Raw genomic sequence first — 144,179 nt, 5'->3', positions numbered from 1 at the left:
TAAAGTGTAAAGTTAAAATACTGAGTATTTAAAATAGTTTGAAGTAGTTTTACCATGTGATTCTGACAACTTGATACACAATTAGATTCATTTGTTTCCATTGGTTTCCAATTTTAAAGATTGATTTTTCATTTTTGTCTTTATGTGAAATTACAAACACACATGTCTACAAATTCAAAGTAAAAGGACAAAAAAAACCTTAAAGAGTGCATACACAATGGTCTTAATTCTATCCTTTGTCCTCTGACCACCTTTCCCTCCTACAAAAAAAAAAAAAAACAATTCTATTGCATTTTAATTTATTCTTTGTTTTATTTTGAAATTATAAGTAAATACATGTGTATATTAACATTCCTCTCCTTCCTTACTCATATATTTTAAACTCTGTCTTCACTTTTTATTTTTTCATCTAAAGTTCCTTTTCAAGTACCTGGAGATATCCGTTGGGTCCTTTTATAGCTGTACATATTTGCTGTAGATTTACCTCAATGTGTTCAACCAGTACCCTGTGTATGGACATTGGTTGTTTCCAATCTTTTGCCATAAGGTCACAATATATAGCCTTAAGTATATTCTTCTAAAACATACACCCATAACCACAAGGAGAATCAATTCACCTTGCACATTTTTAAATTCAAATATGTACACTGCTAGTTTAATAAAGTGCTATTGTTTCATGCCCATAGCTTATATTTGGAAATAAAATCATCTGGCAGAATACTTTCTAACCAGCCATGAACCTTAGGCACTGAAGACAAAAACAAAAGACACTGGAATCAAATCAAATCAAGGAAAAATTTCAAATGGAGAGAATGGAAATTAAGCAAGTCCATACTGTATGCTTTTTCAAGAAAGAATGGTCAACTACAAAGAGTCACGTGGGAGTTTTATTGTTTGTTTTGCTTTGCTTTTTCATTGGAAGGAAATAGGAAAGAGTCTGAAAAGAGTTATTTGGATAATTTGATTGGGAAGCAATTATAGATAAATGTAATATCCATCTTGAACCAAGAGCCTAGTTGAAACCCAAACCATAACTATATGCTTCCATAAGTCATCCTAATTCCCCCCATGTTCTCAACATTCTGAAGCACCATAAAGTAGATGAGGTGGAATATCTAGGACTTCAGAAGAACAAGACAAATGTGCTATACTGACAAAGACATCAGGGAATCATGGAGGCTTGAAACGCATGATTGAGAGGTTTACTGTGGAACAAATTGAGTAGGAACGAATTGGACCATAAAAGGACCAGTGGGTAATATGAATCAAGAGATAAATACCTCAGTGAAGGAAAGGAGCAAAAGAATAGTCCATGATTAAACATAACTTTGGAATTGGAAGGACATTTTTCTCATCAAACTAAAACAACTGTAAATAATTGATTTTACTTCTAAAGAAAGTAGTGAAAGACTGTCCAGATTGGAATGTATTTTTTTTAATGGAAGCAGGTTTATCATTGTTGTGGAAGGATGTATTTATAAGTGTTTTATCATTCTAAGAAACTTATCATATCAGAATGTCTGACATAGTTTCAAATTATGCACAGCAATTTTCAGAGTTAATCATTGTACAATATAATATTATGCTTCCCATTGCTCCATATAAAACACTCCTGAGTTCAAGAGTCATATTTGGAAGCAAGCCCACTTCCCTACTTCAGCTCTCTATTTTTAACATTTAATAACCGTCATGACACATTTCCTTATTTTCCCTTTTCCAGCCACCACAAGAGTGTTTGGTGATAATACTTCTTTTGATTAGTCAAAGCCTCGCATTATTGCATATCCCAAGGATTCAAACTATTCTTTTATTTTAAATAAAAATTTGTAAGACAAACATTCAAAAAAGTTGTTTTTCTTTCTCTTCCATAAATTAGGTTTCTTTTCCTGCTTGTCAAAATATAAGAATTTGTGCAGTAATATTAACTCCATAAAGACAGAAACTCTTATTTCATGCTTCCTAAATTTTTATTCTCACTTGAGTACCTAATCCAGAGGTAGATCCCTATATGTACTAATTATGTACTAATGTGTATGGAAACAATGAAATAATACATAATACAGCTTACAAAAAGCAAAGAGTTTACACATAGATATAATTTTATTTATTTATCCTACTATTATTTAATACTTACTTGACAAATTTTCTAGGCCATTGCTTTATTTGGTTGCAAGTAGAGAGGATGCTTTATAGAATAAATTATGGTAAGGCCTTCAGTGTTTCTAAACTACAATCCCAAAGAAATGTAAATGTATTTAACTGAAGTTGAATGATGTAAAACAAAATGAAACAGAATGGAAAAAAAAAAGAAAAGAAATGTGCTCTTTTATTTTAGAACTCAGTTTGATAAACACAGATTTTTAAAATCAAGATTGTTTCTAACCAAAACCACCAAACCTTTGAAAGGCAAAAAAATATACAACTTGGCTATTTTATTATCAATGTCAATTGCAATGTTAACTTTAGGTATTAGATCTGACAGAAGAGACAGAAGGCAGATCATAATTTAACTCATCATTTCTGTTCAAGTATGATTCAACTGTCTATTCTTGAAACAACCTTAATTGGAACATGTATTTACATGTACAAAATTGTTCATAATATTTCAACCTCAAATAGAAAGAACTGCCATATTCAATATATATATTGAATATCTGTTTGGAAATGTGATTATATTAAAAAGCAAGTCTTAATCTTTGCTGGAAGGACATGAAGCAGCAATAAATTAGAGCATGGAAAAGAAAATTAAAGGGTTTTTGCTTTTTCTTTTGATAAGATAGAAGTTTATCCTCCCACTGTCCAGAAGTTAGCAGTCCAGAATTAGTAACACAACTCCTTAACAACTAGGGACCAGACTTACTCTATATTGTTCTGCCATCTTCAATTTATAGCTTAGACCTTATGGTCTAAGATGGCTGCTTGAGCTCCAGGTAGCATGTCCACATTTTTAGCCAATAGGAAAGAAAAAAAGAAGAGAGAAAGAAGACATGTCCTCATTTTAAAGGTGACTTAAATCCCATTGGTCAAAATTTAGACATACCTACTAGTCAAGACTGGAAACAAGCCTTTTCTAGCTGGCTATGCACCCAGCCTAAAATCTGAAGTTTAAGGCCAATAAAACAGAGGAGAATAAATATCAGGGAACAAATAACTGTTTTTGCCACCATTTTTTCACAGAGGCTTCAACTATTATGAGATAATCCAGACTGTAAAACTTTTCTTTCTGTTCATGGATTAAGATGATTACCATCAAGAATACAGCTTTGGGAAAGAAAAATAGCTGGGTTCAAATCCCCTCTTTACCATAGAGAGAATTTACCAAATAGTTTTTTTTTTCTAAGCAAGTTGTCTGTAGAGAGAAAGACTAGTACTAAATGTTAAGTTATGTTGTTTATATCAAATGGAACAACTACACATCACCTTTTAGAAATAGAAAAGTGATGTTTAAAAATTAGTATTATTAATACTATTATTAGCTAACAATAGACTATTTAGGTGAGGAACATAACATGGTAAGAATAAATTAAAATGTCAACATTATAATTTTCTAAATACTTACATAGTAGGTAGCTAACATAGATAACACATTTCTGACATTCTTTTCTCTGAGGACCCAGAATTTAATCTTTTATATTTTTTTAACCTTTTATCTTTAAACACCAATGCACAAACTTTCCCAAAAGTGTTGGTCAGTGGGCTACCTTCAGAATTTACTTTTTCAGTTGATCAGAGTGTGTATTTGTCATGACTGATTTGGACACTGATATGCTAATAATTTTAATTCCTTATAGGACAATTTCAAGATTCCAAACTTCTTGATTATGTGTCATGCCAGTGAATTGAGTCAAAAACAACAGGCCATTCAAGTATTTAACCTCATTTTTTTTAAATAAGAAGCCAGAGTTGGAAGAGGTTTGTTGGTTTTTTTCAAATTTACACAGATATTAAAATCATAGTTCAATACTGTTTAAACCACACTGAATCCAAATGTTTGGAATACTACTTATGTAAAACCTAGTGAAAAACTAATATAAAGAATATGTATGTGTCTGTCTACTGATGTTTTTCAAATGTCCTGATAAGTTATGGATTTGTGGATTCTGGAAAGATGTACATAAAATGAGGAAAAAGACATCATGTTTTGTCTATGATAATGTATATTCTATGTGATTAAAAACAAATGTAGTTAAAAACTATGTTACACAAATAGAAGGAAAAATATAAAAGTATTTTTATATATAAAAATATAAAATGGGAAGTAAATATATTGGGAAACAAGAAAAAACAGCTCATCAGATGACTAATAGTTTATGTAACCTTTTGTTATAGATAATTAGTTCAGTTTAGTAATAAAAAAAATTTTGAGTTAAAAATTAGTTGCATACAGATAAGCAACTACAAAAATGTTTAGCAAAAATCCCTCCTTTAAACAATTTTTTATTTCTCATTATATAAAATCCATATGCAAAAAATATAATCATAAACATAATCACTATCACATTAGCCCAAAGGTTTAAAAAAAAAAGGTTATGAGGCCAAGAATAAATAAGGCAAATAAATAAATGCAGTATCTGCCTGGATCCTAATTTTTCTTTCCATTACTTTCAGCCCATTACTTGGTTAGCTGTTTTTAAGGAAATCTAGATTTAATTTATATAATAGGCAATATTTGCAATCCTAATGTAGTTTGGTTACCAAACTCTCCTCTACTCCACTCCCCACACAATTACCAAGAAGAGCTTTCTAAAAGGAAACTAGAATCGTATCATGTTCAGATTTTAATACTGTTCAATATGAACTCATAATTTTCATAACACAATCCAAACAAGATGCCATGGTGTTTATTACCACTTGCAATCTGGCCCTTGCTTAGGAGTCTAGGCTTATCTCTTACACTATTTCTTCTACCCTGTATACAATTATATTCATTTTTCTTCCTTCATTTGTTCAAAAAAGTGTGTATCAAGTACCTAGTATATGCCAGACAATGTTTTAGGTGTTGGAGATAATAAGGGAACACAAATACCTGGCCTCTTGGAGTTTATATTCTCTTCCCTAACCCTGATTGAGTCGCTGAAAGGCAGAGATCATTGAAAATGGAGATCATGGCAGTCCCCCATTTGCATGCCACCTTATTTGCCAAGTGCTCTCTCATACACTGTACATTTGATCATCACATGAACCTCTGCTATAGCCACACCTTTCATACTTTGGACTTTTGAATGTGCTATTTCCTATGTCTGAAATGGGTTTACCTTCCCCATTCCTCACCCCAGTTCTCATAGCTAATTCTTCTGGTCCTTTAAGACTTAGACCAATCATAACCGCATTTAGTAAGGACTGCTTGACTGATTCTAACCTCCTGTCCTCAAGACTGGCTTGGGTATTTTTCCCATGTGCTACTATGACATAAATCAAATGCTACATATTTTATAGCACCAGTTTATCTATTTAACTGATATTTTATTTGAAGTAGATTACTATGATTTGGTTTTGGTAACCTGAAAACATAATTGTTCAATTCTGTAAAAATACTCAGTAAATATCTTTCTGCTTTTCAAATTCAAGGACATAATTTTATAAGAAAATATAACTTCTTTCAATATGAGCCAAACAAAGTTATGGTCTTCTGTTAATGTGCTTGTGTGTTGTTATGAAAATTGCCAAAACAGATTTTAATTACTTAAAATTCTTCAAAGGTACATCTGAGGTTATGCACTGTTTAATGACTCAAATAAATCTTTTTTTAATGTTTATTTTTGAAAGAGAGAGAGAGACATAGTGCGAGCAGGGGAGGAGCACAGAGAGAGAGACACAGAATCTGAAGCAGGCTCCAGGCTCTGAGCTGTCAGCACAGAGCTGGACGTGGGGCTCGAACTCACTGACCGTGAGATTAAGCCCGGAGCCGAAGTTGGACACAACCGACTAAGCCACCCAGGCACCCCTCAAATAATACTTTTTAAAAAATGTTCATTTATTTTTGAGGGAGAGAGTGGGGGGCGGGGCAGGGACTGAGGACCCAAGGCATACTCAAACTCATGAACCAAACCATGAGATCATGACCTGAGCCCAGGTTGGATGCTCAACCAACTGAGCAGCCCTGGCACCCCTCAAATAATACTTTAAAAGTAGGCAAGTGTGTATGGATATGTTTTAGGTACAAGTGTAGGCAGTGATTTTTTTTGAATAACAAGTTCATACATAAAATAAACAATCATCAGACCTGATTTCAGAATGGAAAATAAGAGTTTCATATATGTTTGGCACATGATTATATGTAGAGAGCAAGCACATTTAATAAATATTGAATCATAATCTGAGACATGGATTGAATGAGTCATCACAGCATTTGAGGGTAAATCTCTGAGAGCCTGAGCACAAGTAAATGAATTTAAACCTCAACACCAGGGGCGCCTGGGTGGCGCAGTCGGTTAAGCGTCCGACTTCAGCCAGGTCACGATCTCGCGGTCCGGGAGTTCGAGCCCCGCGTCAGGCTCAGGGCTGATGGCTCGGAGCCTGGAGCCTGTTTCCGATTCTGTGTCTCCCTCTCTCTCTGCCCCTCCCCCGTTCATGCTCTGTCTCTCTCTGTCCCAAAAATAAATAAACGTTGAAAAAAAAAATTAAAAAAAAAAAAAACCTCAACACCATAAATTGATATAAAGTAAAAATCACTTAATGGTGCAGACATCCAAAACAGAAGCAGATTTTCTAGAAATTCCAGAGTAATTGTGTTATATTGATGCTATAGACTGAAGGTTTGTGTCCTCCAGAATTCAAATGTTGAAACTTTACCAACAATATGATCGTATTTGGAGTTGGGGCCTTTGGGAAGTGGTTAGGTCATCAGGGTGGAGTCCTCATGAATGGGCTTAGTGCCTTTATAAAAGAGGCATCCAGAGAGCTCCCTCAACCCCTTCTCCCACATGAGGACACAGCAAACAGATGGCAGCCTATGAACATGGGAGTGGGTTCTCACCAGACACCAAACTGGCCTGTTCCTTGGCCTCAGACTTTCCAGCCCTCATAACTGTAAGAACTAAATCTCTCTTGTGTATAAGCCAATTGGTCTGTGGTATTTTGTTACAGAAGCCTACACTAAGACAATCGAGAATAAGAGAAATAAAAAATGTGGTCCTGTAATATTATAATCCACAAAAGTATTTTACAAATTTAAAGATTATGGTATGTTAACTGGAATTTAAATAAAAAACTTGAAGAAAGAAACACATGTAGAAGCATAAAAAAAATTAAAGATTTGGGGTTATTTAATGTAACTGCATACTCATTAATGTTCCCTATCCTTGACTCCCTTTAAAGTTTTCAAACAGTGATTCATAATCTTTCAAAAAGCTGTCTCCTCCTCTTCTCCCATATCTGTGACTTGCTTACTTGGCTTCACTGTAAGTATGATTCCAAAGAAAGAACAGGTTTTAATCAGATCATGATCTCTAATGTGAGTGACAACTGCTAGTCAAATACTAGAAAGGTCTTCATGCAAGTCAAGACCACCTTTGAAAAATAGAGCCGTGTGAACAATATCAACATAAGCAGCAAAATTCTTCCAGGAGGAAATTTCAAGCCTCTATTTCATGACTTGCTTTTATGGGTTTAAGCACAAGCGTGACATTATGTGAATGCAGTTTGCTGTGTTTAATTACTATCATTATTATTATTATAGATACAGTAGTAATTATCTCTTCCTACCGTCTCATTATGTTTTGATCAATTCACATAATAAAAGTTTACTGTAAATATAAGGTTAGGTAACATTCAAGAAAACATGTAATTATGGAATATATAATCATATACAATCTAAACAGTTGAACATTTCCCAACATTTCCAACAATTAAATGTTTAGAAAGTAAAGAATTAGCTGCTTTTAATAACATAGGTGCAATTCTACAGGCAATGGCTCTAGAAGGCTTTATTTGTTGACCTAAAATTACTTTACTTCTGTTATATTAATAACATCTAGGTTTCTCAAAAACCCGCTGGCAAAAAAAAAAAAAAATCTTTCCAGCTTTATTAATGATTCATATGGCAGTTTCTGAAGAGACAAGTCCCACAGAGAAGGAGCACTTGATTAATGACCTGGAAACACTTTTCCTTTTCAGCTGATTAAATAAAATTGACTGGATTTTTACATTTTTATAATAAAATGACCCGCAGGGCTGAGATGACACAGTGAAAGCAGCATGTTCACTCTTCAGCAGATTTTTATTTTGTCACTTGTAAAAATGAAAGGGCTAACCACCCAAGCAGAAAAATGCACTTTATCATTGTCCATGGCTGCCATGCTGACAAATGCTGCATACAAATATAAAAACATGGAGGAAAATAGATAGTGTTTATATTCAGCATGATTTTGTCTAATGATGACTAAAGTCTTATTATTCCTGGGCCTAGAAACTGTATACTAAATTATTACTTAAAAATAAAAAAACTTAGAAAAAAAGAACTCTAATCTGTACCTGCAACCTTATAGGCATTCAAGGTAACCATAATCAAGATTATTGGATGTCATTCCTGTAATCTTTCTTGCTTCTGGGGTGAGGATGATTCTCTTTGGAGACCAAAGTTCTTTCTTACTTTCACACTAACGGGCTCATGGACAGCTGTAGGCAAAACTGTGAAGTAGGAAAAATGGAGGGTTTTCTGCATTTCCCACAGCACCATCTTTCTTTCTGTCTCTGGATCCTTTCCAGAGCACTTCTCAACCAGGAGCTGACCTCCCTAACTTAGTATTCCTTTGTTGTTTCCTTGCTCCCTAAATTCTTGCTTAGTTGCCTCTACTTGTCTGATCCTTTAAAGTGGTAACTTTATTTCTCATTTCTTTCCTCTACACTATGGCTACTATATCTGTATTTGTTTTTTGAAGAGTACTAGTCCCAGGTCCACTGTCTCAGGGGATCTCAAAAGGAACCCTTCCCTAGCTGTTAACTTGATAAAGGGAAAGGCCAGAGGATACTCCTTAGGGGTAATTATCTTTTAGAACAAAAGTTACTATATGATAGCCCTATATTTAGACAAAGATGTGTGTATTTGGCCTAACAATTAAATTCAAGATATTTCAACCGAAACCCACAAACTGTGTGTACTTTGGAAAACTCCAAAAGTTTTCGGCACCTGGCTATCCTCATAGGGCAATAGCCATCCGAAGATGACTACGATAGGATGTCTAAGATGAGATGCACGCTTGCCACATCTTTCCTTCTACCTAGCGCTGCTAACACTGTGGCTGAGTGTCATTCTACCTCATGATGCCCATTCTACCCTTTCATTGATATTACCTGCCTTATCTCTGTAGGCCTTTTATTTGAGTCCCCCAAGATATAGGCATTCTTCTTAATCTCCAAAAAGAAATTTTGCAACTTGATCTTTCCCTCCTCCTAGGAAAAGAAATTAAAAATATAATCTCCCTTCCCATTTAACCCAATGAAACAATGGCAATGGGATGATTTCTAGCCAGCAGGAACAGTAGACATGCTGCACCAATGAAAATTAATGTAATAGTGGATATATGGGGACGGAAATCAGTTTTATGTGTCCATGAAATACTCTGATCTCTTACCTGGCCTAATAGTCCTGAAATTTAAATCAGTCAAGAAAGTAAACGGATCATGTGAATTTGAAAGTTAGTAAACTTGGAGAAGAATAGCTAGCATTAGATAATACACTATAATATATAAAACAAGTATCTTTATTTTGTGAAGTTTCAGGATAGCAGTGCAGGTGTTGGTGTATTTTCACAAGAAAGGAAAAAAATACTGAGAAATACTACCAATTGGCCAAGTACTATTCAATAAAAGCCACCACACTGGTACTATGTCACTCTTACTACTTCTCTCAAGTATTCTGATCTATTTCTTCGCTGAATACATACGAAGCTTTGAGGATGCCATACTGGAGCTGTGTAGGAAGGACTATATTCTTATTCTTACATCTTTATGATATAATATGATATAGAAGTAATGTGGGAAGTCTATGAGATAAAATTTACAATATCACTAATTCAGTACACATAATGATATACTTTTATGTGATATATCTCTAGCACTTATTGCTTTGCCATGCATCAACTCCCAAGATTAGCGCAAATAGAAAACAATTTAAGACTTGATGGCAGACATTTTGTTCTGTTTTGTAACCTCTGTAGGACTAGCCCTAGAAGCATACTGGCAAATAGTCAACACTCAATCAATTTTTATTATTTAGTGAAGATAGTGGCTGAATTTAAGGTAAATTCTCAGACTTTCCAATCATGAAGCATTTATATAGTCACTAGTTCATTTTAAGCAACCCAATTATTTTCTCCTTTTCTAAATTAAAGACTTACCTGATTTGGTATGACTGGGCCAAAATCTTAGTTACATTTGGAACGACAATTCATTATTCTGTGCTCAGATGAGTGTTCCAATACTATGTACAATTCAAGAAATCCATCAAAATCATTGTTATTAAGATCTTTCATAAGTACTACAGGGGTACAGAGGTGTATTAACATCTGTTCATGAGTTTACCATCTCATCATATTGGTAGACTTCTTTTACCTTCCTTTTACTTAGAATATCAGTTAATAATTATTAAGCTCCAATATAGAAAGCAATTTATGTCACTAGTCTTCATGCTATACTCTTGACTCCCTACAATAGTTTCTCTGTGTAGTCACTAGTATATATTTAAATCATTTCATATTTATTAAATATATGTGCACAAACACATATACCCACATATGCATGTGTGTGTGTGTGTGTGTGTGTGTGCTCCTTAAGTAAGGTTGTTGCTAAATCTTCCCAGGGAAATTGAAGACTTTCATTTCTATTCATTGCAATATCAGTTTGGCTGTTTTGAGTTACATAATGATTTTAGCTTTGAAGTTAAAGGTCAATCTCAGGGCAAGGAGCACTTTACTGTGAAGTTGGAAACATAAAGAAGTGTGAATAAAACTGTTCATGACCCTGAGTCTCTATGAGCCAGGACTTAAGCAAGAATTTGAAGGATGTCAAATGCACACTCACTTCAACAGGCCATTACAAATGCCATACAACTCTCCATAGAATGCAATAAGGCTGGTGACACTGGACACATGGTGGGGTGCCTGTAGCAAACCATGAGGTAATTGCATTTACATGGAGATCTCTGAGCAGTGCAAAGCCCTTTATGGATTGCATTCTGAATCAATCTGTACAATTCCCAAATGTGTTCTGCCAAATTAGAAAGGGTAGGTTGTATCCTAAGTTTTATAGATAGAAAAAAAAGGGGCGAAAGAAAAGGTAGGTATCTTACTGGAATCCCCAGAAAACACTTAGAACTGCCCATTTTACATGACATTTTCATGCTGCTGCACTTCTGCTCTTTAATCGAGAGCACACCATCACTGGACAGACACTGAGGGAGGCCTCGGAAAACAATTTCACGCAGCTTTCACTCTCAGGTTTATAGGCTCTTGGAAAAAGTTCAGAAGTTCAATTTGATGATATAATAAGAAGTTCAAGGGTTCACAGTCTATCGGTGTAAGTAATACCATGAAATTAAAACATGTAGATTATTTTTCCTCTTCACACACTAAGAAACACTTCTGTTTCTGGACAGAAAATTCAAGAACTCTGCTTAGGAATTTTCCCATTTTTATCTTACATAAAGTTTTCAAAGGGGAAATGAAAACGGAAAAATGAAAAAACAAAGTGTGGAAAATGAGAAACTCCTGGTGGTATAGGGAAGTGAAAATGCTGGGATTCCACTGTCCTCTGAGTGTTAACCTGAAAAGACACAACCCACACAGGGATCTCAGGGACTTCGGGATTCAGCTTTCTGAGTTCCTTTTGCCGGAGAAACTTTCTCCTGTGAGAAAGCTGCTCTTTCTCCCAAACAAGGTCAATGTTGTTTCTGTTTTCACAAGTCAAAATTAAGTTTTGAACACTTCTAGGTATGCCAGTCATGGCTTTTTGGCATCCCTTATGCTAACAATGGCAAAACAGCTAAAGTCAAGGGAATGGTATGGAATGAATTCACTTTCCTACTTTTAAAACACTAAAAACATAAATAAAATGTATTTTGTTAAGCTTTGTGGGCTACTTTTTTAACCAAAATTAAAATATAGAAAGGATTACTAATAACTTAGAATCCAAAAAATGATGATGTTGTTAATTTTAGACTAGAAATGTAATGTGAATAAGTACTGGAATCAATCCCAGGTGTATTTACCACTGCAGTAATACATAAATTTCAATTTTTAGAATAAACTATTCTTATTTTTAACATATTTCCATTTCTAAAGCATCTAGATTCCTGATTTTTAAAACTCAGAACAAGATGAAGTATATTGCACAGCTCCCAGATCTTGATGATAGGCCACCATATGGTCAGTGACACCACTGAACTATCTCCCCGGGTTTGCATCAGGGTAGGGACATAAGCTGTTAGTCATAGATTCCGCATAGTCACGGAGCCCACTTATGCAACTAGAGAAGTTCTCCTCAAATCCTCAAGTAAAATTATAGAATGTGGGATCTAGTCATTCAGGATAGGCTTTTGTGAAATTTGGATGGGTACTACTTCTCCCCTGATAATATGTGTGGGGGGGGGGGGGGGGGGGTGTGTTTCTTTGTGGAAAGAGAATACATAGCTTTCCTCAAGACTTTTAAGAATTTTCATATATAAACAAAAGGAAGGCCAAGTGTGTGTGTTTGCGTGGAGGCAGCAGTGTGGTCTAGTAGAGCTCCATCAAGGGGTTGAGAGATCTATGCTTTAGTCTCAGTCTATCAAGAAGCAATCGTTTGACTTTAGGCAAGTTACCTAATCTCTTCATGTTTCAGTTTTCTCAACCATGAAATGGGGGAAATAATACCCTGCACCTGCCTTTCTTAGCTCATAGGGCTATGGTGAGGATCAAATAAGAATTTGTAAGAAAACCTTTTGCATTAAAGAGTTCTACAGATGCATGGTTTATGGGGATTAATCCCTCCTGCTCTTCCCTATACCCCCCTCCCTCTTATCTTTAGCCCCCCTGCACACAAATTCACAAGAATCAACCCTTGCTTCCAGAAAATTCTCCTTATAATACTAAATAGCATTGCCTTCTTTTGTCAAATTTAGTATTTCATAAAATTTCACATTTTTGAAATATGAAGAATACTATTTAGGCTCTGCCCTCACTGGGTATCCCCATCTATATTTAGTAAACTTCCATCTACCACCCAGGATAGTTCCAACCATTTCCTGGATGCAATCTTTCCTCCAAGGCCACATGAGAACCCTCTCGTTGTACTTTCTCAAAATTCATTCAAGATCTGTATCACAGATCTTATTAAGTTGTAATGTGCTTATTTATCTACTGGGCCATCTGCCTCACTAGACTGCCAGCATTTTCTCTTCATTCCTTTTTAAATAAATCCCCAACCACTGCACAGGGCCACATGCATAGTAGGCACATGGTAAAGTAGCTGCTGAATAAGACAAACTTATAACAACTCACTTCTATGGAAAAGTGTACATAAAATATGCTGCAATTTCCTCAGAATTTTCTGCACTTTTTCCATGTGAGGTATGATGCAGATGCCAGTGGAGAACACAGTTTGTGCCTTATTTTAACAATATTTCAGGGGCGCCTGGGTGGCTCAGTCGGTTGGGCGGCTGACTTCGGCTCAGGTCATGATCTCGCGGTCCGTGAGTTCGAGCCCTGCATCAGGCTCTGTGCTGACAGCTCAGAGCCTGGAGCCTGTTTCGGATTCTGTGTCTCCCTCTCTCTGACCCTCCCCCATTCGTGTTCTGTCTCTCTCTCTATCTCAAAAGATAAATAAATGTTAAAAAATTTTAAAAAAAAACAATATTTCAGTATCTTTTGTATCCAATTGTCTAGTGTTTTTATTTTTCAACACAAAAAGTAATTCTTTAAACTTGTCAAGTTCACCTTATTTCAGAATGGCTCTCTTACAGATTTTACATGTATTTCTGTATATGCATTATTTCTGTTTGATAGTATTATATTTAGCCCTAGTATCAAAGCACCCATTATTTCCATTCTACACATTACATACATTCAAATTTAAGAAATTCAAAATTATATCAAAAATGAAAACAAAAAGCAAAATATCTTGATAATTTTACCTGCCTAAAATTGTCTAATGTAGCCTAATCTTTATATTCTTCTCTCCCAGGAGTCTTAGCACCAACAAGAGAAAGTAAGAGTAAAATTTGCCTCCCTAGCTTGCTAAAAGACTCATTCTTCTTTTCACCCTTAATCATAAGCTGATTAGAGCCTAATTAAGGCTCCTCAACCACTAGTCTCCCAAAGACCAGTCAGGAAAAATGGGCTATCCCTCTAGCAAGGAATAAAGTGGCTAAAAGTCTTCAAATGAGATTTGCACTGTCCACGGTTTAGACATCAGGACTGTAATAAGTTGTATCATCCTTCCCACACCAATCCTATTTAGCCCGATTTACCAATCAGTAAGCTGATCCAGATACACTTGCTTGAGGTCTATTCCTCCAAACGTAAGCTTCCTTTTAACAATGTCCCAAAGTCTTATAGCTAGGATGTAGAGGGGCAGCTCTTTTGAGCATCTCAATTTAAGAGTAAGTGGCAAGAAATCATTTCTATTGGCATATTTCTATAACAGTAGATATAGAGATGTAAACTGTATTCATATAAAAATTTTAGCCTTTCCAATTTGTTCTTTATTTTATTAAGCATGCCTGGTTTTTACAGAGAATCCCATTTTTTAAAAAAATCTTACCATGACCCAAGCCTTTGCTTTGAGGCAAGAGAATACTACTAACCATTCCACTTTGAGGACTGACCCCTTACACTCTTTCTGATTTTGAGGGTAGAGCCACCCCAAGCAGACCAGAAAATGAAGTAGAGAATGGAAATAAATTCTAGGACTTAAATCCAGTATGAGTAATGGAAGATCACTTTGCAAATTTAACTCAAGAGAATATGACTAATCAACTGAGTTATTCTGAAGTTGTGATGATAAGAAAACAAATCCATCACTTGATCTCATAAGTGGCCACATTCCACTTCTTTCCTAGGAAGTCAGCAAGAACATTTAATGTCTACCTCAGTCTAATGTTGTCTCTTACCCCTCTACTCCTGATATTTACCCTCCATTAAGTTTATTCCAACTCTAACTTTCCCAGTACCAAATGAGTTGAACATTCTGAAGTTTCACCCACACAATGTGCTGCTTTTGTCCCCATGTCTGTTGTTTCTGTTCAGACACTCTCCATTGCATGTTCTCTTGTGGAATAACAAGAATCTCCCCTCAGGCTCCAAGACCATTGCTTAGCTTCAAGACAATCTCAACATGACAAATCTAAATAGAGGTAGGAGCTAGAATTAGTAGGTATTTTAATTTGTTGCAGAAATATTTAAGAACTGATATTACCAATCCAAAAATATATCTTAATAGTGACCATTCTATAATATTTTTAAAATTCTATTGAGTTTTATCAGAAAAAAAAAACACCTTAATTTTAATATCATTTAGGGAACTTTCATGTACATAGTATTGTTTTGGTCATCATGCTTGCAAGTTCTGTGATGCTGTTCCTCATTTTCTAAAATTAGTTTGTAAATCTCTGAGGATCACAAGACAAACCCAGAACTATAGGTTTTCCATCCTTGTCTTTTTATATAGTATATTCATGCATCTTCTTTAACCTGGAAGAGCTGTTTTTAAACCTCAGGGGCAAACTAAAACTCTTCTACTCATCTCAAATGTTATTTTATGTCTAACAAGAAGTAATATAAGAAGGGTAAGAGTACTAAATTATGGGTGACCTTAAAATGTTGGCAGATATGATTAGAATTTACCCTGCCTAGGACAAAGACCCCACTTCTCTTCATTCATTCAGAACTATGTACCAAATATATACACAGAAGCAGACACAATTCCCTCCTTCATAAAGCAAAGAATTGAATGAAAAGAAAATACACCTAAAAATACAAAATTATGACTATGGCAAATGAAAAAGAGATACATAGTGATATAAGGGCAAATAATAGAAATTTGAGTTACATAGGAAAGTTGAAGAAAGTATCTTTAAGGAATTAATTTGAAACATCTGAAGAATGGCTAATACTTCTGTAAACAAAGAAGACACCAAGGAAAGTGTATAAGGTCCTGAAAGAAGACCACTAGGGCTAGAGAATACAGACTAAAGAGAGATATAATTCAAGATGAGCTTGGGAAAAAAAAGATTTAGGTCTTGTAGCTAGTGCCTTGTAGGTGAAGTTCAGAAATCTGGTGTTTGCCTCAAGAGCTACAGGACACCACTGAAGGACTTTAAGAAACAGAGAAAGGGGATAAAGCATTATTAGGAGGAAGGGAGAAGATAACCACATGACTAGAAATATAATGTTTAAAAATTTATTTATTTATTTTGAGAGAGAGAGAGCAACCATGAGCAGGGAAGGGGCAGAGAACCCAAGCAAGCTCCATCCTGTTTGTGCAGAGCATGGCGTGGGGCTCAAACTCAGGAACCCTGTGATCATGACCTGAGCCAAAATCAAGAGTCAGATGCTTAACCAACCAACTGAGTCACCCATAAACCCCTAGAATTATACTTTTAAAAAGATTCTTTTAGTTGTATGTAAAGAGTATATTTAAAGATGAAAGGCAAGAATAGGTGAGGTAGACCAGTTACCTGGTTTTTGCAGTATCTAAAACAGGAATTATTGCAGTATATATTAGCATAGTTGCAATAAAATTGGAGAGAAATACAGATTTAAACTACACTTAGAAAACAAAGCTAATGGGACTTGAAAACAGTTGGGTAGTAGATAAGTTTTAAGGAGTTCTTTAAAAAAGATAGGTTTCTGACTTGAGCTGTTACATTTGAGTTCCATTTCCTAAGAGGAGAACACTGAAAAAGAAACCAATTTTCATGAGAAAGACCATGAGTTAGGAGCTATCAACTGTGAGTTTTAAGAGTCATTGAGAGTAGCAGCACAAAAGTAATGGTCTTTTATAAAGATTAATTAAGCACAGGTTTGCAGGGTGAATTGAAGATGGTAATAATGGAAATAAAAGCAGATAGAAGACTATTGTAACAATCTATGTGCCAGATATCAAACTAGAAAGAGCAGACTAAATAAATAAGTGAAACTAATGAAAAAAAATTTCATTATAAATTAAAATGTGAATGCATTTAGTAGATGATTTGCAAAGAGGAAGGGGGAACAGATTATTTAGACAAAGATCAATTGGAAATTAATTCTTCCTTTTCCTTTGGAACAGGATTATCTTATGGGAGAAATGGAATTCTAAAGTGCTTTACTGGAAAATAGCCAATTTAAATTTTAGTAAATTAAAATGTAAAGAATATTTAAGCATAGAGTGTGGTTTGAAGGCCAAAACTGAAAAATTTCAAACCAGTCAGTAAAGTCTGTTTCTGTTGCCTCTGCTTCCTGAGGGCTATCCTTACTAATCCCTCATATTCTCTTCTCTTCTTCCTTAACTAGTCACTTCTGGTGATTACTGATGCCTTCTAACTAAATATAAACTCACAGAAACAGAAGTAAAGAAAATGTGTTTACCCAGTAAACAGTAAATATTTGCTATTTATATTAAATTACTCATATATTTTTATATTAAAAAATAAACTGTGAATTCTAGGAAATTTGTGGAAAAGGTGTTCTCTCTGATTAAAAAAAAAGAACAAGATATGGCAAATTACCTTTTTCTGACTTTTATAGGGCCATATGAAACAGTGATGCCTGTAACTGACAGGGTGTGTGGTCAAAGCCAGAATGCTAAAGACAACTTTAAAGAAAGATTGAAAAAACAGGTGCAGAGTAATGACATTCAAGTCTCAAACCCTAGAATGTCTTACCTCCAAATTTCTTGTTTTGTAAGATAATAAATTTCCTTATTGTTTTAAGTCATTTTAGTTACTGTGTCCATAAGCATCCTGACAACTTGATTTATATGAAAAGATACTTTTTATTCCTTTCCTCAAACTTCTAATAGTAATATTTTTGCCAATGACCAACGAGTAATAATCCAAATACTTACAAATTAAAAAAATATCTTTAATCCATATAGGATATTCGTTTGGTTTACAAAAGAAAAGGATGAACATATATATGGAAGACATATTACAAAATCATAATTTATACAATTAAAAATAACCCAATAAATGTATTTAACACTAGAAACTCAGTTTCTAATCTCTTATGAATTATCATTACGAAAACACACATCTTGGTGAGATATCTGCATATTTGTCTATATTATTCTGCTTTAGCAATAAAGATATGGATGATTTGTTTGACTTACAATGAGTTAATCTCTTAAAGTCTAGTTATTGGTAGACATACACCAGTAACACTACTAAATGAAAATGTGTTTCACTTACATTGTAGGTTTAACAAAACATCCACAAAAGACTAAATTTAAAAATAATGGTATTCACATTTTGTTAACTAATAATTAAAAAATTTAAACAAGATGCCATTGAAGGCGAAGATTCAGAATACAATGAAATACAGAGATCTGAGCAAATAAACAGCAATCACAGATGAAATGATTCAACAAGATGAAACCATAGAAAGTTGAAGCCATATTCAAACAAATTTATAACATGCAAGTTAACTTGCTTATCAATATTGACACATAATTTACACAATTTGCAATTAATTCTCACAGAAAACACTAACTTTGAGCCTGGATTAAGCACCCAAGAAAATTAATTCTATTTATCTCATTAGTATACCTACGTAATAAACATTATGTTAAAGAAAAATATACTTGAGGCGCCTGGGTGACTCAGTCAGCTAAGCATCTGACTCTTGATGTTGCCTCAAGTCATAATCTCAGGGCTCCGGGGATCGAGCCCTGTGACTGGCTCTGTGCTGACAGCATGAAGCCTGTTTGGATTCTCTCTCTTCCACTCTTGCTGTTCCTTCCCTACTTGGGTTCTCTCTTTCTCTCTCTCTCTCTCTCTCTCTCTCTCTCTCTCTCTCTCTCAAAATAAGTAAATAAAATTAAAAAATATAAATAAAATTATATTCAATTTTTAAAATTTCATCCGTACAATATCTGTGGAAATTTGTTTTCTCTTTTTATTTAAGTACTTATATAATAGTCTCCATTTTGCCTGTTGGCCTTCAAAGCCTAAAACATTTACTATGTGGCCCTTTTCATAACATGTTTGCCACCCCTTCATTTAGTACAGTGCCTGGAACTTTATCTGGTATAATTAAACAAATAAACAGAAAACCGAACAGCCTAAACTCCTTAGTATCCTGCACAAAGCCTTTTTGACTTCACTGCTTCCTACCTTTCCTATGGCAGGTTCTACCACTCTCTGCCTTGGACTTGTGCTCTAGCATACCTATACATGTGCACACACAAATAAGATGTCAGAAACCTAATGTTGATAGAGTCACATTATGTAAAAAATAATAACAAAGGAAAACAGTTCAGCTTCACAGGGTGTAATAGTTTCTTTATTGGTGCTGTACAAAATTACCACAGAGTGTCTTAAAACAACCCAAACTGATTGTCTCACAGTTCTGGAGGTCAGAAGAGATGACTCTTATGGAGCTAAAATCAAGGTATCAGCAAGGTCAGTTCCTTCTGAAGTCTCCAGAAGAGAACCCTTTTCTTGCCTTTCTCAGCTTTTATTTTTTTGTTTATTTTTGAGAGAGAAAGAGAAAGAATACGAGTGAGGGGAGGGACAGGGAGAGAGGGAGACACAGAATCCCAAGCAAGTTCCAGGTTCTGAGCCAAACTCAAACGCTTAACTGACTGAGCCACCCCAGCATCCCATCTTTCTCAACTTTTAGAGGCTGTCCTCATTCCTTGGCTTGTGGCTGCATTTTTCCAATCTCTTCCACTGTCGTGTTGCTTTCTATTCATTCTTATCTCCTTTTTCCCTATTATAAAGACCCTTTTGGCCATAATGAGCCAATCCAGATATTCCAGGATAATCTCTCCATTTTAAGATCTTTTCCTTAATGACATCTGCAGTTTCTTTACCTATACATGGCAATATTCTCAGGTTTTAGAGATTAGAACATTAGATTAATTATATTGGGAGGATCTATTATTTACCCTACCACAGAGGACATTTGAGCAATGACTTATTTTGGATAGATGAAATGTCCTAGATAATTAATATTTTATCCTCTTACTGAGAGAGACTTCTTACTAACTAAATTATATTGACTGGCTATATTTTTGAAAATAGTAACTATTTCATGAGGTTTTTTTAATGTTTATTTATTTTGAGAGACAGAGGGGGAGAGCAAGAACAGGAGAGGGGCAGAGAGAGAGGGAGAAAGAGAATCCCAAGCAGGGGTTCAAAATACAATCTCATAAAGCATGAGATAATGACCTGAGTAAAAATCAAGAGTTGGATGCTCAAACAGCTAAGCCACCAGGCACCTCCATTTCATGACTTTCTGTGCATTTTTCTTTCTTGATAAGTTAGAGTTAACTCTAGATATTATTTTACTGTGTAAAATATGATTATGACCACAGAGTCTGCTAATACGAGCAGGAAAGTTTCCCCTAGATTTAATGGTCCCATCCCAGTTTTTTTGTATAGGGCTTTCCTCTATTCATTCATAAAAAATTAAAACTTTTCATAGTTTCTGTATTTTTCCTCCCCGTGTCCATCCCCATGATACTCAACATGGAGTTTCTGGGCCAACAGCATCAGCTGGAAATTTGTTAAAAATATAAATTCTCAGGGACCAATTAAGTCCTGCTGAATCAAAAATTCTGGCATTTGTATCTCAAGTTTCTAATAGTCCTAGAGATGCAGAGAACCACTGGTCTATCAAATATAATCATTTCTTTCAACTCAATCTATTTGCTGCAAACCTTCTGATCTTTGTACTTTGTTGCTTGTAATCTATTGGGAGGTTGGAAACCAGATGACTACTCTAGCTATAACTATCTTCAGTATAAGACCACAGAGGCTCTGAGTGAAAACTGGGAGTTTCCTGTGTGAGTAAAGTCCATAAATTTTATAAATAAGCCAATTACTGTAAATTTTAGTTATTTTGAATATTTTACTTATTTCTCACTCTGCCATTAAGTTACTCATACACAATGTTTTATATATTTCATTAAATTCCATAAATAGGTAAAACTGAAGAGATGAGGTTAAAGAAATTCTACAAATTTTCCTGAAAACTTCCAAGTTTATGAAAGTATTTTTTAAATAAAAATGAATCCTCAAATATATGACCAAAGACAAACATTTCTGTATTTGATATATAAATGTTATTATTTTAAAAACCTCAATTATTTTTTCCTAAGAAAAATAGGTTACACTAAAAATCTCTCATCCTAAAATGTGTCAGATTTCTGGATGTTTCTGGGTAAAAGAATTAAGGAGAATGAATTATGTTGGTTAGACTAAATGTTTTGAGAAGCATGTTATTACATGAATATAATAATTCAGCTTCCTTGTCTCTTGGAGAAATAACTTGTAGGCAGTATGCTGTACAAATCATCAATATCTGCAGTAGAGGTACGATCCAGTTATCCACAATGCCACTGGTATGATCATTCACCCTTTATTGGCTTTTGTCTTTTTCTTGTCTCTCTTTTTCGATTACCTCCTAGCATGTCCTGGGACCATCTTCAAATAAACTATTTTCACTCGTATCCTGGCTTAGTGTCCATTTCTTGGGAAAGCCAACCTAAAACATCACATAATTTGGGCAGAAAAGAAATTGCCATTTTGAAGTTTAAAGTATGGCCTTTAAATGAATCAGTCTTTAAAACAGTGTCACTATAAGAAGAGATAATGCAGAAGTAAGGCTATAGAGTGAAGATTGAGATATGACAACATTGGAGTGAAATTGAGCAAAAAATAAATTTCAGCTGAATTTAAGGGAAAAAAACTATTTCAATGAGCAAGTCCTTTAGACAATAAAAGAAAATATTCTTGGCACAGTGGTAGTAGGCCTATTGTTTGAGGCGTTTAACTCTAGATCCAACAATGTATTGTAAATAACAATGCCAAATGGCAGTAGATGGACATGATAACCTAATAGGTCTTTTCTGGCTCTAATATCTATGATTGTATGATTCAATTCAAATACAGTAGTTTACTGTATCTCAAGTGTGTAATACACTTCAATTGTGAAGTACTACAATTTCAATACTAATATGTTTGAAGTGACAGACATGTCACCTAAGTACCTAGTACAGTTGTTTGAAATGCTACAGAAAACAAACCTTTCCCTATACAGATAAATCTATATGCACCTCTATCGGGCAGGCATTATACCCATTAGCAGTTATTGTTCATTAATAACACCCATATTAAATCTTCGGAAAGCCCATGTGTGTGAAATTATTCCACAAACAGATAGAGACACAGGGTCTTGCTAGCTTCATGTGAAATAATATTAATCTGCACCAAGACACTGATCAAAAGGCATGCAGATCATTGCACTTTCAAGGGAAGTCTGTCTCCATCAACATCAAAAATCACTGAACTGAGAAATCTACAGTGTCTAAATGATGTTGAGAGTTTTGCTGTTATGTCTCTATTTAGTGATACAACACATGTGGCTAGTCTCTGAAACATGCCAGGTATGCCATTCCCAGTTGAAATAAGGAACAAAAAGTTCTCTGGTAATCCTCTTTTTGATTCAGCCACATATTGTTGCTTTTTCTTTTCCTTCCCCTTCCTTCCTTCCTTCCTTCCTTCCTTCCTTCCTTCCTTCCTTCTTCCTTCCTTTTTATTATGGAACAGTGGCTCAATTGTGTGAGCTCCATGTTCATGCACGACACTTCCTTTGAATGAAGTAGGACCTCCCAATCCAGATTATGGGAAATGAGGTCCATTGACAAAGCAACTTCAGAGAAGCCAGGACATTTCTATCACAGGTTCAGAGCAATGTTTCCCTATTAATGCCAACCTGTTTAAATGCTACCCTATTTCACTATTAATGTCCAAGAGTGTTTAAAAAGAATACAACTCAGGGGCACCTGAGTGGTTCAGTGCATTAAGCATCTGACTCTTGACTGGCTCAGGTCATAATCTCAGGGTTGTGAGATCGAGCCCCATGTCAGGCTCCGTGCCAGGAGTGGAGCCTGCTTAATAGTCTGTCTGTCTCTGTCTCTCTCTCTCTCTCTCTCTCTCACTGTCGCTCTGTACCCTTCCCCCCGACTCTCTCTCTCAAAATAAATGAATAAATAAATATTAAAAAAATAAAAGAATACAATTGAAATGTACTATGTTTCTCAGATCAATAGACTTATTTATGAACCTCTCGCTTGAATAAGATCTTTCACTTCACAGAAATAAATGAGTTAATGGTCACCGTTTGGTACAGGACTACTAGTTCAGGTTTCACTGAATATAGTCTCATAGCCAGTTGCATGCATAGGCAGATGTGAAGAGGAAGTTCCAAGTCTCTTCAAAGAAAGGAAGTACAGAAGTTATAAAATATGATTGTGATTTTGTTGACCCTTCTCTCTTAGAGATGTGGGGTCTTTATCTCCTCTCAATGAATCAGAGTGAGCTTATGATCAACTGCCTTATCAAGGAGAATGTGATAGAAGTGATGCTATGTGACTTCTGCAACAAGGTCATAAAACCACATTCATCTTCAGTCATGTTGCTACAACACTCACTCTTGCAGTCCTGAGACAACCTGTAAGAAGTCTGTCTTAAAGTGTCCATGTTGTGAGGAAGCTACACCACACAGAGAGGCCACATGATGGGTTGGCCAATACATACATACCAATCATACCAATACAGATGCCAGACAAGGTAGCTAAGAAATCTCCAGGTCATTCTAGCTTCCAGTCATTTGAATCTTTCTAGCTAAGATTCCAGAAATTGTGGAAATGAGACAAGTCATCATTATTATGCCCTTCCTGAATTCCTGACCTACACAACAGTGAGCATACTAAAATGGTTATTGTTTCATACCACTAAGTCTGAGCAAGTTAGCTATGAGGCAATAAAAAAAAAAAAAAAAAAAGGCAGCGGGGGACACACCTGGTGGCTCAGTCGGTTAAGCATCCAACTTCGGCTCATGTCATGATCTCATGGTTTGTGAGTTTGAGCCCCACATCAAGCTCTGGGCTGACAGCCCAGAGCCTGGAGCCTGCTTGGATTCTGTGTCTCCCTCTCTCTCTGTCCCTCCCCTGCTCACACTCTGTCTCTCTCTGTCTCAAAAACAAATAAACATTAAAAAATAAATTAAAATAAAACAACATGACTGGCAGAGAGATGAGAGTCAGAAAGGAAGGGAGAGGGCCAGAAAGCATAAAAGTGGAAAGAAAGAGGCAAGAAAAAAAGGAAGATGAAAGAAAGAAGAGAGTGAAGAGAGGAGGGAAGAATGGAGAGCAAGAAAAAGGGGAAGAGGGAGGAATGGAGGAAAAGAAGGAGTAACCTGTCCTGAAGTACCGTTAAGACAGCCTTCTTCATGTTGAGCACAAATCGTAGTCATGAAGAATTCGTCATGTTATTTAGTCTTGCCTTCCTCAGAGAGGTCTGTTCAACTTAAATACAGATAAATTGATTAATCAAATAGGGATTCTAAAAAATGGGGCAAAAGGAGAAGAAAGAATTCCCTTTATTCGGGGGAGATCTTTAGATTGAATAATGTATACTAACTATAGAGGGATTAGTAATAAAACTAAAGGTAAGAGAGAAGATAATTGAAAACATAGGAACCAATTATTTCTTCTACAAAAGGAGAGTCATGACTAAAACTTAAATTTTTATACAGGCTCATCCCACCAGAGCCAGTGAAATTCCAAGAAGGACATATTGTAACAGCACTCTGACCCATCTTAAGGGTAAATTACTTCAAGCTTATGCACTCCTTTGGTTTGTGGCAGAACTAATTTACTTTCCTTGAGATTTGGAAATCTCATTTCCCTGGCCTTAAGGAATGAATGTCCAAACTTTCCCCAAAAATAAGGCCTGATCACATTCAAAAACAGTTGCCACAGATGGCGGTAAGTCTTTTCAGGGTCTAGTTGACATAAGACCAACTTCCTGGGCACCTGCTTCTCCTGCACACCAACCCCCCTCCTTTTCCCAGTGCCTTACCCTTTAAAACCCTCCAGCTTCCCTTGGACAGGGAAGACAGTCTTTGAGATGTTAGTCCTCCATCTTCCCAGGTTGCACCTTCCTAAATAAAGAAACCTTTCCTTTCCCACATTTGTCTCTCACGTCTTGATTCTTCCAACAGAACTACCTGAAACTGAGTTTGGAACTGGTTCTTTGCCTGGTAACCATATGATAGAGAATGCTTTTTGTAGAGCACAAATCCATCAAGGTAATGTGATAATCAAGGTAGTTGATTATCAACTACTGTATAACTCATTACTTTAGAGATTAATTGGTGGTAATTATTCACAAACTATACTGTTTTAATTATTCAAAGAAATTTGAAGTATTTTTTTTTTATTTTAAAAAGATTCCTTTAAAAATGTGACAAAGTAAGACACATATTTGGTCTTCATCCCTTTTCCTAGCTAAGAGCTCTTAAAACTCTTAGATTTCCTGAACCTTGGGAGTGTCTTTTGTTAATCATAAGGAACCCCTTTTGAACACACCTGAGTTTATGCTAATGGGTTTATTTAGAGGGGTCTCTAGATAGCCTCAGGATAGGGCTGGTCCCAGTAAGATGAAGTAATTAGAGGATTGGAACTTTCAGCCCCACCTCTGGGAAAGTAGGGGTGGGACTGGAAAATGTGCTCTGTAAAAATTCTTGAATAATGAGATTAGCTGGGTTTCAGGGTTGGTGAACACATCAAAGTGCCTACAGGGTGGTGTGCCCAGAGAGGGCTTGGAAGCTTTATGCCTCTCTGATGCCCCATACCTCATCCTATGCATCTCTTCCATTTGGCTGTTCCTGAGTGGCATCCTTCCAATAAATCACTAAATGTAAATAAAGTGTTTCCCTAAGTTCTGTGAGCCATTCCAGCAAAATCTGCAACCTGAGAAGGGGCTTTTGGAAACCCCAGTTTATAACTGATTGGCCAGAAGTACCAGTGACAACCTAGGACTTGAGACTGGTATCTAAAGTAGAAGCAGTGGGATGATGCCCTTAATCTGTGGGGTCTGCTAACTCTACTAGGGAGTTAGTGTCAGAATTGAATTGATTTGTAGGACATTAAATGGGTATCAGCAGAGAATTTGTTTTTTGTATTGAAGAACACTCCAGAAAAAAACAAGAACAAATCACTGGCCAGCCTTTCAGTTCCATGAAAGTCTATACTTAATTTCATTCAACCTGAAGAAAAATTTCCCAAAAGTTTAAGTTTCTATAACTTGCCTAACTCCGTTAAGGTTTTCCCATCTCGTCCATAAAAATAAACAAATGCATTTGTACCCAGGGCTTCCTCATTTCAATAATTTATTCAGCTTTAGCTCTCTCATAATCTAGAAAATTGCCAAGTGTCTCTAGAAAATTGTATTGGAGATGAAAGAAGAAAGGAGAAAGATTACCAGTAAACTGGGACACAAATCTAGGAAGAGGTAATTTTGACCACTTAAGTAAGTGGTGCCAGGTCTTAAAACAGTTGATTTCTCTTTGTGTATTAGGTAGTTTTATGTAGTTATTAACTTCTTTTGTGGACCTCGTCCTTCCTACGAGAACCCTCATTTTTTATTTTCTCTCTGTTCTAGTCTGTGCTTGAGTGCTTCCTTTTTCTCTGCTTATTTCCCTCCCTATCCCCTAATGCCTTCTCACCTGTCCCAGGCTTAATGTGCATTCCCACCCTTTCCGATATCTTTATGTCCTTCCATTAAGTTGTACCCATTCAGTTACAGGTACTGACAGTAGATATCTCTCGTTCTTAACCATAAAATTGGCGAATACTTCTAATTACTTTTTAAAAATGTTTAAAAAGAAGCATATCTGTTAATTTTCACTCCTCCTGCCGAAACATTTTTATACCTCTGACATATCTTTTTCATCATGGACTATTTCAAGTTATTCAGCTACTGTAGGCCATCATCATATAATTTTTATAGTGGAAAATTCCAAACATTTCAAAGAAAGGAGAATTGAATGAACTCCCTTATACCCATCACCCATTTCTAGTGATTAATATTTGGCTAGGTATCTTAGAATTTTTGAGCTTAAAAGAATCTTAATTTTAGTAAATCCCTCTTACAGAAACTTTTGATGACCAATCACTTAAAACAAAAAAACTGTAATTCTCTAAGTTGAGGGCTTTCAACCATGTTTAACCCATGTTCTCTTTGGAAAATCAAACAAATAAACAACTTATCTGCCTTAATACCTAACTGGAATGGTATTTGCCATTTTGAAATAAATTCAATTTCAATTATAATAAAATTATTATATCAAATACGTTATTCCAAACTATATATAACTCCCCTTTCCAAATGACCTTCACATTATTCTTTATTCTTCCCTGACAGATACTCACCTCTAGTTTTACTTGAAATTCAAAATTTCTAAACATTTATTTCAAATAGCTTTTAAAAAATATTTTCATAAAATAATAAAAAAATACTTAAATTCTGACTTTCTAAGAACTCCCAAGGACTTTAAGAGGAATAAAAGCAGGCACTTTATAGCTATTCATTGCTAATCCAAGTAGACAAGTATGTTAATGGCTACCATTGTCCAATGTCCATTGAGGGTGATTTGAATAGGTTCCAAAGAGTGTAGAGGTCATCCCACAAAACAACACTGATATTTCTAGGCTTTTTAATTGTGGATCTACATTTTAAAATTAAGTGCATATTACAGACACCAGTTATTGTTCTTTCCTCGGTATATCATTTTTTTGCCATGACTTTATTTTAGCATGAAAGAAAAAAATTTAACTTGCATTAGTAGCCATAGATAAAAATAAAATCCTGTAACATATTTCCTGACCAAAATAAATAGAGGTCAAGGGCAATTTATTCCGTAAGAGTCTTCTATAATTATTGGCAGCTTAATTACTTCTTTGGTTCTCTTCAAAATTGCTGGTGTTAGAATGACCTTTCTAGTGCATGTGAAAGGATCTATGACCTTCTTTTCGATTAAGCATGCCTTCTCATTGGAGACTTACTATTAAAAAAGAGTTTGCAAAGTCGGGGCTTACCACATTCCAACAAATATGCCACTCAAAGGATTTGTTGAAAGTTTCTACACTTTTTAAGATGAATAGTGATATACAAGCAAAGAACCTTTTACTTCAGGCTTCTTCCTATCAAATAACATCTGTTTTAGAAGATGGCTGACTATAGAGAACAAAACAGTTGACAAATGTTTAGGGGAGAAAGTGGTACCTTCTGGCTGGCGGAAGACTTGGAGGTCAGGATCACAACAATTAACTTTAAATTCTGCCATCATGTGTTTAATGCTATCTTGAGATTCAGTATAATATCAAGGGCTTTACAAGGTAGCCCTTTATGCAATATGAATTTGGATAATGTGAAACAATTTGTTCATTGTTAAAGCCTTAATTTTTTGCCTTATTCAGTAAAGTACCTACTGCCCTGCAGTTTTCAACAACCTTAGTACCTGACAATCTCCGAGGTATGATTAGAATGAAGGTCAACATGATACTCCTATTCGGACCTACTACTTCACTACCTTTTGTCCAAGAAAAATAGAAAATACAAATGGGCAATCCCTGCTAGAAACAGTAGTGCACACTTGTCTTAGTTTTGCTATTCCAAACTCTTTTTAATTCTGGAGAACATTAAGGTTCTGAACATGGAAAGAAAGGGGGACAGAAATTATTTTCCCTCACTCATGGAAAGCTAGGGTGCCACAAGTGACTTAATTTTGCTAGCTGGATGGTCCTTTCCAGGATTCTGAAATAAAGGGAGGTGAAGTAACTGTTAGAATTATTCATAACCTTGATCCTGAGAAGCAGTCTTCCAGCGATGTCAATTACCTCTATCCGATTCTCTCTAACTCATATGGAAACAGCCCAGTCCATCTCATTTAGAAAGAATCAGTGCATTCCAGTGGGCTAGATTTCATGAATCCTCCACCTAGAGTATATAATTTCATGATATGCATGCAGTCTGTTTCTTTCCTTCAATGTAGTTATATGTGTTACTAAATTGATGTTCTAAGTCAGTAGTCTCAAAGTGTGGTCTTACAACCCCTTGAGGGACATGGAGAACTATTTATTGAAATCTATAATGTCAAAATTATTTTCATAATGATACCAAAATATTATTTTCCTTTTTTGCTCTTATTTTCCCACATAGTTATAATCTTTTTTTCCCAGTAAACTGAAGAATGTACAACTATCCAGTACTCTTCTAAATCAGATATTCAAAAGATTTGCAGATAACTAAAAAATCAATTTTTCTCTCTTTTTTGAAAACATATTTTCTATAATAATTAGGTTATTTATGTTACCGTGCAATGTGTTCATATTGTCATTTAATAAATTAATTAAATAATAATTCATTTCTAATTCTATAAATATTAATCAGTATAACCCAAAGAATCAAAAGCTTCTTGAAACCACAGTATTTGCAAACCATAATTCTAATCAGTTTGATATATGAAATAACTGATTATTGATTATATGCAGAAATTAATCACAGTTAAATTAAAACAAAGCAACAATAACTAAATAATCTTGGTCTCCTTAGTAAACAAATGTGGACAGATAAACATATGGCTTCTAAGGTTCTTTTTCTTTTTTCCCCTAATTTATTACTGAAAGAATAACATAATTAGCTTAAAAGATATTTTTCCTAAAGAGCAGGCTGTATCGGGGTACATGGGTGGCTCAGTCAGTTAAGCATCTGACTGCCTCAGGTTATGATCTCACAGTTCAGGAGTTTGAGCCCCAAGTTGGGCTCTGCACTGATAGCTTGGAGCCTGGGGCATGCTTCAGATTTTGCTTCTTTCTCTGCCAGTTCCCAGCTTGTGTTCTCTTTCTCTCTTTCTCTTTCTCTCTCTCTCTCTCTGTCTCTCTCCAAAATAAATAAATAAACATTAAAAAAAAAAAAGCAGGCTATATCCACATTTGGAAAGATACCTAGTTTATTCACATTTAATTTCAGATAACCTCCCTCATTCGACCTACCTACTTGAAATATTACTTTATCTTTCCAGAGAAATTGTTTCAGAGAAAATAGGTATGCATACAAAGACACATGGAGAAAATAAAAAATGTTTAACATATCTTTTACCAAACAGCTCTGTTGAATTGTTTAATTGGTTATGTTACTATAGAAAGAGGAGGAAAAGGATACCTATGGATATGCTAGAGGGATCAGAGATACAAAGTAATACTAGTAAAAATAAGTGAAGTATATTGTAAAATTCCTCATGAGTTGAGTAAGCAACAATAACAATATAACAAGACTTTGTAATGAAACAATTATTGAATAAGTCGAAAGTTACAGTAACTCTAAAATTTGACATTTTTAAAATTTGTTACATGTAAGAATTAGTTTGCCAAATACTTATGTGTTGATTAGTTGCAATTTAAAACATAAATTATTGCAATTTGCTTTGTTCTCTTTTTAACTATAACTTAAATTCTGAATACTATATTTAAAATAAAATTAACCAGTATAAAGTCATGGTAATTTGTTAAAGCATTGGAGAATGAAAAAATTAAATACTCTCTCACCCTAGCCCTAGCCATATCTAATTCCCTGAGAAATAGTTGGGTCTACATACTTTCAAAACTTTATCTGCATTTATACTGTATTCAAATGTACACATTTAGATTGGCAAGGGTCAAGACTGAAGGGTTTTTTTGTTTGTTTGTTTTACCAAAAAAGTGGATCATACTTGATAAATTACTCTTCAACTTCATCCTTTCAAGTTAACCAGGAAAGCTTTCATCTTTGTTTTAACAGCACTTAATTTCATAGCATGGCTGCACCATGATATAATCTTTTATTCCCCTATTAATGGATGATCAGATTGTTACAGTATTTTTATCACTACATACAAAGTCACAATAAACTCTCTTGCTACAGTTTTGTCAATTGATTTTATTTCTTTAAATTCCCCAAATTGAATTGATAGAGTCTTAAGTTTTTTGTCTTTAATATTGATAGATATTGGTAGATCCATTTCCACTGAGGTCACAGTCATTCATATTGCCACCAATGTATGAGAACCACTACTTTACTTGTATTCTTGCCTGTAGATGGTGTTATCAGTATTTTACATTTTTATCCATCTTTTGATTAAATACCATTTTCTTGTTGTTTTAATTTGCATTTGCAGTGAGGTTGAACATATTTTCATGTTTACTGTTCATTTGGATTTATTTTTTTATTATCTTTTCCTTTGGATTATCTATTATTTTCTCATCAAACTCTGGGAATGAATTTAAATGATTATTAACATTTATCTGCATATACTGGAAATATCTTTATTATTTTCTGTTTATGATTCTTTTCAATCTCATTCATTTAAACTTCTTAAGTTACAATTATGTCTATGTTTTTGTTTTACCCTTTATTCTTTATGTGTTTCTTATATTGCTCATAAATATCTTTTTTCATTCATCAATTTTCTCTAATGCCTTTATTATTTTATTTTAATAATATTTTAACTTTATCTTTCATTTATGGAAATACATGTAATGATGTAGAAAAGGTACATACATAAATAAAAAATAAAATAATAGTAGGACTTAACATTCCACCTAAAGAGATTCAGAGAATGCCTTATTCCCACCCATGGAGATGATATTATACAAATGTTAATTCTTCTGAAGTTAATAATAAACATAATTCAACTCTAGCCAGAATCCCAGAAGAGTTTGTACTTTTATATTGGGGAGGGTATTGTTATTGATTGAAACTGGATAGAGTGATTTAAAAATTCATATCAAGTTTAAGTATCTCAAAGAACCATGTAATTTTCAAAAAAGTAAAAAAGCAAATTGCAATCATATGATTCTGTAGGGATTATCTTCTAAGTTATGTGGCAAGGGATTTTGATTCCTTTTTTTTTTTTTTTTTTTCACAATGATGTATCATCAATGACTAGCCTTTGGTAGGCACTAAAAAGTATTCAGTGTTTGGAGTAAGAATGAATGAATGAATGAATGAATGGGCAGAGAAGAGTCATCAAAATCTTTCCACTCTCATCTTCCTGCCATGTTCCTCCACTCCTTCCTTTTCTCTATCACTTGTTCTTTTCTGTTTTCTGAGAATAAGGACTCTCAATAGTGTATTCTGCACAAATTAGAGGAAAATGGTATACTTGTACTACAGGGTAGAAAAAGCATTTCAAATGAGGGCTTATATATTAAATTTGTTTCTAACTTATCTCTAAATAAGATGTAATTAATAATCAATTCACAACATTTGCTCCTATGTCTATTTCTTTGAGATAAATTCCTAGAATGAGGAATGAGAATGAATGAGTCAACAATGAAACATACTAAAGCTTGTATAGCCAAAATTTTGATGGCTGTTATCAATTTGCATTGTCATCTGCATTTTTCCTCAAAAACTTTTCACTGAGGCTCACTGATATTAAGATTAAAAATTAATTAATTAAAAAATTTTTTTCCATAAGGAATAGCAAACATTCATTATCTCCTGGGACAGAATTAGTGAGTGGAGAATAGGTGATAGGGGGTCATTTTTACCTTTGAATTTTAATTATATGCATGTATTAACTTTTAAAAATTAAATTTAAATTAAATTTAAAATGTTATCATAACTTAATAAGAGGCGTATGTTATATGATGACTCTTTTAACTGTAGATTTTAATTATCAGGTAGATTTTTAACTTTTTCGTGTCTCATCTTCCTGGGTTGTTTTTCTCCTAGGCTCAGTTTGGAATAATATTGTTTTATTTCTGAGTTCTTCACAAACTAAAGTTATTCAAGCTTGTCTTATTAATTGTTTATTATCTACCCTCTGGATTTGGTTTAATATTTATTATATTAATTTTGTATAGTTAAATCAAATTTTCCTTGACTTGTATTAATTTCATGTTTAGAACATAGTTTTATTTATCAATAATAATAACCTTTATTTTCTTCCAATTTTGTTTGTATCCACTTTACATGTACTTATATAATCCACTTAGAATTCATATGCTATGACATGGGAATCTACAAGCCTGTTGTTATGATTTTTTTATACAGTCAGTTATTTCAGCATCATTTATTAAATAACCAATTATTTCCACTCTGATTAGCTACATACTACCTGGTCACATATGCTAGTTCAAAGTTGTTCTGTTCTTCTGATGTATCTGCTAATTCAAGCACAAGCTGTAAACTACTTTAAATATTTTGGGTTTCATAGCTTATTTTTGTATTACAGTAGAAACCCCTTGCTTGACAGATATACCTGAAACAGTTTAACTAATTTAGTCATTCACATAAATTTATAATTATATTATTAATCATTACCCCAGCCTTCTCCCCAGACCATTCCACTCAAAACTAGATTTCTGACATAACCCCTAAATCTGAAGACATCCAAAGTTAAAACATTTACCTCCCTTTCTTTGTAAACTATTTTAGAAGTAACTGACATCATAAAAGAGCCAGCTTCCAAATATACATCTAGTATATATTTCTAGTATATATTGTTGACATTGAGGACATAGTATGCTTTTAAAAACTAGATATTTAAAGCATTTAAATTGAGATATGAATAAGATAATAATTTACTGCCTAAGTCACCATAGTTTACTCAATTTTTGCATATGTTATTTTAATTAATCTTCATAAAATCCTCTGGAGTTTTTGCCCTATGTTAAATGAAGAAATGAGCTCTGAGGAGTTAAGTGGCTTCTGGATATAACTAATAATTTGTAAATTGCAAAACCCAATAATTCAAACTTCAAACTTTATTTTCATAGAATATAGTGTGCTAAAGGGATACAAAGTTACTCAGTCTGTCTCCTTATGTCAAACAAGACTCTCCAATAAACATTAACTTTCTGTAGCATCCATAGAGTTTCCATTTAATAGGACCGGAAGTATATACATGAGATCTGGGTGGAAACACATTCAAGTTTAATGGAAGTAAACATAAAAACTTGAAAACTGCATCAGCTTTTGCAGAAATGTTTGACTTGACGGGTTAGGAATCATAGAAACAACCTTTTTATTACGAGCTGGTATTAAATTTTACGTATTGATTTCAGCTGTTCCCAAACAAATAATTTGATAAAATACTCACTTAATTGCTCTTATTATTAATTTACTTTTAAGGTCCTTCTGCCATGTGGCATTGAAAAGCACAACAGATCTCTCCAATTATAAAAAAAAAGTTTACTGGTGCATGGCAAGTGTAAACTTCTATGGTCCCTGGCAACAGTAAAATGGCAAATTAAACCAAAACCACATGCAAGTCAAAGTGAATCACTGGTCAGTGAGCATTTAGGAAGGGATGCCAAGCAAATAAACAGTCAGTCCATTAGTTAGTTATTGCAGCACTAAATGAATAAAACTCTTGAGAAAAAATCATGGCAGGGTGGTGACAATCTGTGTTAGGTTTGTTGAGTCCTGTGGAAATGGCTGAAAGGTTCACATGGCTGCTGTGAAACAGAGGAATGCAGGTACAGTGGCCAGGCTAAAAGATGCCTCTTATTTGAGACCCGCTGATGAGCTCCAGTCACTTAACGGCATCCTGAAAAACAGCTGGCACCTAACCTTCAAATATTGATTTAGTGTTTACAAATCTGGTTCAGTTTCTAGGCAAACAGCTTATATAAACATAGGGTGCCATCTGGTTTTATAGCTCAAGTGTTTCAACTACATTTTGCCCCAGGTGTGGGGATTCTGATTAATTTGAACAATTTATACTATCCCTTCACTTCTTGTCAGGTAGTTTAGGATTGGCTTATATCAGATACAAATTTGGGGTTCTGGGATCATGAGATTTTTCAGTTAATGGTTATTATCAAGAAAGGAAATCACTGCCAGTTATTTATGTGGCCCCAGTAAGAAGGTGATAAGTCTAAACCCTCTTGAGCATAAATTTGCAGGGCGAGAAGGAAGTGGATTTTACAGGCAGTGTGTACTTTTGTTATGCCACATTTACCGCACATTATCAAAGGCAAACATGGGAAAAGGAGAGGTTTTGAGGAGACAAACAAGTTTTGGACCTTCTGCAAACAGCCACAGGACGGTAGCCAAGCAGAGTCTAAACGTAGATTTGAGGTGGACCTCAAAGTGTGTGGAATTCAGGCAGTAAAAAGCACTGTCGTTAAACCTCGCATTCTTTCCTCACTAATCTGACTTGCCTTCAAAGCTGTCCTCCCAAGGTGGCTTGGTGACTACAACTCAAAAAGCTGTGCTTTTGCCCAAATGAGCCAGGCTGGCTTGTCTATTGTTAAACTGTTGGGAGACTAATGACTCAGTAAGGTGAAGCAAGTTTATTCTTTTTTTTCTCAGATGATAATCCACTATAATCTGTTGATAATCCACCATAATTTTTTTCGGAACAGTGTAAATTATGAATAATAATTGTAGGAATAACATTCCAATGCTTCTCACAAAATCACCTTACCTTTCCTCTTGACTATGATGTATATTATTATACTTTTGATATTTGATGGTATGTGTCTACTAGTTTGTAGAAAGAGTTAATAAGTGAAAGGGAAATTCTTCTAAATCAAGTTAACTTGTTTACTGTATCCTTCACTTTATTTATACTGTGAGACCAGTCAGCCAACTGGATCAGAAAAAAAATATTTCAAGAAAAATCACAGTTCTCTTTGAGGAGAGTAAACATAAATATTTTAGCAGACAGCTATATATCATCAGATTTACCAAATAAGCAGTAAGGAGTTCATCATTTCTATGATAAATTTTAATTCCATTACCCTTAATATTTCTCTTTTAAGTTTATATTTAAATTCTCATCAGTTAACATACAGTGTAATATTAGTTTCAGGTGTACAATATAGTGATTCAACACTTCCATAGAATACCCAGTGCTCATCATAAGGGCACTCCTTAATTCCCATCACCTTTTTAATCCAAACCCACCCACCTCCATTCTAGTAACCATCAGTTTGTTCTTTATAGGGAAGAGTCTGTTTCTTGGTTTGCCTCTTTCTCTCTCTTTTTTTCCTTTTGCTCATTTGTTTAGTTTCTTAAATTCCACATATGAGTGAAATAATATGGTATTTGTCTCTCTCTGACTGAATTATTTCACCTAGCATAATTCTCTCTAGCTACATCCATGTCATTACAAATAGAAAGAAAAGCAAAAATAAACTACTGGGACTTTATCCAAATAAAAGGCTTCTGCACAGAGAAGGAAACAATAAAAAAACTAAAAGGCAGCCTATGAAATGGGAGAAGTTATTTGCAAATGATATACCTGATAAAGGGTTAGTATCCAAAATATATACAGAACTTATAAAAACTCAACATCCAAAAAACAAATAACCCAATTAAAAAATGGGCAGAAGACATGAATAGACATGTTTCCAAAGAAGACATCCAGATAGCCAACACACACATGAAAAGATGCCCCAAATTGCTGATCATCAGAGAAATGCAAATCAAACTACAATGATATATCACCTACACCTGTCAGAAAGGCTAAAATCAACACAAGAAACAAGATGTTGGCGAGGATGCAGAGAAAGGGGAACCCTCTTGCACTGTTGGTGGGAATGCAAACTAGTGCAGCCACTCTGCAAAACAGTATGGAGCATCCTCAAAAGGTTGAAAACAGAACTACCCTATGATCCGGCAAATGCACTATTAGGTATTTATTCAAGAATACAAAAATACTAATTCAAAGGAATACATGCACCCTGACATTTATAGCAGCATTTTATCTACAAGAGGCAAATTATGGAAATGGCCCAAATGCCCAGTGACTGATGAATGGATAAAGAAGATGTGGTGTGTGTATACACATACACACACACACACACACACACACACACACACACACACAAAGGGATATTACTCAGCTATAAAAAAAGAATAAAATATTGCCTACCCTTAATATTTCTAATGAACTACTTTTCATTTTAAAACTACATTAGAAAAGTTGGGACACAATTAGTAGTCATGCATTTGTAGTTAGTCTCCCCAAACGCTATTCACTTCCCAAAAAGGACTTTTTATACAAGGATGCTGTCAGCCAAGACAGTTCTCCAACTATCCATTATACACAGCAGAAATTCCATTAATAAAAATAAAATCACTGAGGCACCTGGGTGGCTCAGTGGGTTAAGCATTCAACTCTCGATTTCGGCTCAGGTGATAATCTCATGGTTCATGAGATTGAGCCCTGTGCCCAGCTCTATGCTAACAGTATGGAGCCTCCTCGAGATTCTTCCTCTCCCTTTCTCTTTGACCTTTCTCTGCTTTCTCTCTCTCTTACTCTCTTTCGCAAAATAAACATTTAAACAAATAAATAAAATCATTTCATATAATTTGACCACTGTACGTCCTAAGACATGTGTTTGATGTATGCAAGTTAATTATAGGACTCCAAGTGTGATGATACAGTCAGTCATTCAAACATTTGTTCAAGATTAACAATGCATTAGAATTTTGGAACTGACATGTTGTTTAGATATAATCTCGAGGATTTTAAAGTAGAACTGGGGAGATAGTCAGGTAAGCAGGCAGTTACAAGACAGTATGATAAAAAGGTGGCAGAAATCTAGGGGGTTAAAGCTTCCCAACTCAGCCCTGGGGGAGGAGGTTCAAAAAAAGCTTCCCAGAGGAAGTGATATTGGTGCCAAGTTACATAGGAAAAGTGAGTTTTATCCAAAGACAAGTGGAGATGGGGTATCCAGGCAAAGAGAGTCATACATGCAACAGCATGGAGGACTGGGACATTCAATGTGGCTAAAGGTCATTCAATGTGAGTAAGGTCCAATAAATGAGAGATGAGATCAGAGAGAAACCCAGGGTCAGAGGAGCCACTGAAATGCTTTAAACAGGACACAATCAAATTTGTGCTTCAGAAAGCACATTTTAAAAGAGTAGAGGTAGCAAACTTGGTAGCACAGACCATCAGACCAATCATAGTAACCTAGTTTTCATATAGCATAAAGTTATCAGAGTCCAAGAAAATACTATGTGTATTTTGCAATGCCCTACTGGAACTTTTCTATTGATGTCTGAGTTGGGACAAGAGGAAAAATAATCAGTGAAGGAAAGAGCCAGGCATAAAGAACTCTGCATGTTCAAGGGCTCTGAGTCTGTTTACTCTCAGGGTCCACATTCTGGCTAATATTCCACCACTGCTTCTTCCAAGACCTAGGATTAGTCAATTAGCCTCAAACTCTAAGTGTTATCCCCTGAAACAGGTGCTATATTCCTATATATCCTTGGATAGAGCATGGAAAATCCAAGCAAGATGGGATTTTCAAAAAGGAAACCTGAGGAGAATCCAAAAAATAAAGATGATAAAATAAAAGCCACAGCATTTAGACATTAAAGACCTTGCTATCCTATCTTTGATCTTTATCCAAAGATTAGTTGCCTTGGCTAAAACACCTTTACCTTGTCCCTACCTTATAACAGCAAGGCTCTAAATATATGCATTAGTTAAAATATCTTGATTCTGAAAAAGTAATTTCATTTGGTAAAATTCAGGTAATTGGAAGTAAATTATCCGAAACTATGATTATAGACTTATTTTCTTTCTGGCTATGCCTCCCCTACCAGACTTTGCCATCCACCACATTGCCTTGCGTTCTATACACATATACATGAACAGTGTTCCAAGCTCCAAACATTCCGTCTCTTTTTTCAGCAACCATTGGTCCCTGTTCATCCTCCCGAGTCCCATATCCTGTGTGTGAGACCACTGTTACACCAGCTTCTCTTACATGATATCCATTGAGTTCAGGGAATCCTTTTCTGACATTTTAACCACCTCTATTATCACACTCCTGCTATTCTCTATGCCCACAGGGTGCTGACTCATGTTCCTGAATCTCTCCTTTTTTACTATTGCATTTTCTTGAGTAATATTTAGCAGCTTCCTCTGGTAGAGGTTCTAGTTACCCTTTCCATATCTCTTTTCCTCACAGGTCCCCTCATCCTCCAGCTGCTGAGAGTACTAAACTTTACTTTCTCCAGAGCATTGCCCTTAGCTGATAGAGCCATCTCACTCAAGGATGCCTGGAAGGTTAAATCTTCCCTGCCCCTCATGGCCAAGGACTGATGCATATAGGGTTGCAAAAGGTCCTAAATCCCAGCTCATTACCTGAAGGCAGGCCAACTTTGCTGTGCAACTTATGCATTAGTGAAAGGCTAGACTTTACCTGAGCCCATATCCTTGCTATGGTCTTTCTCTTTCCCCATTATTCTTTCCTTGTTTTCTCTAAAAAGCCCTCCCTCCAAAAATCAGGCACCAAAACCCTGTCTCATTCTCTGCTTCTAAGGAAACTGACCCAAGGAATCTCATATCAGGGCATACCTTATCATTGTCATCTTCCTCTATTGTTCTAGTTAGGTTCCTTAGTGGGTGCCTCTGCCCATGCAATGGCAGTGACAAAAATTTTAATGTCGCAGAAACACCTGTATTGCATGAACAATTTTAGATGTTGAGAATCAAATTGTGTTCTAAAAAGTATTTCCCGATCTTTATCAGCTATTCACTAAATTCTTCAGCTTTCATTGCTGAACGCACTGCCCTCAGTTAATTTCCTCAAACTCTCTGGCATTTTGCAGAGCTCTGGTGACCAACATATCTGGAATTCATTCACAACTTTCATTTACTAACCCCTGTAGTTACTGCTTACAAACACCAGACTAAGTGTTTTACTTACATGGACATAGTTAACCATACAAAGATCCTATGGAATCTAAAATACCATCACTTGCATTTAAAGATGAGAGAAGATAGAATTAGAATTATTAGAATTAGAATTAGAATTAGAATTAGAATTAGAATTAGAATTAGAATTAGAATTAGAATTAGAATTAGAAAAGACTAATTAACCAGACTCTTAACCCATGGGCTGCCCTATCCAAATCTCTTCTAACCCAACTATCTTCTTCACCCACTAATTTCTGGTAAGAGACGAGTAACATGCTTTGAAGCAGGAGTACAATATAGTAGTTAAAAAGCCTCACTGCCCCTGAATTTAAGTCCCGATTCTCCCATAACAAATGATGTGTGATATTGGTTAACTAGCTTCTTGGAGTCTCAGTTTCCTCATCTCTAAAATAAGATAACAGGGGAGCCGGGTGGTTCAATCAGTTAAGCATCCGACTCTTGATTTTAGGCTCAGATCACGACCTCATGGCTTATAGGATCGAGCCCCACACTGGAGTGATAGTGCGGAGTCTGCTTGGGATTCTCTCTCTCTCCCTCACTCTCTCCCCTTCCCCTGCTCATGTGCATGCACTCTCTCAAACTCTCAAAATAAATAAATAGGCATTAAAAAATGAAATGAAATGAAATGAAATGAAATGAAATGAAATGAAATGAAATGAAATAACATAACATAAAATAGGATAACAGTAACACTTTCCTCAGCAGCTGTCAGGAAGATTAAATGAATTGATGCATCTGAAGTTCTCAGTCCAATGTTTGGCATGTAGCAAGCACTCAACCCATGTTAGCCATTATTATTTCTCTTTAGAAACCACATTTCAGATTTTTTTTGGTTACAATTTTATTTTGCCTGTGTCCTACATCAATAGTAATGAATTATGCTTTCAAATTTGGTTTACATTTCATTTTTGCTGTTTTTCTGCCCCAGATATCATGAATGTAATATTTATTCTACCTGGAATAAGACCTGCCCCCTCAACCACAATTCTTCAATATCCTTCTTCAGATTAAAACCAGCTCCACACATATGTCCTCCCTGAACTTCCCCATCCCTACAGCAGCCAGTGGAGGCAGCTGGGGTCCTGGCCCTGGCATTATCTTGCCTGCTCTGGTTGCCATTCCAAGCTCATTCTCAACATGGAATTACCTCTATACACATCTTCTGCCCCACAGCACTAATCCAAAGGTCCAAAAATCCATACAGAAATTATGAAAAAGAGAAAGTAAGTTTCTCATGAAAGTCCAAAATTTCAAGGCTTCCTTTTGAAACCACTTTCTCCATTTGACTTCAGAGCCAAGTCCTCTCTACTGCCAACGCTTAGCAGGTGTGGTTGCTTGCCTTATTTGTTTGGTGGAGAGAATTAAGCTCCTAGGCAAGTAATGCAGCAGTAATCTCTATTTACTCTTTGATTTCTCAAGCCCTCTCTTCTCAGTCTAAGCCTTTTGGTTTAGCAATGCAAAAGTAATTTTTCAGGCTTGGCCAAATCTTCTTTCTTTGTGTCTGTGCTGTGAAAAGTAAACACCTTTAACTTATGGCCAAAGAAATATGAGTCACTTTGATTTTTTTTCACTTTGGGATCTGTTGTTTGATGAGGTCTGCTTGTGCAGAAAAAATATAAATTTATCTGGAGAGTTCTTAAGGGAAGTTCAGGCACAGTGCAGACTTAATTTTTCTTTTTGTCATGAATGTTCAACAATTATTTGTTTCCATCTTGCAATTCCAGGAAAATACTACGCAAGAGTCATGGAGTGTTTGTGTATTTTCTTCAGGCTTCATATCTAAACTATACCTATGGAAATTGCTCTTTTGGCCTTCCATGTTAGATAATTCCCTGATTCTTTTCATATGGTAAAAGCAGTAGACTGTGGAGTGAAGGGAACCAAAACAATTTCAGTATTTGTGCTTTGGAATTCCCCAAGGAATTAGTGCTTGGCATTTCCTGTGGTAACCTTAGTCTACTCCCACCTAGGAGTATTCTCTAGTTGGACAACACAAGATTGTTTTCCTCTCTCCAGCGACATTTTAAAATATCCTTCAGGAGTTTAAGTTTACGTTTTATTGTCATCTGCCTGGCAGCAGGCGGTGCAGGTGGCAAATGGTGTCAAAGGGAAAATTTGACAGCTGAGATAATTAGTAGATGGCAGTCTGGAGTGTTGTCAAGCTGCCAGTGGGGATGGTAGGTGCTTTGGGTAGAAGTATGCAAGGATGTTCTCTAAGGATCAAAATATTTGTATTTCTCATATTACTTTGATTTCCTTTCTAAGAGCATCTATACCTTAGGGAAATATATTAAAATTAAAATCAATCAGTAGATGTTGTTTCTAATCATAGATGACTGGCATTTTCACATCCACAAAATTTTTCTTGGTCTTCTTATCAACTTTTTCATGTGTGAGCACTTGTTGGAATAGAATTTACATACTGCTTCAAAGATTTTCCTATTATGCAGTAGGTCTTTTAAGAAAGGGCCCTTCTTTTTCTGCTGACTTAGACTGCGTTATAATTTTGAGCCAGGAAATACAATTTTCTGTTTTGTCTAGATTTATTTTCTCTCTTTTAAGTATTCTCCCCTGTCCCCAGGCTTTGAATACAACTTTCCCATTAGGTACTATTGCCAAAAGAAAAAAAAATAGTTCTTAAGTATCTCCCTTTAAATTTCCTCAGCTGGTTATGGACGGACGGATGAATGGATGGATAGATAGATAGAATATAGCTAGATATATTTTATAAATAGGATCAAAGATTCCCAGTGCTTCTTGCTCTTTGCGAATAAATGAAAACATTAGGGAAGAATTTGACCATTTTGGCAATAATTTTAAAAGTGATTTCATATATAATTGATTTTGATATTTACCTACACTAGCAATAAAAAGGTTATTCAGAATTAACTAAAACACAGACCACGTCCTTCATTACTCCTATCAGAGATATAAAATGTGCATTAGAACTGCCACAGATCCTCAAACTATTTAAATAGTCTCTATACACTTTCAGTAACATTTTCTGCATAGCCCATGGTTTTAAATTCTTCAGGCTATTAATTTGACACATAATAAGATATATCCATCCTATAATCATTCATTTCATATATTTCACATAATAGCATATAACACATAATTAACTTTAGCCAGTTACTACATATTTTAGTGTGCCAAATATTTTTAAATTAATGACAATTTATTCAGGATGGAGATATATAAATTAAACATTAAAATTAAATAATATTAGTACTTTTCAGATTTTTTACTCCATATACCAAGGTAGTAGCTGACATTCTAAAATTTAAGTAAAACATATTTAGGGGGAAAAGTTTTTGTATCCTAAAATTAACTCATGTACTTACATTTTAGATTTCAGTCAGTTCTCTACTAAATCATTTTATAATACATGTTTGAGGTTTTCAGATATTTTGAAACTGGGATATACAGCTTACAAATATAAATGGAAATATAAAATAACTAATATTTATTGAGTTTCTATTCTAGGGTGGTACTATACTGAACTTTGGTCCTAAGAAATTAAAGGCCCAGTCATCTCAAGTAGTTCAGTTTACTTAAGGGGAATCAGAAAAGAGAACAGAGTATTAAAAGACTCTGCAATAAATATTATGATAAAGATGTGCTCCAGAAACTAAAGGAACTCTAATTTATATTGAGAGGAAAGTAAACCTCCCGAAAGATATGATACCAGAACTGAATTTTAGACAGTAATACTAACAACACTACTAAAATATATTAAACGCTTATTAAACAAAACAATTTATATACATTTTCTCATGCTATCTTTTCAAGCTATCATCATGTAAAGAAAAATGTAATGAGATACATTTATTATCCTCACTTCAGAAACAAAAAATAGTAAAGGGCTCTGAGCCATACAACTCATCAGCAGCAGCACTGGGGGAGGGTCCCACATCTGGCCAATCATCCTTTCAGGTGCCTCTCTGATACTAACTCTACAAAGGAATCAATTTAACTAAAGCACAGAACAGAAAGGCATGGAGTATTTCGGGGAACTTCAAGTCATTTAGATTGAGTGGACTCTTGGATATATGAGGGAATAGGGCAGGGAAATGAGGGTAGAGGGCCAGAACAGCTCATTGGCTATGCTCAGGAAATTGAATATTATCCCACAACATATGAAGAACTAGGGAAAGTGTGCAGCCATGCAGTATTAAGATCACAGGTGTTCTTTCGATCAATAACTCTGTCAACAAGAAATAGGGAACAGAGTTAAGAATCTAAGTTGATCTTCATGGATAGAACTAGAGTGTATTATGCTAAGCTAAGTAAGTCAGAGAAAGATAAATATATGATTTCACTCACATGTGGAATTTACAAATCAACAGATGAACATATGAGAAGAGAAGGAAAAATAAGATTAAAAACACTGAGGGAAGCAAACCTTAAGAGATTCTTTAAATACAAAGAATAAACTGAGGTTTACTGGAGGGGTTTTGGAGGGGGGGGTGATGGGCTAAATGGGTGATGGGCATTAAGGACGGCACTTTGTTGGTATGAACACTGGGTGTTATACGTAAGTGATGAATCACTAAATTCTACTCCTGAAACCATTATTATACTACATGTTAACTAACTCGGATTTAAATAAAATGTTTAGAAAAAGAATCTAAGTTGATCTTCAGTTGTTTGGACTGGGAGGGTGCTGGAAAGTGGTGGTGTCATTTAGAGACAGGAAGTACAACAGAGGAGAGATTTGGAGGGGAGGCAAAGAGCTCTAATTTGGAAAGAGTTTGATACTTATGCAGGCAGACCTGGATGTGGAGCACATTTGCTTATGTTGACATAATGTGAAGTTCTGAGAGTGTATTAAAAATAAATGTTTTAGTGGGCACCTGGGTGGCTCAGTCAGTTAAGCATCCAACTTCAGCTCAGGTCATGATCTCATGGTCTGTGGGTTCAAGTCCTGCCATCAGGCTCTGTGCTGACAGCCTGGAGCCTGCTTCAGATTCTGTGTCTCCCTCTCTCTCTGCCCCTTCCCACTCATGCTCTGTCTCTCTCTTGCTCACTCAAAAATAAACATTAAAAAAAATTAAACAAATAAATGTTTTAGGGATGGATAGCTCAGTTGATTAAGCATTGGACTCTTGATATCAGCTCAGGTCATGATCTCACAGTTTGTGAGATTGAGCCCCTCATCAGACTCTTTGCTGACAGCAGGGAGCCTGCTTGGGATTTCTCTCTCACTCTCTCTCTCTGCTCCTCCCCTGCTCATGCACTCATGCCCTCTCTCTCTCTTTCTCAAAATAAATAGATATTTTTAAAAACTTTTAAAAAATGTTTTAGGTGAAATAGGTGAAGGGGATTAAGAGTATACTTATCACAATGAGCACTGAGTGATGTACAGAATTGCTTAATCAATATATCGTACACCTGAAACTAATATAACACTGTATTAATTACACTAGAATTAAATTTTTAAAAATAAATTAAATAACACCAGATAAAACCTTAAAAAATAATGTTTTAAAAAGGAAATATTGGAACTATTTTAATACAAAAATGGAAAATTTTGGAAACTAAATCTTCTCAAATTCAGCAGAAAACAAGTCTAAGATTACCTCTGGGAGATAATACCTGTAGGAGAAGAATCAAGGGATAGTTTGACAAGTAAACTCTCTACCTGGAGTTCCTTTATTAACCTAACAGTTTTGTCACATTGATTACTCTCTTTCTATGCTATTTAAATGTATAGACTCAAGGTAGATTCTATAGATTTGCAGAAATTAGTAAAGCAGGAAATCAGTTGGAACTCTATAAAGGTTTCTTTAATACATTTTATTGACTTTATTTTTTGGACTTTATATACATATTGACACTTATTATATTGTGCATTTTACTAACTTACTGCCTATAAATTAGATTTCTATTTATATTTAAATGCTTTATTGGTTTTTGTTTTGTTGTTTGGAGACAAAAAAAGAACTAGTTGGGGGGGGGTGGGTGCAGAGGCAGAGGGATAGAGCATCTCAAGAAGGCTCCATACTCAACCACTCAGTGTGGAGCCCGCTGCAGGGCTCGAGCTCATGAGTGACCCTGAGATCATGACCTGAGCAGAAATCAAGGGTTGATCACTTCAGCAACTAAGTCACCCAGGCTCCCCAATGTTTTATTGTTTTTAAGCTCAGAAATCGGAACTGGCTATGACCTCATAGAAGTGGCTTATGTATTAAGATCCAACTCAACACACATTTTATGAGGGTATACAATGGGCTGTCTTTAAGGAGGTGACAATCTTTTAGAACCTTCTTTGTTAAGCTTCAATGTGCATATTAATTTGCCTGGAGAGCCTGTTAAAATACAGTTTCCCTAGTCAGTAGGTCTGAGGTGGGACCTGAGATTCCCTTTTTATCATAATCCTGGGTGATGCCACAGCTGTTGATCTGTCGCTTTGTGAACAGCAAAGTTTTAGACGAAATCAACATGTATCTAGCTGAACACAGTATCATTTGAAGTTGGGATTAGCAGAATGAACAAAACATTATAAAAGCCCTGAATTACAGATTATATTTCTTAGCTCTAGACTCATGGTTTGAAATGGGAGATTTGCACTAATGCAGAAACCAGCAAATGGCTGTTGACAGACTGCTCAGTTACCTCCAGAATGCGTTTCTGATCTTTAGCAAGAGAAGCACCTGGTCTCTTTAAGAATCAGAGTTTGAAAAAATAGATGTCTTAAAAGTAGCAGTTTCACAATCTAAGGCAAGTAACAATTATAAAACGTAAACCCAACTAAGTATATTATTTTGGTGCTAAATCTCTAAAAAAAAAGGACCACACAAGAAAGGATGATAGAGATTCTGTAGAAGTTTAATTATTCAAGTAAATGTACCTTAATTCCAAACTGGGGATAAAGGATCTTCAGAGACATCGAAGAATTGCCATGTGGCAAGGGTTTCGTTCCCTTTTTTCCCAGTAATGAACATGGAAAGAAGCAAAAAGAGAGGGATACGCTGTGTTTTAAAGGCCAAGCTGCAGTGTAGAAGGAGACCTGGCGAGAGAGCCTCTGGGGTCTCCGGCCTGTGTTGGCTAGGGGGGGTTGCAAGAAAAAGAATTAAAGGTAATTAACCCAGCAGTAGCTTTCACATAAAGGATAATTCAAGCAAACTGGAAATAGCTGGAAGTGGAGCCAGCTTTGATAAAGTGTGTGCAGGCCTCTAGCGCTCCAGTGGAAAGTAGGTATGAGGTGAATGGAAGCAGTGACCAGCACTGGGCATGACCGTGAAGCAGAAGCTAGTGCATCACACTCCAAAATACTGTCTTTACAAACAGGCTTCTACTCTAATTCTCCATTTTTATTTACTTAAAAACACATAGTAATCATCTTCTAATCAGTCTTAGCAAAATCATACATATATAATATATACACACATGTATATACACACACACACACACACAGCATTCATTCTATTTTTGTTTCTGCTAAATCACTTTTTTTTTTAAATTGCAACATGGAGGGTCAGAAAGCACAGATGCTGAGTCTGTTTAAAATGGCCTAGAAAGCAAAGCACATGCTTTAATCTGATGTCTAGGATGCATTTTAAAAAATTGGATTGAAAAGGATTAGATTAGATTAGACCTCCTGGATTTAAAAATGTTAAAGCTCCATTTATGCTTTAACATAATCTCTTTCTACTCTCTGGAGCCATCAAGCAGAATGCAGTCTTGGGTAGCTTTTTTATTATTATTAAATTTTAGGTCTTTTTTTTAAACATCCCACTCTCATATTTGTAATAAAAAGAAATCCTCAGAGACTGAGCTAAAAGTTCTTTTGACCTGCTGCTAAAGGGAAGGGTTGGAATGTATGTCTTGTGATTTTAACAATGACTTTTATGTATTTATGCACACAGAGACACACAGATACACATATGAATACAAATAACTAGTTTTTAAATCCAAATAACAGAGCATGCTTTTGAATATTATCCATTTTTATGAAGTTATAGTTGTTAGTACAAAAATCCATCATAAAGCTTAAATAAAAAACCTTTATAAGACTTTGTATACTGTACCCCTATTTGAAATAGTCATTAATTCCAATCTCTGTTAATAAAAAAAACTATAACTGTACACCATTTTCAAAAGTTCTGAAGTTCTAAAAGCAAACAGACTTGTTTTATGTTTTGATGTTCATGAATCATAAAATATAAAATGCAATTATATCTGTAGTTATATAAAATCTGATGAGGTGGAAAGTTGAAAATGTTTATATGAGAAATACATAACTCGTTAGCATTTTTTTATTTTGTAACAATTATAGTTTCACATACACAAAAAAGCTGAGATCGACTTGCAAAATTTTTTAATTTTATTACCTCTGCACTTGGGTTACACATCTCAAAATTACTGTGATTATAAATTACCAATTATATTCCTGAAGCATCATAGATGTAAGATTTATGGCTTATCTCTGGTAAAGTGTTTTCATTTATCCAAGACATAAACAACACTATCTAACCACAAATCCCTGAGGATATTAACAAACTTTTTAAACTAAACAAACTATTTTTAATTAAATTATTAAATCTGGAATATGGACAATCTTAGCAAAAGAATTATTAGTTTCCTTATTGTCCTCCATGTGAAGTTTGAAAACCTTTTGCTATAAGGTACCAAGGTGCTACCTTATATCTAGATAAAAAGCAGTAATACTCCTAGAGCAGAATCATCGAGAACAGTATAAGTGAGAATGAAAATGAGTTTTTTCTTTTGGGAGGTTCTAAAATCTACTTGGTTTTATCTTGTGAGGTCTGCTCTTAGAATTTAATGAAAACTTTTATTAGTATTTGAAGAAAAAGAAGAAGAATCATATTCAATATTTCCTTCTCAATTTAAATAGAATCTACTTGTGTTTTAATCAGTTAAACTTTAATTTTTAGTAAATATGAGACAGATTCTAGCACTTATCCTTCCTTTTCCATAAAATTCGTGCCCATGGGTAATGAAATAGTTAATGGAAGTTTCTCTTTTCAGAAATATTCTAGCTAATAAATAAAGAAGGAATTATAGAATTAAAATACCTCCATTTTGCAGGCACTAATGAAAAAAGGGAGATGATGCATTTAATGGTTCCCAGTGGCTGCTAGCGTCACAAAATGAGAAACTTCCAGATATTGTGGTCATTCTGATAAAATCCACAACATTACAAATGAAGTTTATTGCCTTTTTATTTTTTTAATGTTTATTTATTTATTTTTGAGAGAGAGAGAGAGCAGGGGAGAGGCAGAAAAAGAGAGAGAGAGAGAGAGAGAGAGAGAGAGGAAGAGAGAGAGAGAGAGAGAGAGAGAGAGAGAGAGAGAGAGAGAATCCCAAGCAGGCTCTGCACTGTCAGTGTGGAACCCAACGCAGGGCTCAATCCCAAAAACCGTGAGATCATGACTTGACCTGAAATCAAGAGTCAGCCGCTTGACTGAGCCACCCAGGTGCCTCTCTTTCTAAAAAACTTAGATCTGAATCTGATCAAGCAAATATCTACAAATTTACAGGAAAGATATGGGGCAACAGTTCATGTCAAACAATACAACTGGATGGAGTCAGCAAAATCATAACTCTAGGAAACTTTAGGAAACATTTTTTTTTTTCTTCAACAAAGAAACTGCAAGGAAAAGAGAAATAGACAAAAGGAATGAGAGAGAAAGAATGAGAACAGGAGAATGAGGAAGGGACAAGAGAAAAGAGGGAGAGAGAGAAAAAGGGAACACCTATAGATTAGAAGAAACTTAAAAACTATGTCAACTACTTATAAAATATGGACCTCATCTTCAATAGATACACTGTAAAAAAGGTGGGGGGGGAGGTATTACATTCTCAGTGAGATGTGAATGTGACAACTGTCAAAGTTAAGAAAGTTGAAAATTTTACTCTGAGAAGTACTAATTCTTAAAAGACAACAATTTCATAAAGCTACAAGTTATTTTCTGTCCTTTAGACTCTAGGAAAGTGAAAATGGTGACAAGTTTAGTGAGGATATAATTCAACCAAGTTACAGTTTTTCCCAAGCTTCAGAAGAACAACACAAAGCGCTTACCTATTAGGATGTGATTGCCACTGTCAGAAACCAAACCCTAATAATTTAGTAAACACGGGTCAACAAAAAACATTATGCTAGATACCAGTAATGTTTTGTCTAGCAGCTAAGCATGGCCATAAGTAGGTTCTTTACTGAGACGATGGGTTAGCTTTCCATATAATAAACTTATTTTACATTTATGTGATGAAGATGTAAAATTAAAAACTACAGCTAGGTTCTAACTCTTGGAAAGAAAAAAACAAAAAGAAATTAGAAAATGAAAACACTAAAATACAAATCTAATGTGAGAAAATATGAGAGCTTTAATAAAGAAACATATTGTAAAAGGAAAACAAAGTATTAATAAGATACAGTTTGCACAAGATGAAAAAAAAAATTCAACAAAAACAAGGAGAGAAATCCCAGAGCAATGGGAAATGAAATACTCCCACAACACATTATGCTAAAAGGTACTTATTTCATTTGCAACTTGTATTTATATTTTTTAATGTGGAAAAAGACCAGCAAGCAACACATTATGTTAAAAGCTACTTATTTCTTTGTTATTTCTATTTAAAGAGGTAATAGCCTTACTCCAATTACACATAGATTGAATGTGAATCTATATTATTAAATTGTACTTTTTTTTTAGCTCAGTGATATATACTTACAAAAAAAAAACTTAGGTGAAAGGAATTATAATTATTTTGTGTATTTTTGGGTTTTTCTCCCTAAAATGTTGAGTTCTAAGGCATTATTTTAATATCAAATTCTTAAAATCTCTGCCTCCAACAGTTCAATAAGGTTTTTGAATCTCTAATTAGGTCTCTATCATAGAGACTTATTGCTTTCTCCATTTGACCACAGTGAAACAGGCTGATACTGTAAAGCTCTTAAACATCCTAGGGATGGTACATTTTGTTATATAACGAATTTATGTAAGGATAAAATTTCTTCTTCAGTATTAGAATGGCTGGGGAGTTGTTAGCATGAGATCATACCTACCTATTGGCAAACTAGAATGGAATTTGCCAATAGCAAAGTAACTGCAAATGCCCTAATAGCAGCAACAATGTGTTCTTAGGTACCCCAAACTTTTTAAAAAATCGTTTTTACACTGTAAACATCACTATTTTTTTGATTTATATTCTACCTAATATTGTGGCTCAAAATGCTAACAATATTTTCTCCACTTGAACTTGTTATTTCCAGAAACTAAACTAGACCCATAAAATTGGATCCTTTCAGTATGAGATGGTGTATTGTTTTGAAATAACTATTTCTTCGCAAAATCTTGAATTCTCTCTTTATTCATATGTTAGCACAATTTTAATTCTGTTCTTTCTGCTTCATTTCTTTTGTATACTAGATGTAGATATTTTACAAAAGGAAACCCGACCACTGCCACTTCATCTCTTAATTTTCTTCTTTACCCAGCTTCCATATCCTTGTTCAAGTTTTTTATATTCTGTCAATAAACATCAGTATTTTAATATGTTGACTTTATAATCTTTCACTTATGCAGACTACTTAATTATATTTTATAAGGGGCAAACTTTTACCATATTTCTCAAACTTCTTGTTAAAAGATTATAAAGCAGTTATTAGTATTTCTAGACAGAGGAGTCTAGAGAGATTTTTCAACTCCTATTTGAAATTTCTTGTAGAGAGCATATAGTTGGGCCAAATTTTGTTTTGTTTTAATTCACTCTGCCAATTTCTGGTATTTTAATTGGTATTTTTAGAACATTTACGGGGCGCCTGGGTGGCGCAGTCGGTTAAGCGTCCGACTTCAGCTAGGTCACGATCTCGTGGTCCGTGAGTTCAAGCCCCACGTCGGGCTCTGGGCTGATGGCTCAGAGCCTGGAGCCTGTTTCCGATTCTGTGTCTCCCTCTCTCTCTGCCCCTCCCCCGTTCATGCTCTGTCTCTCTCTGTCCCAAAAATAAATAAACGTTGAAAAAAAAATTAAAAAAAAAAAAGAACATTTACAATTAATGTAATTATTGATTTGTTGCGGCTTAAGTCCGCCATTTTATTTTTTGTTTTCTGTTTTTACCACTGTTTTTTATTTGTTTTGTTTTTGCTGCCTTTGTGGACTTATTTGAACATTCTTTACTATTTTGTTTTGATTTATCTTGAGTATATTTCTTCATACACATTTTTAGTGGTTGTGCTAGGTATTATAAATACATAACAGTCTACTGGCATCAATATTTTATGGTTTCAAATGAATAAACTCCCTTTAATTTCACTTGTGCTTTTATTTATAATGTAATTGTCTTAAATAGTTCCTCCTTAAAGAACCATGTCAGACAGTGTTATAATTTTTGCTTCAACCATTGAACATAATCTAGAAAACTCAAAAGAATTAAAGTCTATTGTATTTACCCATGTTTTTGTTCTTTCCATTGTTCTTTCTTCCTTCCTTATTTTTCAAGATTCCTTCCTTTAGCCCTTGTTTTATAGAAGGTCTCCTGGCAACAAATTCTGTTAATTTTCCTTCATTTAAGAATATCTTGATTTCCCATTCATTTAAAGGATACTTTCAACTAGATACAGATTTCTCATTTGACAGTTCTTTTATTTCAGTACTTAAAAGTGTTGTGCCACTTCCCAATTTTCTGGTTTCTGATAAGAAATCCATTGTCATTCAAACTGTTTTTCCTCTGTAAAGTATTATTTCTCTCTTGCTGTTTTTACTTTTTATCTTTGTCTTTAGTTTTCAGAAATTTGACAATGATGTTTCCTGCATGTATTTATTTGGGTTTATTTTGTTTGATGTTCAACAAGCTTCTTGGATCTGTAGGTTTATGTTATTTGCAATTTGGGGAAGTTTTCAACCATTATATTTTTTTAGTACATATCACTTTTTGGATACTTTTTGGAGTACTTTTCACAACTCCAATGACATGAATGTTAGATCTTTGCTTAGAGCCCCACAGGTCTTTGATGCTCTACTCAAAATTTTTTCAGCCTCTTTTCTCCCCGTTGTTCATAGTAAGTTCTACTGTTCTATCTTCAAGTTCATTGATTTATTTTTCTGCCCCCTCCAATCTGTTAAATCCATCCATAATTTTGGGGGGTTATTGCATTTTTTTCAGTTCTAAAATTCTCTTTTCTTTCTTCTTTATATCTTCTATTTCTTTGCTGAGACATTAAATTTTTCATTTGTTTCAAACATGCCTGTAATTGCTCATTGAAGCATTCTTATAACTGCTGCTTTAAAATCCATATAAGATAATTTTATATCTGCATCATTTCAATTTTGACATCTGTTAAGTATCTTTTTTCAAATTGAAATTTTCCTGGTCGTTGCTTTGACAAGTAATTTTCCAGTGAAATATGGACATTTTAATATATGAAATTCTGAAATTCTGGATCTCATTTAAATCTGCTATTATAGCAGGACTTCTCTGACAATGTTCCTGTCTAAAGTGGTACTCCAGCTTATTAATAAGCTTGAGTATTGGTGAGATACTTGGTGAGATGAAAGTCCATATTTCCTACCAGTGTTCCATTAATACTACCCTGTCTGGGAGGTGCAGGAGTGTCTCATTATTGCTCTCTGAATGGCCTCTAATGTTACCAAACATGGATGGTCTCTTTACTGATGGATTGTAATGAAAGAATTCTGACACAACCCCAGCAGGAATTGTGAGTGATGCCTCATTACCACTGGTTGAAGCAGAAGTTCAAGTGACTCACCTGGTCTTCACCAACACCATGGGGTTTAAGGCCTCATTATCTCCTGGGTAGGAGGATGAAAGTCCAACTCCCACTTGGACTTTTCTGACAATACCTCATGGAGGGTTTGTGGTATTTCATTACAGACTGGCAAAGGTGGAAATTTAGATTCCCCATGTGGCCTTTGCTGGTAGAGGTGAGAATGAAACAGAAGTGTTTTCTAGGATGCTTAGCTAAAGTTGTGCAGTTATTATCTAAAAGTTTTCTATCTTCCTATACTGTCCTTTTCCTGGCTCTTTTGCTAGGACAGCAGACTTTTCTTGATTTTTCTTCTCACACTTGTTGGCATTTCTGGACTGCCAACTACTCTGGCTCCCAATCTGAAACCTAAACACTTTGGGGAATAAGTGGCAGGAAAAAAATCCACATAACTCACTGCTGTGTCATTGCTCATGTTTCAAAATCCTTAAGCAGTCTACATCCTTCTTTCTACCTTTCAGAATCTTCTTAATTCTGTTTTATGTAATGTCCAGGGTTTTAGCTGTTCTCTGTAGGAGGATTAGGTAAAAGAACATCTACTCCATCTTCCTGGAAATAGAAGTGCCTAATGGTATTTTTATAGACAGTACTTTAATACCATATCAATGTGGTGACCAACCAAATCGAACTTCCTACAACAGTAAGTTTGTTTGGATCATTTTTATACCACTCATAAGTAACCAGATATTATGAAAGACAGCAGTGCAGAATAATAAAATGCAAAGTTTTGAGACATGGCTTTCTGTGTTTGAATCCTTGATCTACATCTTAAAAGATGTATGGCATGCCTAAAATTATTTAACAATTCCAGGACTTTTTTCCACACCTATAAAATAGAAATAATAATAGCTGCATAATATGGTGGTTGTACAAATTCAATGCAAAAAATATGAAGGGATAGTATCTGGTATAATAAATGAGAGCTAGTATACTCTTAACATATGTGTTTCTCTTTCAAGGCATCCTTATATGAAACGATAAATCACTTCCTCCCAAGTGCTAATTGGTACTTTGCTGCCTTGAAATGGTGAAGAGGAAAGAAATTTCTTTTCAGAGTATTTTCTTCTCCCTGATGCATCATAGGATCAGGTTTTAGAAAGCATTTGAATTGTTTAACAAGTAGGGGGTTGCAACAGATGAGCACACTGTAAGCTCTGAGAACACATTTGAAAGTATCTTATATTTTGGCCCATGACTCATTCCTTGACATTAATTCCTCTCTATAAGGGATTAATGTACTCAAGAATCAATATGCTCTCAGACAGATCCTACATCAGTGAGTTTCTCTGCTGGTCAGTATTTTCATTATTAACAACTTATGTCAGCAATATTCCCTATTCGTCTAGCAGTATTTGAATTTATTCTCTCATTTTAGTCCTGATTGTTGAACATTACTCTAAAGGTCTTTTATAACTTGATTTACCAAGAAAGCAGATTAGAAATCTATATGAAGACTCAGAGGCCTAAAAAGAAGAGCAATTAGGAAGATTGTGCTGCTCAGTTCTACTTTCCAAAAATAGGGGCTGAAAATATTTTGAGTTCCTCTGTATTTCTTAAAGTTTGCACTTAAAATACTATATCCCACAATACCCCTGTTATTCTATCTACAGTTGTTTTTAGTCTTTTTTCATCATGACGGTCTTCTGTTTTTATTTTCCCACTTGGATCCCATGTTTCAGTAAATTTGGCCTTATTATGAAATATATTTATCTAATCAATATTTAATTAAGTTTGCACTAAATCCTATTTTGTACATTGTGACATTGTTTTCATAAAATGCTTAAGAATGTGTGTTCTCGGGGCGCCTGGGTGGCGCAGTCGGTTAAGCGTCTGACTTCAGCCAGGTCACGATCTCGCGGTCCGTGAGTTCGAGCCCCGCGTTGGGCTCTGGGCTGATGGCTCAGAGCCTGGAGCCTGTTTCCGATTCTGTGTCTCCCTCTCTCTCTCTGCCCCTCCCCCGTTCATGCTCTCTCTCTGTCCCAAAAATAAATAAACGTTGAAAAAAAAATTAAAAAAAAAAAAAAGAAATGGCTGACTCTAGGGTTAAGGCAAGGAAAAATATGAGACGAGTCTCAACATACATTTGTTTCAGAAAGTAAGGAAGGTCTCAACCAATTAGGGCATCAGATAAAAATGATACTGGTGTCAGCTTGAACATTTTCCCACCAGTCAAATCTGGAACAGTTATAGTCTGAAAATGAACAGTGATAATAATGGATTATAATCCATTAATGGAACAAGAATCCATGAGTCTATACTGAGAGTATACACATATGTATACATGTATAATACATATGCATATACATAAATGGGAAAATGAGGAGGCTCTTTCTTAAGGTGGCCTATACCTAATAAATATGGAATCAATTATAGGTGTTATGGCTGAATTGTATCCTCCCAAAAATTCATATGTTAAATCTCTAAACTCTAATACCCCAGAATGTGACTGTACTTTGAGATAGGACCTTTAAATAAGATAAGATAAATGAGATAATTAAGTTAAAATGGTGTTGTTAGGATAAGGTCTAATCCAATATGACTTGTGTCCTTATAAAAAGAGATTAGGACACAGACAACACAGACAGAGGGACAATCATGTGAGAACACAGCAAGAAGGTGCCATCTGCAAGCCAAGGAGAGAGGCCTCCCTGAAAAACAAACCTGCCTCCAGAATTAAATAACAAATTTCTGTTGTTTAAGTTACCAAGTCTATGGAATTTTGTTATGGGCACCCTAGGAAACAAATACAATAGATTACTAAAAATCACCATTATACAATCACCATAGTAATAATCTGAGCAAGAATTACCAATGGATACTTTGGATTAAAGTTTGATGGTGGACATTATTTACATGGTATTGTATGTCCTACATATTACCAGTTTCAAAGGAAAAAAATAAATAAATTTATAGTGAAGAAACCTGGCAAAGACCTCAAGCAAATTAATGATCAATGTTGATAGCGGTAATAATGAGACAAACTGACTTCAGTGCCTCTTGATATGATTCACTGAGAAAAACAGTTATTAGGTATTCAGTGCTCTTAACAAAAGCATATAACTTGAACTGAATCATGAGGAAACAAACAGATAAACTCAAACTGAGGAATATTGTGAAAACAGCCTGTACTCTACAAAATTACAATGTCATAGAAGAAACAGAAAGTCTGAAATACATTTTGCAGATTAAAGGACTGGTTTAGAGACTACAAATATTTTTATGGATAACTGGCAAAATTGGAATTTGAACTGTACATTAAATGATAGTATTGTATCAGTGCTAAAGTTCCTGAATTGACAATTTTACAATGATCACATAGGAAAATGCCCTTCATAGGAGATACCTGCTGAAATATTTAGGCGTAAAGCAGCATAATGTCTATAAATTGCATTCAAATGATTAAAAAATAAATATTATAATGTTATATATGTATGTACATATATACTTATAAACATACATGTATAAAATAAATGCTGATAAGTGTGTATGTGCATGTGTTTAAATATAACAAAATTTTAATAACTGGAGAATCTAGGTGAAAGGTATTTGTGAGTTTCTTGTGTTATCCTTACAACTTTTCTGTGTACTTTATTTTTTTTCCAAATTATGAAGTTAAAATCCATGTCTCATATAGAGATATCTTGAGTCTAAGTGCATGTTTTGTCACTTGGGTGTAACATTGGGCAATTTATTTAAATTATTTAAACCTCAGTTTTCTAATCTATAAAATAAGATAATATAGTACAATTCTTGCAGTATTGTAAGGAGACAGTACCAATAAATCTCTCATCACCTGAAACTGAATAACCTCTCAAAAATATTACTTGTTATTAATGTCATCTTGGTGTTAATCTATTATAAAATAGTAATCCACCAACATCAACCATTTAAAATAAAAATTGAATGGGGCGCCTGGGTGGCGTAGTCGGTTAAGCGCCCGACTTCAGCCAGGTCACGATCTCGCGGTCCGTGAGTTCGAGCCCCGCGTCAGACTCTGGGCTGATGGCTCAGAGCCTGGAGCCTGTTTCCGATTCTGTGTCTCCCTCTCTCTCTGCCCCTCCCCCGTTCATGCTCTGTCTCTCTCTGCCCCAAAAATAAATAAAAACGTTGAAAAAAAAATTAAAAAAAAATAAAAGCTTATTTAAAATAAAAATTGAAGTTTCTTAAATTTTTATAGCAATGCATCAAAGTGTTGTTTGCTGTTACTAGTTAGTTGATCAGCTTGAGGTATTACTGAGGACAGGCATACTTAGGCATATCAATTCAAGTTCTATAACTCCTTAACATGAGACTTCAATCATTATCTGAGATTCCACAATCAAGTACTAGAAATTTCTATTATCAAGTAACTGCACATATTCAGTGTTTCAAATAAGTATTTTCTTAAGGTGTTGACATAATATAAAACTAGAGAAAAAAGGAAAAGAAGTTTAGTGATTCATCGTGTGTTTTCTTACTACATTAATTACAACCCTCAGAGACTACAGAACTCGTGTTCTGAGAAGAAGCATGATACTCTGGACTGTATTAATGAAACCAGAATAAGAATTCACCAAATAGTACAAATAGCAAGGAAGAATTCTTGCACTTGATACTAGTAAAGAAACTGAATGTATTCCCTTTTTCCTTTGATGATAAAGAAAATATTTTGGCAGGAAGCAATGTGCATATTTTTATGTTGAGACATATAAAAGGTTCAGTCTTAGAGTGGGACTCCCAGTTAGAACAGCCTTGCTTAGAAAGGAGTATTGAATACACATACTGACATCTCTGGCTTTGTCCCTTAACTGGAAGAATTTATAATTTACATGGAAAGACAGACCATATTAATAACCACAAACAATAGCAGCATTTTGAGATATTTTAAGGAAAGCAACTATGAAATTAATCTATACTAATATATAAATGACTGTTTCTAAACCATCTCCACTCCAAGAATAACATGTACCTTCCTCCCATTGGAGGTTAAATTTCTAGCATCACAGACGCAGGTCATAGCAATATTGTTATCCTTTGCAGCACTTTTTAGGATGCCTTCCACATATCAGTCACTCAATAAATATACTTTGAAAGAGCAAAAAACACAACTGGAATTTTAGAATATATAACAAAGTGAGGTGATAAGTTTATAGAAATAAGAGAAAATTTGATTAGTGACAGAGGTCAACCAGGAAGACAAGTTCTGCCCAGGAGCCTAATCATATTCAGCTTCTATAATTTTAACAGCATCATTTCATTCTTTTCTTCATTCATGAATATGAATTTATATAATCCCAACAAAGTGTATGTTTACTTTTTCCCATGTATTTCTGATTTAGGAAGGCCTATGATATTCCAAGTCTAGTTCACCAAATGGTGAACTACGCTACAAAACCAAATGGAAAAAATGTACTGACATAATACTGAACACGTCATTAGTAACAGAAATATATTCCTGCTACTATTGCTGGCAATATGTAAATAATGTATTTATAAATGTAGCTTTAACATACTAAAATAAGTATTCTCTCTTTATAAAAAAATATATCATATTCATTCCAAGAATGTTCTCAAATTTAATGGTGTTTGACATGTATATTTTAGATATTAGAATCCTTTTTCCAATTTAGACAAGTCACTTTGTATTTTCAAAATTCCCTTAAGTATTTTGATAAGAGCCATACTAATTTATGACTCTCATTTCTGCATTTGAAGTCTACTTCATTATTTTATACATAGTAACTTTCAAATAAATGTAGATTATTTTATTTATTGTATGCAATTGATCCAGTGGTAATGGTTTTTAGTTTTCCATTTACACAATGTTTTAAAAGCTAAACAGCTACTTTGTATTAATTCTCATTGTCTTCCCACATATACATGCAAATGAGGAACTGATGTATATGTGTGTACACATATAAATGACAGATCAATTAATATTTATGAACATATTTGTAATGATTCAACACAATAGTCAAACACAGAAAAAAATGGTTCTCTTTTATACTCACCATAAAAGGGTGTTTTTTTTTGTTCTTATATTAGTACCTATATCAATAATTCCCATGGACATTGTTCTATTAATTGCCTTGAAAAATGTTAGTTTCAAACATCCAGTAGATGGCCATAAGCTTAAGTTTCTGCTATTCAATGGCATATAGCACCATTAGAATCATAAAACAAGAAGTCCTGATTTTCACTGGGTTGATCAAAATAGAGGAAAGCTTTGAATTACTGAAGTTCTCTTTCTTGAGCTGCCAGGGTATCTTCCTTAGGAAGCCTTTGACAGAATGTTTGCAGGGTACTTAACTGATATTTCAGCATTTTCATTCCCTTGATTATGAGGTCTTAAAATGTGGTGAAGTATCATTTTCACTTTTTCCTTCTGTTTAAATGCATTCTTCTATGACAAAGGGTGATTACCATTCAGAAAGTGTTTCTATGCCACGTGGTAAATCATGAACTACTAACCTATTTTCTATTTCATTTGTCTTCTTCCAACACCCATTATTATTCCATTTATTATAGTTGAAAATCAGCATACCTAATTGCTTCTGCTCCTGCTTCTGGAATTTAATAAGCAATGGTTATACAGAGCGTTGCATTTGTAAAATTCAGATTACTGCATCAAAACCATGTCAAAAATAATATGTTCTTGAATTGATGGTGTGCCAGATACATGCTTCTCCTGAACCCCCTTGGCCTTGAAGAGCCCTGGTGTTGGTCTGTATTGCTTCATGTCCTAATACTATTTATTAGCTGTTCTGGGTTCCCTGTGGGCAAGGGGCATACTTTGTCAAAGTCGCCGTCTCAGTCAACATTGTGACAGCTGCAGCAATTCTGGTGCTGGGCAAGTTCAACCTTAGCTGACCTTCACTGAAGCTGTGGGGGTGGGGATATAGTTGGGTGCAGGTGCAAGGGTGGGAGGGCAGGTAACACAACTCCTATATGAAGGAGAGTTAGTTTTAACCAATGAGAAAGAAGATACAGGAAGAAGGACTATTCAGTTTCAGGAACCCCATAAGGACTTCTAAAGACATATGTGTGATCCAGCAGCAGGTCTTTCATACAGTAGTCCCCCCACCCTCATCCAGTTTCACTTTCTGGGGTTTCATTGACCTGGGGACAACCATGGTCAGGATCAGAACGATCCTCCTGGCAAGGCATCTGAAGGTCAATAGCAGCCTAATGGTATGTCAAAATGCCTGTGTCATTCACCTTATTTCATCTCATCAACAGGTGTTTTATCATCTTACATCATCACAGGAAGGGTGAATACAGTACAATAGAATATTTTGAGAGAGATCACATTCCCATAACTTTTTTATTAGTGTATGTTGATCTATTTTATTATTAACTATTGTTGCTAATCTCTTACTGTGCCTAATTTGTAAGTTAAACTTTATTACAGTTGTGTATGTATAAGAATAAATATAGTACATTATGATTTGGTACTATATGAAGTTTCAGGTATCCCCTGGAGTCTTGGAACATACCCCCTACAGATAACAATCCTGGCCAGCTTGGTAAGCAGTATCTTGTATTTGTTTTCTCTCCTTCCTTGCCTCACTTCCATTTATTTTCCATAAAGCATTGGCGCATAAGCTTTATCTCCCACTTTTATCGAAAATGCAAGCTAGTATGTACGTAGAATATCTTAAAACAAGGAGCTCAAGTGGCCAAGGTAAGATTTCTAAAATCCCTGTACATTTGTAAGATTACTGAGAACTCATATGACTTCCTGAGGATAATTTCCACTATCACACTTTATTAGATGTATGAGCTAGAGGTAGTGATTTTTATCTTTCATACAACTAATAATTGGTAGTATAGGGATTTAAAGTAGCAGGACTTGACAGATAATTAAATGTAGATGTAGATGTAGATGTAGATGTAGATGTAGATGTAGGGTCCAGGGGAGTAAAAAGTTAAAGATAGTACTAAAATTTCCAATCTAAGGGACTACAAATTCTAGTTATGCCAAAATCTTTGGCCAGAGAAAGATTTCTAGAATTGGGATAAAGATAATAATAAATTAGGAGACTCTTTATAGCCTGGAAGACCATTATTCCTCATAATATTTTAATGTTTCCTGTTCTTGGGCAATTAGAAAGATAGAAATATTGAATTATGATTGTAAACTCTTCGTAATTAACCCTAACCTCTGGGCTTATTCCTTGGGATTCAATGCTGCCAATGGAAATCTTTGCTGCCAATAGACATTATCTATAACTTACATATAAATTATACTGTAAGATTTTGTTTTTATAAAACTGCCAGCTTGTTTATTAACATAATCAGAAAAACAGAGAAAGACTAGCACCACCAGGGAAGTGACCAACTGGCACAAACTCCTCTGCTGGCTCTTCAAAGTGAACTCCTGACTGTGAGAAAAACTCTTTGATCAATATCTAGCCTCAGAGGTGGGGAATCCAGTCTGCTCAGACTCTTAAAAAAATTAATATCCAAAATGATGCATGACAAAAAATATAAATGCACCTCAAAGTCATATAATATTGTTTTGAGTAGTAATTAAGTGAAAGTAAACTAAATCTTTTTGACTGGTCTCTAGATCTCTTAGTATCCTAAAATTACTGACTTATTGTCTAGAAATTCACCTCTGATTTTGGCAAGTACCCATCAAAGATAATCAATTTTATTTTGGACACAGTGAATTTGAGTTACCTATTATAATATTTTTGTAACATATTTTTAACATATCATGTAGATACTATTATCACGAGGAGACCAACGCTTACAGAGAATAACTGCCTCCAAATTATATAGACAGTGTCAGATATAAGAATTTAAACTAAATCTAAATTCTTTCTCCTCTATGCCACACTGAATCTTCACTTTTTTATAAAGCATCTAAACATAATAGCTGTTTAAATAATGAGTATAAGGGTCATCTAGTTATGATGCATAAGTCACTGAGTGTACTCTTTTAGTAATGTATAAAAATGGAAATATAACATAAGCAATCTTTTTAATTGCAGATTTGATATGAACACATTGCTCAGTTATTATTCAAAGGCATATTCCACGTGGATTTATTGTGTATTTATTAAAAAATACTATATATTTATTCTAATGCTACTATATAGCTATGAAAACTACCTTGATTCATATTCAACCACCATTAAAAATGTTTGGTAGGGAACTGTTTCCCTAGCAACAGTACCCTGTGCACAGATAGTTCCTCCCCATTCATTCAGCTATATTCCAATCTGACAACTGGTATAAATGTTCACGTATGGCAGTAAGGTTGAAAATTCAAATTCAACATGGAATGACAAGTTCAAAGGGAATATATAATCAGAATTAAATCAATGTCCATACCAACACACTGACTAGGGCAATTGAATAGATTTTAATACAATGTTGGAAAAGCATACAAACATCACTTTGGAAAGTTGAAAATGACAAGCAAGGATAAATGTTATCCTCCTGTAGGTCCACTATTGTAGAAAAAGGAGAATACCAGACCATTTTGAACACATAGGAAATTGATCTGAGGATTAATGCAACAATTTGCATACATTGAGCCAGAGAACATGGCAGGTATGTGGTGTGTGAAGAGGTGAATTGGGAGAGAGAAACACCACAGAGCCTCAGGGGGTAGGGAGCTGTTTTTGTGGAGAAAGGACAGAAAGAGAAAGAGAAAGGGGGAGAATGAGAATGCAGAGGATTGGAATTGTGCAAGAAAAGCATTCCCCCTGAAAAGTAGCTGGTGAGAAAGAGAAAGAGTGAAAACATTCACAGAGACTGGACAAAAAAACTGTTCCCCAAAACCACTGACAGGGAGAAAGGAGAGGGTTTCAATAACACTAGGATTTTATAAACAGTAGAGAACAGAGCTTAAAGTTTTAACTCAGTGCCTGGCTGTGCTCCAGTAAGAAAGTAGAGCAAATTCCCAGGAGCAGGCAGCAGAGTCTGAGCAGTCCATGTGCCATTCGAGAAGAAGCAGTTCCCCTGATTGGAGTGCATTTTCTAGAAGCCATATGGCTTCCACATGGGCAAAAGTCCTGCCAGACCCTGGAGAGCAGCCACGTTTACTGATATTGGAACAAAGGCACCAGAGGGCAGCAAAACCTGGTGCCAGCTGTGTGTTGTGATTAACCGTAAACTCTGAGCCTCTGCCACTGCAAGATCCCATGAACATTTTCTAGGACAAGCCAACACCTAGCCATTGCTCAGGGAGACCTTCCCCCAGAGAATCAGCTTGGGTCCAAGTCACGGGGGTCTCTGAAGTGTGCAGTTTTGAAAAACAGTCCCATCTGAGATAGAACTCTGGAGGAAAGAGCCATCTAACAGGTAGACAGCTTGGACATGGACAGGGTAGAGACAGGGAGCAGACAGAAGCCTGAGATGAAGGAGGGGTGTTTGATCATGGGTCAGTGAGGGTGCTAAGTTCCTGGGCCAGAAACTAGGGAAATGGGTGAAGCCATTCTCACCTTTAGCACATGTACACGCACACATGCACACACAAGGATCAACCCCAGTAAGTTAAGCAGTGCTACCAAGTGGAGAACAGGGCCATTATACCAAGCCCTGCCCACCTGCGCCCTCCAGGCAATCCACCAGAAGACCAGTACAAATCCCTTCCACCTGTTTATTAGTCTACAGACTATAGTGAGCTGCAAAGTTCCAGTTCTAAGGGAAAGTGGATGCAACTTCCTTCTTTTCTCATTCTGTTTGCTGGTTTGTTTGTTTGTTTTCTTTGTTTCTGTTTTTGCTTATGTTGTATTTTGTTTCTTTCTTTTCTTTCTCTTTCTTGGATACAGAAAGAAAATTCTTTTTTTTTCTAATGTTTTGTATTATTTTTTATCTTCTTTATTTTATTTTATTCTATAATATTATTTAATTTTTTATTTTTAAATTTTTAAACTTGTTTTTCCTTTCTCTTTTCTCTCTATTCTATTAAGCTTCTCTCAAAAGCAGACCAAAACACACTTATGATCTAACTTCCTTAATTTGATTTTTTAATTTTTTAATTTTAATTTTTTAATTTTTTTTCTTCCTCCAGAATGACAAGATGGAGGAATTCACCCAAAAAGAAAGAACAGTAAGAAATGAGGCCAGGGATTTAAGCAACACAGATATAAGTAAAATGTATGAATTAGAATTTAAAACCATGATTATAAGAATACTGGCCGGGGTTGAAAAAAGCATAGAAAACACCAGAGAATCCCTTTATATGGAGATAAAATAACTAAAATCTAGGCAGCCTGAAATTTAAAATGTTATAACTGGATGTAATCTCAAATAAATGCCGTGATAGCAAGGATGCATGCATCAGAGCAGCAAATCAGTGATATAGAAGATAAAATTATGGAAAATAATGAAGCACAAAAAAAGAGTGAAACAAAGCCAAAATATCATGATACAAGATTTAGAGAACTCAGGGACTTAAGGGAATAACATTTGGGGGTGCTTGGGTGGCTCAGTCAGTTAATCATCTGACTTCAGCTCAGTTCATGATCTCAGAGTTCACAAGTTCGAGCTCCACGTAGGGCTCTGTACTGACAGCTCAGATCCTGAAGCCTGCTTTGGCTTCTATGTCTCCCTCTCTCTCTGACACTCCCCCACTCATGAAAAAAAAAGGAAGGGGCGCCTGGGTGGCTCAGTCAGTTCAGGTCATGATCTCACAGTTCTTGAGTCTGAGCCCTGCACTGGGCTCTGTGATGACAACTCAGAGCCTGAAGCCTGCTTCAGATTCTGTGTCTCCCTCTCTCTCTCTCTGCCTCTCCCCCACTCATTCTCTCTCTCTCTCTCTCTCCTTCTCTCTCTCTCTCTCTCAAATAAATTTTTTTAAAAAAGGAATAACATTCAAGTCACAGGAGTCCCAGAAGATGAAGAGAGAGAAAAAAGGGCAGAAGATTTACATGAACAAATTATAGCTGAACATTTTCCTAATCTGAGGAAGGACACAAACATCAAATTCCAAGAAGTACAGAAAACTCCCATTAGATTTAACAAAAATGAATCATCACCAAGGTATATCATGGTCAAAGTCACAAAATACACAGAAAAAATTATGAAAGTAGCAAACGAAAAAAAATTTTTAACCTACAAAGGTAGACCAGGTGTGCAGCAGATCTGTCCACAGAAACTTGGCAAGCCAGAAAGGAATGGCAGGATATAATCAATGTAATGAATCAGAAAAATATGCAGCCAAGAATTCTTTATCCAGCAAAGCTGTCATTCAAAATAGAAGGAGAGATAAAGAGTTTCCCAGACAAACAAAAACTAAAGGAGTTCATGACCACTAAACCAGCCTTGCAAGAAATTTTAAGTGGAACTCTCTGAATGGAGAAGAAACAAAAAAGATCAAAGTAAAAAACTAGAAGGGACCAGAGAACATCACCAGAAACACCAACTATACAGGTAACACAATGGCACTAAATTCATTTCTTCAAATAATCACTCTGAATGTAAGTGGACTAAATGCTCTAACCAAGAGGCATAGGGTATCAGAATGGATAAAAAAAAAAAAAAAGAAAAGAAAAGACTATATACTGCCTATAACAGACTAATTTCAGACCTAAAGACACATGCAGACTGACAGTAAGGCAATGGAGAACCATCTATCATGTTAATGGATACCAAAAGAAAGCCAGAGTAGCCACACTTATATCAGACAAACTAGATTTTAAAACAAAGACTGAAACAAGAGATGAAGGGCATTATATTATAATAAAGGTATCTATCCACCAAGATGATATAACAATTGTAAATACTTATGCCCCCAGATATAACAATTATAAATATTTATGTCCCCAGCTTGAAAGAACCCAAACATATAAATCAATTAACCACAAACATAAGGAAACTCATTGATAATAATACCATAATAGTAGGGTACTTACACTTGCACCCTACTTATAGCAATGGACAGATCATTGAAGCAGAAAATCAAGAAGGAAACAATGGCTTTGAATGACACCCTGGACCAAATGGAATTAACAGATAATATTCAGAACATTTCATCCTAAAGCAGCAGAATATACATTCTTCTTGAGTGCACATGGAACATTCTTCAGAGTAGATCACATACTGGGTCATAAAACAGTCCTCAACAAGTACAAAAAGTTTGATATCATGCCATGCATATTTTCAGATCACAACACTATGAAACATGAAACCATAAGAAAAAAATTTCAAAAGACTACAAATACTTAGAAATTCAAGAACATTCTACTAAAGAATGATGGGTTTCCAAGAAATTAAAGAAGAAATTAAAAAAGTACATGGAAGGGGCACCTGGGTGGCACAGTCAGTTGAATGTCCAACTCCTGGTTTTGGCTCAGGTCATGATCTCACAGTTTGTGAGCTCAAGCCTCCACATTAAGCTCTGCACTGATGGTGTGGAGCCTGCTTGGGATTCTGTCCCTCCTTCTCTGTGTCCCTCCCCTGCTTGTGCTCTCTCTTTCTCTCTCAAAAATAAATAAATAAACTTTTTTAAAAAATATTTTTTAAAAAGTACATGGAAGACAATGAAAATGAAAACACAACAGTCCAAAACCTCTGGGATGCAGCAAAGAGGGAAGTATATAGCAATCCAGGCCTTCCTAAAGAAGGAAGAAATGTCTCAAATAGACAACCTGAACTTACACATAAAGGAGGTGGAAAAAGAACAACAAATAATAGGGAAAAAATAAAGATTAGAGCAGAAAGCAATAATATCAAGAAAAAAAAAGAACAGATCAAGGAAACCAGGAAATGATTCTTTGAAAGAATTAATAAAATTTATAGACCTCAGGCTACATTTACCAAAAAGAAAAAGAGAATGACCCAAATAAATAAAATCAAAAATGAAAGAGGAGAGATCACAACAAATACTGCAATAATACAACAACACACAACACACAATACACAACAAATACAAACAATAATAAAAGAATATTATGAGCAATTATATGCCAACAAATTGGACAATCTGGAAGAAATGGAAAAGTTCCTGGAAACAATAAACTACCAAAACTGAACCAGGAAGTATTAGAAAATTTGAACAGACTCATAACCAGTAAAGAAATTGAATCAGTGGGGCGCCTGGGTGGCTCAGTCGGTTGAGCGTCCGACTTCAGCTCAGGTCACGATCTCGCAGCCCGTGAGTTCGAGCCCTGCGTCGGGCTCTGGGCTGATGGCTCAGAGCCTGGAGCCTGCTTCCATTCTGTGTCTCCCCCTCTCTCTGCCCCTTCCCCGTTCATGCTCTGTCTCTGTCTCAAAAATAAAACGCTAAAAAAATTTTTAAAAAAGAAATTGAATCAGTAATCAAAAATCTGCCAACAAAGAAGAGTCCAGGACTGGATGGCTTTCCAGAAAATTCTACCGAACTTTTTTTTTAATTTTTTAAATGTTTATTTATTTTTGAGAGCAAGAGAGACAGATCATGAGCAGGGGAGGGGCAGAGAAAGAGAGAGGGAAACACAGAATCCTAAGCAAGCTCCAGGATCTGAGCTGTCAGCACAGCTGTCAGCTCCAACTCATGAACTGCGAGATCATGACCTGAGCTAAAGTCGGATGCTCAACTGACTGAGCCATCCAGGCGCCCCTACCAAACATTTAAAGAAGAGTTAATACCTATTATTTTGAAACTGTTCCAAACATAAAAATGGATGGAAAACTTCGAGACTAATTCTGTGAGACCGGCACTACCTTGATTCCAAAACCAGACAAAGACCCCACTAAAAAGGAGAATTATAGACCAATTTTCCTGATGAACAATGGATGTAAAAATTCTCAAGAAGATACCATCAAACTGAATCCAACAAGACATTAACGAATTATTTGCCACAGTCAAGTGGGATTTATTCCTGGGATGCAGGGCTGGTTGAATGCTCACAAATCAATCAATTATCACAATCAATGTATCAAATTAAATTGATACATCAATTTAATAAAAGAAAGGATAAGAACCATATGATCCTCTCAATAGATGCAGAAAAAGCATATGACAAAATACAGCATCCTTTCTTGATAAAAAAAAAACCCTCTAGAAAGTAGGAATAGAAGGAACATACCTCAAGATAATAAAGGCCATATATAAAACACTCACAGCTAATCCTAATTGGAGAGAAACTGAGAGCTTTCCCCCTAAGGTCAGGAACACAACAGGGATGTTTACTCTCACCAATTTTGTTAAACATAGTGTTGGAAGTCCTAGCCTTAGCAATCAGACACAAAAAGAAATAAAAGGCATCCAAACTGGCAAGGAAGAAGTCGAACTTTCACTCTTCACAGATGGTATGATACTGTCCATGCAAAACCCAAAAGATTTGACCAAAAAAACTCTTAGAACTGATAAATAAATTTGGCAACGTCACAGGATATAAAATTAATGTACATAAATTGGTTACATTTCTATACACCAATAATGAAGCAGCATAAAGAGAAATCAATGAATCGATACCATTTACAATTGACCGAAAACCATAATATACCTAGGAATAAACCTAACCAAAGAGGTGAAAGATCTGTACACTGAAAACTATAGAAACCTTATGAAAGAAAGTGAAGACACAAAGAAATATAGTTATCATATAACATCATAATAATTATATATAGTGACAGATAGTAAATATACTTACCATCGTGAGCATTTTGTATGTCTATAATTATATAATCACTATGTGGTACACCTGAAACTAATACAATATTATCTTTAAGTTATACTTTAATTTAAAAAACAAACAAGTAAATAAATAAAGGAGGCAAAATCAGGTCTGGTTTACCATCTTCATGAGGAAAACGGAGTGGGTCAATTATGTTAGCGCACCTCAAAGGGTTTTAATGTGACCACTAGCTCAGACCCATGTATCTTGAACATAGAATCATACATTCATCTGTTATTTATTCATCCATTCATTTATTCATTCAACATGTGTTTATTGAGCTTTTCCTATGTGCACTCTATACTAGATGTTGGATCTAGTAATGTGGTAAATAGATCTGGCACGAAAGACAGCTTGGTGAAAGTAAAGATGGATGGTCTGAAGAGGCGGCTAATTGAAGCAGAGAGAAACTACATAGGAGTCAGACATCTGAGTCTCTCTTCCCATTATCATTTAAAGCATGTGGACATTTAGACAAACACTAAATCTTTCCAGGATTGTCCTATTTACCTTGTAAGTAAGATTAGAGAGGAAAAAGAATATAAATTTTTTGTTCTCATGCAAAGTTTTGTGTATTGTAAAATGCTCCATGACATAAAATATAATCATTTCACTGCAAACACCCCCTGGGGTACAGCCTCAAACAACCTAGTCTTTTTCCCCCATTGCATGTTCCAACTGCTCTTTCCAGCTAGTTCTTCTCTGCCTCTTGTTTGAAATCTAGACTTGGTCCCAAACTTTGTAGTACTCTTTCAGATAATAAATTTCTCCAGTAACAGTTACTCAAAAGCTTCTCATTGTATTAATTTAAAAATACCTAGTTTTGTTAAATGTTAAGGAATTGCTGTCATGCCATTCAAATCCTGTCATGGGAAGGAGTGTATGATTAGATTTTTGTCTATTGCATCCTATCTTGTGTCTTCTCTCTCTCTCTCTTTACCTCCACCAGACCACTACCTGTTGAGTTGTAACTGGGGGAGAAGGAGATACAAGAACAAGAAATATCTTAACTAAGACAGTGCTGTTGGGTTCCAGCATTGGTGCTTTAAGAACATTCAGCACTGGATCTTCCAAGCATAGGGTATTTTATCCATTCTTCAGGAACCTACTCATTTATAAAGATTTCTCAACTGTAGATTTCTTCTCTAGCAGGCCACTTAGTTTCTCTTCTCTGCCTCTGGTTTTCAAAGTCTAGCCCACAAAGAAGCTCCCTGTTTGAGTACCATAACCCCACTAGTGTTTGTTTTGTTTGTTTGTTTGTTTGTTTGTTTGTTTGTTTGTTTTTGCAGCACCCAATTCTGGTCCACAGAAAACTTAATGCTTTCTATGCTACAACAAACTCTAGAAATGTAAGGCATTACTAACACAGCTTTCTGTCATCAATCCACAGTCAGGCCAGTTGTGCCACAACTTCTAGCTAGATAGGATATTCACATTCATTGTCTGTCTTTTAGATTGTGTTGAACTTTACTAAAAATAATAGTAAGTAATGACCTGGACCATAAGTTGACTAAAGTCACAGTTTGTCTACCAGATCAAGAATAATGATTTCAGTTGGCCACTTATGTCAAAGTATTACAGATGGATTTGGAAATTTTTCTTCCTAAAATACGATCTGTCATTTTCAAAGTAAATGAGTACCAGTGGGTAATATTTTTAAATAAATTACTACATTTTTATGTTTTTAAGATAGCATTGTATAAGAAATACAATGACCTCTCATTGCTTGCCTGATTCCCTATTGCAGCAAGGATGGAAAGAGATGGGCTTTGTTTCAAACTAGTGCATGTTCACTGTCCAAAAAAAAAAAAAAAAAGTCTAATTTCCACTAGCAATTTTGCTTGGCTTAACTAGTACATTAAAGCTGGAACAATAATGACATTGAAATCCAATATTATACCACCACTAAAATTAAGGCAGCCTTTTCTAATTGTAGGATAGATTCTATATTGTCAACTCTTATTTAATAAGATGAAGGCATTGAGGCAGATATTTTCCTTTATCTAAAATGTTAATCTTAGTTCAGCTAAACCAGAAAAACTAAAATGAATTTGATTCCTGTAATAAAATCCACTGCCTTTATAGAACTTTTACAAGGGTTTTTAACATTAGGCTTTCAAAATTAAAAGTATTTGCTTTGTCTGGTACATACATCATAAACATAGTGCCATTTTTGACAAGGAAACTAAAATTTAGAAATTCATCATTGTATTTCAGGGTGCCATTTATAGAACAAAAGTTTGTATATGAATAAAGCAAAGAGCTCTAAGTCTTCTATACAAACCAAAATAGATAGATGTAATCTCATTACAAAATACCAGCCTAGAAGGGTGTTTCATGCTGTTTCAAATTTTCATAAAATGTTATTAAAAATTATATTCTGCCTTCTTCATAATAAAAAAGGCATTATTTCACTCAGACAGGAGGATGAAAGTAAATGTATCAAAGATGCATTTATTTTAAAGTTAACCTTTTATATAAACCTGTGTCTCTTAGTCTGACTATATGAGATGTTGATTAGCAGATATTAGACTTGAAACCTTAGTTGCCTTCTTTTTTCCCATCAGCATTCACACTTCACACAGAAATATTTTTGTTACGTAAGATTTGATTGGGTGTAGTCCTCATGTTAAGTGATTAAACAAAGAAGATCTTCCCAATTTCCCTTGAAAGACTGCATTCTAACTGTACAATCTGCTTGCCAATAATAACATGCATCCTCAATAACCCTGAGGTTGAATTATAGCTCAAGCTGTACCTTACAAAGTATTTTAACATCATTCTTCAACAAATACTTACTGATCTGATTGGGTACTCTCAAAATTAATCTAAATCTGGAGACCATTTCACTTCACCTCGAAAATCTGACTGAATTAGGAGCATGCCTTTCACTTTTTTCTTCAATGTTTATAAAATCATGATCACAAGACCTCTTACTGTAACAGGAAATTATAAAGACAAGAACCCTGGTAGGTAATAAATGTTCCGTCTGTGTAATTTATGAAATCGAAATGACAGGTAGCATGACCTCCTGTGGGATAATCAACTTATCAGAAGATCAGGACCTGGGCATGCTTAGGCAGGTTCATAATATCCCATCACTTTATTTACCTGTGTTCAAGTCCATTATCTTTTAACTGGAGAGGCGGAAGAACAAGTCACAAACACATCCAAAAAAAAGATTATCCAAATAATTTTAAATAAGTTACCCAATCTCAGTAGAGCGGTTTCAACAAGAAAAACTCAATATTTTTTTTTCCAAAATAAGGTTATTTTTTGGTGATCCCTTAGAATCCTTGCTGTTCTGGGATCCCAACTGTACTTAATAAAGGGTTCTAAGAAATCACAAATAAATAATGTAGAGTAACTGCCGTCAAGATGCTCACAGTCTTGGGGCACCTGGGTGGTTCCTCAGTTAAGCACCCAACACTTGATATAGGTTCAGGTCATGAGCTTTAGGTGAGCTCGAGCCCCACATCAGGTGAACACCAGCCCCGCATTGGATAAGACCCACTCACTTTCTCTTTCTCTCTCTCTCTCTCATTCTCTCTCTCTCTCTCTCTCTCCTTCTATTTCTGTCTCCCTCTGTCTCTCCTGGGATTCTCTCTCTCTCTCTGCCCCTCACTCACTTGCACCCTCTCTCTCTCAAAAACTAAATAAAATAAAATAAAATAAGATAAAATAAAATAAAATAAAATAAAATAAAATAAAATAAAATAAAATAAAAATAAAATAAAATAATAAAATAAAAGATGCTCATAGTCTTAGTTAAGATACAGATGAATACAAAAGTAACTCCACTGGAAAATGATAAATTCTATCAAAGAACTAGAATATGCTATGACACATATGAAGAAGCTAGCCCTTAAAAAGCAACTGTTTTGTGGGGCGCCTGGGTGGCGCAGTCGGTTAAGCGTCCGACTTCAGCCAGGTCACGATCTCGCGGTCCGTGAGTTCGAGCCCCGCGTCGGGCTCTGGGCTGATGATGGCTCGGAGCCTGGAGCCTGTTTCCGATTCTGTGTCTCCCTCTCTCTCTGCCCCTCCCCCGTTCATGCTCTGTCTCTCTCTGTCCCAAAAATAAATAAATGTTGAAAAAAAAAAAGCAACTGTTTTGCTATCAAGATGAAACTATATAACTGATTTTATTAAAATTAGAGATTATATAATAAGAAGGTAATTTATAAAACATGTATTCTGAGTATGTATCAAATTAACTAAACAACCTGGCACGCAAAAAAAAAAAAAAAAGAAAAAAGCCTTTAATTATGAAAATAACCCATATCAGAAGCCTATTTTCAAATGTTCATTTTGAGGCCTTTTGTTTGTTTAATTTTAATTCCAATTACTTAATCATTTTGTGGCTTTTTAATGTAAATTCAGACCCATAATGGAAAGTTCATATCAGAAAATCAACAGTTTGAATTTGCATTAATACACAAATAAAGCAAAAAAGAAAAAGAAAAGTGGAAGAAAGAATCAACATTATTTTGCCTGGCTCAAGCTCTGGGTACCAGAGAAAAACTTGGAAGAGTCAGAGAGCCCCATAGTCCTCTGACACCTGCTGCTCCAAGAAAGTCAGCATAAAACAGTATGTATAAAACAGTATATATAAAATACTCAGCAACAGAAATATATTGTAATAGATTGGGCTGTGGGTCTCCCTACATTTTTTGGAATTTAAAACCAAAGACCTATCTGCTGTCATGAATTAAATAGAAGAAGGAATAAAAACATTTAATCTAACAAAATTATGACTAAGTATCATCATAAAATAGAAAAAAACACTTAAATCTCTATTTATGATAAAAATGAGTCAGCATAATGGTCTGGAGAGTAGGATATATTCTATATATTTTGTTCACACTATATATATGTTTAACTCTCTAATATGAACTAGTATATGTGAAAACTTTACAAATTATATGGTACTATGCAACATAAGCTTACAACCATCAACTTTAGGCAAAATGATTTTGCTGAAGTGACTTAGTCTTCTCAAATAATTGTCTTTCTATTCAAGAACGCAGAAAAGATATAAAACAATGGACTTGAATCTTAAGGAAAAGAGAAAAAAAGGGGATTTTTGAGCAATAGACAAGCATCAATTTGATGAATCTTCCTCATGGATGGGAACAACGAACTTAGATCAAACATGGAGCCCATTGGCTCCATAAGAAAGTCTTTTCTTACTTTGGCAAATGACTGGTTTGTTCAATCTGAGTCAGTGAGGCAGAGCTGAAAGGCATTGATCCTACTCACTGGAGTAGGATACCTCCCCTTCAATCACAATTCAAAATTTTGACCGAAAGCCAGTGAGGCCTTTGCCATATCTCTACCCCTATTATCCACAATAATAATCCAGAATTAAGAAGGGAGTCCTATATGCATTATATTTTCTGTGGCACTAGAATTTCCACATGAGGTGATTTCCTTTAGCAAATGATCACCATCTGTCACCAGTTTCATACAGAGTTCCCCTTTATGCTTATTAGGCTTTTCTTTATTAAAAAATTTAAACATATTACTCCCCGATAAATAATTCCTCCCTAAATTTGCATATGTTAGTGCAAATTTAGCAAGCATATCACTCACACTGTCATACTGAATTTAAACTGTCACTTTGTAAAAGAAGGAATGAAATTACACCTAAGTAAAGTCTGCAGTTATCCCCAAAATGAGATGACCCCTTGGAAAAAATAGTATCATTCTTAAAAGCCACATAATTCCAAGCACAACACTAAAGACTGATTTTGTACTTAAAGCTGAGAAGAAAAAAAAAAGAAAGAAAAAAAAACTTGGTGGCATAAAACTCATTACTGTGATGAGATATAGTTTTTGCTTAAAGAAAACGAATCACACAATTTTCCTGTTTGAAACTCTTAACCAATATATCTCTTGTGGAAATATAAACTTTGTTGTAAACAAGCTTTAAGGAGGTTGAGTTGATATTGAGTGGTAGTTTTCTATATGTCTTTTAGTCTTTCTAAATAATAGTTTTTCGCCCCTAGCCCTTCCCCACCCTTGTTTCTGATTTGCTCTTCATTCTCCTAGATGCTGAAAAAAATTACTACTTATAGATGCTTCATCAAACCTTGAAGGAGAATTGAATACAATTGTTTTTGTCCACCATGAAACTCAGGATCCCAAAACCTAAGAATACACTGTTAACTATACATATTCATACTACACACAGACACTCAGCATAATGCAGCATCATACTGAATTTGGGTGAAAGGGAAGAAATGTAACCAAATGGCAAATTAAGACTTTTTTTTTACCTAGATAGCTCAGGATAAGAGCCTTTCAATTTGTCCTTCTGAAAGATGGGGAGAGGCCACAAGCATTTGGTTCTGTTGAAGGGATACAGTGACAAATCAGTCAAATTGAGAATAAAATTATAAATTCATGATATAAGAGACTTTGAAAATTAAAAAAAAAATAACAGAAATCACACAGCTGTGTAAAAGCCTAACAGGACACACTGAATTAGAAAATTCTCTATTGATGAATGATTATAATTATTCAGCTTGTTGTACTGTACACAAATGAAACTGACCCTAGAGATAATCAGAACACTTTAATAGAGATCCAGTTCCTATGATGGAGCACTTAGCAATATTAGTTCATAAAAGTAAAAGAAATCGTCTCTATTCTGAGATAATCCACCTGCTCTTTTGCTTTATTTGAGGCTGCGAATATTCATTTAATAATAGAAACTGGTATGCGGTCTCGAGTTCCAGTAAGCTAAGGATTTTCCAAAACTCCAATTTTGTTCAGATCTCACTAGATAAAATTCTGACCAGGATATATTGTAAAGAGCAAAACAAACACATTTCCATTCCTTAAAAATTAAGAAAAAAATCCAAAAAAACAAAAACTATCTGCTTGGAAGTTTTAAATAGCACAATGACATTATTTTTCATCCTTTCCAACCCTGTTCATTTAAATCCAATTATCCATCCACTTCACTCTAGATGGAGAACCTAGGCATTTAGGAGAAACACTTGTTTTAGGACAAGCTATTTTTTTCTATGTCAAAAACAGATTGAAAGCTTTTCATGCTTGATGAACATTCTGGGCTCCTTGAAGGAAAGAAGTGTCTGTGCACAACATGAGGCTGAAGTATGCTTCTCTCACATACACCTGTTCCAGTTTTTGACGCACTGGCCCACAAATCACCTCTTCATCTTTGTCAACCCCAAAGCCTCTATTCTTTTCCAGTGACCTGAGGTTGATGCAACAAAAGGAGGCAATTCCACAGCAATGTCGGAGGCCCTTTGCTACCAAAAATAACACCCTGCTAAAATTTGATAGCTAGAAAACTAAAAGGTAATGTTTGTATTGTTTTTTATGTAGGGCATCTTAAAAACAAGACAAGTGAAGCATTGCTAATTCAAATTCCGATCTGCTAATCCAAGGAATGGGGCTATAATAGTACAAAGTGCTATGGATAAGGCAGAAGAGAAATATAATTATGGAGCTTAAGGCTCCAGCAAGCAGCCGCAGAATCTCAACTTAGAACACTCGCACTCCTCACTAGCTGCCATTAACCCCTTCAGTACTACTGCTTCTTGGACAGGAGCTAGTTCACATATTCTCTCAGTGACCAGTCTGTCTTTCCTTTGCTACAGCATACCTATTTTTACTGTCTTTACAAAAAGCACCACGTTGCCTTCTATTGAACTTACACACGTGCTGCTGCTACCGCCAAATTTAAGTATAGTGGTATTAAAAAATAAAATTTAAGCTCCAAGCATTTAAATATGTTATGTGAAAAAAGGAGTCTGGAAAAAAAAATTTTGTTAATTATTCTGTTGATACAATTTCTAAAAGTAGGGGAAGGGTTTCCTGATTAGAAACAGGTAAATACTACTCATGGCCTCAAAGTTTTCCAGACTTAAGTGTTTTCTGATTTCTACAGTGCACTCAATGTCCTTTTCATACAGTTCTATTTTAAACTATTGTACTAATATAACTTTTTGTCTTCCATTTTTACAGATACTGTGGGTATATAGAAAATTCCAGATAATTTCTAATTATTTTGTATCTATTAAGCACACAAAAGATTTAGTAATCCTTAGGAAGCACTAAACAAAGGCACAGAAGAATTACAAGTACAACACACACTTTTAGTATTAACTATGTGCCAGAAATTGCGCTAAATCCTTTCCATATATTACTGCATTTAATCTACCCAAAGATGCCATGAAAGGGTAGAATGACCATTTCAATTTTGTAAGTGAAAAACTCGTATAGGGAGGTTCAATAGTATAACAAATTTCTCATACCTGTAAGGAGAGGAGTATTTGAAACTTTGAACAGTTTACAATCCCAAACACGAAACTCTGTACCTCTTTTCCATTTCCTCCCTCACTATTTTGCCAAGATAGGTCTCCAAAAATTTTTCTTTTTGCACCAGCTTCTGTCAAACATTGGAAAAGATCATATAACACAATAACAAATATCATCAAAGGATAACTACAGGTCACCTGGCAATGTTTCCTTGTTACGGGAACAGCAAAGTCCCTGTCAGCAAAATTATTGCAGATGGTTGCCAAAGCAGCTCGTCCAGACACTTTCAAAAATCAAGTACAGAAACAAATAAAAATTTGTATTTGTTTGAAAGCAAGAGGGAAAGGGACATAAAGAGCAACCTGGCAGTAAACTTTAATAATTTACACCAGCAAAGAGCACAGTCCACAGATCCCTCCAATTCCCTCACTGATATGGATGGTCTTTATCAACTAGAATGTGAACTCCTTGAAGGCAAGCAGTTCTTTGTGTATGGATGGCCTCTGTATCCCCACTATCGCCCAAGATTTATTGAATTGATTGAAATTAATTAATTAAATTTATCAAGGCAGATAGGTCCGATTATTTTTAAATTCTAAATAGTGTTGTCAAGTTTCCTGTATGCATAAAATAGCATTTCCCCCTTTTTATCTAATAAGATATTTCACCTGGGAGACAGTTCAAACATCATCCAATTCAACCTACTTATTCTACTTTTCCTAAATGTTAAATCTTAAAATACTCTTTTTTCAGCTAGAAGACTACTTTCTTTTGCCACTTTTTAGAATATCTGAAGCTTACATGATTAATAGGGAGCCTGTCAATTAGGTATTCCTTTCCACAAAGAGGTGAGATCAGTAAATTTAAATTAAGGAAATGGAAGTAGAGTGATCACCTGGCACAATTTGTTCAAGACTTTCCTAGTTTTAGAACTGAAAGCCATGTCCTAAGAAACCCTTCAGTCCTGAGAAAACTAGGCTGGTTGGTCACCCTAAAAAATCAAGAAAAAATTCTATAAAATAAAATTATAATTGGAAGAACCAATCAGTATATATTTTATGAGCCCTCAATTGTTACTTAAGTCTTTGCCTTTGTGTTTCTTTGTGTGAGAACTGGATATATTTCATAATTTCAAGACCTCTGCAACGTGTAGGCAAAATAAATTCATGCCAAAATCAAATATATATATGCTCAGTTGACTAGGTCTTTGTGAGTTCAAGTTTGAAAGTAAGCTGAGTTCATGCAAGCAGTGTATTCTGGGTCATAGAAGAAACATACCTAATTAAATAAGAAAACATGATTGAATCTAAGCAAGGAAAATCTCAGAGTGCCTAATGCAGTGGTTTTCAGACTGGGGATCTATGAAAAAACACTCATGCTTGGACCCCATCCCCAGGGATTCTGATTCCATTGTTCTGGGATACAGCCCAGGCATGACATTTTTGCACAGTTCTCCTGACAAATTTAACGTCTATTGTGTTATCATACCTTGAGTTAGTGTATTGTTCTGGGAATAAATTTAACAAAGAAGAGCAGAACCAGAGTTGAAATGGACCCTTTGATTAATAATTAACAGTTTATCATTTCATGTTATTATAAAAATGGAGAAATGCCTAGATATATTTAGGTCTTCTTTCAGTCTGGTTAGGAGTTGAGAATTTTTAACTCTCCGTTGATAGAAAATTTACATGTTAGCATTTTGCTCAGGTAGCAATACTAACTAATGGAGACACTGCTTCCTTTCCATGTGTGTTGCAAATTATATACTATAATTTATATGTATACTTACATGTTCATAAAACAGTGCATCAGAATTGATTTTTTAATCATATAAGTAAAGGAAACAAATTATCATCAGAAGTCTTTCTCTATAATGAAACCTAGGGACATTTATAAAGAGAAATGGACATTTGGAATCAGTAATAGGATATGAAGACAATGACCTCTTAAATGCTATTTTAAAAATTCTTCAGGTCAGTAATAGCCAAATGTTCTAATATACTGATTTCTCAGTGACCCATGTCAGATGACTGGATAGTGTGAGTCTTATACTAGTGGGAAAAAAGCCATATTTTAGAGACAAAATTGAATGAGTAGGTACTTCTGAATTTTAAAAATCAGACTGAGAAATACTTTACATTCTGAATGATTTCTACTATAAGTCTAAAACACATCAGATCCAGAAATGTTAAGTATGAGAATATACGTTGTTAATAAGAGATTACCTGGATTGATTTGTTCAACTCATAAACAGCATAGAAACTTAGGACTTTAGACTAGATTTAACGAAGAGTGGTAAACTGCAAATCTGTTCAATGTACATGATGAAAGGAAAATGATAATTCAAGACAATCTAAACAAGAAATTGAAAGGGAATTGGGATTCTATTATAATGAATAGATCAGGGATAGCAATTTTAAGTCTTAGTCCATGTTCCTTTAGACAATTCACTTTGCTGCTTGTGACCTAGTTTTATGTTTGAAATATTAACTTATACACACACACACACACACACACACACACACACACAACTTGCTATTATCTACAATGGTTTAGGTCAATCAGCCAATAAAAACAAGGCCACTCATTTGATTATCATATTGACCAACCAACTTAAAACCAAAACTCAGAAGTCACAGGCTAAATTTACAATTTGAGAAGCCATTTCTCCAATTTGTACTGTTTATCATGATGAGGACAACTGACAAATCACACATCCTTCTATGGCACATCCACAGCAATACCTTCATACAAAGATTATACAATACTATGGGGCCTAAAATGACAAATACTTTTCAAGTATAATGTCTTTTCAGAAAGAAAACCCAATACTTGTGTCCTTATAGTTTTTTAAAAAAGAATATTTCAATAGGAAACATTTCAAAATGATAACCATTTGTTTCCATCTTTGCAGTTGAAATAAATATTTGGTTTAATGCTATTAAAATGTCCAAATACTTCCCAAATATCTCCAACTGATAGTTTACCTGTCATCAGATAGAAATTGTCCAGCTGTGGGCCACCTGGGTGGTTCAGTCGGTTGAGCATCTAACTCTTTGTTTCAGCTCAGGTCATGATCTCACGGTTGGTGAGTTTGAGCCCCGCATCAGGCTCTGTGCTGGGCGTGCTGGGCTTGCTTGGGATTCTCCCTCTCTCCCCCCTTCTCTCTGCCCCTCCCCTATTCCCTCTCTCTCTCTCAAAAATGAATAAACTTAAAAAAAAAAAGAAACTGTCCAGCTGTTTCAGCAGAGTTTTTGATCTGCAAACATGTGTTTTAACCCTAATTAGCAGTAGGAAAAGTATTTTTTCTCATATATCAATATATCATGCTGTTTCTCAATGAACTTAAAGTCTGCAAAGAATATTATTCCTTTTTGTACTCCAGGTACTAATGATGTCATCAAATATTGCAGAAAAACACATAACTCCATGTCCCTAGTCTTCACAGGTAAATGCCTCTTATTTAGCTGCAGCCATTTTTTTTCTCTCTAGAAATAACCTTTTTCAGTTGTCGCATGAAAACGTTAAACAAACTAAGTAGCAAGAGCTTCCAACTTTACTTGGTAAGAACTTTAGCAAACCATGGAACTCATACTTTAAAAAGTTTGTCAAGGGAAGAAAGAAATGGCTGTCATCTTTTAATGGTATATTTAGGTATTACATGTATATGATATAAAGTAATAATTTATATTGTTCTAAGCAGAAATGGGAAATCTCAGGAGGGCCTCCTAGGTCTTGAGTAAAGTGAAAATACATTCTGCTCATGCAAAAATATATTATTTTCAAAAAACAAACAAACAAAACACCAGTGGCATAAATACACTGTTTTCCCCATCATATTGTGATTATGCAACCATCTTTTTAAGTTTTTATTAAAAGACCTGGAGGGAAATATACATGGAAAGAAGAGGAAGAGCTCAACTTTTCTAGGAGACCCACTATGTCTAATAAAATGTATTAGTAGTGAAGTAAAATGAAAGATAGTTATTGTCCCACTGTTTAATCATAATTCACAAGATGAAAGTAAACATACCAACAGCATACCTAGAATTTCCCAAATACTGTCACCAAATGGCTAGTCAAATCTACCACAATGGAAACGCTTGTCTTGTCTGCTAAAAAGAAAAGAGGAAAGGTAGCATTTACCATAGCTAGGACACAGTATGGCTTAGCCAGAAAACTTGAGAGAGGAGTTTTAGAAAAGAAAGTTTCTGTCTTTCTTGCAGCACTTAATTCTGCTTAACTTACGTCCAAACTGCAGATTCTTTGGTGATTGGCTTTTGACTTACAGTTTCTTAAACTAGGTAGCAGTTCTTTAATTTCTTAAGTATTTTATTTTTTTTTTAAATTTTTTTTTTCAACGTTTATTTATTTTTGGGACAGAGAGAGACAGAGCATGAACGAGGGAGGGGCAGAGAGAGAGGGAGACACAGAATCGGAAACAGGCTCCAGGCTCTGAGCCATCAGCCCAGAGCCTGACGCGGGGCTCGAACTCACGGACCGCGAGATCGTGACCTGGCTGAAGTCGGACGCTTAACCGACTGTGCCACCCAGGCGCCCCATAATTTCTTAAGTATTTTAACTGTACCAAGTTAATCTAACAGAAATTCTTTGTGCATTTTTTTATGGAAATGAAACATTGGAACAAAAAGATATTGTTCTCATCAATAACATTAGTTAAGAAGGCATAGAGGCACAAAGCTCTTCTAGCCTTCTCAAATTTTACCTATTCAATGTATTTCAATAATAATTCATTTAGTCTTTTCTAAACTTTAACCCAAATGAAAAGGGGGGTTATTTAGTAAATCATTGTCTCATTATTCATATAACTAAAAAATTACTCAGTGTGGTCCTACCCACTGTTACCTGAGAAAATACATATACACACATATGTTATATGCAAGATACTTTATATATGATACATTTTAAAAATAAATACAATTTTTTAAGATAACTGTTTAGAGCTTTTATCTTTGAAAGTATACACTTATTTTCATCTCTTTTTATCTACTGCATAATCTTGAGTGAAAACTAAGCCAGGTATTTATAAGATTAAAGAAATAAACAAAAATAGAGGCACAGGGAGATTATAACTTGCCTAATGTCTCAAAGTCAGTAACAAAGGCAAGTGATCTAGAATCCAGGTGTTCTGGCTCATGGCTCTTTCCATTAAGCAAGAGATTAATGAGGTTCAGAACAAATAGCATTTTTCATGACTTTATTCCAAAATATTAAAGATGATGACTTAGTAAAAATTTAAAAATTAAGGTGTTTACTAATAATAATGTTTAAAACTATTTTTGAAGAGAAAATTAAGAATCCAGATAAATCCAAGTGTTAGAATTTTATATGAACTGAAGTTTTTACACATCTTGATTGTATAAAAATGCTATTGAAAATTTTTAAAATCAAATACTGTATCTCCTTCACCAGATTATAAATTCATGAAGGTCATGAAGAATAATTATTTCAGGACACACTCCACCAGTAAGCACACAAACTGACAAGTATGGCTCCTTGCCCATTATAGCAAACTCATAAATTTGTAGAATGAGTGAATGGATTTCTCAGATAAATGACCAAATAATTCCAATAAATATCTGTAATAACAGTTGGCAATTACATACTATTTCTGGGCTTATTCAGAATTTGCTTCATTTTCATCATTTTCTTTCCAAACTCAGATTTCTGGGGAAACTCCTTATCTAATAGCTAAAGCGTGTATCTTATATACTCACAAACTTTGATTACAAGCATCATTTACTAAACAAACCAAGATGTGTCCGGGGCTCTACTGGGTAATGGCTTCTCTCTGCAGGAATGACACACGTTTCCACTTTCATTTTCCTCTTACTCTCCACAGGAAAGTCAGATTTTGGACTGTGATACAATGGAGTCTATATTGGCTCAAATTTTGTTAAAGGATATGAGAAGCCCCTCTAATCCACTCAGTCTTTCCACCAAGAGTCAACATCAGCCTCAAATCTCAGATAAACAACAGAGAAACTCAGACAAAACTAAAGAATACACAATGACTAAAATAGCAATAAGGTATCATTGCATTATCAACATTACCCAAGTTGCATTATCACTAAATTCCTTCAGTTTCATCACTAATATATCTGCCAAACCCATCTACTTTTGCTCTACCCATCTCCACTGTCTATACTCACTTACATAATCTCTCACCTAGACAACTAAAATAGCCTCATAAATGATCTCCATAGATCACCTCGACATTTGCAATCCATTCATCACAGTGTACTCACAACAACCTTTTGAAAATGCATTGTCAAGGCTGACATTGTCAAGGCTTCCCTTCACAGTTTGGGTCAAAATGAAAGTTACCAACATGGCTTTAAAAGGTTTGCATTATCTGACCTCCCTTTATAGTATCATTTCCCATGGCTTCAATGATCTATTGTTACATAACAAGGCACCAAAAACCTTAGTGGCTGAAATAACATGATCATTTATTTGTTCATAATTTTGCAATGTGATCAAAGGCTTGAAAAGAATAGCTCAACTTTGCTGCATGAGACATCAGCTGAGGCCATTCAACTGGGATTGGAGGATGCACAGCCAAGATCACTCACTCACATGTCTGGAAAGCTGATTTTGTCCATAGGCTGGAAGCTCAGCTAGGGTTCAATTACCCTTCATACAGCACCCCCTCCTTGTTGATAATTGGGCTTCCTCACAGCATGGCAGCTAGGTTTCAAGAGGCAGAAAATTTAAGCTGCCTGTCCTTTTAAATTCTACTATCAGAGCTATTATAATATCATTCCTGCCATACTTTATTCACAAAAGTTGTGACAGACACAGCTCAGATTCAAGAGGGGCAATATTTAGGATGCATGTATCATTGGTTGTAGTGAGAAAGAATGCACAACAATATTTAAGCCCTCAAGCCCATCCTGTTCCTTCTTTCTTTGTTCCAGTTGTTTAGCACCTATCAGCATCATGATAGAATTTTATCTGGATAAACACTGTAAGAAAAATAGGTCTAGGGGTGCCTGGGTGACTCAGCTGGTTGAGCATCCAACTTTGGCTCGGGTCATGATCTCACAGTTTGGTTTGTGAGTTAGAGCCCCATGTCAGGCTCTGCGCTAACAGCGTGGAGCCTGCTTTGGATTTTCTGTCTCCCTTACTCTCTGCCCCTCCCCCCACAAAATGAATAAACAGTAAAAAAAAAAATCTACATTCTTATCTGTTCTTCATAATAGTTATCCAATTTTACATTGATAATGTGGCCATATCCTGGATGAAAGGGTTTGTTAGATGTACTTTAGGTTAAATCATTGACCTTAATATTAGTAATGAAGATTTATCTAAAAATACAGACCTGAGGCATTACTTAGGTTTGCTCCTCCTGTTCTTTTTCTAAGCTTTACACACCCGACATTCAGTTTGTAACATACCTGACCCCACTTGTTCATCAGCCAAAAAATGAGGAAAGATGATATACAAATAGAGAGAGAGCAGGAGAGAGAAAAAGAGGGGGGAATGAGAGACCGAAAGAGGATATGGAGCCCTTACTTAAATGTTACTCTTTCTGCAATTCTCTTTAGCTCTGCATTCACTTTAACTCAAATATATTAATCAAATGTACTTCTTGTAAATTTCCTCTCCAAAGTAAACCACTAGAAATATTTATATGCATAATAAAATCATAATAGGTAATTTCAAAAAAATAGAGCCAACAAAAATGACCAGTGAAAATTGTGAATATTTAGAAATTAATTGATAATTCTTTAAGAAATAATTTAAAAATATCCAACTACTCACTTTGAAAGCGGACATTAATCAGATAAATTAGATAAGGAATAATTAGCACAACACTACGTTATACTAAAACTAGATTCAATTCATCTTTCCTTTACTTAAGAAGGATCCATTTCAAGACTAAAATGTATGAAAATGGATTATGAACCAACATTGTGGTTAGTAAAAATGTATATGGCCTGGTAAAGCCTATATATATTCCTGCAGCAAATTTTGTACATTATAAGCTGGCTCTCAATAAAATGGTACCACCTACAAGCGCTCAGTAAAGAAAAAAAGTAAGTGCAACATCAAGTTTTATTTATTATACATAGTTTTGTTATCCTAGAGAGATAACCTTTCACATCATATTCCACATGCATAACTTATATGTTACGTAAAGATGAACTAGAATCTAGTTGTGATATGTAAAAAATGTGCACTAAGTATTTGGAAAACTTACAAGAAGAGTCAAACAATCACAAACTGGTTTCAGCTCATTTTTAAAGTCACGTTCTATGCATTCTATAAGAACGTTGACCAGGGTTAAAGAAAGAAAGAGTGAGGTTACCTGTATTGGATTATTTTCTGGGCATTAAAAAGTTATCCGATATTAAATAATTTGGCCAATCTAATAGTACAATATGAAAATTTCATTAGAAAACCATTACTTGCACTTTTCTATAAAGTTTATACTTAAATTAGTCTAATTAAAACATCAATGATCTGCTATATGCTTTTTGTTGACCAGGGAGACTGAAGAGCTTGAGGTTAGTGATCCTACAGGTGATGATGAGAAAGAGAACTTAAGGGATATTAAAGTATTTAACAAAGATGTGGAAGACTTGTAAGAAAATCTTTGTCACCACATGTCTAAAACAAGTATACAAGATAAAACCAATGAAAAATCATGTTTTTTCATACTGTGAGGTTAAATAACAAGAAGTACCAGGAAAGAAGAAAACCAAATATTTAGTAATAAGGTAATAATGAAATTATTAAACAATTTACCAGATGGAATATTTTGGACTTCACTAAATTTAAGATATGAAAAACTAAGAATATAAAGTTCTGTAAAAAATGCATTGATAAACTCACTCTGACAACTATTATATATGTATATATATATCACATATATAAACACAGACACATATACATAAATGTGAATATATATATATATGATGACACTATGATCATAAGCTTATTTCTTTCATATTTTAAACTGTTTCAAAGAAAAATTATGTTTTTATTAAAAAGAAGAAATTGTGAATACCCAAATGACCATTTTTAGAGAAAAATAAACACTAAGAAGGAGCTCTTGGGGCAAAACAGAGCATGAAATTGTAAACATAGCACTTATTCTTGTTCTATTTGAAGAAAAGGTAAGCATGCTTTAAAAGGAAAATGAAGCAAGGAGCTATACAAATTAGTTGTCACATAATTGGTACAGGATACAGACTTAAAAAATTAAACACTGATTGCAGCCATCACTGTCTGCATCTGTTGGTTTTCTTCAATATTTCCAAATCCACTATTGCTCAAAATATCACATGACATTGTCCATTCCACTAGCATGAAACCCTGTCAGATTTCTTCTATCATCCCCTCCCCCTCCTCCTGCTCGATCTAAGTCTCAATTTCATGCCAAGGTGCTGACTTAGCAGAAATGCCATGCATAGTGGCATGGTGACTTCTATCCCTAACCACGAGACACTTTTCATTTATATTCATCAAGGAAGTACTCTACAGGCATCAAACCATGTACCCAGATTTCAGTTTGTTATTTGATTATCTAACTTAATCCCATTAGGCACTGATCTTTTAAATAGCACAAAAACTGCTGACAAAACGCCTCTGCAAACATCACAAATCCCCTATATGAGGAGTATTCAATTTCACAATTAGCCTTAGTAAAAGCTGATATTTACATTTATTCCAGTATTAATTGGGGGCAATTTCAAGTGAAAGTGAAAAGAATTGAGTGTCTTCAGAAAATAAAATCTTACAAAACACAGTGATACTTAGTAAGATGAGCTGACCTCTTTTCTTTCCCATTTAAAAACCTGGGGATTCTCCAGGAGCAGTTTCTCCATACATGGCTAAATGGTTTAGCTTCTTCAGAAACTGAGATTTAAAGTCTATTCTCACTTTATGGAGAATCTCTCATTTCTGTTTGTCATAAAACCTCCATTTTGGAGGGGAAGCATACTGTATATGGTGGTATATGCTATACAAATAAGATACATAGGCGGAAAATAAAATGTTAATATCTAGGAATTCAAAATATTTTAAGAAATAAAGGGATTCCAACACACATACGGAATGGCCACATGAACACTTTTTGAATAAACAAAAACAGATGAAAGTCATATGTTAAAAAAATCATGTAATTATATGCAGGGAAAATAATAGAGTGATTATGAGATACTCAGTAAAATGTTCATCTAGAGAAAGAGTTAAAAAATTTTCTGAAGTGACTGATATTAATAGAGTACCAGACCGAAGTCAGAAAAGCCACATCATGAACAAATCATATTGTTTACTCATGTCTCCATTGCCTCAACAGCTAAATGGATCTAATAAGACATCTCATTAGATCTTTCCATTCACAGACAGTTTATGGAAATTATTACATTAATACTATTATATAAGTGTCCTTCTGGAAAGCAAAGCTCTAGACATGAAAACTTTCTTTTTTTAATCTTCATTATGTCCTTTACCAAAATTATCAGAAAACATTATAAAAGAATACTTCAAAAAGCACATTTCTACATAAAAGGTTTCCACAAAGTTAACAGGATCTTTTGGCTTTTGAAAGACAAATAATATGAAGATTAAAAATTCCTAGAATCCAGATAGTGTATCAATAAATGGTATAAAATATTCAAAATATTGAATAATTTTTCCATGTAAATCAGTAAATATTAAGTCTCCTAAAAAGACAAATATAATTTTTAGTTCTGGCCAAATGGTTTTAGCACTATTTCATAGGGGAAGAAAAGGAAGGACATCTGGAACTAACCTGAAGTCATTCTATAAGTTGAATAATATACAATTTCCTCTCTTGCCCTAACCATCCATTTCTTTCCTTTTTTTGTTTATATATTTATTTTGAGAGAGAGAGAACACATGAGTGAGCAAGGACAGAGAGGGAGAGAGAGAATCCCAAGCAGGGTCCACCCTGTCAACACAAAGCCCTAGGAGGGGCTCAAACTCATAAACTGTGAGATCATGACCTGAGCCAAAATTGAGAGTCAGAGGCTTAACCAAGTGAGCCATGCAGGCACCCCCATCTCTATTTTCTTGATGTTCATCTTAATTGGTACTTAAGCTATTGTGTATGCAATCACTTAACATTTGTTGTGCACCTACTACATCCTAAGCTCTGAGCCGGGTATTTGATAATGAGAAGAGTGAAATATAGTCCCTGACTTTGAGACTTCACTGTTCACTGGAGAATGCTAGCATGTAAATTCTGTATAATAAAGAGGCAACATCCACTGTTGATGGACACACACATTTTTGAGAACAATTTTCTTTTTTCCTCTAAAGTTGAACGAGCGTCTATTCTCCTAATAATTCCAACCCTAGTTATATGCCCAAAAGTAATTTCCACACATTTTCACTCATGCAATGCTCAAGAGTGCTCACAGCAACATAATATTTAAAAACTGAGAAGAACCCAAGCATTAATCTTTAAGAGAACACATAACTAAATGTAAAGTTATCTCACAATAGAATACAATTGTGAAAATAAATCACCCTCAGCCCACAAGCAATACCATACAAGAATATTAGAAATATTGCACTGAGTGAGCAAAACAAACTGGCAGAAAGCCTGTATAGAGTATGACACCATTTTAGTAAACTTCAAAAACAAGAAATACGCATTACATTTTAAAAAATACATACATGCCTGGTTACATTATTTTAAAATGCAAAAGAAATATACACCCTAAATTCAGCATAGTGGTTTTATTCAATGGGAGGCAGGATGGGGCAGTAGAGAAGTACATCCAGGTAACTTCAATAGGATTGTCATAATCTATTTCATAAGTTCTTCAGTGGTCTCATAGTGTGATTTATTATTATGCTTCTTAATTTCTTATATGTTAAGAATGTTTTTGTTTGCACCAAAGTTCTCAAAATAAAAATTAGATAATTATAAGGAAAACTCCCATGTCATGAAATTGAGCCAATTCTGCCCGAAGGTGTTCAGAAAGGAAGCCATGAGATTTCAACAGAGTTAGAAAGATAAAATTTATTTTCCAAGAGGATAAAGGTATGAGCAAGGGCCCAGAGATGTGGAAGAGCTATGGGACAAATGACAGAATGTGTTGCGGCTGGGGCACAGGACACGTGGGAGAAGATGCAGGAGATGATACTGACAAAGGAATTCATTACTTCTGTGGAAAGCCTTATATGCCAGAAAAGGAAGAAAAGTTTATCTTTTAAGCATTGGAACGATGCTGATGTCTTACTTCAAAGCAGGGAAGTTACAAGATCATTTTAGAACGATAACCATAGTGGCAGAATTGTGGGAAACAATCAATAGAGGAAAGACAAGTGTCAGTGGTAGCATTTAAAAGAGTGACACGGTAGTCCAGGTGGCACAAAAGGAAAATTTCAACAAAGCTTTCAGCACTAGAGAAGAAACGAGATGGATTTAAAATCATTTAAAGGTTAATTATACCTCAATAAAGCTAGAATTTTAAGAAAAGACGTTTAAAGGCTAGATTTGGTGGTTAAGCAGATTTGGGGTGTTAGGCATAATTAAGAGCCACAGACAACCCCAAATTTTGATATTCTTTATTAGGGTAGTGGATGATGATGCTTTTAAGCAGTTAACATGAGGAAAGAAATGGTTTTGCATGGGAGGTCATTTATGTTTGGGATTTGCTGGGATTGAAAAGGCTGGGGAAATCCATTTGGATATGCTGGTAGGCACTTGAAAATACTGTAGCAAGTTAGTCTAGAAATTCATATTTAGGTTGCCCTAACTGGTAGCTGTGACCAACAATTAAACTAATACCCTTTATAGAAAGAGCAACAAGAAAGACTTGAAGAGAACCAAGGTAGGTGAAACCCTGGAAAAGAAAAATAGATTTAAAGGAGAAAAGAAAGAAGAAGTGGTTAAGAGCATTAGACTCTAGAGCCAGAGGCCACATTTCATAATATTCTACTATCCTTGTCAGGCCACCGAACTCCTTCTTGCTTTAGTTTTCCCAACTGTAAAACAGAAATAAGACAAGAACAGTATTTCTTCATAGGATTTCTTTGCAGATTAAATTAATCAATATGTATAAAATGCCTGGCATGTATTTCTTATCCATATATTGTTGTAGACTCCGCAGCTAGGCCTAGATATGTAGAACTGTAATTATCTGTTACCTGAGAAATCTTTATGACATATATTGTGATTTGAAAATCCTGAAAGGACACCTTGTTGCTACCACCACAAGTCCCCAAACGGCCCAATATCTCCCACATATTAAATGATATCAGAAACCCCTTTCACTGATGGCAAGGCATCCAACCCACAATACTTAGCAAGTTTTAAAATGCAGAGTCTGGGGGAAATAACAGTAGCTTAAATCTATGCAATAGTTATAGTATGAGAATAAAAGACTAAATGAGGATCTTTTACCAAGAACCTCGTTGAAAGGGGTAAGAAGAAAAGCAGAAGGCACCTGAGATGGAGTGAGCAAACTAGGCTAAGAGAACAGCTCTAGAGAGATGAGGCTGGAGAAGCATTCAACTCTCTTATTTTGCACTGAACTAATTCTTCCTGACCTGAAAGTTTTGGAGATCAGTCCTTTTCTGTCATAACAAGGAGTTGCTCTACTACTGAACCTCAGTTTTCTTCTTTGCGGATTAAGTGGTAAAATTTACATAACATACTTAGCATAGTGCGTGTCATAAAATACATGTTCTATAAGTGTTATCTATAGCTATCTATGCCTCAGGCTGCAAAAACTCCTGCTAATTCACAGCAATCCTATCCCATCCACTCCCAGTGATCTGACACATGATTGTCAAGAAATGCTCTGCAGGTTGACTTATAAAAGTGTGTTTCTGTGCTGGAGAAAGAGATAGTTATAAAGGAGTAATAACAGTAACAACAACAAAAGCGACAATAATCATAGTATTAATAAAGAGTGCTTACAGTGTGCCAGTGCTATGCCATCACATTCCATGCAATATTTAGTGCATATTTAGTGTATGCATTATTCATTACCAAATATTACTACTTAGTTTTGGCTAAATACATACCTATTAATGAAAGATGGTTCTAAAAATGTGTGAAAGTACCAAATAAAAAATTAAATCAATAGTAGGAAGAGTTAATTTGTGAGAAATTTGTCACTTCGCTAACATTACCATGTACAACTGCACAGAATACTGACGTTAGAAGACAGTAAACTTAGCACAGTACTCTCCCTTTTACTTCCTTATTTCCTTCTGTCCCTCTTGAAGGTAGTGGTCATTGACCACAACCACAGAAAAGCCAAGGATAATTGAAATTTTCAGACATTTTTCTGTTTTCCTATTTTTCATTGGTTTCAATCCCAAAAATTTTAAACCAGGTTCACACTTGATGTTTTTTAAGATTAACCATTCTTTGGTGGCGCCTGGGTGGCTCAGTCGGTTAAGTGTCTAACTTCAGCTCAGGTTATGATCTCAAAGTTCATGGGTTGGAGCCCTGTGTCAGCGTGGAGCCTGGAGCCTGCTTCAGATTCTATCTCCCTTTATCCCTGCCCCTCCCTCACTCACAATCTGTCTCTCTTTCTCTCTCAAAAATAAACTTTAAAAAATATTTTAAAAAATATTTAAAAATGAAAAAAGATTAACCATTAAAAAAATGAAAGTACTATTTCCCAAATGGCTAACAAATAGAAATTTGAGTCTGAAAACCTGTGTATAAAGAAGGACTAAGAAGGAAAAATTAGCAGTTAGCTGCTTGCTCTGTTGGTGTCAGTTCAAAACTGAATTTTTGTTTAAGGAGAAATGAAAATGAATAGGCAGAAGTGCACTTCAAATTATCATTGTTAGACCAGTTACTGAATGTACCTAAACAGTTTGCCTAAAATCATATCTGATTTCTCAGGCAAAAGGTTTTCATTTTTTTAATCCCAAAATTTTGTTGAAAACTATATTCACATATTCACTCTTTTAAAAATCCACTTTATAATACAATGTTGATGCTTTATGTGCAATTGATGAGTTTTTTCCCAACAATTATGTATTAGAATGATGGGAACACAGAATAAATGAAGGAGAAAACAATTTTATTCTGGTTTTAATTGAAGTTGGTAAGAGGGAGACAAAGAAAACCACGACATTAAAGAAATTTATCTTTTTGACATCTTAAATTACCTGCTTTAGGTAAGGTTATATATTTTTTTAATTATTATTTTCTTCTAAATATTTTTCACAATAAACTTGGTTTTACTTATTGGGTTTTATTTTCATTTCATATTTTGGGTAGGGGAGAATCACTATCTGACTTTAAAGTAAGAATGGGTTACTCAGAAATAACCACTGAGCAGAAGACGGCAGCACACAACAGAGGAGTCATATTAAATAGACTTCTGCTGCCCTCTTTTGGAATAAATAAATGAACAATACCACTTCTGAGTCTATGTATTTTACTATTGTCTGTGTCCTACTACTGCCACATTACTTAGGAAACAAAGGGCTAGGGCTTAGTTATCAAATGCCCTGTTATTTAAAAATTGGAGATTTATTTTAATTTTCTGGATACAAAAAAAAATGTTACTTAGCAAAAGATTACTTAATAGCAACTGTATAAAAGTATAGCTGCTCTGAATACATTAAATCTAATGAGGTAATAACCCCACAAACTAAAATAGTCATCTTATTATCAGTACTTCAGATTTCATGTATCCTTATAAATAGTTACAATTATGTAAGTGTGAATTTTCAGTGTAAAATTTAAAAAGTAATGGATTTTAATTATGAAAAACATTAGGAAAGCCTTTATTCTATAATTAAGAAAAAGTACTGGGTATATTTTAATTTCTAATATATTTATACCCATTTTGGCAATAATTTTGAAACTCACCAGCAGTATTACTATCATTCAAAGGCAGTACTCAAATGTTTGGTAAGCCTGTAGAGATTTTTAGAATTAGATAAATTCAGACAACGCTTAGGTACGATCCTACAATTCATCACCGTTCCCTTCTTCCACCAGAAAAATTACCAAAAAAAAAAAAAAAAGTATGAGCTCTGATATTAAACTTCAATAACAACTGCAAATTACCTCTGATATTCAACAAAATCAACAAAATTAAGTATATGCGTATACTTTTGCTGAGATGGACAAAAAAAAAGCCATCAAGTACAGTGTTCATCAAAAGTCATAAAAATGTTTAAATCTGATAACATTCCCCAGCAGTAGGATCTCCTTTGGAAAGATGCACCTTGAAAATATGACAAAATAAATGAGTGCATATAAGAATTCTAGGTAGGAAAAACCTAGTATTTCAAGATACTAGAATACACCACCAACAAACAAAACTTAAAAACAGCAAACAAAACAATTAAGTGGACTTGGGACAAGATAAACATGCGGCCAAAATCCTCATGGTAAAGAAGAATCATTTTTTCCTTAAGAAAAACTTGTTTTTGAATGTATAAAAATAGAGTTTTAGAAGATTTACTCATAAAATTAAATTCTTCCACTATGGCATACCAATTACTGATAGCAGTTTCATGTGTGGACAAAACCCTTGCTGTAATCATTTCATGCAATAAGAAAATTTTTAAACTCTTGGCTACAATATAAGACATCAAGAGCTAAGATCAGGTAATAGCAAAGATTAATATATTTTAGTATTAGTATACAGTTTGATGTAAATAAATGATAATCAATAAAATATCTATGCAATATATGGCATCTGATAATCAGTAGTCTTCATTCTTTTTTATGTATTTTTAATCCTATTATTATTCCATATTTATATGACTAAATAAAAACACTTATTAAACAAATTTATAATAATAATTATAAATATATAGCACCATTCAAACTCCCATCTTATTTTAAAATTACAAACATTTGAGTTCTGTTATTACTCAAAAGTGGCAAGATATTTTAACACAGATGACAAATAAAATTAACTGATTGACAAAGATTACATTACCAGAAGTAAAATCTCTGGATAACCTTTGGACTACAAGATCATCATGGCAATGAGGTAAAAATGAAGCTAAATTATGTCATCTTGTTGTAGGAGTCAAACACCCAGGTGCAACTAACCATATTGGATATTGTAGAGTAAGCCTAGATCTATAGATAAGTAATTTGTTTGATTTGGGGTAAGAAAATTAAATAGACTTTGTCTAGACAGAATGACCTCACTGCATACATTTGCTCCCACAGAAGCCAGAATCTAATGAAAATTCCAAATTACTTTATTAAATAAATGTCTTTAGCTATGCATATATGTTGCTTTCTATTGGAGCCCTAGCAATTCTCCTGTGGCAGTAGTAAATTTAATACTGCATTAAAAATTGTAGAAAATTTCTGTGACATGAACATAACAAATGTTACAGAATTCATGACACTCTTATTTATTACTTTTTTTTTGAAGTGTGGGCTTCTATTTAAATTTACTACTATCAGTGAATCACCATGCAGTCTTATAGGATCCTGCAGACTGAATTTGGTGATTTTAGGACATATTACATGATCGTTAAATAAATAAAAACAGGCAAAAATAAGAACATAAGGAAAATCCCAATTTGCTTGTATTATCTCTTGCTAATATGGGGTGCATTTATGTGTGTGAGTGTGTGCATGCATGATGCTTTGTTTTAAACTTAATTTAGTTTTTGTTGCTGTTCTTTTGATTGTGGTTTGCTATATTGGGGAAATAAAATATTTAATTGAAGGAAGATAGAAGGAAAGATATGGATGGAGCTTTACCGTTAGGAGTGAAACTCTTCTTTGCTTGGTTGAAGGTGTCAATAACACAACTGTCAAGAGAAGTTAGAAATTCCAGAGGAGGTAGGCTGGCAGCAAAGTAAACTTTGTATTTGGACCACTCATGTTATCTTTTTACATAACTAATATTCACTGATTCATGTCACAATGAGAGGATCACATCCTTAAAAATCAAGTTCAAGTACTGACAATTATTTGGGCTACTTTAAAATTTACACACAGCAATAAATAAATGGCCATGGCAAATAATTTAAAGGAGAAGCAATAATTAGTGTGGCTATTGGAGTTCTGAAAAGAAACATGATGAAGTAAATGTCTTGCAATTTTACAAGTTATAAGGATTAGCAGGTATCATGTTTATGAAGTGATTGTAGGTTCTTAGAGCAATAGTAAGGCAGTTTCAACTGTCCCATAGTTTGTACAATAAGAATGAAAACTGAAATATAGTTATCAAGATACAAGTATGCAGGTCCCTTTATTTTAAAACAAAAAATTCTGTTGGTTTTGCTACTTCCAAAAGAACTAAAAAAAAAAAGTCTGTGAGTGATCATCATTTCAGCATTCCTCACTACTACAGCTACTTAGTCTTTGTGTTTTCTTCCTCAGTTATTGACCACTGCCTACAATCAATTTTGATTGTCACTGGCAAGTCGAACATGCAATGCATCTATCTTTCAAGGCTTGGCATAAAAACCAACTCTGACTTGGTACAGAGTGACTTGATCAGTTGATTCTTTGGCTACTTGTGTTGAGGAAGAAGTGCAGAGACAAGCGCAGGGGACAGAAGCCAGGCTGAAGGTAAGGTGGGAGAAGGCTGTCTCTTACCAGTTCACATGCACAGTGCCAGAGGAAATAGATTCTCACCCAAAGGGAAATATGTGAAAGGCTGAAATAGGATAAATATTATATACCGTGATTTCCACACCGATACACACATGAGGCTTTGAAAATTTAGCTCCATTTCTTTGAGAACTTGGGTTTCCCATCTTGGGGCATCAGATTGATTGCAGGACTTCATGATTAAAAGGTAGGGTTTTAGTAACAAACATAAGTGTCTAAAAGAGAGGTTATAATGCACAAAGGACAGCAGCTATAGAAAAGAAGGAAATAAAGGCAAAAAGGAACTCATGGAGCCCACAACGTGAAGAAGTTACACTCTGGTCCTAGCATGGGCTAGTGGTGTCTCTGGCTCAAGAAAAGGGTAAAAATACCAGCCCCTATGAGGCCACTCTAAGCTTCTTGTTGCCCAGAAGTGTGGACTGGCAGCCTTATTACACCAAACGCATTTTGTCTAGGCAATGCCAAATCACCAGCAGCTGGCAGGCATTCAGTCACTATGCAAAAAGCATTATCCTTTTCTTCCTTGCTAAGAAAACCCTAGTTCAGTTTGTGTAATAATGTAATCAGCCCATGGATAAATCACGTTTCATAGTTGTATTCTCTTTTCCCCAAAAATTTGTGTAGGGGTATGTGTATAACCTAATTATAGGCAAGTAAACTAAAGAGAAAGTTGGCTAGATATACAGGATAATAGATGTAATGAAGAATACATTCTTTTTTTCCATTTTTACCTTCACTCTTTTGTTTCCTACCTAGAATGCTGCTGTAGGAAAGTATGAGGCTTAGAGCTCTGGATATTACTGTGACTATGAATGGACCACCACAATGCTCATCCACTGAGTGGGGAAGAATAGAAAGATAGAAATAACGTGAATCATTGTAACATCACTGAGTTGTTGTGACCATCTTGTACCACCAGACCTCTAGTTACTTACAATAATTAAATGTCATTATTGTCTAAATTTTTGGTATTAGGGCATTCTATTACCTAAAATAAAATTCAATCCTTACAGTTACATATCAGTGGGGCTGGAAGTTCAGGTAAAGCAGCATAATTAATTGGTGTGAATGGGGTATTCTGGCTGAGTAAAGAACAAGGTTGTCACAAGCCAAACTCCTCAGCTAATAGTTGAAAGAATTGGGTACGTTACTCTTAATGAGTTTAGAACATTACCTTCTAACACCAGAATGCAAGATCAAGTCTGTGATAAGAAACTGTTTGGGCAACCTGTGGACATAGACTGGCATAAGTAACTAGTAGTGAAAGGACATAAGGAGGCCAAGGTATAAGATGAAATCTGCCACTTTAATAAGAACACCTGCCACTATCTACTGACAGATTCATCTGGAAATAAAGTCAGCAAGTTGTTGGCCAGGCCAAGTTTCAGTGAAATATATTTTCTCAGTTCAAAGTAGTTACCAAGATGAAGAAGCCTCCACAGACTTCTCAGATTTCAACCTTGTTAATAATAATAGGAACAAAAACAATAGCTACTGCTACTATTTGTTAAACAGCTAGTATGTGCCGAACATTAGACTAATTATTATCTTGATTAATCCTAGTAACAACCACCACCTGGGAGAGTAGTAGGCATACAATAGGTCTTCAATAAACTTAAGTTCATTGTAAACATGAACAAATGAACAAATGGTATAACTTTTTTGAATTCCATTTAACAGATGAGGAAATTAAGACTTAGAAAGTAAATTGCCCAAGACCATACAGAGAGTAACTGGAAAGACTAAGATTTAAGATCATGTCTTCCTAATCCCCAAACCCATCCCCTTAAGATGTCTGGTCCATAGTGCTGCTTCCAAGATGTTCAGGGAATGAACAATTTTCTACATGTAAAAGTAGTTAGTGCACCTATTTTGTGGGGTTTCCTGGGTTTGTATTAGGTGTCTAATCTCTGAGATTCTGAACACTCAGTCACCTGGGTTATGGATGCCTAAACATTGGACAACATCATGTTATTGATATATTCTTCTTTCTTCCACCTGGTTGGAGGTGGTTTCTTAAATGGCCTGGTCTCCAAGAGAGGTCTTAAGTGGGAAATATCCTCTGCCATAATGATGGACATTCATTACATGGACACTGTAGTCAACTGAGCATGGTTTTGTTCATAGAAATTCTTGAAATTAGAGCCTCAAATTGGAAGCAAGAATCCACCAGCCCCAATTCCTTAGAGATAGAAAATGTTTCCCTGTTCCATACCTCTACTCATGGACATTAGAAGTTTTGTGGTCCCCTTATAACCTGATAGCTTGGATGGGTTCCCACAGCTAGAGTTAACATCAATTCTGGCCTGAAAGTCAGTTTCAGAGGGGTCAGTGCTATTATGTGCGTCACCGGGGCTTCAGTTTACTCTAAGATACTTATTGGGAGTATCTACCTATAAGTAGCTTTTTTATAACCAACCAACTAACACCTTTCACTGGGAAATAACTGATGTGTAAAAAACATAAATAATTAATATTAACCTAAATTAAATACTAACAGCATTTAATGTAATTGCTGATAATTTGTACTGGAAAATTATACAATCTTTGATATTTGCAATATATAAATTTTCTTCCCTATGGAATATCTTTGGAAAGGTTTTATTGTTGCTGAGAAAAAACCATATTCATCATCAAATAACAATATTGACTAATAAGTAATTAATTTTAATTAAAAAATGAAACACAATTAATGGCTACCATACCCACTATTAACTATTGGTATGAAAAGTTCCAATAACCAATAATTCTTACCTGCTTAATGTGAAATATATTTAACATAATTGCTGATAAATGTTTCCTGGAACAATAGTGTGGTCATTAATTTCTTTATGTCATAAATTGCTTCCTTATCACATAGTATGTCTTCATAAAATTATTATTTTATTCTGAGGGAAAATTTTCCTAATCATCAAATAGTAATCAGTGAGTCACTTTTCATTAAGGGTAAGTGGTGTGCATCTTGAGCTTACTTATAAGATTAGTTAGTGCTAGGTTTTGGTCTATTTATCTACCTAAAGAGTGGCTGAAGTCTCCTTTGATTCAGAATTACTGAGAAAGGAGAATTTGATAACAATTTCTAACTCTGTAAAGTTATGCAGTGGCTTGAACCATTTATTCACCACTGGTTGAATTGCTCACTTTTAACTGACTAGGATTTATGTAATGATACTGATTGAGAAATCAGCAATGCTTTTATTTTAAGTTAAACAAATATTTATTGAAAACTTTCTACGTATCAGACACTGTACCAGATCCTAGATGTATAAGGACAAATCATGGACCCCTGTGTGGGGACAAAGGTGTGATGTTTAGTAGCAGAAATTTATTAAAGTATTTTTTAAATTGAGTACAAAGTTCATATTACAAAAATACAAACTCATATAGATTGATGAATTTTTACAAAATGAACATACTAATATAAACAGCACCTGGAACACAAAATGGGTCATTACCAGGACTAAACACACCCCTCATGTTTCCTTTCTCTCATTGTACCTTCAAGGGTAAACACCTTAGATTGGTTTTACCTCATTCTAATTTAATTTTATTATAATTTAATTTGTATTTGAATATAAGCTTACATATTATAAACTTTATATAACTTAAAATACATTTTACTGGAGACAGATTTGGATTGTTTTAAATTTAGGATAATTATGAATTATAAGCTATGAAAATTCTTGTGTCTTTTTATGAACATTTAACGTATTTTGGGGGAATATATATACCTAAAAGTAGACTTACTAGATCATAAAGTCCGTACATACTAGCTTTAGTAAATATAACCAAACACTTCTCCAAAGTTATTGTATCAATTTACAATCCTACCAACAGCTTATAGGAATTCTAACTTCAGATACAACAATACTTATTGAACATTTATTGAACTTATTGAACATGTTAGGCATTCTGGTAGATACCAGCATCTTGATTAAGGTTTTGGTTTATATTTTCCAGGTGATTAATGATGTTGAGTACTTTTTTATTATATTGATGGATCATTTTCTTTTATAAGTACCTGTTCAAATTCTTTGCCCATGTTTCCCCCACTCTGTCTTATTCCTACTGATTTTTAGGAGTTCTTTATATGTTGTGGATATGAATCTTGCATCAAATATATACTTCACATATGCCCTCAATTTGGTAGCTTTGTTTTTCACTCTCTTGATTGTGTCTTGTGATGATAAATTACTAAGACCTTCTTAATTTTATAAGTAAAGTTAGCACTTTAAGTCTCCTTTAATATATATTTGCCTATTCCCAAGGTCATGAAGATATTTTATCTTTCTTTTAGACATTTTATTTTTAAAGTATTTTATATTTAGATTTGGAATGGATTTTGAATATGGTTTAAGGTCAAGGTATATTTATTTAGTATTGTATTCAGTGGCCAAACACCATTTCTTAAAAATACGATTCTTTCCTCTCTGCTCACAGTGTCACCTTTGGCATAAACTAGGTGCCCAATTTTTTGAGTGTGTTTCTATGCTCCATATTTGCTCCATTAGTCTCTTCATCTACCCTTACATCAATACCTCACTTAATTACTATAACTTTACAGTGGTTTTCTTTATTGAACTATAGTTGACATACTATATTAGTTTCAGGTGTACAACATAATGGTTTGACATTTGTATACATTATGAAATATAAAACATTATAGGTCTAGTTGCCATCTTTCACCATATAAAGTTATCACAATATTATTGATAATATTGTGGATAATACTGTGGTCCTCCTCTAATATTACTCAAACTGAAAACTAGAACCCAAATGATTATTACAAATATGCCAAATGATGTATCCTGAAAATGTGAGAAAGAAATATTTCCTCTGATTTCTCCATTCTTCCATGGAATTGATAGTCATTGGATAGTTATGGTTACTTACTTCCTAAAACTGACAGTCTAGAAAAAATGTGAGTAAAATAGCAATTACTTAGTGACTAGGAGAACATATTTTATCCAATCCTACACTCTCCTTGGTTTCCTTAGTAACGAAGTTGCTGATCATTGAGTGTGAAAGATGAAGAGCCTACATTGTTATGGTTTGTTCCTACTTACACAAAAAGAGTTTAGCAAATACAGATGAGATTACAAAAACACCAAATATGAGATTTCAGATTATTCATCCATGGGATGATAAATGAGGAGAGGCATGATAATGCCCCAAACAAACAACAAAAACAAAACCTCTACTGGGAAATGGGCAATAAACATTATCCCATTGTCAGAACGTGCCTTATAATGGGTTCTGTATAGATTCTATACAGAGTCATTAGATTCTGATTTGAGCTCTGATTTGGGCTCTTTGGGATCATGTGTCCAGGCTCTGATTTACATCATAGCCCTTACCCAAGGTAATTCCTTGGAGTTGGTGGTAAGGTGATCAGTATATCATCCACCATTCAAGAGATGTTTCATTTATCTACAGTTCAGAATGGAGGACATTCAAATGCACATCAAGTCCTGTACAAGTTAAAAAGCATCAGAAGGTCTATTAAGAGCTTTGGAGAGAAAAGTTCGGATGTATTCATAAATTTGAAAGCTGAAGTTTTTTGTAATACCTACCTATTCAGAATGTATTCAACTTTTATAAATAAATTTTAAAACTTTCACTAGCCTGATCATAAATTATATGATTTATCTAAAGCCATTCCATTTTAAACATACTATCAAATGAGGGACTGGAGAAAGTGATTTAATATACTATCTAGTTAAAAATTGGAGCAAGGTTGTTATAAACTTTTTATGAATAGTAAGAAAATGAAAACTTTTCTAGGTTATTTATGTAGAAGAAGTCTCTTTAGCTTTACAAATCAGTTTAGATAACAGGTACATTCATGTACAAAAATAACATGTAGAGTTGATATTAGCATTTTTGAGCATAGGACTAGAGCTATAATTGATTTATGGCTAATTTAATTATCTTTAGAATTTTAATTCCATTTTTATCATTGAAATATTAATAAAAAAGCATAAAATAGATTCAAAGCCTAGAAAATATGCACGTAAACAAGAAAAAGCTTCTCAGAGTTATTTTTCACAATCATGAAAATTGTGTATTTTACTGTTCTGCTATAACTGTGTTGAAACATATATATTGTCCAACTATATATATGTCCCATACACACACACACACACACACACGCACACACACATATATATTGTCCAATTAGAAATTTAACTTTCCAGGGGTGCCTGGGTGGCTCAGTCGGTTAAGTGTCCGACTTCAGCTCAGGTCATGATCTCACAGTTGGTAGGTTTGAGACCCACCTATGGCTCTGTGCTGACAGCTCAGAGCCTGGAGCTTGCTTCAGATTCTGTATCTCCCTTTCTCTCTTTGCCCCTCCCCCACTAACTCCCCCACAGTCTCTCTGTCTCTCAAAAATGAATAACAACATTAAAAAAATTTTTTAAAGAAATTTAACTTTCCACATGGTAGATGTATTTTAAAGGTAAAAGCATGCACACGCACGTATACACACACACTCCCACTTTGTTAGAATTATTAAATAGCTTTCTAGGCATTCATATGCTGAGTAAGCTTTCAAAAGCTATACAGAATTTCTAGATTTAGGATACTAGATACTCCAAAAGGTTTCAAAATAGAGCTTTGTCTATTTTAGGAAGAAGTTTAAGGCCCAGGATTTGGGAGACTTGCTTGTCATGGATTCATTTTATAAATAATACACTAGCATGGTATTAGGCATTGAGTATTTAGAAATGAATACAGCATAGTCTCTACCTTGAAAAATTCTCAAGTGAATAAATAAAATAAATGGAGATAAATTACTAGGCCAAGTGGCAAGTGCTTTAACAGAATGTAAACCAAATTGTGCAGCAACAGAGATAGAACCACTAATTCTGCTTCAAGAGTTCAGGGAACAGTTCACAGAGGAAATGTCATTTGAGCTGTAATCTCAAGGATAAATAGTATTTTCAAAATAAATAAAAGAAGAGATAATTTCTGGTTCATGATGGAGGCTTGAGGGTATAAGTTTGCTTCACTTCCCTCCCAATATCTCATCAAATGGAAGTAAAATGATTTTTAAAAACCAGCAGACCAGAAATTTTTAGGTATTTCTGAATGGTGGAAAGTAATCATTCCACTTCTGTTTAGAAGTAACACAGAATAAAGGAAACAATGTTAGGGGCCATGCTTGGCAGAAGACTTCTCCATAAGTAGGTTCTAACCTGGACTGACCTAGAAAATATTTACATCTTAAATTGGCAAGTATGGTGCAAAAAATTCATTGTTGGGCATCAATGAATGGTATTTAATTAGAGAAATGTTTAGAGAAGGGCTAGGTTAGGCACTCATTCTCTTCTGCTAACAGAGAAACTGACTGCAGTATTTATTCCTAGTAGGAAATAAGAAGCAGTGATCTCACTGTGGGTTTGGCCGATAAGAGAGACAAAGTAGAGCCTAAGATAACTTAAGACTTCTGCAACGTACCCAGAGGAATAAAAGGGAAAACATACCCAATTAGAAGCGGAAGTCTGTTAGGTACTTTAACCCAAGACAAGGCATCTTTACTTTGAACTAGCCTGCCTCTGCTTTACTATCAACAGTAACCATGCACTTCACAGATTCTACCTCCTCTTTGGTAGAAAGATATTTTAGGTAAACAGATCTCCCAACTAATACTTGACTAATTAACAAACCTCCCAACATTATTTTCTTTAAAATTGAAATTAAGAAACAAAAAATAAGTTGAAAGAACATAAAAAGGAAAGAAAAAAAAGGACAATAAATATACAAATCACGTCTGAGGAAAAGTCAATAAATGAAAGAAATGAACAAACAAAACCACTTACTCCAGAGGAAATAGATTTAGTGCAAGAAGGAGAAAATAATTTTAAAAATATGTTTAACTGATATCCTTAAAGAGATGTGAAAGGATAATGTCTCCAAAAAAGAACAATTGGCTGGAAAGGAAGCAATCAGAGAAAAGGAGGAGTTCCTGGATATTAAAAAAAAAAAGTTTTTTTTAAAGGTGAATTTTATCTTGGGTACATTGGAAAATACTTCAGAAAGTAAATCTAATTCATGTTGAATGACACTAAAAAGTGCCATGGGCTTTTTTTTTTTAGGCATAAACTCTCAAGAGACAATAAAAGAAGGTATAAGCAAAAAATACTTTAGAAGTTAGAAAAGCTATAAATGAGTTGTGACAGATTTAAAAGACCTAATGCCTAAGCAAGCAATATGAGGAACCCAGAGGCAACCCTTTTGTACTGTATAGCCCCCAGAAACTCAGAAATTGTCAGCAAAGTAGGGTTGAAGGCTAGGCTAAATAATGGGCATTAGATATGTAAATCTGAAAAGCAGGTAAAATCTCAGATTTTTCAACCCTCTGCAGCTGTGAGATTTTCCCTGCCTCCCTCTTTGTTAATCTTCCCTCACCCACATACACATACCCAAAGTTTGAAAGTTTACCTCCTAGGGTGGATAAAGCATAGGAATTCTTACTGAGTATATTCTGAGTCCACTCAAATAAAGAAAGTATCAGAAAATGAGTTTTTCCAGGTTGCTACCAGATGGGTCTAACAGTGATAGTTGTCTCAGTATGTAGTTTTGAGGGGCACTCCAAATCCATTCTGTCCTTTCCAATGGCTGTTAGGCTAAAAACAAGGGTTCCCAATCAAACAAACAAAATGTGATACCTAGTTTAATTGGTATGCACAAGTCTCCAAAAGGTTTCGAAATTCCAAAATAGCTTCATTGAAAGATTCATTGCAAAAGCCTAGTGAAAAATTCAAGACACACAAGAAGTACCTACAACAAAAGACCGTCAGGATGACACGACTCCTACTAGTCCCCTCTACCCTCCTTGAGCGTGTACTCACAGTCAAGTCTATTAATTCTCCATTTGAATTGCCTTTCCACTCTGAAGAGGCCACAGGACAATAAACAAAAGTCCACCAAGTTAGTGGCCTTACTAGTGGCACCATCTCCAAGGTCAGAAACCTAAAACACCTGGGCCGCCCCCATTGCACCCTCCCAGAGGTAGATCATCAAAACACTGGCCCAGAAACTGACATCTCCTTTGCAATCAACCAACACCCTGTGCGTCGGAGAAGATTATCCTTGACGGTTTTGTACAAAATCTTTCACACCAACTGTAATGGTCCCATTTCTACCCTCAAAGGAGGGCCCCTACCAGATTGAGGAGACTCCCAGGGATTCCCTGTTTAACTGCTAGGCAGTATTCCCTTCAACAGCCCAGGGAAAACTAAAATTAAAATTAATTTAAATACGTCGCCAAATTCTGGTAGATACCAGCACTACACTCTCCACTTTAAACCCACTCACTCAGGACCCTTCAGACAGGATTCTGGGAAATCTGGCGGAAGCCAGCGGAGGGCGAGAATTCTTACCTGAGTCAGTTCCCCCGGATTACTGTAGTGCCTGGTTGAGAAAGGAAGGTAAAATGTCTCGTTGTCCTTTATTGGTCATCTATCCTTTTCTCTCCCTCCAACACACAATGCCTTCTTGTTTGTCTCCATGTGTCTCTGAGACTCCGGCTTGCCTTTCTGCCTCCCGAAGCACTCTGTCGTCGTTTTTGCAAATTCAGGCAGCTCTGCTGTCTGCTGGGACACAAAAATACAGCGGACAGAAAGGTGGGTTTCACCCCATTTGCAGCTTGATGTGGCCGGACAGAAATGTGGGTTGCACCCGTTTATGGACGCGTCTGTTAAAGCAACTTTCTAACCCCAAGTCGGAGCCGCTCCTGACGGGTGTCACGTCAGAAACAGAAACCTACGTGACTTCGCGCCCCTGTAAATGCTCCGCTTGACCAGAAATGCGGTCTATTCAGTTAGCCAATCCCCAAACACCAAGCCAACGCTGGGCCTTCTCACCCGCACCAGGTGGTTCTCAGGCTCCAGCCAATCAGATAGTTTCAGTTTCGGTGTATCTCTTCACCGTTTTTTTTATTCTTTACCCTATAAGAGTTGTCTACCTTCTGCCCCATTTTGCGGTTCTCCACAGGAGACTGCTTCATGAAGTGGTAAACAAACTTTGTTTGTACCACCTAAATTATATATTTTTTAAATCCTCTGTTAACAGTTTTTGGTGACTAATGGATTCTAAAGCTGACTTCTTGACCTGTGAAGCAATCAGACGCACAGGCAAGGCACCTGCTGAATCCTTCGTGTTCACGCTCCTCTCGTCCTTCCCCAGGGCTGTGGGTAAGTCACTCGGATTTGGGCTCCGCTCTTGCGTGCTGCTCTCTGGTATAAGCAGACTTTATATTATGGATATGATATGATATGATATGATATGATATGATATGATATGATATGATATATGATATGATACCTATATACATAGTTCCCAGAAAGATTCTGGGGTTTCGGTAAGGTTGCAGGGGTTTATTAAAATTCCCAAAAAGGTTCTGGGGTCCTGGAAATGTTCCAGTGTGGTTATATAGGGAGTCAACAATGGGTGGCAGCCAGTAGGGGATTTATAAGATAAAAATTTCATGTTTTCCCTTCCTCTCCAAATCCAGACTCTTGTGAATTTGGCTTTCAGGTGCCCATTTGTTATCAGTAATTTCTTAGAGACAGCTGTTGCCTTCTTATTTGCCTTATTTTGCGTCTGAGACCTTGGCTTTGTGCCTGCCTGGGGCATGCAATTTGCCGGTTCTTGTCTCCCCAGGGAGCTTAACTGTGAGGTTGGCGGTACAAAATTATTGCCAGACAGAAATGGGGGTTGCGCTCCGTTTGTGACTAGGGTCCTACGGACTGTTGCTAACTCTCAGGGAAAACTGTTTAAGTCTTTCTTTTTTTTTTTTTTTTTTTTTTTTTTTTACTAACTTTGAGAATGACTCTGGATCTTGGAAGGATAGTTTCTTTTGCACCCTCTTTGAGGACACTTCTTTCATCCGTGGTGTCATTCAGTACTCTATCCAGTTCTCCTGCCTTTACAGGCATTTCTCAACCAACTTGCAGTTAAACAAGGTAACTAGACTAGGTCTGGGCAATAGGCTGTGGGTGGAAGTGACATGAATTCCAAGCTAAAGCATAGAAAAGCAGAGGCAAGATCACCCTGCTGACTCTTCTGATGCATCGACTAAGAGGACCATGGATTCAGGGTGATTCACTACACTTGTATATCTAGGGAAAGGTGGGTGTGGGGAGCCAGAGAAAGGAGCCTTCAGAATGAGTAATGAGCTGCTCTGGATGGTCACCTGGTCTGATAGCTAACTTTGCATGAATAAGAACTCACCTGCCATGTTAAGCAACTTAGATTCGGGGGCTTGTCTTAAGACAACAACATGGTAGAGCCTCTTCTGATATAATAGCCAATTGTGCAACATGATCTGAATGACTAATTTCTAAGCAAATAAATTCCATTCAGTACTGGGTGAAGGCCAAGAAGGCCATTTCCAGTTATATGAAGTTTATTTGGCTGAACTACACCAATGTTAACATACTAGTGAATTGAAGCTATGCAAATTCTAAAATATAACTTAATTCAAAAATAGGATTTTAGAAAGTTTCATATATACATTATAACTCTCTACAGTGTGTCAATCAAAACATTTAAAATTTTTTGCCAACATTTAACAAAGGATAAAATGATCAGATTTTTAATTTTCTGTAACATTTCTTATCAAGGATGAAATATTTCCTTTATAGAGAAGAGAATGCAGAATAAGGGTGACATTTGTCATATTGGATAGCATTACAGGTTTTTTTTTATCTGGGCAAATTCCAAGTTTGGACTAGGAGTATGTCTATTTGGTGCCAATGGAAGAGTGAAAGAAAACTTAACATTAGCCTGTAACTTTCTACACAGAGTTTCTAAAGGCCTACCACTTGATCACACTGTGTAGCATATGCTTGGTTTCTCTTCAGTCATGCTGAAGGGGTTAGCATAATAGGAAGGTAAGAATCAAAGGCCAGGGTGGGGAGGTAGCCATCAGCTATTTTACTATCAATTCTAGTTTCCTTAAGGGGTTTAAAACTGTCACTCTGTTCAAAGGTTTAAGCACTTATGACAGCCTTGGGCAGGAGAAAGTCGATTTTCCGCTGTAACATTATAATAGCACTTGTGTTATAGTGAGCTGTACTCACATGAATTTCTGGATCTAGTAGGATGTAATTCCCAGTGTGGCAACTTTACAGGGACTGTTTCTAGCCTTACCAGACTTATGATATATGGTTTTTAATATTTAGAAATATCTTTTCCCCATCCCTCACAGTGATGGCTTTATTATTTTGTTGTTTCTTCTTGTTTTCAAATGAAAGCAAATAGAGTACAGTTGCCCTTCTGAAATGTCTTAACACTGCTTAAGAGAATTGGGGAATATGAAGATAATAAAATGTCCTGAGATACTATGAAAGTTTATATATTCTAAAATCTTACTTTTATTCTAAAAGTTATTAATTCAGAATTTTCATTAAAACATAAGGATGTCTTTATAAATAGATTGAATAAAATATACCTACCTAAATATTTGCATTCAATTTCATAGAGTTTTATTATTTCAAATACAAATTATTATATACTTAGTGCTAAGTTTCTGCTTTAATTTAATAATTATAAGCATAAGCATTAATAATGCCTATAATTCTGATTAAATCTATGCTTCCTTGATAAATAGCAAAGAGAAAAAGGAAAACAGATATTTATAGATTAATTGTAGCTCATCTTAAAGGTGAAATATAATGCCACCTGGGAAAATTTAACTTTCTCCAGTAATTGGTATAATCTGTAAGAATAAAGCAGTGTGAAATTATAAACACTTGTCTGATAGTCTGTTAAATCTGTATGGTTTACAGTCACAGAAATGTTTGCAAAACAAAATAAACAAAAGACATGTAAGAAATAATGTCATTATAGGAAGCTATATCTTTCAGTTATAAGATGAATTAGTTGTGAGAATCTAATATAGAGCATGGTGATTATAGTTAATAATACTATATTACTGTATAATATACTTAAAATTTTCCAAGAGAGTAGATCTCAAGTGTCATCAACAGCAAAGAAGGAAGGAAGGAAGGAAGGAAGGAAGGAAGGAAGGAAGGAAGGAAGAAAGAAAGAAAGAAAAAGTGTTAACTATGCGAGGTAATAGAAATGTTAATTAACTTGATTGTGGTAATCATTTCACAATGTGTACATATATTAAATCTTCAGATTATACACCTATTAAAAATCATGCTGTGTAATCTAAATATACCTGCTTTTTATTTGTCAATCATACATCAAAGCTGGAAAAGCTAAACTGAAATAAAGGAAGCTCTCTGTATCATGAACATTTATGAAGTTTCATCTGTGTTTTGAAAAGTAAGTTCTTAATGATGTAAAAATAAATCAGTTATTTATCCTGCTTTGTTTGCTACTAAAATGAAAAAAAGAGGGAAAAAAATTAAAATGTACCAATCTTTCTTTTGTCTAACTTTAGCCAACATTGACTTCATTCTCATATACTTTTCTAAGACCATATTTAAAAAAAATAGTTATACTGAATATTAGTATTTCCTTTACATAAGTGTCGATTCTATGGAACAGGGTGATGGTTTTGTGTGTAAAAGTTTTTATGTCATAAACTTCCCTAAAATGCTCATGTATTTAAATCAGGTCATTTGACAAGACAGTATGTAAGCTTTGTGAAGGTATTTACTAGAAGTAAATATATTTGAATAAATGCATATCAAATCAGGAAAGTTGAAAGCAGAACAGAAAAGAAGCAAGTTGTGGCTCATAAAAAGTGCAAAAATTATTATAGCTACTTTTTCAAGCATCTAACTAGTTCCCAGACACTAGGCAAAGTCCTTTATGAAAATCATCTCATTGACTCTTACCTATGACTAAGGTACTAGTAATCTTATTTTACAGCTGTATTTATAAAGCATGATGCATTTTTTTAATAACATCTGTTACTTGTTTCTCATAACCATACTATAAAACAGGTGCAATCACTTCATGAGGAATCTGAGAGCCATTCATCCAGTTCATTTACCCACAATCGCTGCTCTCAAAACAGAGGACTTTGCACCAACAGTTCACATTGTTATTTCCATCAAAGGAAAAATAATTTGAGAGCTGAAATCCTGGTGACCAAATAGGTCCCTGTGATTACTCATCACTTGAATTTAGTAGTAACTCAACTTCATGTTCACAAGTTTTTAGGGGTTTTTTTTTGAGTATTTTGAGTATTTTTATCTTGAGTTCAATGACTATGTGATAATATGAAATTCATTAGCCAATGAATTCATTAGCCAATAAGTAGAAAAGCACATATTTGCATACCCTGATTTTAATAATCTCTTATACTAATTAAGAGAAAAGCAGTGTGGGGATTGAGGGTGTGAACTCCAGGGTCAGAATCTCAGTCTTGCCACCTCCTCCCTGTGACCTTAAGAATAACTTACTATGCTGAACTTAAGTTTTGATAATACCTGTACCATAGATTTCCTACAAGGATTAATCCATTCAAAGAACTTAGACCAGTGCTTAGCCCATGCAGTTTCTCAATAATTCTTAAGGAGCATTGTGCAAGTAGGTGGTTGTATCTATACGTGTGCTCAACTTTCTGCTGAGATATTAGGAGGCGGGCACCTGGGTGGCTCAGCTGGTTAAGCATCTGACTCTTGATTTCAGTCCAGGTCGTGATCTCACAGTTCAGGAGTTCAAGCCCCGTGTCAGGCTCTACACTGACAGCACAGAGCCTGCTTGGGATTCTCTCTCCTCTCTCTCTGCTTCTCTCCCACTCATGTGCACTCTCTCCCTCTCTCAAAAGAAATGAATAAACATTTTTAAAAAAGGATATTAGGGGCGCCTGGGTGGCGGAGTCGGTTAAGCATCTGACTTCAGCCAGGTCACGATCTCGCGGTCCGTGAGTTCGAGCCCCGCATCGGGCTCTGGGCTGATGGCTCAGAGCCTGGAGCCTGCTTCCGATTCTGTGTCTCCCTCTCTCTCTGCCCCTCCCCCGTTCATGCTCTGTCTCTCTCTGTCCCAAAAATAAATAAACGTTGAAAAAAAAATTTTTTTTAAAAAAAGGATATTAGTAGTAAAGATTGACTTATAAAACAATTTCTTAAAACAGTGTGATTAAAATCTTTAGTGCTTCAAAGACACCATGAAAAAAAAATGAAAAGATAATCCACAGACTAGGAGAAAATATTTCAAATCTTATATCTGATGAACGCTTTATATTTAGAACATGTAAAGAACTCTGTAATAAGATGACAGACAACTCAAAAAATGAGTAAAGGCATAAACAGATACATTACCAAAGAATAACTAATTAAGAACATGAAACTAGTGCTCAATAACATTATCCGTTAGGAAAATGCATACTTAAACCACAGTGACATACACTTCACACCCACTAAAAGGGTGATAATTAAAAGACAGACTAATGTCAAGGATGCATAAAACTGGAATCATCATGCACTGATTATAGAAATGTAAAATGACACAGCCATTTTGCAAAGCAGTTTGACAGTTTCTTACTAAGTTAAACATAAACTTACCATACAACCCAACAATTCAATTCCTAGGTGGGAATTGAACCCAAGAGAAATGAAAACTCATATTAACCCAAACATTGTATGTAAATGATCATAATATTATTCACAATAGCCTCAAAATGGAAACAAATGTCCATCATCTGGTGAATTCATATAAAAATATATGACATACTTACACAATGAGATACTATACAGCAATAAAAAGGAATTGGATACTCATATATACTACAATATGAGTGAAAAACAAAAGATGTTAAGTGAAAAAAGACAAATGCAAAAGATACTTGTGGTATCCTAATCACAAATTAGTGAAGAGCTAAGGCCTTATCCTTGGCTTGTATGACTTTATATTCTGTGTTGCAAGAACTACCCAAACAAAATGGCCTTATTTATATACCAGTATGTTTACATTATGGGATTTTTTTAATATATGAAATTTATTGCCAAATTGGTTTCCATACAACACCCAATGCTCATCCCAAAAGATGCCCTCTTCAATACCCATCACCTACCCCCCTCCCTCCCACCCCCCATCAATCCTCAGTTTGTTCTCAGTTTTTAAGAGTCTCTTATGCTTTGGCTCTCTCCCACTCTAACCTCTTTGTTTTGTTTTTTTTTTCCCCCTTCCCCTCCCCCATGGGTTTCTGTTAAGTTTCTCAGAATCCACATAAGAGTGAAGACATATGGTATCTGTCTTTCTCTGTATGGTTTATTTCACTTAGCATCACACTCTCCAGTTCCATCCACATTGCTACCAAGGGCTATATTTCATTCTTTCTCATTGCCACATAGTACTCCATTGTGTATATAAACCACAATTTCTTTATCCATTCATCAGTTGGTGGACATTTAGGCTCTTTCCACAATTTGGCTATTGTTGAGATTTTTTATAGGGATTTGGAAACTCTTGGTGAATACACCAATTGTCTTTCAAATAACACTTTCTTGCTGCATATATTATCTGGTGTAATGATTCAAAATATTTAAGAGATAAGCCAAAAATAACTCCCTAAGCAGAGGCCACATTTTCCCTGTCCCTACAATCCCTTGGTCATTATTATATCACCAAAGACCTCAGGAGAACTGGCAGACTACCAAGAATCTTGGAGGATATTTGTTTTTACCGTTGTTGCTATGTGTCTACTTCCCCATAATATATCTGTCAAATAAATATGACTTACTTGATGCAGTAGATTTTTGTTGAAAATATGTTTAAATTAGAATATATAGGGACTTTTCTGCTTTATTTTTAATGAGATGTAAGTAGTTTTGAAAAGGCAAAAGGCAAGTGAAACATTTACTTCAATAATACAATAAGCAAGGCTTGAGCATCTTCTGTGTGTCACCTCTCAAGCCTCCCATTAGGTCCCAATATAGTAAATGAAAAAGACCCATAAAACTTGCCCCATCAGTATGTTTCCTTACTGGAGTTTAGATACACTGAAGGGGGTCAGGAAATCGAGGGACTGACACTAAATTATGACAAAACATGATAAGGCCCTCAGTGCTATTGACCTGAATTTTAGAAATCGAGGGGACTGCTACTAAATTATGACAAAACATGATAAGACCCTCAGTGTTATTGACCTGAATTTTAGAAGCACGTCATGGAGTATCAGATGCAGGAAGGACTAATTTTACTTAGAGTAGGTCAAAGAGGGCATCTAAGGATAGATGCTATTTGAGTTGGGCCTTAAGTAATTAAGTCCCTGAGAGTATGAAATAAAAGCAGAATACTGCAGTCACTTGTGTGTTTGGCACAAAAAAATTCTCAAGCAACAATGGTGTATTCTCCCTAAAACTGCTTTCAAAGACCCTACATGTTGTAGCAGATTCTGTCACTCCCACCCTTCTCCCTTGGTACTCACCTTTATGTGTATACCCTCAGCTTCTTAACTGCACACGCTGGACCCTGTCTGAAGACTTTCTCTGCGCTCAAGCAGAATGAGCCGGCAAGCAGAATGAGCAAGCCGGCAAGCAGAATGAGCAAGAATTCCAACCCAGCCCCAGCAATAGCCCTCAACCCTGAGCTGAATTCCACTTGGGGGACTGAAGGTCAGTTACCCACAGAACCTGTTGATTAATGGATTCTATATATTGCCTTCCTTCCTTCTCCTGTCCCACTTCCCTGTGCTCCTATCAGTACTTGCTTTGATCATCACCTGTTTGAGTGACCTCTCATTGTGTAACAAATTACCTCAAAACATACTGGCTTAAAATAACAACCACTTGGTTTTGCTCACAGTTTTGTTGATCAGAAATTCAAGCTGGACCCTGTTGGGTGATTCTTCTGTTTTGACTGAGCCCAGTTGGTAGTCAGCTGGTGGATTGGTTGGTCTGTGTTATCTGAGATGGTTCCACTTGCATACTTGATGAATTGGCAGGGATGGCTGAAAGGCTGGACTTAGCTGGGACTACCAGTGAAAATGCCAACTTTTGGTCTCTCCAGCATGAGATCTCAGGGTATTCATGCTTCTTACCTGACACCATAGGGTTCACAGGGAGAGTGCTCTAAGACTCAGCTGGTGGAAGCTGCCAATGTTTTAATATTTGGGACCAGAAATGTATACAGAGTTACATCTGCAACATTGAGTTGACACAGAAAACACCCTGATTCAAGGGGGCAGGCCATGGACTCCATCTAAGAATGATAAGAGTAACAAAAATTGCAAAATCAGCTTTTGGGGCAACACAACCTAAACTATGAGTGTTTTTGGATTATGCACTGTATTAAGTACCACATCTCAGTGTTCACAATTCACACAATAGTCACATTCTATGCTGTTTGAAAGCGCGTGGGCAGGAAAGCATGGAGGTGGAAATTGCACACCTCACAGAGGAGTCCTGCTCTGTGAGGGAGATCCCACTACTTTGTAACCCCACACGAACCCTCTTGAGAAGAGAATACACACCTGTTTCCTAGTGCACCCATTAGTGTGCCAGCACCATGCCCCAACCGTGGGCCAGGCATATCCTCATGTCATTTCTCTTACTACCCAACTGGTGGCTTTGAGAAACTCAATTCTCATTCCTACCTCAACTGTGCAGCTGACCTTGTCATCTCATTTTGACTCTGCTTGTGATTGCTATGATGTGGGCGATCTGAGGTGTGGGGAAGTAGATGAAAGTACAGGTAGAGGTGTTCAGAGCTTGTCTTGGCAGAGCTCAGCTGAATTAGATTGTTTCGGATGTGTAATAATATTTTTTAATGTTTATTTATTTTTGAGAGTGGGGGAGGGACAGAGAGAGAAGAGACAGGACCCGAAGCAGGCTCTGTGTTGACAGCTTACAGCAGAGAGCCTGACTCGGGGCTTGAACTCACCAATGTGAAATCATGACTGGAGCTGAAGTCAGAGGCTTAACCGACTGAGCCACCCAGGCACCCCTCTGATGTGTAATAATATTTTTAACTTAATTTTTCTCTTTTTTTTTCCCCTCTACTACGTGTGTGTCTGTGTGTGTGTGTGTGTGTGTGTTTAATGTTTATTTATTTATTTTGAGAGAGTGCAAGCAGAGGAGGGGCAGAGAGAGAGGGGGAGAGAGAGAATCCTAATCAGGTCAGAGCAGAACCCAACCCAGGGCTCGATCTCATGAACCGTGTGTGAATCATGACCTGAGCCAAAATCAAGAGTTGGACACTTAACTGACTGAGCTACCCAGGTGCCTCTACTTGTGTTTTTTCATGAGGGAAGTGACTTTACACAAAGAGACTTTATGGCTGGCAGAGGCCTCATGCTGTATCATATTGGGGGTATTGTTTATATCACTTGAGTGAAAATTGTCAATAGTTTCACCCTAGATTCCTGAAGATCTAGGAATTCTGTGTTCTGTTTCTAAGTCATTTGCTAAGTAATACATTTCTCCTAATCCTTCAACTACCTGTCTCACAGGGATATGAGAGAATTAAATGGAGTAAGATAAGTAGAAATGATGTGAAAACCTGAATACACCTTAAATGTCTAGATTTCTTGAGAGCAAAGATCAATACTATGCCTGGGTCATACTAAATATGCAATAACTGTTGAAATGGATAAATGTGTTGTCATTAGTTCTGCAAAAATAATAATAGCTTATAAAGTTATACAGAAAAGATCATTTGATCTCATAGAATAAAAGCCAGCAAGTAATTAAAACCAGTAAGTAATTAACCTTAGCGAGAAGTATTATGAATTGTACCAAACTCACCAGTTCAAAGACATTGCAACTATACAACTTAGAAAAATACAAAAAATCCTTGCATAGTGCATTCTAAGAAGGAAGTTTGGGTTGCATTGGAAATAAGAAATAGTGAGGAGAGAGAATTTTTCTGTGAACCAGATGGATTATTTTTTTTTTAGCTCTTAGGAAATACCGTAGCCAGCCACCATAAAAGCCTCCGGCTGAGATGTTTAAAGGTGAGCAGTTCCAGCCTTCAACTAAGCAGTCTGGGGGAGGGGTGAGTCACTGTGCAAAAAGAACAGGGAGTCATGTGGTCCAACTGTAAAATAGAAAAATTGCATGTAATTATTTTACAAGCAGAGTGCGATGATGTGAAAGGAAGAACTAATGATGATGCACTCAGCTTGTTAGAGGCTTTTCCTTCTGGGGAGCTCAAGGTTGCAAGATGTGCTGCTCACTAGAATTTTTTCTTTCCTTCCCCTGGATACATAATGTTACAATAAACCCTGCACAGAGGGGGTTAATGCTGCAAGGATGTTTTTAAATAATTTCTGTGACCAAAGCCGGAGATACAAGCCTAGCAATAATTCTCCCTGACTTCAAGCATCCTGTATTGATTGATTAATTATTCCACCAATGAACTAACAGGTATTGACCTTATCTGGTTGAGTAGCATTTAGCCAAAAGTCAGTAATCTGCATCGATCACTTAATGGAACATCAAAGCTCAGCATTCTGACAGGTTTGTGTCATTCAGCAAAAATCTGTCTATGTTTTGCTGATACCTTGACCTTTTGTATCAAGCAGTCTTTACAGAAAACGAAAAGTAATGACAAAATTAAATCTTGGAAATAATGCTTTGTTATGTAAAAGGAATTTTTTTCTTGGACTATTGCAAATAGCTTTTGCTAAAATCTTGTTGAGGGATTTCTTTGCAAATTGAAAAGCTGTTTTCTGCATGCTTGCAATGCATGGTATTCTGCTGAAGCGTGAAATTATCAAAACAATGAACTCTGAGATAATTAACACTACAGCAGAGCTTCACAGAGGTAACACTGAACAAGTCAGATTCTTTAGGGAGGGGTCCATATAAAGAGAACTTGGGCCAGTGATTCAGAATAGTCCAGATGGGGCGCTATCTGTTCTTGCCCATTCTGAGTACCAGAATCCTGATTCAAATATTCAGACAAATCCACTGTTCCAATCAAATACCTATATATCTACCTAAAAGACTAGAAGAGTTTGTTATAAAAACAACAGAATGATCAGTTGATAATATCTAAACCCGCTTTCACAATGGGAATTATATACTCTGATACCTATGTACAGAGAATATGACAAAGCACAGTAGATTCTTATTAAAGTTCCATTTCCTCCTCACTTAGGAAATGATGATGAAACCCTTAACAAGCATGGCTCAGGCAGTAGTCTCTAGAATAGCCCTCTTAAATCTTCTGTGACTCCAATACTAATGTGGTCCCACTAGGCTGGGCTATGTAAGGATGCCCACTTTTCACTTCAGAACTCTTACTTTTAATTATTTATTGCTTATGCACTTGACTTAAGAATGGTTACTGAATACTAAGGCTTGCCTTCCAAGAAGATTCTGCTACCTCCTAATCTGTTAAGATGGTAGTTCTTCCCATGCAGTGCTGTATCACAGTGCAATGCTCTGTCTCTCTGCATCTCTGGTCCTAAAGGATGCTTTGGTCTGGAGCATTCCTGCTATGGTGCTTGCTAAGTGGTTGGCCTGTTGGGTTTAAAGCTCTTTTAGTGTGAAAAAGCTATTCCTACTTAGAGTCTTACTTAAAATGCTTCTCTCCATTACCAAGCAGCATTTTAATTCATCAGTTGCAGTGCCCTCTATGCCTTATCTGTCTGTATTTGAAGACCAAGCCATGCACAGTGGCTCCCCTACAGTTTGATAAGCTTGGTTTGTGTCCATGACTTGTTAATTAATTAAAACGGTGGGGCACCTGGATGGCTCAGTCAGTTAAGCGTCCGACTTCGGCTCAGGTCATGAACTCACGGTTCGTGGGTTCGAGCCCCATGTCGGGCCCTGTGCTGACAGCTCAGAACCTAGAGCCTGCTTTGGATTCTGTGTCTCCTTCTCTCTCTACCCCTCCCCCACCTGTGCTGTGTCTCTCTCTGTCTCTCAATAATAAACGTAAAAACAAAAATTAAAATTAAAACTAAAATTTCCCTTCACCAATAATGTTTTTCAATGAATGTTGAATATTTTCCACAACAAAGCTAATAATCAGTGTCTGTAATAAAATGGCAAACAGATCATGTGTCATTAGTTTCATTATCAGTAAAATATGGGTGTTAGGAGAAATTTAAGGTCCATTCTATCACAGTCTATTATGCTTTTTTTGAATACTTATCAGTAACTTATTTAGGAATATGTTGATAGGAAAGTTTACCTAAAAGAAAAATAACATACTGGAGTAACTTTTTCTCTAAGCTAAAATGAAATCAGAAAAGCCATGAATAGAAAGATGCTCTGCACTAACCTTAAATGACCACATGGAGTGATTTGATTGATTACTCGATAAAGCTGAATGCCTTTTGAACTGAAAGTCAGTTTCATTAAAAATATGACCTAATAGGCACAGCTCATGTGGTGTCACAATCATAAAGAAAAAAAAAAAACAAAACACATCAGACATCTAGGATCTCTGAGGAAGGAAAATGAACTCAAACTTTCACCTGGGTGTCATGTGTTTTTGTAGTTCATCAACAATGACAAGATTCAGAGAATTATTGAAAATCTTAAGTGGATAGTCTTTACATTATACTTACTTTTCCTTTAAATATGAAATGATTAAATTAAATCAAACTGGCTAGAAAAATGTACAACATCTTTTGTTATGATTTTGTAGAGTCTATGATGTATTTTGTCTAAAAATAGTTCTTACTTTTAGCCAAGGCACACATATTAATACTGACTGTTGACTGACATTTTAGTCACTTGTTTGGATTTTGTGTTCATTTTGTATAAACTGGAGAATTTTGTCTCCTTATATATTTTGCTCTACAATATAAACCAGTCAATTGAATTTACATTAATGCTTATTTATCTTCATAATATGCATAGAGTCCCTATATGCTAAGTGGAAGATACATTGTTCTCCCAGAAAAATAAAGATAAAAGTTTTATTTTTCCAAAAGCACTAACCCTTGAATTTCATAATTAGAAAAAGAATAACATGTGTTTTCTTGACAAAACAAATTAGCAGAATAAACAGCCATATAATTTGGGAGCTCTTATTTCAGGCAACTTGGGAAAGAAGTGCATAAAACATTAGCATAACTAAATTAATTAAACTAATACTAATTGTTAAATTTCTAGAAATTCAGTCATTGAAGTGACTTAGAAACAAGAAATTTAAATATATGAAGTACAGTGAATAAAATACACAATTTTAACAAGCATACAAGGCATTGTTTTACTGCAGTTCAGGATTGCCCAAATGTTTTGGTCTCAGGACACTTCTACACTCTTAATAATTATTGAGGAGTCCAAAGAGCTTTGGTTTATGTGGATTCTGTCAATTGATATTTACCATATTAAAAATTAAAACTGAGACATTTTAAAAAATTATGCATTAATTTTAAATGATAAAAAACATTTTACATGTAAAACAAATGATAGTTTTACAAAAAATAACTATATTTTTAAAACAATAATGAAAAGAATGGCATTGTTTTATCTTTTTTTCAAATTTAATGTGTTTCCTAACTGAAGATAGCTGGATTCTCACATCTGCATTTACATTTAATCTGTAACAGTATGTTATTTTGGTTGAAGTAAATGAAGAAAATCAGACCTCACAAGGATTTGTAGTTGGAAAAGGGAGAAGTATTTTAATAGATTTTTCACATAATTGTGGATGTTCTTTCTTAGTACCATGGCAAAACTCAGAAAGTGGTAGTATCCTAAAGATTCATTGTTATGTGGACTCTGTAACCATATCAATGAATTTTTTTTTTACCCTGTTCCATTAAAATTCTTTATCATCTGTGTGAAAATTTTTATTATGTCATTTTGTATGAAAACTTTACCCACAAGTGATTTTTAATAGACTTTATTTTTTAGAGCAGTTTTAGGCTCACAGCACAATTAAGCAGAAAGTACTGAGTTCCCATATACAGTTGACCCTTGAACAACATGGGTTTGAACTGCCCAGGTCCATTTATGCATGGATTTTTTCAATAAATACAGTACAGTACTAGAAATTTATTTTCTCTTCCTATTTTCTTTTTTTTTTTTTTTAATTTTTTTTTTTAACGTTTTTATTTATTTTTGGGACAGAGAGAGACAGAGCATGAACGGGGGAGGGGCAGAGAGAGAGGGAGACACAGAATCCGAAACAGGCTCCAGGCTCCGAGCCATCAGCCCAGAGCCATCAGCCCAGAGCCATCAGCCCAGAGCCTGACGCGGGGCTCGAACTCACGGACCGTGAGATCGTGACCTGGCTGAAGTCGGACGCTTAACCGACTGCGCCACCCAGGCGCCCCTTCCTATTTTCTTAATAATAGTTTCTTTTTTCTAGCTTACTTTATTGTAAGAATACAGTATATGATACATAAATCATACAAAATATGTGTCAGTAGAGAGTTTATGTTATCAGTAAAGCATTCCATCAACAGTGGGAGTAGTTAAGTTTTGGAAGAGTCAAAAGTTATACACAGATTTTCAAATACTCAGAGCTTCAGCACCCCTAACCCATACATTGTTCAAATCAACTGTACCTCCTGCCCCTATACAAGCATCATGTCCCCCACTGTCAACATGTTGCACAGAGTGGTATGTGTTACAATCAATGTACCCACATTGTCACATCATCATCACCCAAAATCCATCATTTACATTAAGGTTTATTCTTGGAGTTCATCATTCTACATTTTGACAAATGCACAGTGACACGTATCTACCATTATGGTATTATAGAAAATAGTTTTATTGTCCTAAAAATCCTCTGTGCTCTGCCTATTCATCCCTCCCTTCCCTATAACCTGTATAACCACTGATCTTTGTAATGTCTCCATAGTTTTTCCTTTTCCAGAATGCTATAAAGTGGCAACCATATGGTATGTAACCTTTCAGATTGATTTCTTTCACTTAGTAATGTGCATTTAAGTTCCTCCATGTCTTTTTGTGTCTTGAAGGCTCATTTCTTTTTAGCGCTAAATAGTATTCCATTGCCTAGATGGACCACGGTTTATTTATCCACTCACCTACTGAAAGACATCTTAGTTGCCTCCAAGTTTTGGCATATAGTAATAAAGCTGCTGTAAATATCCATATACAACCTTTTTGTGAACATAAAGTTTCAGCTTTTTTGAGTAAATACCAAGGAGAATCATTGCTAGATCAAACGGAAACTAAACACAGTTTAGTTTTGTAAGGAACTGCTGAACTGTCTTCCAAAGTGGCTGCACCATTCTCATAGATATGAATGAGAGTTCCTGTTGCTCCCATCCTTGCCAGCATTTGGTGGTATCAGTGTCTTGGACTTTCATCAACATAATATGTGTGTAGAGGTATCTCATTGCTTTAATTTGCAATTCTCCAATGACATGTGACATAAGCATCTTTTCATATGCTTACTTAACATCTTTGTTTTCTTTGATGAAGTGCATAAATGATTTTTTACATCAATTATTTGTCACTTAGAAGCTATTGGTTCCCTGAGTCATACAGATCTTCCAAATGTTGACACATTTCATTACACCATATCAAAAATTCACATTCATTAAAATCACTACCAATGTCATCAGAAAAGTTTTCACATATTGGCAAGCTCATTATGGCAAATACAAGGTCCTCAAAATTGTTGTTTCCTTTTGAATGCTCACATTTATCATTAGCAACATATATCATCAGTTGTTTTCCTGTAACAGGATCATTTAATTCACTTTTCGGAAAGTGTGTGTCAAATACCTAAATCTAAATAACCGTAGTCTGTCATTCATTCTTTAGAATAAAAATGGTGCTTTATAGGGGGAGGCATCTTCCTCAATAACTGTACAAGTGTCCTTCTTTGAAACAATCATATTTCTATATGCAGCACAAGTGTTTTATACATACTTCCCACTTTAGCATGCGGACTATTAAAAAGACACACAGTCAACGGTCAAAATACAGTAAAATTAATTTTTATGCTGCATCATTTGCAAGTTGAAATGTTTTTTTTTTCTTTAACTGTGAATGCAAGGCAGTGAAAAATATGCTGACAATAATATTATTTTATGTATATAGTTTGATTTTGAACTAAGGAGCCATTTTACTCACTGTCTACTTAGCACCATGCCACCATGAAAGGCAAATAATGTCTTAGCATTATTATATAAATGGTTTTGAACTTTGGATCTTCCCCCCCAAGAATCTTAAGGACTCTCTTGGTTTCATGAACAAGCCTTAAAAAACAGTTGCTGTGTGTTTTTACTTACTGGTTACAAGAGTCTTGAGGAATTGCTGAAGCTTGTTCACTCTCATTCTAGACAAATGTATATATACAAAAAACTGCATATGGTCTTAGGTATTTATGGACAGCCAGGAGGCTACCCATGGACAACTAGAGTATAGCTAATGAACCCTCCCTAACAGCCATGAGTTTTATCAGTTGTCCATGTAGAATTTTCTATCACAGAACTCTGAGAACCCTAAAAATACAAGTGCCTATTGTCAAATATAGTCTAGTGTTCAGAAATCATGTGTGTTATAACAATGTCATAAATAATTGAGGGGCGCCTGGGTGGCGCAGTCGGTTAAGCGTCCGACTTTAGCCAGGTCACGATCTCGCAGTCCATGAGTTCGAGCCCCGCGTCAGGCTCTGGGCTGATGGCTTGGAGACTGGAGCCTGTTTCTGATTCTGTGTCTCCCTCTCTCTCTGCCCCTCCCCCGTTCATGCTCTGTCTCTCTGTGTCCCAAAAATAAATTAAAAACGTTGAAAAAAAATTAAAAAAAAATAATTAAAAGGAAAATCATAATAATAATGAATTTTCTACAAAGTTGACAAAATATAGTTTATAAAAATTCCTAATTCTGTCCCTTTAATGCCTTCCCTATTAAGAAAACTAAAATAAATTATTTATAAAGATTGTTTAAATTTTGATGTGCTTGACCTTAAATGAAATGGCTGGATGCTTACTTTCTAGTGATTTCAGTTTGTTATTTTTTTTTTGTATTTTGGTTTTTGTTGTTGTTTTCCCACCATGCTCACAGACAAGGAGTATAAATAAAGGTTTTCTACAGTTGAGCCTATTACTGTCAGTGAACTCAGAAGAGTATCCCATTTTATACCCAACTTCAAGCCAGTTTCAAAGGTATCGCAGAAGAGCAGCCACATTGATGCTGTACCCCTGGACTCAGTGATATAGTAGACTATTACGTATCTGCAATTTTTAAAAACTGTCAGTTTGGTACTATTTTTCTCATACAAATAGACACACATACTCACACCTTAATAGATGCATTTTCTGGGGAAAGGGAAAGTAGCCTTTTAGTACCTCATTGCACATAAACTGGGCTTTATGTATGGAAAGTTACTTTACATGGATAATAAACCTCACGTAAAACAGTTATTTCTGGCAGCTAATTTACCTTTATAGTTTATAGAGGTACCTTCTTCATAATGGTACCTTCTGATTCTACTTTCCCTGGGTTCAGCAATCAGTGTCAATTACTGCTGGTTTCCATAGAAACGAGACAACTAACGGTTATAAAATCTTCATTCATGGACTAGTTTTACAAATAATGTAGAGTTTGGAATGACTGCTTACTAAAGACATATTGCTTGAAACAGATGCCAATAAATTTAACCCTCGAAATGACATTTAAAGTTTTTGTGTAGTTTTCAATAATATTAGACCCACATATTTAAAATACAGTGATCTGTAGATCAAGCACTAAGAAGGGATTAAGTGAACCTCCCTGAAGGGACATTGAATGAATTGTATAATATGGAAGCAGCTGTTGAGCAGTCATGAAACCTGACTTGTTAGTGCCTATTGGCTTCAGTTAGTCAGGAACTTAATTGTTTTTATCAATGTTAAGGAAAATCCAGATTTTCCTTAAAAATTTTTTTTGATATTTAGTAAGACTTTCTAAACCCCTCAAATAATTAGAAAAATAAATGCTAATAAGGCTAAATTAATAAAATTAATTATATACCTTCAGAGTGCATTCATGTTATTAAGTAGTGGTGCCAGTTGTTAATGTTTGACAAATAATTGCTTAGTATGCTATCTTAGAACTTTCTGAATGTGTAATATAAATTTAATGTGTGGAATTCTTTTAGTAGTTATTTTCTTTATGCATGTTATGACTGTACATGGATAATGCATTCACAATCAATTTATAGCACTACTAATTTAGTAATTAAAATACAATCACTAAGAGCAACACAAATCAGAGATCCATCAATTAGTGTGTCTCATTAAAGCCGGGATCTTTTTTTAGCTCTACAATTTTCTTCAAACTATTTGCCAGTTTCTAATTTTGTTGGGTTGCCATTGCTTCACATTGTTGAGATTATCGCAAAATGTGAGGTTTTCATATCTTTTCCATTAATGCGAGATAGCTGTAGAGCACTAACTTCATCTCAAACTGTTCAAAGGACTATGAGATAAGGCATTATCTGGTCTTAAGGTACTCTAGACAGGAGAAAGAATACTTGTTTTCTGATTTCCATATACATGTCCACTTAACAGTAAAGTTTCATATTCCTCCTCTTAAGCACATGTTACTTCTCTCCTTTCAGAACCAAATGTCCTAGGGGTCCTCTGACCTGATGGCACCTCCCACTTTCTGTAGGATGTAAAGGATGCTTTATCTGTGACATTAACGTTAATCCAAATCTCATTTACCCTTGGAGCAGCTTATGGCTCTGTTTGTAGATTTGGTCTTGAGTTTTTGTGTGGCAGTTACGTGCATTGGTGAGGTTACTTGTCCCATATTTGTTAATGTCAGGAGTTTGCCATAGCTGGAGCTCACTTATCTAGCATTTCAAAGGCAAGTTAAAAAAACCCAGCAGGACCCAGCTGAAATATTTTCTTTCAATACAGCCAAGCTGCAGGCATAAAACACAATAGTAAAGTATACAATGGAACAAAGTAAAAGGCCTTTATAACAGATCTTTGTCATGCCACTGCAAGTATTTCATAACATCAGCTACTGTTTTTCTCAATTGACATCATATAGATCTCAGTTAATGAAAAGAGACATGGAGCATATTGCATCAAATAGATGCTGGACAGGAAACAGAAAATGGATCATGAATCTGGGGGCCCCCGAGCTAAAGCGGTCAAACCTCTGAATAGCAAAAGGACTAATGTGTTTTAGCTGCTCTCCCTTCCAGCCATAAACCCAAGAGCAACATTGAAAGTGTTTTCTTTTCTAGGCTGCTCACCAACCCCCTACCCACCTCACCCCACCATGAAAGCCAGTCAGCAAGGATCAAAAACATTTCCTTTTAAATGAATCATGGCAATCCAATAAAGATGCAACACGCAGATTATGTACAAATCAATGATGAAACCATAGCCAGTATCAGCAGGCCTCAAGGAACAAAAATTGCTCACAGTCAGGGGGTGTCTGTCCAATAATGAGCTGTAAAACTAAACACAGAACACATGCTATGCTCTGGGCAAAATCCCTCAAGCTGCTACTGTTCTGGCTTCTTTAAGAAACTTTGGGGTGTTGTAGAATTGTCCTCTTTCTTACCCTCCCCAGATGGGCCATGACGGCTTGGCTTAGCTTAGCTTTCTGAAGGGAGCCTTCAATGACACAGTTTTATCCGGGAAGCACAGGCAGACGACTGTAATGTTAAAATCTGGAAATCAATGTTCACATAAATAGAGAACAGGGCTGATTTAAAAGTCAATTACTATGCATGATTATTTAGAATCCTGGAAAATGAATACAAAGAAGATTCTTAAGTGTTCAGTTATTAATATTGCCAATAATTACCTGTCAATTGTTTTTTAATTGCTACTCATTGCAGATATTTCAGGGGAGGAGGAGATACTTTTCTATTTGAAAAGGGACAAACCTGTTTTGGTTTTTTTTTTGCTAGATGCCTACCACAATCTTCATTCTTTTAAAATATTTCAATAGCATCAACCAATCTGCAGAGCTTTCTTATTTCCTTACACATCTCTTCCCTGGCACTCGCTATTGTTCTTATTCTGTAACACTGGAAGCTAATTTTCATATTGGCATGGCAAGGAGACAATGATAATAGTAGGTTCAGAATTCTAAGGTAAGAATGCAAAGAGAAAAAGATCATCAAGGATCAATCCACAAAAAAAACAGAACATGTTTCAGAAGACACAAGTTTTCCTTTCAGAGTTACACCAACTAAACTTCAGATAAGCCCTTTATCCTCCTAGAGCTTTGGTTTCTTCATCAGCCACATCTTTTCAACTTTAAGTTTGTATTTTTAGATCTAAGAGTATGCTTTCAATTAAGAGGAAAGCAATCCTAAGTCTTTCACATTTAATCAAAAGAAAGTTCATGGCCTTCAGACCCTTTTAAGAGCATTTTATGTGTAATATACAGATTTGACAAAAGTCGGTGTACCATGGACTATTTTCTTTCTTTAATAATAAAAAATTTTTACAAATATGAGCTACTTTATTTAATCCATTACCTGCTAATAGCCTCCTTTTATGATTAGCTTAAAGGTCTAAAATAATAACTAACCAGCTGCTTATTAAAAAGTATCTGCTTTTGAGGACACTTCTACTTTCTCTAATTTCAACAGCCCATTGTATTTCATGTTCATATTCCCAGGGTTTACTGATTTCTGTGAACACTCAGGGCATATGGCACAATTTTCCTCTCTAAGAGGATAGAACCAATTTATTCCAAATAGAAAGACTTATCAGATCTAGACAGATCTCTAAAGCACCTGTAAGATAATTTGGATTCACAGCAGTAATAAAATAGCAAACAAATTTCCCTCTCCTAAAAATGATAAATTACTGTATTTCATTGAGCAGACCTTTCCTTATCTGATGTGTTTTAAAAATGATAAATATGTCTCCATAAATCTGAAGGCAACCCAGGAGTCACCATCTACCTAATTGAATCAGAGCTTATATGATTCAAAGAGATAAGAACACATTAAACAAATGAGGATATTTTACATTGCAAAAGTGGATATAAAATTCACCTTTGAAGAATACATGGTGAAACAAATACTGAAAACAGATGAAGTATCAAAATAATTAGTAGAAACTGTCTCCATTTCTGAATAAAACCCTCCTCAAAATCTCAGTTTTACTCTTGCAAATATTCTGACCTGTTTTATTATGATTTCCTTATACATTCACCTGTGTTGATCACTAAGTTCCTTACAGTTTATAATGAAATATTTTGTCAGTAAACTTTCTTTTTGTTCGTGACCTTAGTTTTTCCATCACCAACTATTAAATGCTTCATGGCTTTGATTTTCATCTTTTCAGGAAAATATCCTCTTTATGCTACATATTTATTTTGCAATACTTGCTGTCAGCATTTAGCTTGCTTCCTGTTTCATTTTGCTCTCCTCTTGGGCTCTGCCGTCTTATCGCTTATGGCTTCCCTGTAATTGAGACCTGCTCATTTCCTCTGAACTCTTTGTCATTATTTTTTGTTTTCTACTTTCTCTTAAATTCTTCTCAAAATAAGACTCTAGCTCCTCTGACCACTTCTGTCTGGCTTTGGAATACTGTTTCTGGTTCACTGTTCCTGCCACATGGCAGGAGGAAATCTAAAAAGTCATGGTGACTTTAAAAGGAAGAGTTTGGTCTCTCTAAACAAGTCAAGAATGAATTTCCAATTTATTTTTATGAACAATGACACTAATACCATTTGAAATCAGGGATCTTTGACACAGTCTCTTAAGATACAAAAACAAAATCTATCTTTGGCATCAGAGTGGCAGGTAATTGTTTCATTTCATATCTGGAGACTTTTCAAAACAAAATATTTTTGTTTCTTCTGAGATGGCTTAATTGAATACCACATGAAATCAGTGACTCCTTTACAGTGTAAAAAAAGGTTTATGTATCTCTTCAGTTTAATGCAAATGAGGAGAAAAGAAAAAATAATAATGAGGTGAAGAAACTAAGTCTGTACAAGCTAGGGCATATGTGGTATATTGGAAAGAAGAGCTCAGGATATCTAGAAATGGCTTTTGAAAATGTAGATGTAATCATAATACTCCCCAGGTAAAAATTTTCTAAGGGCTTCCTAGCATATTTAGAATAAAATCCAAATTTCTTCTTATTATGTAGTAAGTCCTACATTATCTGGTTTTTGCTTATACCGCTTGTATATGCCTTATACCTCTCCACTCTCTCCACCTCATAATCCAAAACCCTGCTCTCCAGTGATACAACTGGAGATTCTCTTGCTTCTCTCAGTTTCTTGAGCAAGCTCATTTCCACCTCATTCCTTTTTTTTTTTTTTTTTTTGGAATGCTCTGCATCCAAATATACTCAAGTCACTCTTGCTTCTATAGTATATGACCTCTTCAGAGACACCTTCCCCAATTCTTCTATTAAAAAGAAAAAAAGAACACTTTTCCTTACCATCATTCTCCTTTATGCTTCATTTTCTCCTATAACACTATAGAAAATAGTGCCTAGCACAAAATGTATTATCAGAAATTATTTGTTAAATAAATGGATGGGGCTAATATGTTCGTTTTAAGAGTAAAACAAAATAATGTATACAAAGGACTTAGTACGGTCCCTAGCACAGCATAAATGCTCAAAAATAATCTTCTCCTATGATTACAACTTATGATATCTACTTTTCCCACCAGGTTACTAAGTTCCTCACAGCAATGACTGTGCCTTTTTTTTTCTTTTTTGCTTACCACCATTCTCAGAATCTAGGACAGTTCCCAGCTCATAAGAAGTATGCACTAAGTAAAATATTGGTTATATAGGTGGAAGAAAGAATAGTATGTGCTAAGCAACACTTTAACATAGTTACTAACAAAACCAACAGTGAAGATCTGAATAATATTCCCAGCTCAAAAACCTAATTTATGAAATTAAGCATTTAAGTTCCCCTCATTCAATTATATTTATTGAGAACCTACTATACACAAAATTTGATGCTAAATGCAGCAGAAGAAGCAAAGATAAACAGCAATAGATGCAGCCTCCACAAAGTTCAAGATAGGGCTAAGAAATCCTTGTCTGGTGTGGAAATGAGGAAGTGCAGTTAGACAAAAATATCACAATTTTAAATTTGGATACTTTGGAGAATTGCAGAATATCAATAACTAAATGGAGAAACCAAACATGAAACAAGTAGATATTGAGCTATAATGTAAACAAGAGAGAAATGATGTAAAGTCCATAGATCATATTTAATTTTATGATTTAATTAAGACACATCTACAGTTTTAAAAATGTTTGAATGCAGTTACTATCACATAGCAAGAAAAGGAATCATGCCATTTCCACTAAACTATTGTCTCCAAGAATAGTTTACTTTTCACTAAAGTATTCTAAATATTCAAGTTCAATTACAAATTTCTAGATCATACATGCAGAAGAATGAACCTGGACCACTTTCTTACACCATACACAAAAATTAACTCAAAATGGATGACAGACCGAAATGTAAGACAGGAAGCCATCAAAATCCTCGAGGCGAAATCAGGCAAAAGCCTCTTTGACCTTGGCTGCAGCAACTTCTTACTCAACACGTCTCCAGAGGCAAGGGAAACAAAAGCGAAAATGAAATATTGGGACCTCATCGAAATAAAAAGCTGCTGCATAGCGAAGGGAACAGTCAGCAAAACTAAAAGGCAACTGACGGAATGGGAGAAGATATTTGCAAATGACATATCAGATAAAGGGTTAATATCCAAAATCTATAAAGAACTTATCAAACTCAACACACGCAAAACAAATAATCCAGTGAAGAAATGGGCAAAAGACATGAATAGACACTTCTCCAAAGAAGACATGCAGATGGCCAACCGACACATGCAAAAATGCTCAACATCACTCATAATCAGGAAAATACAAACCAAAACCATAGTGAGATACCACCTCACACCTGTCAGAACGGCTAACATTAACAACTCAGGCAACAATAGATGTTGGCGAGGATGCAGAGAAAGAGGATCTCTTTTGCACTCTGGTGGGAATGCAAACTAATGCAGCCACTCTGGAAGACAGTCTGGAGGTTCCTCAAAAAATTAAAAATAGAATTAACCTATGACCCAGCAAATGCACTACCAGGTATTTATCCAAGGGATACAGGTATGCTCTTTCGAAGGGGCACATGCACCCCAATGTTTATAGCAGTACTATCAACAATAGCCAAAGTATGGAAACAGCCCAAATGTCCATTGATGGACCAATGGATAAAGAAGATGTGGTGTACATATATACAATGGAGTATTACTTGGCAATCAAAAAGAATGAAATCTTGCCATTTGCAGCTACATGGATGGAACTAGAGGGTATTATTCTAAGCAAAATTAGTCAGAGAAAGACAAATATCATATGACTTCACTCACGTGAGGACTTTAAGATACAATACAAATGAACATAAGAGAAGGGAAGCAAAAATAATATAAAATCAGGGAGGGGGACAGAAACATAAGAGACTCTTAAATCTGGAGAACAGAGAGTTACTGGAGAGGTTGTGGGAGAGGGAATGGGATAAATGGGTAAGGGGCATTAAGGAATCTACTCCTGAAATCATTGTTGCACTATATGATAACTAACTTGGATGTACATTTAAAAAATAAATTAAATAAAAATTAAACAAATTTCCAAGTCATAAAAAATACAAAGATAAAGGTATTTTAACTAAACATGCTAAAGATACAATCCATAATATTAGAGACAAAAATACATGAGAAATAATGATGATTTTAGGGCACCAAGAATGAAATCTTCATGCAGACATAACCTATTTAAAGCCAGAGGGAAGAATTTTTTAAAGCATGTTTTGTATGTTTTATTTTTAAAAGCTTGCTACATCAGTTTATAACACAATAATGAATCCTAGTTTTCAAAATGTATGTGCTGAACTCATGATTTTGAAGCAAGCTACATCTGCAAAATTATTCCAGAAGCATGAACCAAATTTCCCTTCAACTACAATAAAAAATAATTTTGTCTCGTACTTATCAATCTTTTATATATGTGTAAAATCTTGAGGAAGCCTTTTTACATTAATTATCTACTCTTAAAAACAGGAATTACCTTCTCATATAATCAGGATAAATTAACTTTTTAAAACTGCTTTTATTAAAATGAGCTTCCCAGTTAATTACTACAATAGTTACTTTTCAACTAGTTATCTTTGAATTATCATATTAAATTATGTTCATTCAATAAATATGACATAATTTATAAATGTATTCACAGGACCTAAATTGGAAACTTCTGTAATTATCTTGGAATTGATACTTTTCCCTATAGATAAGCAACAAACTGAAAGCACCCCACTCTCTACAGGTCAAGTTTAGTGGTAAATAAAAGTCATTAATATAAAATAGCTTATTTTTGAAAAAGGAGAATTTCATACTTCTACAAAATTCATTTACCTTACAGACAACTCTTACATCTGATATTAAATTTCTATAATCAGTTCTGCCAAAAAGAAAAAAAAAATGTACTAGAGAAAACTAAAAGGACAGGTGCCTGGGTCACTCAGTCAGGTAAGCATCTGACTCCTGCTTTTGGCTCAGATCATGATCTCGAGGTTCATGGGATTGAGCCCCCCTTCCAGCTCTGCCCTGACAGCCCAGAGCCTGCTTGGGATTCTCTCTCTCCTTCTCTCTCTGTCCCTTCCCCCCTCCCCTGTTCACTCTCTCTCAAAATAAGTAAATAAACTTAAAAAAAAAAAGACTAAAAAGAGGAAAAAATTATTGTAGGTAGTATGATCAGACCTAGATTTACACTAACTTTGAAGTACAAAAGTCTGATTCCTTTATCATGTTGATCACCAATGTAGTGAAGGAAGAAGTGTGCAGGTCACAAGTGCTGCTCAGTTGGGCAGGGCATGTCATATATCGCAGTTTCATACTCCTGGAGTAGACCCCTGGTTAAAAATACTTTAATTTGAATGAATATTTCTCTTTTCATTATCTGAACTTTGCTGAGAATTCACTGCACTAAAACAAAGAGGAAAATATTTTGATGGGAATAACTCATTTTTAAAAAAATTAGAAATGACAACTCCTGCAGAGTCACTCAGGAACCAATATTCACATTAGGAAAAATTAAAGGTTTACAAATATTCCAGAAAATGAAAATAATTGGAATATCCTAAACGAGAGAACCACCTCCTAGACAGGTGTGGCTATATTTGTAAAAGCAAGACAGTGCCTCAGGAGACAAAAGAACATGATGGACTCCTCATTATGCTGCAGTTCCTCTTTGATAATGTTTCTTTTGGCCTCATAAACAACATAGAACAGAAAGAACTTCAGTATGAATCTGTATATTTTAGCATATATTTTATGACTCATTTGAAAATCTGTGTTTGAAAATCTGTGACGTGTTTCATGTCAATTTATTTTTTAATGGAATTACTGCATTTTTAGTTATCTTATTTTCTCTCACAGAACTTTTTTTAATTGAATATCAGAAGAAACATTGAAGAAAATGAATTGACAACATTGTAATTCAAATCCCAGAATTCTGTCTGTAAAAAATATTTCAATAATGAGTGTAACCAGTATGTTAAAGAAGTATGCTGTAGAACTGTGATCAAATGCCTCTAATACTTTCTCTAATCATTTCTTTAAACTTTTCTCTGTCCCTGTAAGAAAACTCTTGAAAGTCTGTGAAGTTTCTACTCACTCCCAGGTAATAGACAATCCTATAGTTGATTTAGGTTGCAAATAGACTGAAGTCAGAAATTAGATTTTTTCATCTCTCTACAATAATTAAAAAAAAAACTTATCTCAATTTGAACCTTCTCTTTTCCTGAAGGTTGAAAATTGAAGAGATAAAGGGGTTCCTGATTGTCCTTTCTCACCTCCCTGCTATCTCACCCCTACCTCCAACTACTTTTGCACTGCCTCTAAAATGTAAATAAAGTAGGAAAATTTGGAAAAATAAGGATAGCACAGGTCTTACTGGGCTTGATAAGTTCTTCCTTTCCAATTCTGAAGATGTTTAGAGCTAATATAATTTAATGGTGAGCTTTTGAGTCTTCTTGGAGGTTCCCTGTGAAAATTTTCTCATGTTCCCTTTGACTAAGATGGATGTTTTGTCAGATCCTGGAATCCTCCTTTTGCTGAGACTTCCATGCCTCATGCAGACTTTGTGGAAGAGAATCCAAGCTGATTTCTTTCTGGCTGTCTAGGTAGTGTGGCCTATATCTGTATGGGGAACACTCATGCATTCTTGGGCTCAACAAACTCTTGAACTATTCTCAACACTATACCAACTAACTGTCCTGGCTCTTTCCAACAAAGCACCTAAGTCAACCCTTCCCTTGCTTTTGGATTTTCTAGGAAGACATTATCCTCTGTGTCTCCCAGCGTTTTTCAGGAGGCCCCTCAAATCCCTTCTCTCTAAGATGGGGTATAACTCCACCCTACCCTTCCCAATGATGGATCAGGAATCTCACAATACCACAAGTGCTCTCACCAAGAAATATACTTACTAGTCTCCCTTTTCACAGAATCCTCTGTCTGCCTTCCCCTTTCAAAACACCTTTAATCTCCCTAAGAGTCTAAGAGTTATGGAAAAGAATCTCTCTCCATTCCCTTTGTAAACTCTACATATTTGGGTGTGAGGTGGAATGGGGTCTCGTCTACCAACAATTTGGTATCTTAATATGTCACACTGTAATCTCAAGTGAAAGTGAAGCTAGTCCCTATTGTGAGTTATGGAAATAGCTTAGTTACTCCATACACGGGGAAATGGAAAAAAAAAAGTAAATGAATAAACTCTGAAATGTTTATTAAACAACTGGAGCTGAATGCAGCTGCCCACTTTAGACAGACATGGATTTCTAGTTTGCCAGTGTCACCACTACTCCCTCTTGTCTCCCTAAGGCTGTGGTTCAACATCAGTTGCTATACCTGTGCTATTTTCCCCACACTAGGTCTGTTTCAGCTTTTTACAGCACAAACCTGTCCCCTAAAAATTTGAAAACCTGAAATGTTCAATCTGTGGTATATCTTAACATATCCCTGGATGAAGTCACGTCTGTATCGGTTGTCAGACATTTTCTGAGGAAAGGTTCTTTACAACCTAGACTTCTAGTGTGAGGAGGGACTTTTGAGCCTCTGCTCACTGCTCTAGCCACTAAATTGTGGAATTTCAGTCAGCAAACACTAGGCCCATGTGTGTGTTACTTCCTATCTGCCAGGAACTATGTAACTCGACAAAATTCCGTCCATGAAGACTGCAGTAGTACTCTGGAAATGACAATGGGTGACAATAAGAATTTAGCCTTTCTTTCCTCATTCAGCTTCCTCATCAACTTGAGCACCTCCCCATATTTTGCTGAAGACTGCCACAAGAGTAGAAAGGTCTCTAAAGCACTTTGGAAACATACCTTGCAGTATGTAGTTACCTTTATCTTAATTTGAGATTGGATCACTTCTGTGTTGTAGAAGATAAAATCCGTGTCCTCTGGGCAAACTGTGCAAGAGCCCATTTAGGCTTTTGCAGACTTTGAAAGATCAGGCTAGATTGATCTGTTTGCAATGCAATACCTCAAGCTCACCAAGGATAAAATTTCATAGATGAAAAACAAATCAAATCAATTTTTAGCTGTTCCTTAGCCAATCTTGCTAATAGCAAGTTTTTCATACTCTTTCAGCTCCCTCAGTTGCTTTTGAGATTTTTCCATGATAGGGCAGAAGAAAAGTAAAAATAGTGCCACAATCATGATTCAAAATGAAGCCCATTTCCTCCCCAACATGAGAAGAGAGTTTGGGGGAGATAGAAGGAGGGCAATGAAAATGCAACATGTTGGGATAACTGGGTACATTATAATTAGTTTTTTAAGCGTTTGCCAAGTTATCATCAAAGGAACAATGCTTCCCTCCCTTTGTGAGAACACTTGATGATACTTCAAATGGTGTACACATTGTATAAGTTACAGAGTTTTCCAAGTAATAGTAATAGTTAGAACCACAAGACTTTGCACAAAGTGTACGGTGAAGTAAGACAGTTCTCTAAATGCATTCTTTTAATGATTTGTATAGCTTGTTCTTCAACTGATGGAGAAAATATTAGTTTCATAACCTGATAGCAGCATAGGTCAAAAAAACTGAATGTTTTAAAACCACTGAAAGGGTTTCTGACTTCATCAATATTCCTTTAACCTTTGCTGGGAAAGCTGCATGATTCATCACAATCTAGAGAGTTTCCATTAGAATCAGCCTTTACCTTGAGACTTCAGACTCCTGGAACGTACGTGACTTTCTCTCCTATTAATATGAAATAAACTTTGTTGTTAAGAGAGATTATAAAAACGATCTGTATTTGCATTGTAATCAAAAATTTCATCTTGGTCTATAAATTCCTGACTCAAATATCAACTGCTCACAGTACCCTCCCATTGGTCAAACTATTTTGTTAATTTTAATTACTCTCTATGTCTACAAATACAAAATATATATTCAGCCCTGGTCTTACTTAAAAAAAATACTAAACAAATATTAAGCTCTAGTTAATGATGTATGTGCAGAGGTATGTAAGGGTGAAGTTTGAAACTTACTTTTAAGAACATCAAAAAATAAGATGGATTGATGGATAGCTAGAGGAATGATGGATATATGTATGATAAAGCAAATGTGGCAGAGTGTTGATTGTAGAATCTAGGTAGCAAATTTATGGATGTACAAGGTACTATTCTTTCAACTTTCTGTATATTTAAAAATTATAATAAAATGTTAAAGTGAAAATTCCCTTGAGACATAATATTAAAATATTTAATAACTGAAGCATTATGGGGACTGACCAATCTGAACAAATGCAGGCATTTTAAAATGTCAGGGACAGGGCAGTAATACCCATACTATTTATTCTGAAATCTAGGAACATTGAGGGATACAAGAGATACAATATCCTGGGCCCTGACGTCTGAAAGCTGGCACTTCTTGAAGTATGAAGGTTTATACAGTAGCATGGTCAAAAATAAAATTAACGTAACATCAGTGTATTAGGGTTCTCCAGAGAAACAGAACCAACAGGATATATATATAGGTCTATTTATATGAGGAAATTTATCATAGAAATTAGCTCATGAGGTAGTGAACTCCAAGAAGTTCTACAATCTGTTGTCTACAAGCTAAGGAAGCAAGAAAGCCAGTGCTATAATTTACCCAAGTCCAAAGGCCTGAGAATCAAGGGGTTAATGGTGGTAAGTCTGACTTGAATCTAAGAGCCAAGAACCACAAGCACTGATACCAAAGAACAGGAAAAGATGGATGCCCTAGCTCAGAGAGAACAAATTCTCCCTTCCTCCATCTTTTTGTTCTACTCAGGTTTTCAACTGATTGGATGATGACCACCTGCATTTATTTTTTAAGTTTATTTATTTTGTGAGAGAGCTCGCACATGCGAGCGAGGAAGAGGCAGAGAGAGAGAGAGAGAAAGAGAGAATCCCAAGCAAGCTCCTCACTGTCAGCACAGATCCCAATGCAGGGCTCGAACCCACAAACCGTGAGATCATGACCTGAATCATAAGATCGTAACTGAGCTTAAGTCAAGAGTCCACACTTAACCCACTGAGCCACCCAGGTGCCCCAACCACCTGTGTTGTTGAAGGCGATCTTCTTTACTCAGTCTACTGATATCAAATGCTAATCCCTTCCTGAGACATCATCATGGACACACCCAGAAACAATATTTTGGCAGCTATTTGGCATCCTTTCAATCAAATCAAGTTAACACATAAAAGTAACCATCATAATGAGAAAATAAAATTGTTTTGTATTTAATTAATTTGCCTTTCTTCCTGAGTCCCCAGTTATTGGTAACAGAATAGAAACAACTTTTGTCAGGTTTTTAACTTTACTGTGATCTGATTATTTAAAATAGTTCCTTTAGGATGGTAAAGATTTTTTCTTCAAAAAACAAACAATGCTTTATCTCAGACTTCTCAGTCTTCTCTCTGACTCTCTGGGTCCTCTACAGATTTACATCTGAATGTATATGCCATAGGGAGGGAGGTGTGTGTATCCCACCACCTCACAGTAGTGGAGAGAATAAACCAGTGTGCTCTCTGAGCACTGCCCTCTGGCACTCTGGCCCTCTAGTCTCTAAGGCAATGCTGCCTGCTTTATTTGCAGTAACATCTAAATTCCACAACTATGATAGCTCAGAATCTATTCTCTGCTTGTTCAGGGCTCCAAAAAATTTCCTGTGCTAATGAACCCCACCTGGGATTTCATCTGCCCCTCAAACTCTACAGTAGAGCCTGCAATGACTCCTTGGTTCCACCTCTGCACATAGGAACCAACCACTGCTTAGCAAAATTCAACTTCAAGGCCTCCTCTTTCCTAAGCAAATGACACTGCTAAGTTGCCTTTACCAAAACATAATGCAATGGCACCCCAGTATGTAGAATACCCTGTGCAGAGACCTCCTTCCAGTGGGCCTCCCTTTTCCAGCACATGTCCCCTTCTACAGTCTTCAGCCTCTGAGAACTTGCGAGGGTGAGGAGGACAGGTATTGGAGCCATATGATTTATTAGCCCGCTTCATTTTTTTTTTTCTCCCAGCAGTCAGGTTATACTAGTTTCCTATACTGCTGTAACAGGTTACCACAAACCTAGTGGCTTAAAACAATTATCTCATAGTTATATAGGTCAGAAGTCTGGTCACAGTGTGGCTCAGTTGGGGGTTCTGCTTAGAGACTTACAAGGACTAAATCAAGGTTTCTTTCAGGATGGTCTGGGGAAAAATCTAAGCTCTTTCAGGTCATTGAAGTTCAGCTTCTTGTCATTGTAAGACTGAGGTCCCCATTTCCTTGCTGGTTGTCAACAGGGACAGGTCTTTGCCTCTACGCGCTGACTGCATTCCTTCCCTTGTGATCCACGTGACCTCCCTCCAGCGACAGCAATGTGAGTTTCTCTCACACTTAGCTTCTCTTCCTCTTATGCTGCATCTTTTTGCCTTCCTCTTCTGTTTCTAGTCATGGAAAGCTCTCTGCCTTTAAGGGTTCATGTGATAAAATTGAACACACTTGGATAATCCAGGATAATCGCCCTATTTTCAAGTTTGCATGTATTCACATTTGCAGGGATTGGTGTTTGGACATCTTTGGCAAGGGAGAGTATTCTACCTACTACAAAGGGTTATGAATGAGTTTCCTCTTCCTGTATTGACCTTTCTTAAGTAAAGCATTTTGATCTAATTAAATAAGTCTAACATTGATATAGGACATGAAAGCCAAACAAGCTGGTGTAACAGATCTGACCTATTGTACAGAGAAGAAAATTGAGGCTCACAAAATTTGATTGCCCTACTTTCACACTCTGAATATTTACAGTGTACAGTGATGAGTCGCAAAAACAATATAGAGGCTTCCCCCCACCCCTGTTCTCTCTCTTTCAACATGTGGAGATATTTTTTAGTTCTGATGACATTCCAGAGAGAGTCCCTAGGAACCAAGGGTCTATTTTTAACACCAAGATAAATTTAGTTAAGCAACATGTGCTTATGGCAGGCACTGACTTTTCAGGCTCCCCTTTACCTGTAGCCTTAAGATATTTAGGAACCCAGAACATTTCTGTCTATAAGAAGGAAAGAGAAGGAAAAAGAGTCTTTATAGTGAAGGCAAGAAAGTTTATCACAAATCCAACTGTTTGCTTCCTGAGTTTCCTCTTTCTTTAAGAGAGAGGCATGCTATCCACCACAAGAGGCTGAATTCTGGAGCGTGAGTTCTGGTTTATATAATTCATCTCCTAACCTATTTTACAATATTAGAGGAGTCAGGCAATATGTAGAAAAATGTGACTAATTTAGACAGTATAGCAAAACATGCCATTTGGTCTCATTTATCATAATAGGGATTTAAAAGGATACTTATGAGCCATTTAGAACCTATGAGTTAGTTGAGCAGAAAAAGTGGTTTTGCATAAAATCTACCCTTAAATCATTTAGTGCCTTGATGCATCATTAAAAGCATTTTTTTAACTGCAAGAGTCATAACAATTAACTTCTCAGAAAAACAATTTCACCACTTCTTAAACAGCTTGCAAGGGTCAAGAGGACCACCTTTATTCTAAGTTCCAATCCCTTTGAGACACTGCAGTGCATTTTTCTCCTGTCTATGTGACAGGGAAATGGAACCTGCTTGGTCACCACCCCCTTCCTTTGTAAGTCTCCAGCTACAGTGTATTAATGGACTCTAGTACTCTGTCCAGCAGAAGAGAGAGGCCTGCAGCCATTTCTGAGATAAGAGAACTGAACACAAAGCAAGAACAAAAGGGTCAGCTTTGTGCAGTGGGTTGGTCCACACATTTCCGCATACTGGAACCAGATCAGGCCTCCTGCTCATGAATACTGTGCCCTTTCATGGAAGTATACAGTAGAAAGGGAGTCACATCTCCCACACACTCTACAGTTGACATCAGAACCACAGACTGAGATCCTTTATTGGCTCATGAAACAATGTCCTTCTGTGAGCATAGGAGACTGACACCCACAGTGAAGGGACTATTCTGAACACCAAGCATAGTCTGCTAAACCTCTCCTAAAAGGCAGAGACCTTACTAATGGAACTGTTCAAACCAATAAAGACAGTGCCAGCATCCTATTTCAGGATCCATGTGCTTATATTATGAACCAGGGGTACAGAAGATGCCAGTGGTACATGATAATTTTTACTGGAGTACGGTATTACAGCTACCATAACATCATTTTTGTTGACTTTATTGTAGCTCATCACAATATATAAAAATTATTTATTTAGATAATAACTCTATTAAGTTAACCTTTATATGTGTTATCTTAATTGATCCATACAGTAACCTGAAGAAGTAGACACCATGATTGTCCTACATTACAGATAAGGAAACTGAGCAAAGGTGAGGTAGGATGATTCCCCTTAGACCACACAGCAGCTACTAACCCAGGCCTGAGTCCAGAGCCTAGCCCTTAAATCCTGTGCCAATACCACCTGCAATGGCCTGCCTTTCCTGCTGCAAGCTCCCTGAGGGCATAGGCTGCTTATTACACATCCCTATAGCCCCAATGACTGACATATAACAGCTGCTTAGAAAATGACAAATAAATGCCATGTAAATAGTCTACATCTTGTCCAATACACTCCACTGATACTTCTGACTAAAACATACTTCATTTAGGGTCATGGACAAAGACTTATTCATAGGAAAACAGACAAAGAACTGGTAGGTAGAATCTGGTGGACTGGCCTGTAACACTCCTTGAATTGGCTATAGTGCTGGTCACTTGTCCTTATCAAACCAATGGAGACCATGCTGACAAACTCATTTGTCAAAGTTTCCTTGACTCAGTATTATTCCATTATATATAGATATATCATAAATTAAGCTGTAATTTATTCACTTTTATGCTAAAACAGATAAGACCTACATGATCATTATCTAATAAGGATTACTGCTCTTTTCATTACCCAACTGGGAGATGAATTTTGAAAAAAAAAAAAGTAAATATAAAAGTATATAAGGAAAAGATCAAATCCCCCATACAGTCTCCCAATTGGGTTTTCCTCCCATATGTGTAACTGTAAACAATTGAGTACATATCTTGCTCTGCATTTGTATACAACTTTTCTCTCAAATAATTGATATTGGCTAAACTGTTGCTAGACCTGGTACACTGAAACTAGATTAAGTCCTATAACAAAATAATAAAGATTATCGAGGTATATGTATATATATGTGTGTGTGTGTGTGTGTATATATATATATATATATATATATATATATATATATATGAATAACACTGAGGCTTAGCAAACGTTGGTTGTAGAGTAATTGGATGGATCTTTGGGCTTATGCTCCTATCCACCACCCTCATCTGTTTTTTCCTGTCCTGTGGGATTTCTCATTTCCCATAAATTTTGGGTATCTCCAGTGTCTGTTTAAGTTTCTATTAGGAAATTAGGAACAGATTCATCCACTAATATGCTCAGTCTCTAGTGCATCCTCCATACTGCTCAGTTGTGGTTTGGGTAGTAAAAGTGAGAGTTATTTTAAGTGAGTGAATATGCAAATTCAGAATCAGACCAATCCTTATGGACTGGCCTACCATGGGGATCACATGATGCTTGTTTTTTAAGCCAAGTATGTCTTGGATGTCTTTCTTGTTTTTCTACCTTTTTTTTAAAGTTTTTATTTTAATTCCAGTTAGTTAACATACAGTGTTATATTGGTTTTAGGTATACAATATAGTGATTCAACAATTTCATACATAGTCTTGGACATGTCTCCATTCTTCATAATAATTGAACAGTATTCTCTCATAAGACTGCTACATATTATAATTAGCTATTTCCCTCTTGATGAAGGAGATTAGGCTCTTCCTATTCTTTTGCTATTAAAAACACTACTGCAATACATTTTCTGTAAATGTAACTGGACTTAGTACAGAAAACAAAGGTGCAAAATGTATGTAAAAATATCCCCTAATGATAACTGATGGTTACATAGTTACATTCCCCCCAAAATTCATATGTTGAAACCAGATCAGATGGTGTTAGGAAATGAGGCCTTTGGAAGCTAATTAAGTTTAGATGAGGTCATGAAGGTAGACCCTCCATGATGGGATTGGTATCCTTATGAGAAAGAAAGAAACTAGAGGGAGCTCTCTCTCTGACATATGAGGATGCAGCAAGAAGTCATCCTCTGCAAACAAGGAGGAGAGCTTTTGCCAGGAATCTAATGAACTGGCACCTTGATCTTGGCCTTTCCAGCCTCTAGAACTGTGAGAAACAAATTTCTGTCGTTTAAGTCACTCAGTCTATGGTATTTTAGTTTTAGCAGCCTGATCTGTCTAAGAAATGAATCACTCCTTAAAAAGATAAACTCTGGGGGGTGCCTGGTGGCTCAGTTGGTTAAGCGGCTGACTTCAGCTCAGGTCATAATCTAGCAGTTTGTGAATTTGAGCTCCACGTCAGGCTCTCTGCTGACAGCGCAGAGCCTGGAGCCTACTTTGCGTTCTGTGTCTCCCTCTCTCTCTGCCCTTCCCCTGATCACACTCTGTTTCTTTCTCTCTCCCAAAAATAAACAAACTTTGGAAAAAAAATTAAGAAAATATAATCTCTGATACTATCTTGAAATATTTACTTATTTTGAAAAATTTTTCCAAGTACATAAAATGTTATATATGTTTAGCTAATGCTGTATATTCCATTGTGTTTCCTGCTTTATATTACATGTAATATTATATCATAACATTATCTCAATCTGTTATTTTTTAAAAATGATTTTAAAGGTTGTCTATCATGTAGTTTGGCAGTTGTTGATAATGCTGTTATAAACATTAGGGTGCATGTACCCCTTGGAATCTGTACTTTTGTATCCTTTGGGTAAATACCTAATAGTGCAATTGCTGGATCGCAGGGTAGTTCTATTTTTAGTTTTTTGAGGAGCCTTCTTACTGTTCTCCAGATTGGCTGCAATAGTTTTCATTCCCACTAACAGTGCAAGAAGGTTCCCCTTTCTCCACATCTGCACTGACACCTGTTGTTTATTGTGTTGTTAATTTTAGCAATTCTGACAGGTGTGAGGTGGTATCTCATTATGACTTTTACTTGTATTTCCCTGATGATAAGTGATGTTGAACATCTTTTCATGTGTCTGTTAGCCATCCGGATGTCTTCTTTGGAAAATGTCTAGTCATATTTTCTGCCCATTTGTCCATCAATTGATGAATGGATAAAGAAGATGTGGTAAATATATACAATAGAATATTACTCAGTCATCAAAGAGAATGAAATCTTACCATTTGCAATGACATGGATGGAGCTAGAGTGTATTATGCTAAGAAAATAAGTCAATCAGAGAAAGATGAATACCATATGATTTCACTCATATGTGGAATTTAAAAAAAAAAAACAGATGAACATATGGGAAGGGTGTTAGAGGGAAACAAACCACAAGAGACTTACTACAGAGAAAAAAACGAGGGTTGATGAAGGAAGGTGGATGGGAAATGAGCTAAATGGGTGATGGGCATTAAGGAAGGCACTTGTGATGAACGCTGAGTATTATACATAAGTGATGAATCCCTGAGTTCTACTCCTGAAAACAATATTGCACTGTATGTTAAAAAACTCAAATTTAAATAAAATAAATAAATAAATGGGGGCTATCTGCTGCATCACATTTATGCAACAAAGTTTGTTTACACACTCCTCTATTTTGGCCATTTACATGGTTTCAAATTTTCATATATAAATGGTCAAATGAATATTATAGCAAATACATCAATGAAGTAGGTAATGTTATAATGAAGATTTTATAGATGGAGACCCTGAGCCATAGGTAGGCTAAGAAGCTTGCTAAATATAAGTATACAGAATAACGTAAAAGAAAAAGGAATAATAATTGTTGTTTCACATGTTATTTACCCTCTCTGCCTCAATTATTGTACTACCTTACCTTACTACCTTAGTACTACAACAGTTATTAGGATCAAATTTTTAAAAATGTTGAAATTCCTTAGAAAAAAATATTATCATGTAATTAAAAAGGGGGTATTTATATGTCCAGATATTAAGTCAAAAATGCAGGTTAAACTCTACTCTGGGAAAAGAGTCAAATATAATGTAACTATTAGTTAATCAATTTCCAATTTGTGGCATTTTGCCTAAAGATGACAAAAATGTGTCTTTTGTGTGAAAAACAAACAAAAAACCCCCACAAAAACCTGTGTTGGATAGTCAGAAAATTGTTCTTACTCTAATTTCATACTCCACGGTAATTCATTTTTTACATTTGAGTTGATTCCCTGGAAAAAATTGTGTTCTAGAGTTCACATCTAATTAATTAACAGTTTACTCTTTATGGTAAAATTTGTAAATGTTGTAAAATTATATCAATGTCGATGAGCTCTATGATTTTTAAATCTATTTAAAAATTTATGAAAGATAAGTTCATATTGAACCTAGATAGGAGAACACAAACCACCATAAATACGGAATTAATATACAGTGAAATTTCTTAACTAATACTAGTAATAATTCCAGGTAATACCTGTAGCTGCCGCCCATGGGCAGTATTGTCTGGTAAATTAAAATAAACAGAATAAAAAGAAAAGAAGGAAAACATAAGATAAATAAAAGAAAACAAACAGTGAGGAGGAGTAAAGAGGTAGCTACATGAATAAGGTTTTGCAGCAAGTAACATTTAATGTAACAAGGATTATATGTTACCTGTGTTTTTCAGTAAAGATTTTAAGAAAAATGTCATTTTGGGTTCAAAATTATAAAGCATCAAAATAAACTATATCATATCTCTTCAACAATAAGTCATGATCAGTAATAGATCTTACATTTTATAATCAATATTTCAACTCCCCCTACCCCCACCATAGCCATGAGAGATACCTTTCCTTGATTCTACGGGTCTTTAGGAGGAAAGGAGTCTGCTTAAAAGTGGTTAACTCCTAC

Source organism: Prionailurus bengalensis, chromosome A1 (assembly GCF_016509475.1).
Source record: "Prionailurus bengalensis isolate Pbe53 chromosome A1, Fcat_Pben_1.1_paternal_pri, whole genome shotgun sequence".
Taxonomy (NCBI): domain Eukaryota; kingdom Metazoa; phylum Chordata; class Mammalia; order Carnivora; family Felidae; genus Prionailurus; species Prionailurus bengalensis.
Note: the sequence above shows the minus strand (reverse complement) of the source record.